This window comes from Mixophyes fleayi, chromosome 12, assembly GCF_038048845.1.
Source record: "Mixophyes fleayi isolate aMixFle1 chromosome 12, aMixFle1.hap1, whole genome shotgun sequence".
Classification (NCBI taxonomy): Eukaryota; Metazoa; Chordata; class Amphibia; order Anura; family Limnodynastidae; genus Mixophyes; species Mixophyes fleayi.
The window spans coordinates 40,016,497-40,160,675 of NC_134413.1; the positions used below are offsets into that span (position 1 = coordinate 40,016,497).

At 40.1% G+C, this 144,179-nt stretch overlaps 2 long non-coding RNA genes across 3 annotated transcripts; both read right to left on the bottom strand.

Annotated features, from left to right (window-relative positions):
• Positions 1 to 2,611: 2,611 nt before the first annotated feature.
• Positions 2,612 to 38,043, bottom strand: LOC142109358 (uncharacterized). Of its 2 annotated transcripts, XR_012680352.1 has the most exons (4): positions 37,958 to 38,043; positions 28,030 to 28,110; positions 3,486 to 3,604; positions 2,612 to 3,294 (listed from the first exon to the last, which is right to left on the bottom strand). It is a non-coding gene; the product is annotated as an uncharacterized LOC142109358 (long non-coding RNA). The 2 variants fall into 2 exon arrangements; XR_012680351.1 differs by having other exon boundaries at positions 2,612 to 3,604.
• Positions 38,044 to 52,646: 14,603 nt separating this feature from the next.
• Positions 52,647 to 59,374, bottom strand: LOC142109091 (uncharacterized). Its single transcript, XR_012680274.1, has 2 exons — positions 57,880 to 59,374; positions 52,647 to 53,448 (listed from the first exon to the last, which is right to left on the bottom strand). It is a non-coding gene; the product is annotated as an uncharacterized LOC142109091 (long non-coding RNA).
• Between the last annotated feature and the right edge of the window lie 84,805 nt (positions 59,375 to 144,179).

The window sequence follows — 144,179 nt, forward strand, 5'->3', positions numbered from 1 at the left end:
TCCAGAAGCATCCTTGAACAGTTGCATATCTCTACTGGACACAGGGAGCTAAGCTATAAGCGTGCCCCCTGGAAATCCTGGAGAAATGCATCCCAGACCGTCAAATCCACTTGGATCTCCTCAGAAATGGGAATAGAGCAATAAGGCCTGGTGAAACCCACGGTCGTAAACTCGAACTTGCAACAAAAAGTCCTACCCATAATGATTGCCCTGAGAAAATGACTTTACCCCAGTCCTCAGCAGTGGAATCCCTGTACCTTTTGCAGTATATCAGTCTGTCCCTGATGTTTTTCCTGGATAGAAGTGGCTACTTTGCTACTCTTCTTGACACCAGGCCATCCTAAAAATAAACTCACTGTGAGAAAAGATGCACTCACAACTGCCTGTTGCCATTTCTGAGCAAGCTCTGCACTGGTGGTGCCCCGATCCCGCAGGTGAATCAAATTTAGGAGACGTCCTGACGCTTGCTGGACATTCTTGGACACCCCGATGCTTCTTCACAACTATTGAACCTCTCTCCTTGAAGTTCTTGATGATCTGATAAATGGTTGATTTTGGTGCAATCTTACTAGTAGCAATAACCTTGCCTGTGAAGCCCTTTTGTTCTAAGCAATGATGACTGCACGTGTTTCCTTGCAGATAACAATGGTTAACAGAGGAAGAACAATGATTTTAAGCACCACCCTCCTTTTAAAGCTTCCAATCTGTTATTCTAATTCAATCAGCATGACAGAGTAATCTCCAGCCTTGACCTTGTCAACACTCTCATGCTAATGAGAGAATCATTGACTTGATGTCAGCTGGTCCTTTTGTGGCAGGGCTGAAATGCAGTGGAAATGTTGTTTTTGGGATAAAATTCATTGTCATGGCAAAGAGGGACTTTGAAATTAATTACAATTTATCTGATCACTCTTCATGACACTCTGGAGTATATGTAAATTGCCATCATAAAAACTGAGGCAGCAGACATTGTGAAAAATATTATTTGTGTCATTCTCAAAACTTTTGGCCATGACTGTGTGGTATGGCGGTCACAAGAATGCTATGTGTATTGCATTGTGGTCCCAGGAATGCTCTTTGTATAGCATGGCAGTCACAAGAATGCTATGTGTATTCCATGGCAGTCAAAAAAATGCTATATGTACTGTATTGTGGTCACAAGGATGCTCTTTTTACAGTATGGCGGTCACAAGAATGCTATGTGTATTGTATGGCAGCAACTAGTATGCTCTCTATATTATATGGCAGTCACTAAGATACTCTCTGTATAATATGTATATCGCTAACACTGGCCAAACTATCATATAAAGCAGTATAATACAATGCTTAGGCTTAACAGAGCAAACATCCTGCAGCTGTATGAGCATTTGAGAGATGATTTGGAGCCATTAACATGTCGCTTTAACTGAGATGCAAAAAATATTAAATGCTCTCAATTTTTTTGCAACTGGCTCATCTCAGTCTGTGTGCTCACAGGTTGTAGGGCTCACACAGGCCACCTTCTCCAGGCACTGAACATTAAGTGCTCTTAACAAACTGTTACCTACATATGTCTGCTTCCTCCGTTAGGATTCAGAATGGCCTGAGTTGAAGGTAGCTTTATTTAGGCTCTCAGGATTACCTATTGTCTTGGGCGCCATAAATTGCGCACACTTCGGGCTGAGACCACCATGTCAAAGGGCTGAAGTCTATACATTCATACTCTATCAATTTGCAGGTGGTCTGTGATGCAAATATGAAAATTATGAGTGTTCTTGCCATGATGCCTATATCTTGTGTCAGTCAGTCCTCTATCACAAAATTAATGGAATAGTGAAATGCCAGAGGAATGGCTACTGGGTGATATAAAAATCTTGCAGTTTCATGCATTATATTTTTTGTGTGTGTGTGTTTTGGGTTTTAATAAATTGTTTCCATCTATGTGTCATTTTTGGTGTCTCAGAATATGGGTGCAAATCCTGGTTAATTGTACCTCTGTTGAATCCACATACTCCTGTGCAACACAGATATAATGAGCCACACATATCCACTAGAGGGGTGATAGAATATACCTTTGCCCTATTGAAGACAAGTTTCAGGTGCCCTGATAAATCTGGTGGTGTGCTCCTCTATGCCCCAGCTAAGGTGGCTGATATTGTGTTGTCATACTCTCTGATGCATAATTTGGTACTTAACCAAAATATACCCCTATTACCAGTAGTAGGCAGTGACAGAACATGGGAGCTCATAACATCAGCTGATGTGGAGAATACAGAGGGGGGAGGCAGGTCAGAGAAATGATCATTCAGAATTTTTTTCCAGGTGAGTACGGCTTATCATGAAATGTACATTTTTTAAATAACCTTTATATTGTATTTAATGTTTGATATATATTCTTGTATATTCATCATAAGCACAAGACATTGTGACTTCAACGTCTGCCACCAATTATAGGTTATGTGTATGTGTTTTGAAATAAACCTAATTTCATAATGAAAATACACATATATTTTTAATATATATACCAAAATTACACAAATAAGCATCTTAACGTAAACCACAACTGCTAATATCAGTTTGCATAAAGTATACTTTTTTTAAAGGACAATGTATAAAAACAGTAAGAAAACACTTAAAATTTACACTTTTATTATATTTTGCAATGTATTTGTAAAAAAAAGACACACGTTTTCAATTATAGTATTACAAACTAGATATTATTTTATTAGGTGTGGGCTTTGGTTCGTTGATGCGGCTGGTTGATGGCTGTCTTCCTCTGCTCATACCAAAACTAGTATATTGTGGAGTAGGTGGCAAGGATGTATTCTGTGTTCTGGCTGCTGTCAACTGATATTGATGACAAAAGTAGGTGAGTCATTATTATGTTTTGGATCTGAGCAGATGATGACATGAGTTTTCCAGAGAGTTCTCCTACTGCCCCAGTCAGACTATTAATAGCTGTATTCATGTGCACAAGGCTGCAATCAATCTTCTCAAACCTTGTACACATCCTGTAACGATCCAAAGACAGAATAGGAGTCCAGCAGCAGTAAGGAAGGGAGGCCACAAGAAGATAATAAGGAATGGTCAACAATAGCCGGGGTCGGTACAGTAATGCAATAAGTAAAGGGTTCAAGAAGAGGCGTAGTCGAGGACAAGCAGAGGTTGGTACAAGAGTAGTCGATAACTGAAGGTAGAATGCAGCAACAGGAACAGAAACTAGATTACAGGCAGAAGCACAATAATCTGGCACGGAAGAGAGAAACAAGCCAGCCTTTTATAGGAAGTCAAGTAACAGGCAGCGAAAGCGTACGGCTGTAATTAAATTAACAGACAGAGGTCAGCCATTGGATGGACAGTGGTATCAATGAATAGAGTTAGACATTTATGGAAGTAAATAGATGAAGGTGGCCTGCACCCATACTACAAAACTTCAAAGACTATGCACACAATACATTTTTTGATGGGCAGAGCATTCATAGTATCCAAGAACAGAGCTTTCATACCTTGTTTTACTTATATGCTATGTGTCATAATGCTGCCCTTCTGAAATAAAGAATCAGTCCCCCAGGAGAAGCTTCGTCAAACGCTGCCGAGACTTGCATTGAAGATGGTCCTCAAGAACCTTGTATATAAATATGGAATAATATTTATATGTTCTTTTAGTGATGTGCAAGAAATATGTAAAATAGACAGTTCATATAGGCTAATAGTTGCCATTTCCACACATGTAAGTATGTACAATGCAGATTTGGTTGCCCAAAACATGTCTTGACAATGCAATTGAAAGTCCACACTCTAAGAAATTAAGAGGACAGTTTTTGACCCTGGCAAAGAATACATGTAGAGATGGAGATATGATGGCTGATGATTTACGCTATGTCATAGAGTTAGAGAACCGTATAGACTGATTAATTATTTTTGGAATTGAATGGGAGAAAGCAAGTGTAACAATGGTAAAGATACAAAATACTTTATTAAGAAAGCTAGCTGCAGACCAGGGGAGGGCTGGCAAATTTTTAGCCAGGGGCGGCAAGACTCGACTCAGCAGCCTATTAGGAACATTTTAAAGGGAAAAAATGCAGGTGGCCCAGTGATGCAGCCCAAGGTAGCCCACTATGGGATTGCCTCAGGGGGCAGATACGCCTCTGCCCCCCAGCCCAGCCTGCCCCTGCTGCAGACATTAGACATTAGCAAATAGACTGTAAATGACTGGAAAAGAATGTTAATGAATTTGAGATGCCTAAAGTGCCAGGTCACTTCAACCATAATTAACTATGTTCTTTTGATCATCTATATAAACTGGTGCCAAGATTTAAATCAGCATAACCACCCTTAAAGTCATTTCTATCCACTGGAGGAACATAGTGTTGCATTATATATATATATATATATATATATATATATATATATAGTGGCAATGGGTGTGGCTTGCCACAATCCTCTCAGAGTGGAATTAATTATGGAGCTAACAGTCTGCAGGTAAAAGGCTGCAGACCAAGTTATATACAGATGTAGCACTGTGCTTATGTTAAGTAAATGTAAAATCTGATTTACTTATATGCTTTAAAGTGTTTGTTTCCACAGCTAGCAGCAGAGCTGATAAGGGTGGCTGTACTGAATAGGCATTACAGAGCACCTGAGGAGACTTCCTTTAAAGACAAGGTGGGAGTGTCGCCTGTCAGTCACCCAAGCCTGTGGGAGGAGACCTGTGTATTTAATCTTGAGTTGTGCTCTTGTTAGAGGTGACTGATGCTGATCTAGTTGGCCAGTCAGTAGAGAGCTGGACTGTATATAGTAAGCATTAGGATCACCAGGAGGTCTAAGCAAAAGGTATTGCTTGCTGGTGTCATCCTGACAAGAAGTATTGCCATTTATTGTGTTGTAAACAATAAATATCTTTGATTTACAATAAGAAGTCCTTCGTGTTGCTGATATATGTCGGGTGTTCTTGCAACAGAAGGTGACAAAAGCGCCACAAGAAGGGTGCGGTTTGTTACAATATACATATATATCAGCCCTGTGCCACACTATCCCTGTATACCTGTGTCCCCATTGAATATGCCAGGCACGCAGCCTTGTGCTCCAATTGATTATATACTCATCCATGAAAAAAAAAGCCTGCACTGGGGATCCTGCTGAACTAGCTAAGTCTTTCATGGTGTAATTACATCATGAGCCAATGTAAGTAATTATGTAGTCCAAGCCTGTCACTGCAGTCACAACAGCATCTCCCTGGTCAGAGATCTCCGTCAGACTGACTGGTCTCCCTACATTTATCCAAACTTACTTTCCTTTGCAGCACTAAAATGACAACGGGAAGAAGGTTTATATAAGAGGAAGAACACTCAACTAGTCAATGTTCTACGGGAGGGGGGCTCAGTTTGATGAATAGGGGAGACAGCTGCACCCAAGACAGCTGCCATCATTGCCTCTGTTTTATATGGTGCTGTTTTGTTTAGAAAACATTGATAGAAATGTAACATGCATTTGGTCTTTCGTCTTTCCTTTTCTATAGCTCAGTATCGTTATACACTGCATAGCTCATCAACACAAATAATGTAAGATGCAATTATGATTGATGCAAATTACTTCAATGCATAAATATCCTTGCTTGCGAGGTGGTAGTCTGTGAAGTCCAATGAAGTCTGCTACCCGGTTTCTTTGTGAAAAACAAGGTCACTGCAATAGATTTTACATGTCACTTGAGGCTTGATGTGTTTTACCAAATACTTCAATCTATATGCAGACTCTGTGACTGGGGGATGTGGCAAGCAATCTGTATTTAAATTGTGCTGGCAAGCTACGGGGATGCAGACCTGGCAGCCATTCCCGGCAGATAATAAAATCAGAGCAGTAATATAAACTCCATAGCACACGTATGTCCCTCTCTGCAAACTCACAAACACTTCTAGAGCACCTTCAGCTGCTAAAATTCAGGAATATCCATTACATGATCATCTGCTTCCCGTGCATTGCTCCCTTATGGTAGCGGTGCTGCAGACTGCAGTGAGTACACAATGCACAACATCATTTACTTGTACACCTGTATAGTAAGATTACCAGGTCATCTGAATAAGAAGATGTGCAACAGGGCTGCATAATAAGAAGCAGTGAGACTGCAATCAGTGTATCCTTGAAATAGTCTTTTTTACAGGTATATCTGATTAATTGCTTGATCCGGTAGCTTAATCAAGTGCTTGAAGTAGTTAAAATTACTCTCTGTTAGTGGTGTCTTCAAAAACCCATTTAATCATTGCTGGGTATCACATAGAATTATAGATTAACTGTTGTTACATTATTGGATGCAGTGAAATGTAAGAGAAAAAATGGGGGACTGCGCAAAGTAAGATGCATTCATACTGCAGTATATTTCAGTGATCACTCCCAACACTAAACATTTTAATTGGTAAACTAAAAAAGTGTTATAGCGTTTTTCAGAGGTGAATGGGTTAATATAACTGGTACTCTTTGGGGACATTTCCTCCCCTTCGCCAGACAAGTAATTTATTCCTTTCTCTGCAGAGGCATCTCATTTTCCAGTGTATTTATCTTCTGTACACAGTGCTGTCATTCAGCAGGCAACGGCCTCCACAGAGTGTGCGGCTCTTACAGAATTTCAATGAGCTGCCTGCAACTCCGCCCAGACCGCAGAGCTGACGCATTCACCAGAAATACCAGCAGAGTCCTCCCACACCGAGGACGTCTCAGGCCTGAACTAAAATTCCAGGAGGGGTTCCCCTTTTCCCATTCATTTGTCACAAATCATTTCTAATTCAAGCAATCTCAGCAGAGTCCACGGAGACAAATACACTCCTTTTTTCAAGACCCTACCAATGTCTAAGGTACAACTGAAGGGTGCACTTATTAACCCTTTTGCTGCCAAAGGCAATTAGCTCCTAGCAAAGGCACTAAACAAAGAAAATCCTGTCAGAGTCTGTAAGGATAGATATAATGGATATACAACCAGATCCATTCAAGCAAGTAATCTCCTTAAAATAGAATCCTATGAAGAATGTAGAAAAATGAATGTATTCATTTATCCCATAAACCCTTACAATGACAAGCTAACACAATATTTGAATTGTTTCTGCCTGGTAATGATCTGTAAATGCATTTGTTGTTTTGCAAGAGTTTACACATTCATTGTCACTCTTTAAGTGTTTTTTTCATGTGCTGCCTTGAGGTTGGGGAACAATTCATATGTCTGAAACACATGTATGCAACATTTGCTGTGGATCAGCTTGTTGTGTCTTTTTTGCATGCATAATCACCAAAACCCAAAACAGGATCACTTATTAAATTAGCAAAAATGCAGACATACAATGCAAATGCCATTTTTTGTTATGATGTGTTTATTTTCAGTTATGTATATGTAAATCCCAGCAGAACGCACAGATAAAAAAATTATATAAAATACATTAACACCTGTTAGCAATAAAATTATTCATAAAAATAGCTTACAATGGAAAAATATGTTTTTTTCTTATTTTATTTTGCATGAACTACATGTATCAGGAATCGGATGTTATTAATTCTTACTGTACATAAAATGCATTTTTACAGTTGCACTTAACTGCTTGCACATGTTCCGGCATGTAGACGCGATCGTCATCACTATCAATAAGCACTGAAGCTTATGCAAGTGATATGGCTAAAAAACCTCTACCATGGAGCAGGGGCAGATTGAGAATGTAAAGTAGCCATGGAAAAAATTCTGAAAGTGGACTCAAGCAGGCGGGACCAAATGAACTGTAGATGGAGCCAACACAAAAGTGGGTGTGGTTGGAAAACAGTTAGCCCTGACCACATCATTGCCTCATGGTGGTGGGTATGCCCTTACCCCCAAGAAGAGGTTCCACCATCCCAATGCCCTTGGTACCTCTTCTTAGGGCAGGGGTGGCTTTCAAAACTGAAAAATACATACTTAAATGTAACTGTGATTACTTGCACACATTAGCATCACAAAAAAATTCTTTGTTGAAACTAAAATACTCCCATGAATGTGCCATGCAACATAGCACATTCATGATTTGGCTCATATTATGCCCCCCTCCTGGAGCTGGGGGGCATAATATGCCACCCTCCTGGAGCTGGGCTAACAAAGATGCTGATGGAAGATATTTTAGGGGTATAAAGTGGACTGCTTGGGAGAGCGGTCTGTGACTACCCAGACCACAAAATATCGTCTGGATAGAGGAAGGTCAGTAATAAAATCCATAGATAAGTGACTCCAAGGGCGATCAGGCAACGGGAGGGGTAAAGAGACCCATAAGTACCTTGTCTGGGAAATTTACTTTGTGCACAGATGGTGCAGGAGGAGACATATTGCCTTTTATATGCGGGTACGGTCGGCCATCTATAGTTGTGGGGAATGAGTTCTTAGGTCTTTTTGATGCCAGTGTTACCAGCAAAATGAGAGGCATGAGCCCATTTACGAAGACTGTCTCAAAGATGAAGAGGCACAAAGGTTTCCCCCCTGGGAATGACTTGACTGGTGAGCGTAGTTTCCAGAATACACTTAGGATCAAGAATGTGTTTTAAAATGTTTGGTTCTTCTTGATCGGGGGAATAAAGGAACGAGAGAGGGAGTCTGCTTTGATGTTCTTAGCTCCTGGTGTGAAAGTGGTCTGAATATTGAAGCGGCAGGAAAACAGGGACCATCTTGCTTGTCGTGCATTTAAACAAGTAGATGATTGGAGATACAGCAGATTTTTGTGGTCGGTAAAGATGGTTATAGGGAAGGAAGCTCCTTCCATTAGATGTCTCCATTCTTCTAAGGCTAGTTTAATAGCAAGTAGTTCACGGTCACCTATTCCTTAATTCTTTTCTGCAGGGGACAGTTTTCGGGAGAGGAATCCGCAGGTAAAGGGTCTTCCTGTAGAAGATCTTTGTGATAGGACAGCCCCAACACCAAATGAAGATTCATCAACCTCCAGAATAGAGGGCCAAGAAGTATCTGGTTGTTGTAGGACAGGAGCAGAGGTAAAAACTTTTAAGCTGTGAGAAGGCCTCCACTGCTTCTAGTGCCCATACTTTGGAGTTAGCGGACCGTTTGGTCGAAGCAGTTAGGGGTGCTACAAGAGAAGGGAAGCCTAGAAATAACTGTCTATAATAATTGGTGAACCCTAAAAATCTTTGTGTAGCCTTTAAACCGAGAGGTTGGGGCCAGTCCAAGATAGCCTTGAGTTTCTCTGGGTCCATTTGGAGTCCCGAACTGGAAACAATATAACCCAGGAATGGTAGCTGCTTAGATTCAAAATACATTTCTCTAACTTTCAGAATAATTGATTTTGTCAAAGTCGCCCCAGGACAGTTAAAACATGTTCACAGTGGATTCTTAAGTCAGAAGAAAAGATAAAGTAGGTCTCGGAAGATCTTGTTCATGAAGGGTTTGAACACCACTGGGGCATTACAAGCCCGAAGGGCATTACATTGTATTCGAAGTGACCATCATGCGTATTAAAGGCCGTCTTCCATTCGTCCCCTTTCTTGATTCAAATTAAATTATAGGCACCTCGAAAGTCTAGTTTCGTGAATACGGTAGCTCTTTTAATTCTTTTGAAGAGTTCTGAGATAAGAGGTAACGGGTACCTGTTTTTTACACTGTTAGCATTCATGCCCCTATAGTCGATGCAGGGACAAAGACCCCTTTCTTTTTTCTTAATAGAAAAAGAACCCGGCACCCGCAGGGGATGTTGATTTTCTAATGAATCCTATCTTCAGATTGTCATCAATATAGGTTGACATAGCATGTGATTCAGGCAAGGAAAGTGGATATATACGACCCTGTGGAGGACACTTCTCAGGTAACAACTTTATTGCACAATCCCAAGGACGGTGAGAAGGTAACTTGGAAGCTTCTCATTCACAAAACACATCCGCAAATGTGGAATATTGGGCTGGAATATCCTGAATGGGAGAAGTTAAGCATAAGGGGTTAACAAACGGGAGGACCTTCTGAAAGCATCAGGAGTGACAGCAAGGACCCCAGGATAATACTTGCGCTTGTTTCCAGTCCAAGACAGGAGATTTAAGCCAGGGGAGACCTAGCACCAATGGATTAATGAACTTGGGGATCACCAAGAAGGAGATGGATTCGGTATGAAGAGCCCCAATTTGCAGGGTCAGAAGGACTGTGTGACTCTTAATAGAGCCCCCCCACAATCTTGCTGCCGTCAATGGCATATGTTGGGGAAGAAGAACCGTAAGCACGGAGAACTTAGAAATAATACCTTCAGAAATGAAATTCCCAGTGGCTCTGGAATCAATAAGCGCCGAGAGGGGAACTTGGCGATCAGAGAGACAAAGGGTAACTTCAATACAGAAATTAGTATCATGTGAATATGTTTCAGATATACCTAACCTGGCTTCTCCTGAAACGGTTAGGCTCTCTCGTTTCCGGGGGCGCTTGGGACAGAGATTGAGAACATGTCCAGGTTCACCAAAGCAAACACATAAGTTATTTTTAAAACATCTCTCCCGTTCTTACGGAGTAAGTCCTGCACTACCCAACTGCATAGGTTCCTCAATTGGTGTCACAGAAACTTGAAACCCTGGATGTCATGCGTGGAATGGTATGCCAGGAGGCTTCCCTATCCAGATTTCTTTCTCTGAGGCAAATATCAATTTGACTGCAGAGGGTAATGAGCGCATCCAAGGTTAAAGGAAGTTCCCATCCAGCTAGTTTATCCGATAAGTTAACCCCTGCCAGAAGGAAGTCGTTAGTGCCTTCTCATTCCAACGTAGTTCCAAAGCTAAAGTCCGGAATTGAATGGCATATTGACCCAGGGTTAAGGTTCCTTGACGTAGACAAAGAAGCCCAGAGGCTGCACTAGAGATTCTACTGGGCTTGTCAAATATCCTCTTGAACATTTCCAGGAATGAGCTATATTTCTGGAGGAGGAGATCATTGCGCTCCCACAGTGGGGAGGTCCACGTCAGAGCTTGCCCAGACAAAAGAGAAATAATACAAGCTACCTTTGTCTTATCAGAGGGAAAGTTGGCAGCTTGCGACTCAAACTGAATCGCACACTGGTTTAGGAAACCCCGGCAAGACTTACGGTCACCATCAAACTTAGGTGGATTGGGTATGCGGAGTTGAGAATAAGTAGAGGAAGTGACAGGAGCACCAGCCACCGGAGGAGAGAAAGGTGGAGGGTTAACATGGGCTGCCAGACTGTTCTGCAGAGTATCCATCTGTGTGGAAAGGTCTCTAAGGAATTGTAGGAGCTGAGCTTGATTTTTCTCCTGTTCATCAAGTTGTCCTAATATTTGACCCAAGCGTTCTCGTGGCAGGGCATTGCCCGCTTCATCCATCTTTAAATGGGGTCAGAGAAAACTGTTACGGTCAGGGGAGACCACAGTCAGTATTTGAAGCAGCTGAGCATAGCACGGAGTCTAACAGCCTCTTCACCAAGAACTGCTGCAAGTCAGTATGGGTTCGGTTGCTAAGAAACTGCAAGTTGCGGCCCCTGATAAGCCTACAAACATGGGAGACAGATAGACAAGCGACAAGAAGAAATTGAATGGGTACCTGTAGCCGATGCCAGATGTACAATAGAGATCTCAAATGATAAGTGAGGAATAGCCGGATCTGGTACACAATAGCAGATGACAGTTGTGCCAAATGAAGATCCAATAGAATAGTGAGGTCCAACCTGTCAGACGCCGTCCCGCTGTCTCCCCGGGACGGCCGCCTGTGTCTGTGCCCGGCGCGCCTGGTTGCCTAGCAACCAGACGTGGAAGTTCCGGACGCGGAAGTTCCGGACGCTCGGCGCGGCCTTCTGCGCGTGCGCGTCGCAACGGGACGCTACTCTCAAGTCCCGGCGGTAGCCAGGATTAGCGCTGCCGCCCATCAAGTTTCCTATTGGCCCCTAATACTTTATAAGGTACTTCCTGTGACCTCATCAGTGCCAGAGTATCAGGTCTTCCTGCCTCCAGCGTATTTTGTGTGTGTACCAGTATTCTACTTTGTTCCTGACTATCCCTGTGCTGCCTGTGGCCTTTTGACCCGGACCGTTTGACCACCCCTATTTGGATTCTCCCTTTGTATTGCGCTACCTGAACGTTTTCCACCCAGCTTGTCTCACCATTCTTCTGGATATCCTTGTGTACCGTGTACTACCAGAACGTTACCGACCCGGCCTGTCTGACACCTCCTTGTATCTCGCTGTTGACTCGTGGAAGGACCGCGACCTCCGTGTCCCTGCAGCGGAGTCCATACTTCCTTGCGGGGGTTCCTGGTGAATACCAGGGGCACGTTAGACTCCGCACCTTCCTCCAAGTTGCGACAACAATAGCAGGTACGCATATAGTTGTGACACAACCCAGGTCTGGTACACAATAGCAGTTGTAGCGAGATGCAAGGAGCAACACAGGAGCAGACACAGGGAGCCAGAAGTCAGGTGAGTAACCTGTTGCTCTGACACAGGGCTTGTGTCACAACACGATTTACATACAGAAGAAGGAGGAGTTTTGAATTCCCCGCCGAGAATCACAAGATCGGCACTGCAGCAACCCGGAAGTGACAGGCGGCTGGCAGCATGGAAGATCGTTGAGCGATAAGTATTACAGACACCTAAACTCCAAAGGTGGGGGGTGAGAGCTATATTGAGAAAAGTTTTAAATTTTGACAATAAGTGTGCATTTTAATGAGGGGGGTCTATCAAGACTGAAATGTCCCATATTCTTAATTGTGTTCCCTCACACACCAGGGGGTAAATGTATCAATATGCGGGTTCTTCAACACCCGCGTGTTCAGCCTCTTCCGCGATTAAATTTCAAGCAGCGCTGCATTGTAAAGGGAAGTTAACCCTTTACAATGCAGCACCGCTTGAAATTTAATCGCGGGAGAGGCTGAACACGCGGGTGTTGAAGAACCCGCATATTGATACATTTACCCCCAGGTCTTAACTAGTAAGTAGTGACTCTGACTTTATTTCCTATTTTTTTTCTGAAACTTATTTGTGCAACATATTGTATGCCTTGTTATTAATTTTTGTAAGGAAGACTTGGAAACATTTTTCAGATTAAATAAATTTAATCTAGAGTGTTCTCTGTGATGTTTTGTGAATTTATGAAGCCCAGGGAAGGCTCATGCTACATGTGTATATGATTTAAGTGTGATACATTAATAAGTGGTTCTGGTGAACATAAGGACATCATAATAAATCTTATGTGGTGGTAGAAAAGGTGTATACATTGCTAATTTTTTATTTTTTTTTATATACTGTCTATTCAGTGCACATGTCAGTTTATTCTGTTTCCGGCTGGAAATCATTCTGTGTACATTATGTTGAATTAAATAACATTAACCACTTACTTTGCCACACATGTCATATCTTCCAGCACCCAGAACCTGATATATTACATACATTGCTAAGTGACTAAGGTGACGCTAGTCACGGCCAGCTGCTCAGATTGCTGTATCTGGGACAGGCTGGGCGTTCGTGACAATGACAAATGCTGTATAATCCTAAACTTTCTTGATACCTTCTTGGGGAACACACCAAGGGAGGATATAAATAAATTGTCCTGTGGTTGTTTGCCAAACGTTCCTGCTATGAATCCCAATGCTAGTTGTTTCCTAAACTTATTGCAGACTACATGTGGGATTGCATGTGCATTATACTAATAGTCATTGGCAGAAATAACGTATGCAGCTGGTAATGATCTGTAAATGCATTTGTTGTTTTGCAAGAGTTTACTCATTTATTGTCACTCTTTAAGTCTTTTTTCATGAGCTGTTTTGAGGTTGGAGAACAATGCATATTCTATGGAGAAAAGAGGATTGTAGGGCTGGGTACTGCTGCTTCAATTGCCATGTGCTCTTGATCCACGCGTGAAGACCCAAACAATGTCCTGTTCTGCCCCTGCTAATAATTATCTTATATTAAGCAACTTGAATTTTAAGCTTATTGGCGATTTAAAGGTCTTTAGTATAACTATCTAGTCCCAATCCAGTTCCTAATGCCACATTTGATATCTCTCCAAATCTGGGAGCAGATTTTAGCTGTCATCTTGTAGAATGCACTAAATAAGTAAAAGCTAGAATCAAATTGGTTGCTATAGGCAACATCTCCACTTTTTCAAACCTGTAGTTTAGTAAATATACCCCCTGGGGGTAAATGTATCATACCCCGGGTTTTCAACTCGCGCGAGATCGGCGTCTTCGCAGCTAAAATTTAAAGGGGCGATGGCTTGTAAAGGCAAACTGAATGAAAAAACCGGGGTATGATACATTTACCCCCTGGTGTGTATTTTGTTCCATTCTGTTGTATGAAAAGTTCTGCTGCCATATGTCATCTCTTCTTGTAACTGAGGTTTACTGCTGAAGAAGGAAACACAGATGTCTTTTGAAACACATCTTTTATAAGATGATAATATTCAGGCTTGAATAGAATTATTCTTTTACAATCCCCAATAGTCTATATATACAAAGGGCTCTCTTATTGCCTATCCTAAGGTCCATCTTATTAAAAACAGTAATAATTTTGAATGTAAAAAATTAGCTGGGGCTCCCATAATTTAACAACAAATTTAAAGAAATTGTAGTTTTCTTCAGCGATATTGGGATTTTTCGTTTTGCCCTATACATCAAAGGGTTACCGCAGCAATAACTCTGCCAGTGGTAAGATTCATCAGCTTTTGTCAGTGAACATTACCCATTCATGCATGAGGAAGGCTAATTAGCAAGTATTGCAGCACGCAATACCTGTTCAGTTATTGCCGTCTTAGGGGGGATATAAAATATTAAAATGTTTTAAAAAAAAACATTATTTTTTGAATAGAGCATTTTTTAATATATAAAATGTTTTTACAAGTTTCTCATTTTTTTATGAATTATGTATATTTTTAAACATTTTGTATTTTTTTTATACCTAAGCGCAAGTGAAAGCCCACATCTGGCAAGCCACTTCAGACATGTGTACATCTGCAAAAACTGGCCTGGTAAAATGGTAAATTAACCCTCAACGGGCCAGTATTACTGATTTTTTAACGTTTCAATAAGCATTTATAGAAAGAAATAAATCAGACTTGTTTCCAAGATTGGGGTTTTTATGATAAATTGGCCCCATTAATCAGATTACTGTCTTGCATGTAGTGCCTGTAGTGGCTGCTTAGGAGACTCTTACTTCCATGCAAAGCTCAGTCATACATTCAGAAAATCTAATTACCGTATATACTTGAGTATAAGCCGACTTTTTCAGCACATTTTTTATGCTGAAAAAGCCCCCCTCGGCTTATACTCAAGTGAGTCCCTGTTCTTCGGTCCCCCAGCTCTTAACTTCCGCAGTGGAACGCATGTGCGTTCCACTGACAGGAAGTTCAGCATTTGGAACGCAGAAGATAAGGACTGAAGAAAATCCCTCCCTCCCTACCAGGCACAGAGGAGAGTAAACACAGGGGGACACATCCAGAGCTCCTCGTCAATGAGAAAGAGATGCAAGATGTGTGTACTGTCCTAAAGACAGCCTAGTAGGAGACGGGCGCAGTACCTGGGGTGAGCAGTTTATCTAGTAATTATTAATGATAAACATATCATCTCCAATATTTTCCATATTGTGGCATCTGCTATCCCATGTGAACGCTATAAACACTATATATACACTATATCTACATGCTATATACACCTTACTAATATGGTTTCTGATTTTTTTGTTCATTTGGAGACATTTAGGGAGCCTGAGTTTATTAAAAGAAGCAAGTCATTTCCCACCCTAGGCTTATACTCAAGTCAATAAGTTTCCCAGTTTTTTGTGGTAAAATTAGGCGCCTCGGCTTATATTCGGGTCGGCTTATACTCGAGCATATATGGTATCCTTTTAAAATAAAAATGAATCACCAGAATTATTGCAATAGTTCAGGCTGATTACTGCTAATGCAGGGGGGCAAAGAGCCTAGGATCCCCTTGCAAAAGTGGTAACCAGGCTATTCTAGGCTGGCTTGCCACACTATAACAGGGCACAGTGTGATCAGCATGGCGCAGCGTTCTATATGGTAGTTGGATTTGTAAAAAATGTGCAGTCCCTATAGGGCCAAACCAGCCCTGTGCTAAATAGCACTGGGGCTTTCCTGGCTGAGTTACTTTGGTCACGTTAGTGTAGGAATAACGCTGCGCTAATTGTATTACAGTTAAAACAATAATTTTAACCCAGATTTTTGCTTGCGGCCCTGAGGGCTGCAAGCGAAAATAAGCATTAAAATTACCGTACAAACGGTAATACTGCGCACTTTTACCGTAGTGCAGGCTGCATTATTCCTCGAACAACGCGGCCGAATTGAATTGGCACCTAAAAGTAATTTAGTTAAAATAACTCCAAAGTCCTTGTTATCCATTTTACTAAACACCTGAATCCTAAGAGAATCTTTTTCCTAAAAAAAGTCCATAGGGACTCTTCAGTCACACTGCAATCTAAAATGGAAATGAAATAAAGAACGCAACTGACCCTTATGGAGCCCCAAAACAAAATGATATACAGTAAGCACTATAAGCTAAATATTTCCATTAGCAAAAGCCATGACAGTCTTAAAAAAACAAAATGTGCCCTAAATGTAATCTATAGTTGCCGGAAACTCCTATAATAGGATGAGAAGTACTGGACTTTGGAGAGAGCAGGCAATCCTCCCAGAATGGCTCTAACCTATCTGTAAACTGAGCAGGTACTTGCCATGAGAACGTACATTGTGTCTTTAAGAGCAGCCCACCTCAGTGAGCACTGCGTATGCAGGGGGCATGACGGTGAAATTAGCATCATTATACACCTTGCCCCGCCCATTTGATGCAGCAAATGAGCTGATTAATTCATGTCTATCTCTTCTTTTCATATATTGCCTCTCATTTCCCAAAAGCATTGTAGGAAAAGTAGGCAAGCATAATAAAATGCAATCATTTTGCTTACACATTATACTAGCTAATTAAATTTTTCATGATACAGCTTAGATCAGAGGAAAGTTGCAGCACAATTTTGCACAAATTGAATTTCACTGCGGATCAGGCTGTTTCACAGTGATGCAAAGTTCTGACAATATACTTTCAAACTCCACTTTCATTTCACAATTGGCAGTCTGCACTACATTTGTAAATTTCATATTTTGCTGATTTCATAAGCTATAACTAGAGCTAGACTAAGACCTGTGAAATTAATTCTGCTCTTCTGTGGTTGGGTGGCAGCATAATAATATGGTAGAAGTGGGCAGATCAAAGATGATTAGCAGTGCTGAACAATGTATATAATTCCTAACTCAAAGGCAGAACTAGTGACATCATTCACTGGAATCAAGCATCTGAAAATTCAGATTTACAGTACCTATAACAAAAATCGTCTGTCTAAATCATTATCTTTTGTCACACTACACCATGGAAATTGAAAAAATATTTTTCCATCTGTGTTTACACATTATAACCCTCAACATCAAGTGAAAATAACATTTACAAAAATTATTAACAATTAATACAATTTAATTACTAAAATACTTGGTTTGGATAAGCGATTATACCCTTAGAGTAACCATTATAAACTTACTCAGGTACAACCAATGACCTTCCAGATCACACAACAGGCTAATTGTAGTGATTATGATTTATTCAGCATAAAACCAGTTGTTCCTTGAGGATTCCACTACTATTGGTGTAGGTAAGGCAAATAATTTACCATGGTGGGAAAGTTGCTTTCAAAAGGGATCCAGGATAAAGTTGTGGAAAGGCACAGGTTATGAGAAGGATACAAAAAGTTTTCAAAGGCTGTTCTGAGTACTGTTCTGTTAGTTGCGGCGGCCGCGGGCACCGCCACGACTCTCTGAGTGCTCTTCTGGGCGTCCGGTCCATCGCTATGACGACTGGGACGTCACTTCCTGCATCTTCGTCCCGATTGCCTGGGCAAAAAACGGGACGCTGTGGAGCTCCTGGCGCCACGCCCGGCCAGCTGTCAAACAGCCGGGCGCATGCGCACAGGCGATTACAGAGCTAGCCGTCCAAGGCTGGGTTCAGTCAGCCAAGCAAGGCTGATTAGGGAATCAAGTTACCGCTGGCACTCTGCCTATTTCCATTGGCTGCCGGCTCTGCAAATTCATCATTCTGCAGTTGAGGACACATTCTGGACTGTGTCCTGATTGGCCATCTGTACTATTTAAGGCAGTGAGGACTGAGCCTCACTGTCGGTTATAGAGTCCTGTTCCAGTACTGCTGCCTGCTACTTTGTCCCTGTGTTTGGTGTTTAACCTAAGATTGACTTCCAGTGTATGACCATTGCCTGTTCCTGGACTCTGAACCTGTGCTTCTGACCCTGATCTATTGCCTGAACCCGGATTCTGATTCTCTGCTAGTGACCCTGATCTTAGCCTGTCCCTGGATTCTGAACCTGTGCCTGTGACCCCTGACCTTGGTTTGTCCTCTGTATACGTTGTCTACTGCCGGTCCCGATTCTGGCCTGGACCCCACGCTGCTGTCTGGCATAACACTCTATTCCTGGGTTCTCCTTAGCCGGTACACATCTTTCGACCCTCTGTTTGTCTGCAGCCAAGTCTGTCCCCACCACTAGGGGCAACAGTGAACACCAGACTTCAGAGCAGACTCTGGGTTTTGCTGTACCGCCTGGAGGGGTTCCTAACATGTTCAAAGCAATATTAAGAAATGTAAAGCGTATGGCACCACCAACACCTTGCCCAGATTGGGCCACCCCTCCAAACTGGATGACAGATCCAGGAGAAAATTGATCAGCTAAGCTACCAAGAGGCGAAAGGGAACTTTTTTTTTTTTAACGAATAAAAAAAAGAAAGGGAACTTTTAAGGACATACATGTGTTTATGATGGAAATTGGTTGGTTTGTGCATGTGAAAACTATCTTACAAGCTTTCCACAAAGTTGATAGGGTGATAAGAAAAATTGCCACACTCAGTCTCGGTTTAGCTTTGCAGAAAAACACATGGAAGGTTCGGATGCCATGTGGCAAAAGGTTGTATGGTCAGATGAGACCAATATAGAACTCTTTGGACTGAACTCCAAGCGCTATATTTGGTGCAAACCAAACAGAGTACACCACCCAAAACACACCATACCTACTATAAAGCATGGTGATGGCAACACAATGTTTTGTGGTGTTTCTCTCCCGCAGGGACTGGGCGATTGGTCAGGATTGAAGGGAAGATGGATGTTGTCAAATGCACCCAAATTCTATGGGAAAATGTGCAGCACTCTGCTAGACAGTTGAAGATGAGCTGGTGGGTCCCCTTTCAGCACAACAAAGACCCAAAACATACCTGCAAGAATACAACACAGAAGCTTATAGATAGGAAGGTGAATGTCCTTAACTGGCCAAATCAGATCCCTGATCTAAATTTGATAAAAAATCTGAGGATGGACTTGAAGAGAGAAGTCCATCGCCACTCACGTTGAAATTTGAATGAACTTGAACAGTTCTACAATGAAGAATGGGCAAATATTCCCCAAACTCAGTGCACAAAGCTAGTAGAGACATATCCAAGCAGACTGATAGCTGTAATTGCAGCAAAGGGTAGCTCTACAAAGTATTAAATAAGGGGTCTGATCACTTTTTCAACCCTGTAATTCTAGATTTTAATTTTGCATTACTTTTTCAGAACTTTTTGTTAGTTGAATGTTGTGGGTAAAATGTGTAAATAAAGCTGGCAAAAGTTTGATTTAATTAATTTCAATTTCCATGGTGTTATGTGACAAGAGGTAATGATTTTTACTCCCTATCTTATATGCATGCTTATAACCGCTGTGACCTCTCATTATTTCTTTTATAAGCTATTTTCAGAGTATCCCACCTTCAGATGTGTGGTTGTCTTCCTGTGGTTATCTTCCGCAGAAATAGAAGAATAGAATCTATGAGCATTACTTACATTGATTATTCTGCCCCCATCCTAGTGCAACCTGACATTAACTTATCTGAAATGCGGCATAGCTCTCAGTACTTCATTCCAATACCCTTCTGAACAATCAGCGATTGCTGCAACTGTGCCAAAATGATTAGCACCAATCCTAAGAGACAAACACATACAGTATATACCCTCTGATAAACTTTGATAACCAAGAATCCATAACCAGTTGGCATGTCATCACTTTAAAGTGTGTGCTTCCACTATACAATCACCTTTTATGTTGCAGAGGAAAGGGATTGTTTACCTGAAATTAAGGAGGTAAGTCCTCCAACAACTTCCATAAAAAAATAATTGTTGTAAAATCTTCTTATTAAGATATATTTTACAATACCAGTGTTTTAGTTGTGAGAATGGTGATTGTGAGGTGTATTTATTAAAGGATGAAAAGCTTTTCCTTATAAATCAAGGGTTCACACCTAATAGCAATGCGATCATTGGTGGTAGGCCCTTATGGCAATAGGGTTTGCTGGGTCTCAGGGGCAATAGTTTACTCATGCAAAGCTTGGTCAAGCCTATTTAACAAGTTGCGCTGCAATCCTTCTTCTGTTATCACCATCTCAGAATGGCGATAACAGAAAAAGTAAAGGGCTGCAGGAGGTTGCAGTGCAGTGAGGGAGCTCTGAGAGGAATTAGAGACTCTGGCTGGATGGAAGATGATAAGTTCTGTATTGGACAAGTTGAGCTTCAGGTATCCTTGGGACATCTATATGGAAACAGCAGACAATTGGTTACACAAGATTGTTAAGAAGGCGAGCAGTCATGGGAAGACATATAGAGGTGTCGGCAGCATATTGGTGGAAATGGAGGTTGAATGAGCTATTTAGTTTCCCAAAAGATGAGGTGTACAGTAAAAAAAGTAAAGGGCCAAGAATAGAGCCCAACAGATAGTGGGAGTGGACTGGAGGATGTGCAAGAGGTAGAAATGCTAAAAGAGTTTTTCAATAAGTCGGTAGTGAACCTTGAAAGAACTGTGTCACAAAGGCCAATGAAGTGAAGGGTGTGTAGGAGAGGAGGGTGATCAACAGTGTCAAAGGCAGCAGTGAGATCCAGAGGAATGAGAATGGAGAAATAACACTTAGGGCCTAATTCATTAAGGAAAGTAAGGCTAAAAACGGAGCAAATTTTCTCCTAGACAAACCATGTTACAACGCAAGGGGTGAAAAGTAGTTTATTATTTTGCACAGAAGTTAAATACTGGCTGTTTTTTCATGTAGCACCAAATACTTGAAAGCTTTTATTTTTTTACACTGAAATGTAAAATTAATCTAGGACATGCCCTATCCCAACTATAAATCTGCCATCACATTTCAAATATACCTCCCCCTGCAAAGAAACATGGTTTTGCCAACTTTTTCCCTTACTTTCCTTAATCAATCAGGTCCTTAAACTGTGCAATAAGTAGATCATTGGTCACTGTTGTGAGAGCAGTTTCAGTGGAATGTTGGGGATCAAAGCCTGATTGCTGAGAGTCGAGAATGGAGTGAACTGAGAGAACGTGAGACGGACGGTTGTACACTAATCACTCAAGTAGTTTGGAGGCAAAGGAGAGGAGAGGCAAAGGGCGGCAGTTGGATTTAGAGATGATTTCTTTAGTATTGGTGGTATGAGCGCATGTATAAAAGAGGATGGAAATGTGCCAGTGGAGAGAGATAGGTTGCAGAGATGAGCTAGAGGTGGGCATGGAGTGGGGGGAAAGGAGCAGAGACATTGGGAAGGAATGGGGTTGAGAGGTCAGGTTGTAGAGTGAAATTATGAGATCAGTGCAGAGACTTCATCTTCAGTTACTGAGTAGAATGATTTAAGGGTGGATTGGGGAGTGTAGGTGAAGGTGGGTAGGGCAGGGGCAATTTGGCATGAGGAAGTATCGAATGGTGTCAATTTTATCTGTGAAGTAGGTAGCAAATTCATGGACTGTGGGGAGGAGGTGCAGGTGGGCAGAGAAGTGAGTTGAAGGTGGCAAAGAGGGGACATGAGTTAGAAAACTGGGTGAACATTAGAGATTTCAAATATGTTTGTTTGGCAATTAAAAGGGCAGAACAGTAAGATGAAAGGATGAATTTAGAGTGGAGGAAATCGGCATAGGAACGAGATTTCCTTCAGTGGCGTTTTGCAGTGTGGGAGCACTATTGCAGGTAAAAAGTCTGTTTGGTGTGCTATGTTTGGGGTTTGGATCGTCAGAGACTGTATGGGGTAACTGAATATGCATTGTCTAGGCCTGGAGTGAGTGTTTTGTTGTAGAAAGAGGCAGCCAGATTAGGGCAGGACAATGCAGTCATAATGGAAAGTAGTTGTTTAACGACATGAGAAGTGGATTTGGTTATTATTATTATTATTATTATTAATTTTTATTTATAGGGCGCCACTAGGTGTCCGCGGCGCCGTACAGGGACAAACTAAATAAAAATACGAGGTTAGACAGCACAGAACAGTAAACAATAATCACAGTAACTCAGTGAGCTCAAGGCACAGCTAGAGGGGCGGGGGAGGGGAGAGGGGAAGGTCTGCCAACAACGGCACCTAGGAGGGAGAGCACGGATGAGAGGGAGACCCCCAGGGGGAAGAGGAGTGAGCGAGAGGGGACGGGGAAGAGGGTCCTCGAGGAGGAAGGCAGGGTAGCTGGCGAGCAGAGTTAAAAGTGGTGAAGACAGGAGGAGAGAAGACCCTGCTCAAAGGAGCGTACAATCTAAGGGGTGGGGTAGACTGACAGAGAGACACAGGGGAGAGAGGGAGAGAACCTCCTGGTTCTGTATGAGCTATGGCACAGTAGAATGTCACTGGAGACTTTAAATTACACTGCCAGTCCTATTATTACAATTTTGCTTTTAGCACTGAACACTGCCACCTCTCCTGTTTCTGGGTGAGCTATGGCACAGTAGAATGTCACTGAAGACTTTTAAATACACTGTCAGCCCTATTATTACAATTTTGCTTTCAGCACTGAACACTGCCACTTTTGCTGTTTCTGGGTGAGCTATGGCACAGCAGAATGTCACTGGAGACTTTTAAAACACTGCCAGCCCTATAATGTGTCTTTCAGCACTGAAAACGACCACTGCTCCTGTTTCTGGGTGAGCTTTGGCACAGTACAATGTCACTGGAGCCTTTGAAGAACACTGCCAGCCCTATAATTTGTCTTTCAGCACTGAAAACTGCCACCTATTCTGTTTCTGTGTGAGCTATGTCACTGTACAATGTCAATGGAGACTGCCAAGAGCACTGCCACCCCTCCGCTTTCTCTTTCATTAATGATGCTGCCCAACTGCACTGGAGACTGCCAACAACCCTGCTACCCCTTCTGTGTCTCTCTGTGAAATGGCGCTGGATCTCCGTGGAGGGTGGTACTTATAGAATCCAAAACTTGCGAGATCCGATGACGCAACTATGACATTTTACCTTATTTTCACTTCCGAGGGAAAAGTAGCCGGCTCGGTACTCGGATCAGAAAAATTCGGGAGAGCTCAGTTCTTGGAAAACCAAGCCCGAGCATCTCCAGTAATGAGAGCGCTTGACAGAACATGTAATCCATATTGTGCAGGTCAATGGAAAAGATGAAGTATACTTTACCACCCCTTGGTTGGAGTTAATAGAGCAGACAGTTTATGCAGCTCTGACACAACACAAGGTCCAGGATGCTAACAGTTGGATGCCGAGGGTTCCGCAGACAAACAGCAATCACAATTGAGCTCAGTGGGCAGATGATCAGATGTTGCAACAGCAATGAATGTTGAGCTCTGTGGGTCACACAGTTGAACAGAGATGGTACTCCAGTAGTTGCAAAAAACAGCCTTGTTTTTGGTATGAAGTCGGTCCTCAGTGCTACTGTAACATTTGCCAACAGTATCCAGAGATTGGCAATGCTTTATATTTGTGAGAATAACGAAAAAGTGGGAGCTTTGACAAAGAGCTAAGCCAATGTATAGCTTATTCTAGCTGCCGTCTGCAAGCCAAATGTATATATTTTTTTTATCGATTGTTTACAAATCGCCCAAGCATCTGAGTGTCAGCGATATTTTAATGATAGATTATTTTGGAGATAGAAAATCAGCCTTATCACCGAATTTTAGTAAACAGACGTCTGTATGTGTGGAAAAAATACACTAGTGGCATGTAATAAAAATATCTTTGTTTATTAGTAAATTGCTAACCATTAGTAAAAGGTGGCTTTTACTAGAATTGCACTGAAAAGTATTTATACTTAAAGCACTTCTAAAGACCGAAATGTAAATGTTTGGATTTGACCAATGGAGGTTAAATACACTGTTCAGTGTTAATCTGTCATTCCACGGCAGGTCAGTTAAAAATAAAGTATTATTATTATTATCATCCTCCATTACAAATGCAAATGCTTTGTCATACTTGGGACAGTGACTTGATGGGATCTACTACAGATCAAACAGCAAACTGTAACATCACTGGTTGTGTCTACATGTATGAATCTACCAATCCACACAGTGTATTTCTGCTCAGCAAGTCTACAAATATGTCACACAAACTCTGCTTGCTTATTTAAAGAAATATCACCTTCCTAACATAACAGCCTCTCACAGAGACGTTAAACAGAGCATGGTGGACATACACTTAGTAGTCACTTTATTAGGTACATCTCATTAGTACTTTTGCTCCCAGAACAGTCTGACTTTGTGTTTTCCAGAACAGTCTGACTTGGATTAAACAATGTGAAACATACCTTAAAGATTCTGGTTGATGCTGACCAGGTTGCATGATGCAGTTGCTGCAGATTTGTCGGCTGCACAATCTCCCTTTCCTCCACATCCCAAAGCTGATCAATTGGATTGGGATCTGGTGACTGCGGAGGCAATTGGAGTACACCAAACTCATTGCCATGTTCGAGTTACCAACTTGAGTGTACTTTGCAACATGGCACATTATCCTGCTGGAAGTAGCCATGAGAATGTGGATAGGCTGTGGCCAAAAGAGGTGCACATGGTCAGCAACAATACTCAGGTAGGCTATGGCATTTTAATGATGCTCAATAGAGTTTTAACGGAACCAATGTATACCAAGAAAACATGATTTTATGTATTGAGTTGCTGCCATGACTGGCTGATTAGTTTATTGCATTAATGAGCAAGTGTATAGGTGTACCTAATAAGAGGGACTAAGAGCCTGATTCATTATGGAACGCAAAGTGTAATGTGCGTTTTTTTATAAAACGCATGTAAATCGGGTATATGCATGTCCATGTTCAACAAGGAGTAGATGTGAATATACGTAAGGTGATGAATACAGGTCAAGGTCCACTCTGCTCTATTAGACAGGACACTGCAGGATATGTCCGATATGTATTTGGAATATAAACTCACAAACAAATGCACAGAAATTAAAAACTACTCAATTAATGTCACCTGTTAACAATATAGTCATTAATGGCAAAACATAAATAATTTTGTTCCCATGTCTACTGTGCATAAAATACATATTTTACAGTTGGTCCTGATTGCAAACACATGTTCTAGCAAGCATACTCAGCCATCATCACTAGAAATCAGCACTTAGGCTAGACCTGCAGCTGAAGCAGGAGATAAAGCTGAAAAACAAGTACCTGAGAGTTGCCCAGACCTGGAATCAGATGCTGCTGCATGCGCTTGAGCTTGGCATGGCCTTTCTGTACACTGACTATGGACATAAGCTCATTCCCCTCCGCGCTCTCTGGTGTATGGTCCGATTCTGGACATGCGCAGGGTTATTGTGTGCATTACATGCAACAAATTGTCAGTTATGCTCCTTACTGAATTAGACCCTGAATGTACATACTTAGGTATAAACACTCCAGTTACTTTTTTTGTATATTATTCAGCTTAGTAGTATGCAATCTTTGCTATATATTAATGTCATTAGCTGTACTTGCACTTCAAGCACAAAAGGAGCAGCAAATATTGTACTACAGTTTCAGAAGGCATTGAGTTAATTGTTCTACTACTAAAATGAGTTTCAGCTCATGGCAAAACATTAATGGATATTTTATTTTTATGACTGCTGCTTCTTCTAATCTCTTTTATTACCATTTGCTCACTGTCACCTATTTAATTAATTTAGGGAAGTTGATATTTGCTCATATTGATTCTTGTGCATTCATTTGTATTTCATTTGTTATGGTTTTGGCATTTTAAGCATCTTTTTGTTGCTCTGTGGCATTGTAAACAGTGTATTGAATATGAAATATATGCACATGTAATTTGTATGCTGAGTTGCAAATAGAAGACAGCTTGTCTGAGAATAGAATGCTCAGAGATGGGGAATGAGGACAGGGAAAACAGTAGATTACAGGGAGATGATAGCACGAGTAGGAGAGAGGTAGCGGTGGGTGAAAGGAGGGCACGAGGAGGAATTATGAGAGATCAAATGGAAACAAGTCATGAGTTGATGACTGTGTATGGTGTTTTTTTTTATTAGATTAACCATTACATTGCTATGCATCAAGAAAGCATTGGAATGCTAATTCTCTATCAGTGAAAGGTTTAATAGAGCTCAGAGCAAGGAAGGTGGTCTCTGAAAAATAAGTGTAAAATCTCTATCCTGTTTTAGGTATAAATGGTGTAAGGATGCATGACGGGTAGTCTTTTGTATCCCTGACTCAAAATATGCCTCTGTTGTCATTTATTCAACATTACCTTCTGCCTGGCAATCCATTTAGAGGAAAATCCTTTCCTCTGCTCTGTCATTATTCTAGCAGAGCCATCTGTCCCTGCAGCGATGAAAATTCTGATTGCTCTTTGCTGGCTCTTTGCTGGCCTTAACCCACTGTCCGCTCTGCATACTAGAAAGGAACACATTTGCTGTCAATACGTTATCATCTCTTTAAAGGTCAGCTGTCCTGTCTGACCTTTTAACACATCCCCAGCTTACACAGAGACAGATGTATCAATTGGTCGATATGTTTCTAGCAAACACTCTCCAGAGTGACAGTACCACCCTAGTCTGCCATTCCTAAAGCAAGCTGAATGATATATTGTAGACTCCCTAGCTCATGACAATGTCTCATCAAAAAATATAGGACTGATATGCAGGGTTCTCTCAGGAATGAGGAAGGACACCAAGCCTATACTGTATATCATTAGCCCCTCCCAAAACAAGGTGATATTTCAATGCAAAGGCAGACAGACCATACAAAGCATGACGGCACAGAGTGACATGAATGACAGCTGCACATTTTATGATAACGAGTGGGTGGAGATACAGACAGGTGCATGATGAGAGATTGCTGTGTTGTACACCATGAGCTGGAAAGCACAAAGAATGTAGAGCAAGAGAACGGTGCACGTGTGCTCCCCTATTATGAGTGATTGGGTTCCTTGTGGCTATAATAGATGCTGAATTATTAACAGATAATTACATCGCTTAGCTGCTACTAAAATATTAAGACACACTTGTCCCCAAAGAGGCAAGGTGCCAGTGAAATATCCAGTAATGAATAGCTGAGGGGAAACTAGGAAGGAGGGTGCTATGTGTCACATTTTCAGGGTAACTCATTCAGTGCTGGGTCAACACAAATTTCCAATAAAGGGAAATTGTACTTTTAGTGCGGACACTGCACCAGTTCACACTCCCATGTTAAGCAGCCAAATGACTCATGCAGGAGCAGACGGGCTCCTTTACAAATGGTAATACGTGATGTTTAACCCTCTAGCAGCAAAGGGCCACAATGTATCACCCACACAGTTCCAAAATATTCATGACTGTTGTTTGTATATAGACTACAGTATATTTTATCTAATACCATATACAAGTGTGAGGCTGTATTACTGGGAGAACACCATTATGAATGAGACAGTTGCCAGTACGACAAAATCCATGATCTTTTTCCATCACTGGGAACATACAGTACAGCTTAGATGGGGCAAAAAATTTTTTTAAATACATCTCGTTATCAGTAAAGACTAGAAGCATTAATATGGTTATGGATGTGGCTAAAATGCGATAAGCAGAGTTACACAAAGTTGCATTATCAGATTAATTTAGTAATAAAGTTGACAGGTGAGACGTGAATGAATGTCCATTGTGCACTAAGGCCTAAGATGTATGTGTCAGCCTTATATTCCCATAACAGTAGGTTTGCCACAGATAATACTAGGCAAAAATATTGTAAGTAAAATGTTTTTAAAAGAAATCAATAAGGTTACTTACCAACTCCAATCATAGAACATAAATGCAGGCATATTGGTAAGGACTATGGCTTATGAATGGTTTTTCAAAGGTAGTGAAATTCTGAAAAATAAAAATGTAAAAGTACTATAATTAGATGCAACAAACCTCATCTGACCCTTAATGCAGAGCCCCATTCTGATAGAGGGCCGGCACTACCACTAGGCAAATCTAGGTGGTTGAATTGGGCACCAGAGTATGGGGAGGACCTAAAACACTGAATGGGGTGCATGATGTCACTTTTTCGGTGTTTGGATGGTCACTGTGACTCCCACACACTGAGCTCCAACAGCTTGGAGCTTCTATACTGTGAAGCTGCCAACTGCTGCTCATCCATGTTTATAATGGTCTGGGGGTGGCACTTGACTATGATGTCACAGTCCAATGCCACACTCCCAAGTATAGAATATGCCGCCCCACCACCACTCCACACTAGGTAAGAAGTGGAGGTCCAGGCGACACGAGGGGTGGGTTGGCATTTGGTGTCGTGTGGGACTGCATAGGCCCCCATTCTGATAACCAGTATGCAAAGGATAGAGGTCCATTGTGATGATCAGAGTACAATGCACAGAGCCCCATTCTGTTGACCACTATGTCAGGCATAAGGCTCAACCTTTATGCTTGCCTCCAGTATACAATGCACAGAGCCCAATTCAGACTGTCAGTAAACAAAGTCCAGAGCCCCATTTTTTACCAATGTATGTGCACAGAGCCAGTCATGGGGACCACAATAATGTGAATTGAGACCCTTACAGTATATCTACTAAAATGTTGAGGGCCCTGTTTTGGTGATCAATATACTATGCATAGAACACCATGCCAATGGACAGTACATAATACACAGACCCAAAGTCTGGTGATTAATATACCACGCACAGAGCCCTGATCTGGTGAACAATGTACAATGCAAACACAAAGAATTGCAGTACACTATGGAATCTGGCTTCACAAGAAATTATTTCCACTTTATCGAGAGTACAGATATAATATATGTTTAAGGATTGAATTCCCTTCATCAGATGCATATCTGTCGCAAGAAGAATTGATTCTTTTGCCAAACGGTAGCTGGATATTAGATCAAGTTTACGCGCCATGCCATCTAAATTTCACTGCTTTGGAGACTGCCCCCCATTAAATTTGGATGCATCTACTTTTAAAGGATTACAGGCCTAGATAGAAATGAATAGAGTGAAAACATAAATCACTTTAGAGCCACTCCCTTTAATAAATTAAGCTTTTAGATTATTCTACTACAGATGACTATAGGTAACAACATATGAACTAAGGGTGGGGAATTTCCACACATTTGTAAATGACCCATATGAGCCAATCTGGCCCTGTCTCTCTTACCTTATATTGTATTGCTCTTTTAGGGTATATTCTTATAGTTTTCATTGGTATACCCTTTCATAGGCTCTCGGTGGATCTGTTCTCTAAACTAACATTAATGACATTTATATTCCTGTGAGCTCTTTAGTGTGTGTGGCTAGAGGTGACTGTTTTATATTATTTTGGCACTGTATATAACAAAGAGCATTTTCACACATACATGAAAAATGTGGATATCAATGGGTTGATGTCCATATTTATATCTACAGTATATATACATTTTTTAAATCCAGAACGGCAAGTGCCCGAAACGTACTTTTGCAATGATGCGTCTTCATTCTACATTACATTGCATTGACAGATGTGCACAAAACCTAATGTGGAATGTTTACTTGTCATAACAAATGCACATGTTTTACAAGGCACGTACTTACAAAATGCATGTTTTCATGCACGCGTGAAAGGGCTCTAAGCTTGTTGCCATTGTTCACTGAAGCAATACTGCTATGTATACTGTATTTGTATTTCTATAGCCTATTCTTGTTTGTCTATTTGAAAGATTTCGTGGTATGGTTATTTGTTTCTTCAATGCAGAGTATTGCAATTTCAATGGAATTATAAATGCCAGCAACCTTTTACTTTTGTACTTTCCTGTACTTTACTGCATACCTTACCTCCCTTGTTATTTACTGCATTCATAGGCAGGGGGTGGGTGTACATCGCATTGAAAGGGAAAAATAATATAAAATAGTACATTTACAGGTAGGATCTATGTTCATTTTATATAGTTTATATAGTTATTCAATAAAACACCAGAGTATATTTCCTGAAAAACCTTTGGAACTTTATTTTCTGTAAAATTTTAAAATATAGGTATATACCAGGTAAACAACTTGCACGGTTCAGGCTATCGAAACCTTTAATCATAGCTCAATACAAATATCAAAGCCATATAAGAATACACCCCTTAACCTCCATTAGTAACATCGTTACATTATAGATAAGTATTAACGGCAAAACAAATGGTTCAGTTTCATATATTAAAATCAATAGGTGATCATCTTAGTTCGCTAAAAACTCTACAGAATTGTACCTTTGAAGATTGTTGCTTTTGTATCAGTAATTATGAATAACAGAGAACTTCAGTCCTCAGCATATTAGCATTTTGTTGACATATGAGCCATATGTTCCAACAGAACATTGTCCCTAGTGTGCAGTGGGACTGCTATTATTTCACTCAACCAGTATAGATAATATTTCATTGAAAGAATATGCTCTTTTCTCACCCAACATGCTACAATAACTCTTATCCATTCTCTCATCATCTCCCATATTGACTACTGTAACCCACTGCTATCTAGCATTCTCCATGTATCCTCACTTCAATCCATCCTAAATGCTGCTGCAAGACTGGTCTACCTCTCTTATCGCTCCGCATCTGTTGTACTACTTTGCAAATCCCTACACTGGCTCCCTGTGTCCTCCAGAATCCTATTGAAACTACTCACCCTTACCTACAAAGCCCTCAACAACAACACCCCTTCATACATCTCAAATCTCATATCAAAATACTCTCCCCCCTGCCTTCTTAGATCCACCTCTGACCTGTGCCTTATGTCGTCTGTGGTAACCACCTCTCCAGCACGCCTACAAAACTTCTCCTGTGCTGCTCCCCACTTATGGAATTCCCGGCCACACCTAATTAGACTTTCCCACAGCCTTCAAATCTTTAGACACCCTCTGAAACCCCATCTCTTTTCTAGAGCTTACCCAGGGGCGGGCTGGGCCGGGGGGCAGGGGGGTATCGGCCCCCCGGGCCTCTCAGAAACTTAGCTGGTAGGGCCGGCCGGCCCGGCATATGTTGCTCTCTCTTCTGGGGGGCGGCCAGCAATATCGCCGATAAACCGGCGATAAATGTGATGCGGCCGCCTGTGCGCCCCCTGGGCTGACATCAGCCAGCCCGCGCTTGAGCTTACCTTATCCCTGATGTTACTACTCACACTAATGCACACTCACAACTTTCACGGTCTCCAATCTGAACTACACTCATTCCTCTTGTTTCATGTGTGCCCTTTCCACTTAGAATATAAGCTCTCTAATGAGCAGGGTCCACCATACCCTTTGTTTTCATGTGCATCTGTATTTATTTGGTCAACCTTCTATGTCCTATTTTCCCTACTGTATGGCACTGCAGAGCACTGTGTAGAAATATACACATCTACAATAATAATAATAATAATAATAGCTTAAATAAAAATAAATAATGTTCATTATTCACATTCTGACCATATACAGCCCTGTGCATAGCATTGTCCACAGCACATCACCTCATACTCAGTATGCACATGTATCTAGTATAAATACCAGCCATACACAGTCTAGCATAATAGACTTGCGCCTTCCAAGGCCTAAGCCAGCATATCTGCCCCAGGCCTCTCTCAAGTCTTACCACTATATTTCTCCCTATTGTGATGGTGGTTTGTGGTCTCTCCATGTTTGCAGATTTGGAAATAGAGCCTATGGAAGATTCAATGATGGTATCCAATTAGTCTATGAAGCTGAAATAGCGTTTCATTTCAACCAGTGAAACCACCATGGTTTTATGTAGTGAAGCCATATAAGTTTTACAGGAAAACAATCCAACTTTCATTTATAACAGCAGCAGCAGCTTCAACTAAATAAATAATCAAAAGTGGTCATTATTGGAACCCAGGTTCCCAGAGACACAACGCAACAGAAAATAATCTAGCAAACCAAATAAATCCTATGGCTCGAAAACTGGAAAGCGCTAGTACAGAGAAATGTTTTTAATATTTAATGCAACCCTTCAATAAAATAAGAAACCAATGGTGGAATGAAAGAATATACTCTGAAAATCAGAGACATTTTACATGCTTTTGGTATTTATATACCAAATGTAATGCATATATGAAGAACATAGCATACCAGTTTTCAGTTGTTGAGGCTATACCATACTTGCCAACATTTTATTTTCTGTTTCCGGGAGATGCCGGCTGGGACGTGGGCGTGCAGGGGGCGGGGCTGCGAAATCGCGTCATTTTGGCCCCGCCCCCGTGACGGAATGACGCAAATCGCGTCATTTTACAGGGGGGGCGGGGCTAAACGCCGCGATTCCGGGTGAATCGCGGCGTTTAAACTAAATTTTTCCCCCTTCCTATCAGGGAAATTGCCACACTCGTCCGGGAGACTCTCGCAAAATGCGGGAGTCTCCCGGACAATCCGGGAGAGTTGGCAAGTATGGGCTATACACGCATTCAGTATTGAAATTAATCTTTGATTTATGCCTAAATATTTTCAAGTTTTCAAAAGTACTTGTTTGAAATGGGATCTGATATCTATGTGTGTGGAATGTTGGCCAAATAAATAGCAATCACTACACAGACAGCATAGTCATGTTTACCTAAACTGTGCTGACATCACTTCCTGTTTGGCTCATAACCACAATATGCACATGATACAATTATTTGGCCTTATTGTTGAATAATTGGATATATAAAATTTAGCCTAATACAGTTATAGTCTGCTTATTAAAGTAACAGATTCTGCTGGCACAGTCCTAGCTTTCACTTATTTGCTGTTTTCCCTCCTTAACTTTATTTGTTTTCATTGGGAATTTGGAAGCATTAAAAGAAAAGTAAAGGCACTGTTTTACAAGAATATATAACATATGAGGTGTATATTACTTGAGTTGAACAGTGAAATAACTGCAGTCTTATTACCCAGTAAATATGTCCACCATGCTCTCTTGCAACAAGTTGCCAGGTTATGAGGGGAGGGTCTTCACTCACTAAACAAGCAGATAGTGACTGACGGCTTGGCAGACCAGAAATGTGCAGTGTGGATTGGTTGATTTATACACAGAAAAGCCCCAGCAATGTCATAGCGAGTCAGTCTCAGCTTTTTGATCTATATGAGATCCCAATTTTTATTGTAGTGTTTAGTGCTTACTTAAGGTGATGTAAAGTAAATCAGAGCAATGCCTGCATGATATGTAACAAAAGATATACAGCTTTTGTCTATTAGAGAGTGATGGCTGGAGCTGTGTTCTGCCGCATAGTTCTCTTTGCTGCTTAACTGTTTATTATCACCATTGTTCACAATATTCATCTCTGATCTTCAATTTACTGGCTGCCTCAATCCTTGATAATAACATATCTCACATCTATGGTCATTTATCTTCCAGCATAACAGATTCAGTCCTACCTAATAGCCTGAGCTGAAGACATCACTTACGCTAAGTCTTACCCAATATCAAATCTATGTGTGCTTTGGTGGAAACAAGAAAGAATGAACACAAGTGCAATGTTACCATTAAATAGATGTCTGACTTTGTTCTAAAGGCAAGTTTAATGAAGCTATGGTAAACCCTTCTATGCAGCTCGATTTAACCATCAACATGATTGGTCATTTATACAGCTTATGTATAATCACCATAATAAGGAAAGGGTAGGTGTTACAGGAAGGTGTATATTTCGTACATAATGCAGCACAAAATTACAAGTAAATATGGTAGCTTGGTTAGCCTTATGTTGACATGGACAGTTTGATAGTATAGTATAGTGCTGTAAACTCATTTAGTATAGTGTTGTAAACTCATATTTTCAATGTAAACTATGTGAGCACTTAGATGTACATAATGTATAAAGTACGCTGTTAGCAACTATTCATTTTGATTTAATCATCCATACAACATAGCTTACTTACATCTTTATGCCATCTCACTAGTAACTCCCACAGTCTTTACCTTGGTAAAGCTATATGTAGGATTCGCTGACAATTGTGGCACGAACAGTATTGTATGGGTTTCTGAAATCATTACAAAAGTTGTGGGTACCTGTATTTATGTCTGCTATATGTTTCATTTTCCCAAGACAGCAAAGCTAGGTACCCACTACAGGTTTTTCACCCAATTATCATGCCAATCAAACGATAAAGGACTGTTAGGTCCCATATCGCATTATTGTGTACGCTCCTACAATTATGTTTATCCTACCAAAGCACGTTGTATAGTTTGATTTTATAAACTGACATGAAATCAAATTAAAAACAACGATGGAACAATCTTTTTACCAGATGTTTATGACAGTTGAGGAGCACAGATCTGAAGGTAAATCGTGTAAGTGTCTACACATAAATCAACATGATCATTGGGACTTTCAGTCGTTGGTAAAATTGTTACAGTTATCTCATTGGGAGAAATTTTCTGTGTTGTGTACCCAGCTTAACTTATTTCCTACCCAAAAATCTGCAACTCTCAATTTACCTATAAACCAGAGGTCTATAGCTCCAAAATGAATAGTACAAGTTTGAACAAATTACTATTTTGCTTACTGCCAGAAGGAAGCATTGGATGGGCTTTATGGCTGGAGTAAAAGTCAGGACTTTTAGGGTTTTTGTGGTTTTCATAAAAAAATTACTGGAGCACTATCTGTAAGTGAAGCAAGTGTTCACAAGATTAGTCATACACTATATAAATAAAAGTTAATAAAAATGATTATAATATTCATAATAACAATAATAGCAGGATGGAAATCCCAACAATCATAATTAGGCATGAGCGGGCTCGGATTGCGCTAATCCGAGCCCACCCGAACAGTGCGGATCTGACGGGATCCGAGCACTGTTCGGGTATTTCCGGCGCCAAAAAACGAAACTGAGGCTCTGACGTCCAAGTCTCGCGTCGGATCTCGCGAGACTCGGATTGCATAAATTCGCCGCTTGCGCCCGCCATCTTCATTTGGGCTCAGATCAGGGAAGAGGGAGGTTGGAGTTTGTAGTGTTGCTCTGTCCTGCTGATCAGTCCAGTGGTGCTTTTGTCCTGTGCTCTGTCCTGCTGAGTCCATTGGTGCTTTGGCCAGTGCTCTGTCCTGCTGATCAGTCCAGTGGTGCTTTTGTCCTGTGCTCTGTCCTGCTGAGTCCAGTGGTGCTTTGGCCAGTGCTCTGTCCTGCTGAGTCCAGTGGTGCTTTTGTCCAGTGCTCTGTCCTGCTGAGTCCAGTGGTGCTGTGTCCTGTGCTTTGTTCGGCTAAGTCCATAGTTATTTTAACATTTTTAAAAAATCATAAAAAAAAATTAAAAAAATAACAAAAAAATTATACAAAAATAATTAAAAAAAATATAAAAAAATTATACAAAAATATTTAAAAAAAAATATTTAAAAAGTATAAAAAAAATTCTAGTGCAATATATTCTTGCAGTCCAGAAATATTAGTACTGCAATATTTACCTACGTTCACTGTTCTTGCAGTCCAGAAATATTAGTACTGCAATATTTACCTACGTTCCCTGTTTTTGCAGGCCAGAAATATTAGTACTGCAAAATAAATAATACGTTCACTGTTCTTGCAGTCCAGAAATATTAGTACTGCAATATTTACCTACGTTCACTGTTCTTGCAGTCCAGAAATATTAGTACTGCAATATTTACCTACGTTCACTGTTCTTGCAGTCCAGAAATATTAGTACTGCAATATTTGCCTACGTTCACTGTTCTTGCAGGCCAGAAATATTAGTACTGCAAAATAAAAATACGTTCACTGTTCTTGCAGTCCAGAAATATTAGTACTGCAATATTTACCTACGTTCACTGTTCTTGCAGTCCAGAAATATTAGTACTGCAATATTTACCTACGTTCCCTGTTTTTGCAGGCCAGAAATATTAGTACTGCAAAATAAATAATACGTTCACTGTTCTTGCAGTCCAGAAATATTAGTACTGCAATATTTACCTACGTTCACTGTTCTTGCAGTCCAGAAATATTAGTACTGCAATATTTACCTACGTTCACTGTTCTTGCAGTCCAGAAATATTAGTACTGCAATATTTGCCTACGTTCACTGTTCTTGCAGGCCAGAAATATTAGTACTGCAAAATAAAAATACGTTCACTGTTCTTGCAGTCCAGAAATATTAGTACTGCAATATTTACCTACGTTCACTGTTCTTGCAGTCCAGAAATATTAGTACTGCAATATTTACCTATGTTCACTGTTCTTGCAGTCCAGAAATATTAGTACTGCAATATTTACCTACGTTCACTGTTCTTGCAGTCCAGAAATATTAGTACTGCAATATTTACCTAAGTTCACTGTTCTTGCAGGCCAGAAATATTAGTACTGCAAAATAAAAATACGTTCACTGTTCTTGCAGTCCAGAAATATTAGTACTGCAATATTTACCTACGCTCACTGTTCTTGCAGTCCAGAAATATTAGTACTGCAATATTTACCTACGTTCACTGTTCTTGCAGTCCAGAAATATTAGTACTGAAATATTTACCTACGTTCACTGTTCTTGCAGTCCAGAAATATTAGTACTGCAAAATAAAAATACGTTCACTGTTCTTGCAGTCCAGAAATATTAGTACTGCAATATTTACCTACGTTCACTGTTCTTGCAGTCCAGAAATATTAGTACTGCAATATTTATCTACGTTCACTGTTCTTGCAGTCCAGAAATATTAGTACCAGAGATTTAACTACGTTCACTGTTCCTGCAGTCCAGAAATATTAGTACTAGAGATTAAACTACGTTCACTGTTCCTGCAGTCCAGAAATATTAGTACCAGAGATTAAACTACGTTCACTGTTCCTGATTGGTTTGTTAAAGTGCGAATGTCCTATTTCAACAACATCAGGGTGGGTGGGAGGGCCCAAGGACAATTCCATCTTGCACCTCTAGCAAACTCTTGCAAACTGCCATCCTGTCTGCCACTGCAGTGCCACTCCTAGATGGGCCACGTGTTTGTGCCGCCCACTTGTGTCGCTTAGCTTAGACATCCAGCTACCTCGGTGCAACCTTTTGGACTAAAAACAATATTGTGAGGTGTTCAGAATAGACTGGAAATTAGTGGAAATGAATGTTATTGAGGTTAATAATAGTGTAGGAGTAAAAAAAAAAAAAAAAATATGGATTTTAGCACTTTTTTATGCTTTTTTAAAAAAAAATCAGAACCCAAAACCCAAAATCAGAACCAAAACCTTTCGTGGGGTGTTTTGGCAAAACAAATCAGAACCCAAAACCTCAAGCTAATCAGAACCCAAAACCCAAAACCCCAAAAGTGGCCGGTGCACACCCCTAATCATAATAGACATCCTGCCAGCTACAACCTAATCAAAGATACCAGCGGCATACTAAGTATAAAAGGAAAATGATCAAAAGGCAAGCACTGATTGGGAGACATGTCATTTTATTACATTTCTAATTAAATATATGCCTGTAATATTTTTTTGTGTAGGGTGTTCAAAGTAGGTGCATGGTTAACTTTAAATATAAACAAAAATATATACACTTGATTATAGTTTCCCTTTAAGTGCTAAGCCACCCCAATCACTGCTTTCTCAGCATCCCTCCATGACACATTGAAAACCAACAGCATCAGAAAATGCTAAAACTACACACCAGCTTCATTAAAGACTACCACTAATCGCCTCTTCTCTTATTAAGTCTGCTACTGTGTTAGCTACAGTGTGAAGAAAATTCTGGCGCCTAAGCTGTTTATTTGACTTGTGGCGAAAAACCCAAATCTGAATGGGAATTTGAATTTAAGCAAAAAAATACAACCTGAAAGTTGCTACATGATCCTTCTCAGATCACCCGGTCTTGTGGCTGTGCAGGTAGCAACGCAGCTCACTTGTCTGTCCCCTGAAGCATCCCCGGCTGTTGTCATGGCAATAGTGCAGGGGTGGAAAAAAAAAATAGAAATAGTATGGATAGATGTATTTACATGTGTGGGGTATCCCCATTTAATAATAATTCAATTGTGGATACGGTGGTACTTGCAACATCATTATTACTTATTTATCAGGACAAGAACTTGTCTGCTACCTTACCATGCCTACCTTTCTGATCTGAAGGTTGCCGAGGAATAAGAAAACATTCTGGGGGGATTTAGAATGTTGCTTTGTATTTATGTTTTGTGTGTCTAAAATTCTGGATGTAAATATGTTTGCATTTATGTGAGAGATGTCAGTATAACGGACGTCACCATCTTATGCTCTTAACAGATGCCAGGAATGGGAGTGCTGATTGTTCAGCATTTTGTGATGTGATGGCATACACTCAGGCATAGGTACAAATAATGGTCAAGCGCCTCTAATATTTTAGCAATAGGTGGAACACTAGTTTAATGAGATCGTTTCTAATTCTGAAATATTTATTTTTCCAGACAATATAGTATTGTGTTATAATAACTGCACTGTGTACACTGTAAATTGTGAGCCAAAATCTGCCATAGTATACAGAAGATTTTGCATAATGTTGTTTCAATCACAGTTTTTGTAGCCTTGCTGTCATGCCAAAATTAAAAAGATTAGACTGCGCTTTGAAACCTTTATGCCACTGTTAATGCAGTGTTTTTACAGTGGGCAGTTCTTTCCTTACACCAGAGCGCCATCTTGTGTTTAATATAGATTTGTGCAAATGTATTTACATGCAGTACCTAGCTATATATCTATGCTATATTTTAGACATACATTGAAGATATTTAGTTTCTAGAAATACATTTGATTCAACAAGCTAAAATCTGTCTTTTTTTGTGGTTTTCAAACTGTGCAATTTATAAACGTAAATTTTACACCCCAAGAGCCCTTTTTTTTCTAAAAACGACAGATTACAAACCATAATGCCTGTTTTATGACCTGGGATCCACAGACGTGGTGCAATGTATCAAGCGGCAGTTTGTAAAACCGTACAGAAATCCGTACAAAACATACTATTTGTTTATCCATGTTTTTCATTGGCAAAATTGGTCATGTGTTTTGTGTACAATGGTCAAATTCGACCACAAATTAACCACAAAAATATATTTGGACACATACCTTATATGTACAACATTAAATATAACATACAGATGAATCCAAAGCACAGATCAGACATTATCATCATCATCATGTTAGGGTCGGGTCGCTTGTTGTAGTAAGTTTAGTGTTGTGGGTGTACATCTTAGCCTCACTGATAGAGCAGAGGGAGGCTGTGTGTTCCTTGTCATCCGCAGGTGTCAGGGAGGAGCAGGAGAACAGAACCGGAAGTGGGAGTGTCCCGGTGAGTATAACGCTCGATTCCCTCTTTTGGTTAGGCCCTCAACGAGTGGCGAGTGGGGTACTTGAGGCGGGACTGTTCCTTGTCTCAAGTGCTTGCAGTCCCCCGCCTCTTGGCAAGAGCAAAGCGAGGTGGCGGCAAGCGAGCTTGTCTAAGAGTGTCTTCGCTCATTGCCGTGGTCTCGGACAGCCCTTTCCTGGTAGGCATGGACGTAATTTCTGTTTCTTTCCCAGAGGGACGTGGTTAGAGGTGGCAAGGGTTGCTGATCTGCTGGGATAGGACAGCGGCTGGGGCAGCGGAAGCGGACAGGAGGTGACCATCGTTTGTAAAGTAAGTTCTTCTGAGTGCGTCTGCCCTGTTCCCCGCAGGCGCTTACAATCATGTTAACTTTCATCAGCCCTGTGGGTTATCTTAAAGATAGATGTAGATCAAAACTGGATGCAACACAATTGGTTAAATCAAGAGGAAATGGTTTATTCATGAGGTTCAAATAGCAAACCCATGTTTACTGTAAATTGGATGAGGTCTTTTAAAACATCACACATCAGATGCAATATTATCGAAACTGCAGATTAGTAAATTATGCAGTTTTGTTTGAAAACTGCTGGCGGTTTTTATCGTATAATAATAAACCAAACTTTGAAACATTTCTCCCCTTCCCACACACACCTTTGTCTTCTTTATTACAATAGAAGTTACTTTTCCTATTGGAACATATTTACTCCTGTTAATTCTATAAATAGCTATACCTCCCAATCTTGTGGCCCAATGGGGATGGTGGGACAGAGCCCTCAAATTGGTACTGTCTCATATAAACCTGGACATTAGGGACGTATGACTTATGCTAATGACTAGCCTTTCTCCTAAGTATTAATCTTAAATATTCATCTTAAATATTGTGTTCCTGAGACCAATTGGATTTATTTTACTGAACATATGTTTTATGTATAAGTAATCAGTATCAGATTGGGGATGACCTATACCTCCTGAGCGGTGGTGGTAACAAGTAGAAATATCACGTATGGATTTATGTAGTCAGTTGGTGACTTGCAGTAAAATGACTGACATATCGTGTTTAAATGGCATTAGCCCTTTCGCTCCCACATAAGTCACGGGCTGTCGAGCAGTGGGTAGCCATGAAACACAGGCATCTTTGTAGGATATTCTTTAGAGCTTTAGTGCTAAGATTTCCAATCTGGAAAAAAAAGTTTTTAAGACATTAGGAAAATTTGCACAATCCACAGAGACAGAATTCAGTGTTTCTTAAAAGACATATAGTTGCAAGACAACATATCCCCTCCCTCTTTTTTATTTTTATTTTTTTGAGAGTTTTTAAAATCTGACAGGATACCTCTGCTTACCCAAAGAGGCTTTGGAAATACTTTGCCAAGTGTGAGACATACCCACTTAGGGCAGATCAAATGAGGCGTTTATATTCTTTCTGGCAGAGTGCAATGCCTTCATAGGGGACCGGAAACTGAGTAACAAAGTTGTACAACCATCAGAATTAAAGATGGATCCAAAGATCATGGACTTTTATCATGGGAAATTCAGCAATTCCCATGATCTTTTGAACTCTTATTTACAAACTGACTTGCACTGACCATTTCCCTAATTTTAATCCTTATGGGTTCGAGAAAGCCTGTTGACGGTGCTAGCTACATAAGGATCATTTGGCTTTTCAGTTAACTCCAACGTTCCATGGGATGTGTTTGTTCATCTTCCTCCAGATGAAGACAAGGACTGTGAAGCAATCAATGCTTCACTGATACAATATTTCAACCTGTCCCCTGAGGTTTACAGGAAGAAATTGTGTACTGCAAAGCACCAATGGTAGTTGCACTCATTTAATAAATCAGCTCAAGGCTAATTTCAAGTGGATGGTGAACAGAGTGCCTCCAAGTCATCAGATATGAGACTCTTGAGGACTAATTTATTTTAGAGCAAATCCTGCAGCTGTGTACACTGAATTTAAAAGAATGGATACATTCTTGAAGTATTATTATTATTATTATTATAGGTGTCACCATGTTCCGCAGCGTTGTACAGTAGGGGAAATAGGACATACAAAAAACAGGAACATGCATAAAACAAGGACATAAAAGATAGATAAAATAAATACAGACCTGAAAACAAAGGTTATATAGGACCCTGCGCATTAGAGAGCTTACATTCTAAGTGGAAAAGGGCACAGCTGAAACAAGAGGAGTGAGTGTGGCTTAGAGTGGAGATTGGGACAGCTGTGAGGGTGTATTAGTGTGAATAGTATCATCAGGGATAAGGTAAGATTTAAAAAAGAGATAGGTTTTTAGAGAACATCTAAAGGTTTGAAGGCTGTGGGAAAGCCTGTTTGGGCATGGTTGGGAATTCCATAAGTGGGGAACAGCACGGGAGAAGACTTGTAGGCAGGATTGAGAGGTGGTTACCAGAGATGACACAAGGTTCAGGTCAGAGAAACATCTAAGGGGGCAAGAGGGAGAGTATTTTAATATGAGATTTGAGATGTATTAAGGGGTGGTGTTGTTGAGGCTTTGTAGTAAGGGTGAGTAATTTGAATTGGATTATGGAGGACACAGGGAGCCAGTAAAGGGATTTGCAAAGTGGTGAAGCAGATGTGGAGTGGTAAGAGAGGAAAATCAGTCTTACAGCAACATTTAGCATGGATTGAATTGTGGATATATGGGTGTCGGGAATTCCAGATAGCAATAGGTTACAATAATCAAGACAGAAGATGATGAGAGGATGGATAAGAGTTTTGGTAGTATTTTGGGTAAGAAAAGGGTGTATCTGGCAATGTTTTTGAGGTGGAGTCAACAGTAGAGAATAGAGTGAAAGGAGAGAATGTGAGATGGGTGTTTGTACACTAATCGCTCAAGTAGTTTGGAGGCAAAGGGGAAGAGAGAAATGGGGCAGTAGTTGGAGAGAGAGGCTGGATCGAGAGATGGTTTCTTTAGAATTGATGAGATGAGAAACTGTTTGAAGGAGGAAGGAAATGTGCAAGTGAAAAGAGACAGGTTGCAGAGGTGAACTAGAGGTTGGCATGCAGTGGAGGAAAGGGAACGGAGAAGTTGGGAGTGAATAGCATCAAGGGGACAGGTTGTAGGATAAGATGATGAGTAGAGTGTAGAGACTTTGTATATAGTTACTGGAGAGAATGAATTAAGGGTGGATTGGAAAGTATAGGTGCAGGTATGTAGAGTGGGTGAAGTGTGTGGAATTTGTGTTTAGGAAATATCTTGTTGAATGGTGTCGATTTTGTCTTTGATGTAAGTGGCAAAATAATGGACTGTGAGGGAGGAAGGGGGAGGAGGTGCAGGTGGGCAGAGAAGTGAGTTGAAAATGGCAATGAGACAACATGGGTTACAAGACTGGGCGGATATTAGAGATGTGAAAAATGTTTGCTTGGCAATTGAAAGGCCAGCACTGTAAGATGAAAGGATGAATTTAGAGTGGATGAAATCAGGACAGGAACGAGATTTCCTACAGTGGAACTCTGCAGTGCATGAGCACTTTGCAGGTAGCAGGTCAGTTTGTTGTACCATGGTTGCCGTTTTTATCATCGGAGACTGTATGTGGTAGCTGGAGTTGCATTGTCTAGGGCAGAAGTGAGTGTTTTGTTGTAGAAAGAGGCAGCTTGATTAGGGCAGGACAATGCAGATATAGGAGAAAATAATTGTTTTAGTGAAGATGAGGAGTGACTTGGGTTGAGTACTTAGGTGTCATTGTGTACGTGTGGATTTCGGTGTAGGTGGGAGAGCTTGAGGTAAGGCGAGGCTGAAGGAAAGGAGATTGTGGTCTAGAGTGGGAATGCTAAGTTGGTGAAACTAGCGATGGCGCAGTAGCTGGAGAAGACAAGGTCAAGGGACTGTCCAGTACAGTGGGTGGGAAATGAGGTCCACTGGGAGAGACCAAAGAAGGAAATAAGTGAAAGAAGTTTAGTGTCAGAAGAGACAGAGGGATTATCAATGGGAAATTTAAAATGGCATTCATTTAAAAACAGTATTCAGAAATATCCAATGCTTTATATTTGTGAGAATAAGGAAAAATGTAAGTTTGGGCAAAGAGCTGAGCCAGTGTACCGCTTAATCCAACTGCTGTCCGCATGCCAATTAGGAGAATAATGTAAAGTAGTAGTAGGAAGAATAATGTAAATTCATAACAACTGTTAATAACTAATGCTTTCAATTATTGGGGTAAAGTACATCATAGATAAGTAAATTTAAGTTATGCATATTCTGCTATTTTAAGGAATGTCAAATACATGGCATCTGTGACTTCAGATGTTCTACGAGGGATCTTTCTATGCAACCTTCCTAAATCTTCATCCTGCAACATGACAACCCATAGACAGAGACTCTCCAGTGTTACAGATAATGCAACCAACTACGAAGTCCGTGAGAGCTACTCGTGCAGCTTCCTTTTCTGAATGGGTCTAAAACACCCTTCCCAAATGAGCTTACAATCTAAGAGGTATGTGGAACACTTGATACAGAAGATAACAGAATAAAAACTAGTTGGGAAAGTACGTGTGGCTATTGTTAGCAATCAAATATATATATATATATATATATATATATATATATACCCCAAAGATTGTAAGCTTGCGTGCAGGGCCCTCTTACCTCTCTGTCTGTATGTATTACCCAGTATTGTCTTATGTTGCTGACGATATATACATATACACATATATATGTGTATATATATATATATATATATATATATATAGTGGCAAGAGCACGCTACTGCAGAAGCACAAGCGAACAACTTCTTCCTTTTTATGGAGCTTTATTTCTCAGGATAGTAAATGTTTTGACACTGTATACTTTCACAGCAATTATGGAGACCCTAAACGCTAGCTATACATAGACCAGCTCTCTCTCAGGACCAGCCAGCTTTTCCAGCGTTGGTCTCAGTGAACAAATGACACAAACAAGCTTTTATACCTGATATTCCCCCCCCCAGCCTTAGCTTGATGGACAGGTGACACACTCACCTTCTCTTTAAGAGAAAACACCCATCACTGGCTCTGTTTAAATAGCAGACACACCCTGTCTGTTTGCTGAGAGGAAGCAGCCTTCAAATCATGTTAGTTAACCAACCTTAAACTACACATAAGTCTTTACTTGGTTTAACCTGAATCTAGGTGCATAACTGCGCCAAAGTCTTACTCTGCTTGTATGTTTTCTTTGCATCTTGTCAGATAAATGCATCCCTTTGTTACATATCCCTCCCCCTAGCGTCTCCAAGTTGGGGGACGCGAACTTCGCGAGGAGCGCATATTTACGTGACCATGCATCTGCATTCTTGTGCAGAATCCCAGGTCTATGTTCTACTGAGAACTTGAAAGGTTGTAGTGCCAAGAACCAGCGGGTTACCTTGGCATTTACCTCCCGGTTGCTCTGCATCCATCTCAATGGTTCATGGTCTGTTATTAAGGTGAACTTTCTGCCTAGGAGATAATAGTGCAGAGCTTCTGTAGCCCATTTTATGGCGAGACATTCTTTCTCCACAGTGGCATATTTTTGTTCCCTTGGAAGTAACTTACGACTTAGGTACAGGACAGGATTTTCTACTCCATTCTTCTCCTGTGACAAGAATGCACCTAAGCCAACACCAGAAACATCAGTTTGGAGGAAGAACCTCCGGGTAAAATCCGGTGCTTGTAAAACTGAGGAGGAACAAAGAGCTAACCGAAGATCAGACCAGGCGGTTTCTGCAGAATCAGACCAGGTTAATCTATCTGGACAACTTTTTTTTAACATGTCCGTAAGTGGAGCAGCTCTAGTGGCGAAGTGGCTTACAAACCGCCTGTAGTAACCTACTAAGCCTAAAAAGGTTCTTAACTGCGACTATTTTTCTGGCCTTGCCCAATTTTTGACTGCCTCCACTTTGACTAGCTAGGGTTTTACACGCCCTCGACCAACAACGTACCCCGAATATTTGGCTTCTCTCATGGCTATGGCACATTTCTCTGGGTTAGCTGTTAACCCTGCTGACCTAAATGAAGCTAAGACCGCCTCAACTTTGGCTAAATATGATCCCCAGTCTGGGGTATAAATCACTATATCGTCCAAGTAAGCGGCTGCATAAGCTGTGTGAGGTCGTAGCAATTTATTCATAGCCCTTTAGAAGGTGGCAGGTGCCCCATGCAACCCAAAGGGTAGGACTTTATGTTGATAGAGACCATCAGGGGTGGAAAATGCAGTCTTTGGCTTGGCCGTGGACTAAACCCTGTTGAAGCTTGAGATACCTCACGGATGGCAAACATCAAATAGGGAATAAGAGTTTCCCAAAAAAATTTTTCTTGAGCCACTGCTTTCCTGAGCATGTTCTTTAATGTGAGGTTAAAGCGTTCCACCAAGCCATCTGTTTGTGGATGGTATACAGAGGTGTGAAGCGCCGTAACCCCTTGCAACTGGCACATGTCCTTCATCAGTTTAGACATGAATGGAGTACCCTGATCTGTGAGAATTTCTTTGGGTATTCCCAAGCGTGTAAACATCAATACAAGTTCCTTAGCTATGGTGCTGGACTTTATGTTTCGTAGGGGAATTGCCTCTTGATACCTGGTTGCATAGTCAAGCACCACTAGTATATATTGGTGCCCACGTGCAGATTTTTCCATTGGCCCCACAAGGTCCATAGCTATCCGCTCAAAGGGAACTTGTACTATTGGTATTGGAATGAGAGGTGCCCTGTACATGGGTTTGGGACAGGTTCTCTGACAAATGGGACAGGACCGGCAATACTTTTTCACTGCCATGTGTACACCGGGCCAGTAAAACCTAAGCAGAACTCGTTCCCGTGTTTTATCCTCCCCTAGGTGTCCCCCACAGACGTGTGTGTGCTGCTTTTAACACTAGGGGTACATGGACCTGAGGAACCATTAATTGTTCTACTTTTTCCCCCTGTACATTAGCAACTCTGTACAGGAAATTATTTTTAACAATAAAATATGGTATACCTTCTGCAGGCTGGGCGGCTTTCGCTACCCCATTTACCTCAGTCACACTTTTAAAGGCATGTTCCAAAGTGGCAGCATTAAGTTGGTCTCGAGCAAAGTCCTACAGATGAAACAAAATTGGTATTGCAGACCAGTCCGTATCCTCACTGACAGGCGGGGTGGGCTCATCTGCGACATCACCAACCAATGCTAGTTTGGACTGTCCATGTTTCCCCGCAGGTGGATGCTTTTGTGGAACTCCTGCTGTGTCTCCCAGGATAGCATTCCGGTTTGGCGGTTCCCAAAGATCGATGTCCAGATGTTGTGAATTCTTAGGCGGTTCGTTTAAGACCGGGCTTCTGACCGTTGCATCAATTGCTGGCATGTCCTTCCGGATCCGCTCACCGAGGACATCATTAAACAGTGGGAAGTCTCGCCCCAAAATGAGTGGATATGGGAGTTTAGGTGCTAGGCAGCTACCACCATAACAGTTTTGTCTTTGAGTGTGACTGGTAGTATTGTTCTTTCATACTCCTCTGTCGTGCCATGTACGCAAAGAACCTTCACCTTGGGCAACCGAGAAGTTATGGTTTCGGGTAAGGCAGAGCTGGAAACCAATGAGAGTTCACTCCCCGAGTCAACCAAGGCAAGAACAAGGTTTTGGTTGATTAGCACAGTCACCCGGAACAAACAAGGACTTCCTGATGTGGGACTCATGGTAAAACAGCTTGGAAAAGCAGGCCCAATATGTGCCACGGAAACTCGTAGCATCTGAGCTTGCTGCTGTTGCTGCGCAGCGGCCACATTCACGAGGGTTCTCAGTACTTCCTCCATGTTGATGTCTGCGCGGGTTGGGTAGCGGAAACTTGCTTCCCAGAGTATCTCACTCCTGACACCACTTGTGGCAAGAGCCCGCTACTGCAGAAGCACACGCGAACAACTTCTTCCTTTTTATGGAGCTTTATTGTCAGGATGGTAAATGTTTTGACACCATATACTTTCACAGCAATTATGGAGACCCTAAACGCTAGCTATACATAGAACAGCTCTCTCTCAGGACCAGCCAGCTTTCCCAGCGTTGGTCTCAGTGAACAAATGACACAAACAAGATAAAACACCCATCACTGGCTCTGTTTGGCTAACAGACACACCCTGTCTGTTTGCTGAGAGGAAGCAGCCTTCAAATCATGTAAGTTAACCAACTTTAAACTACACATAAGTCTTTACTTGGTTTAACCTGAATCTAGGTGCATAACTGAACAATGTCTTACTCTGCTTGTATGTTTTCTTTGCATCTTGTCAGATAAATGCCTCCCTTTGTTATAATATATATATATATATATATATATATATATATATATATATACTGTATAACATTGGAACAGGTGATTGCCCTTAGAACGTCATTAATAGGAAATAGTAAGCAAAATATGAATCTTTGTTTTGTTATTGGAAGTAGTTGAATACACATAAGGAGACGTCCTTGCTGTTATAATCAACAAACGATAATTGGTTTAGCCCATAAAATTGCAATGACTGAGGAATATATGCATTTGTTTTAAAACTGTATATAAGGATATATGGGATGAAAGAGAGGTGATATTCAAAATCCTACTCCTTTTAAAAGCCCAGGGATATACAGGTAATGTATAATGATATATGGGGAAAGAAGAACTAACAATAGTAACAGGAAAAGTGCCTAGTGGTCAAAAGTATATATTGCAGCCTCTTGATCAGATATAGAGAAATTTGGAAATGGGCAGGATGATATAGATCAGGTATCTAAGTATGTCATTATTTTGGAGGTGTTTAGTTCCATGTAGAATTATAGTTAATGAAACCCCTGGATATTGGTAATGAGTTTTTTTGATAAGAAAAAAATGGGGATCATAATACATAATGGAATATGCCACTCAGAAATGTGACATGGAAATTCCCACTTGTGTAAGGATACACAGGATCTGATAAATCACAGCAGATCCGTTGTAACACTACACAAGGCTTAAATAGAGAATCACACGATTGTATAACATGGTTAATTAGATTTATGGAGAAACCACAGTGTAGTAAAATAGTGTCTGTTGATAGCATACATTTATGTTCATAGTTTGTGTATATAAATACCTGTAAAACCTAATTAAATAGAAGATAACACCCGAGGGTAAATGTATCATACCCCGGTTTTATCATCTCGCGGGAGATCGGCGTCTTCGCAGCTAAAATTTAAGGGGGCGATGGCTTGTAAAGGCAAGTTTCCCTTTACAAGCCATCGCTTCTTTAAATTTAAGCTGCGGAGACGCCGATCTCCCGCGAGATGAAAAAACCGGGGTATGATACATTTATCCCCCGGTGTGATGTGAATCAGATAATACCGTTTTCATCTGTAACAGTGATACTCTAACAAAAGCAATAAAAGTTTTTTGTTCTGTTTTTTTTCAAAAAACAAAGAAAAAAAACAAAACAAAATGGTACTTTGGTGGTTTTGTTGTGTCAACCTTTGCTGGCCACTAGGGGCACTAAAACTTGGGTTTTTAGATAGCAAGTAAATCATTAGTGGATACACTGATCCGCAAACCAGCAAAGGCGGTAATGCACAATTACTAGATATTAGATTTAATTGTTCAGGAATAATTTAAAAAGGTGGTTGTCGACAGTTGTGGATTTTTCCTGCCGTCATTAAATAAGACACAGGTTTCTTTATCCAACCTGCCATAGGAACTTGAGGTCCCTTAGCTCCTCACCTCTTTGTTACTAGATATTTTGTATTAGAAATTGTGTTGCCAAAACAATTCCAAACTGAGCACCTTCCAACTTGTTCACATAGACACACTCTGAAACACTATTACACTTACTTAGAAACAGGGGGCCTGTGAAGGAGCAGTCACTCCTGAACGTGCCACCAGTGATTATGTCATTGTGGTGCAGTTTGAATTGCTGCATCTTTAAATGCAGACTGCACATGCACCGATTTGCTAATTACAAGATGACTACTGTGTTTTCCAACACAGACTGTACCTGCGCAGTATTAAAGGCACAGAAATAGCGTACACCTGGGTACAAGGCAGAGCTGTGCATATTCTCCCACCAGAAACCTGGTTTTCTGTTGTAGAAATTGGAGCTGCTTAGGTCAATTGCTTAACAAACATGTTTAAGATATCCTGAACTCAGCCTACCTTTGGGGGGTCAACTGTAAGAACAGACACACACAGGCATTATTTTCTTCTCTTTTAATTTTTCTTTTCTTTTCTTGCTGCTGAGATGGGAACATCTAGGAATATCTCTTTTTCCCTGCTATACCACATATAATCAGGTCCATGGAGTTTCAAAATAAAGTAGATAAAGTAGATAAAACTGTCATTGTTGTAACATGTAACATAGGTCATTCTGATATTGCTAGTGTAGTTGATTTGCATGTGATATTGCTGGTTAAACTAGAAAGTGCATAGATTGTTCAGTGTTAGTGCATAGATTGTTCAGTGTAAGTGCATAGACTGATAAAGAAAATTACTGAGATTTTAAATTAGGATTGTAAAGTGAAGAAAATTATTGATACATAGCAAGTGAGTAGATTGTTTGCAAAGTGCAGATAATTATTGATACTTATATGGGATTGGTTTATAAAGTTATATAGTTGATATAAAGGAGTTTTGTACTCAAACAGTGCTGCACATAAATATATTGTGGATTATCAATGCAGTTTAGTGCTGGATAAATTCCGAGTAAGGGCCATGTGGCCTGGTCTTCATTTTGTAATGTTGCCTTTGGCTGCCCACCATGTTGTTATGCAATATGATCTATCCTCCATCGTGCAGGCTCTTCTCTTGTGCACTCTCTTCTCTTCACTGTCTTACAATTAAAATATACACAGACATACACCCACACCAGGGGCAAATGCAGGATTTTTAGGGGGGGTTTCCTCCCCCCCACCAAAAAAAAATAAAGAGCGAGAGCGAGCTGCTGCGCATGCGGCCATGCATGCACAGCAGCTCCATTTTGGCGATGCTGTACTGTACAGCAGCCGCGGCCCTGTCAAAGAAGCATCTGCGGCAATGCTGTATTGTAGTACAGTACACTGCTGCAGTGTTTAGCTCCAGTTCGTCTGCGGAGGGGAGGGGTTTCTGGAGAACCAGAAACCCCCCAGCGTGCGCCCCTTCACACACACACACTGAAATTTGCTATACATACATTTAACATATACACAGACACACACATACTGAGATCTGATATACATACATATAGTACTACCATGTTAACTTAGTAACATAAATAACAAAGAGACATTTATACATAGATAAAATGGCTGAAGCAGGCAATGCCATACTTACCAATTTGTCAAAATTGGTTTCTGGGCGTCCGGGAGACTCTCGCAAAATGCGGGAGTCTCCCGGACATTCCGGGAGAGTTGGCAAGTATGGGCAATGCATTGTATTTACTGTAAAATATATTAAGCTTTCTACACAGTGTTATCATATGTGTAAAAAAAACGTTACTGAAAATACCTATTGCTAATAAGAATACATATTATTTTAAAGGAGACTTTGTGGAAAACCTTTTTTGATATGATATGTATTATTCCCTGTATTACACTGTCAGAATCAGAGTAAATAGAGCAGACATTGAAATAGAATTATCTTTCTAAGAACGGGGTTTAAACTAGAAGCCTCCTTGTGTGAGTGATAATGAAGTTAGCTATTAAACAGTCATTACGATATTAGCATTAATAGTATATATGCCTTATTATTGGACCCTCCTGATAACAGAGAGCAATAGCAGACTTTCAGGGAAGTAGCATCCGCTTTAAGGTCGAAATAGCTATCCTTTTACAGTGTTTAAGATTATGTTATTGAATACATTGTTGTAAGTAAATATTCTTTTTAATGAACATATCTGCATTGTTATTATAAATTTTGCCTTGATACAGTAACTATTGTGCAGAGAACTCTGTGCGGGTGTTATGGTATTCAAAGTGGTGCTAAGCACTGACGTAGGTGTGTATTATGAGGAAAAGTGTAAAACCTTTTGTGGTTATATAACAAGACTATTCAGGAACAGGATACGAGGATAGCGTGCACAATTCAGGTACATCTCCCTTTCTTTTACAGCAGCCCTATAGCATCTGCAACCTCTGCTACCACAGTAGTTACTCTCCTGTTCATTATTCGCTCATGAATTAGTTAAATGTTGTTCTCACTTTCTTCCTTTTTAAGTCTTTTCCTGCGTCTGTAATTTCTCTTCATATTCTTTTCATTATCCAGTACTGTACACTTTCTCCTTTCTCCACTGTTGTGATTCACTCACTTCTCTTTTCCAACAGACAACTCCAACTGTCAACTGTCTTTTTAGTTCTAAATCTAACATTCCCCAGAATGAGCTGTTACAAAAGATTATGTATTACTTTATTTGTGGTGGTTGCCTTGTTCTTTATTTGTTATTGCTTTAAAATGTTTAAAGGCTGATATTCTATTACTGTTAGATCTAAAATTCTGACCCAAGTCTGCCTGTGGTGTCAAGTATATCTGGAAGCGCTTCAATCAGCTGGAGAGAATTGACACAGACCAAGTTCTGTATACAAGGAATATTCTCTAGTTTATTGATACAAAGATACAGGTTTTTATAGGCTACTGAATAAATGAATCCTACGTCATATGCATACAATAGTTTATACCACTAGTTTATGAGAAGCGCTACTGATTAACTTTCTCACGTATTCTTGAGGTGTTTACTTTTCTCCCCCTTCTAAGGACAGATGAGCCTATTATTTCTTATCTCAAGGGGAGTTGGAGATATGCTATGTGCAACACCATGGATACAGTTCCCATACTACCAGCTGGATATGAAGCTCATTATTGTTTTCATAACTGGTTACATTCTTCAGGTGTTCTCTATTAGTTCAACTTCAAGGCCATAGGCTCACATATTGCAAAACTGCAAGTTAACAGAAAAATGAATAATCTCTTCTAGCAAATAATATTTCTATACAAGTTACAATAAAATGGCTGAACAAAGGCCTTATGAGGCCTTAACAAAAAATCATATTTAACATTTCCCATCTTTTATTCAATTTTCGACCCTTTCTCCTCCTACCTACCTAATCCTATCTATAGAACCACATTCTTAATAAGCAGGTACTTATACACATGTAGGAGGCCACATGCATAGAGTTGGTCCCCTTAGGAATCTGTCAACTCATCCCCCACTAATAAGCCTGTGATCCTCCCTGTCCTAACTTGATTTATGAGGAGATGCATTTTGGCAAATGTCCATGTCTAGAAAAGATGGTTTCTTAGAAGATGGTTTCTTAAAAGATGGTTTCTTAGTAGGTAGTTAATGAGTCTATAGTAGTTCTGCAGGCCTTGCATGTCCTTTGTTCAATCTTTAGTAGTTTCTTGTTGCAAACTCTGCAGTTCTTTGGCTTTGCTAGTCCAAATAATTCATGACACTCATAGTCTGGTCAGGTTTCAGAAGTAATTTCTGTGATCATCAGAGGTTCGGGATTTTCAGTGGTTCCCTTTTTGGAGAGACAACAATCAAGTGTCAGTAACTTCTTAATCAGCCATATATTTAGTTTCATTATCACCTATACGATCAACAGGATTGCAAAACCATTTGCTACTAATGCCAATATTTCCAATATCCAACATGAATCATTACTGACAACTTTACCAATGAGGTTATGCATCTGCACAAAGACATTTTCAGAGTTTACTCTACTATGAGTGCAAATTGTTGAGCACTCCTTCCCATATGTTTCTCACAGTGGCATAGGCAATATGTCACTTAACTGTCTGTTTCATACTGGGTTAGGGAGGCCTTAATCCCTACTTCAGTCACAATTATTCTGGCAAGACATATCAATACAATGAGACAGTCATTTCTATTTATCAGAACAAGACTCCCCTGATTTGAAGACTTTGCAGTGTTATGCGTGAATCCAGGTGTCTCTTTCCTGTACTTTCACAGCCATGGGAGTCGTCAACAGGACTTGATAAGGACCCTTGTATCTGGGTTCAAGACTTCTCCTGATGTGCTTTCTCACGACCACCCAGCCCCCCAGGGTGCAGTTTATGGGTACCTGTATCAAAATTAGGGTTTGCAATGGAGGAGAATATTTGACCATGTATTTCAGTTAGTTGTTTCTATAATAAGGCAACATAATTCAACAAATCACTATATACATGGTGTAGTTGCTATGGAAAATAACAGCCTGTTCTGTTTGCTGTGCCAAACAATATCTCATATGGTGTTAAACCTGTGTCTTTCCTAGCAGTATTTTTTACTGAGTGCAGGTAAACATGAGATCCATGGCAGACCTGTTTCAGCCATTATTTTCTGCATTTTCAATTTCAGTGTACCATTAAGGCGCTCCATACATCCTGAACTTTGGGATCTGTAGGGGGTGTGATAGTTTCTGGAATCCTTGCCCCGTAAAGTGTATCCCTCTGTCACTTACAATGACCTCTGGTACACCATATCATCAGATTACCTCATTCGCAATTTTCTTGGCTAATGCTTTAGCATTTGCTTTTCTATACAGCCATGTCTCCAGCCAGTGACTAAAGAAGTTGACACAGACAAGCACATTCTCAAAGCCCGAGCATTTGGGAAGTTATAAAGTCTATCTGTATCCTCTTATAGGGATATTATGTCTGGGGTGTGCTTTTCCATAGGACAGACTTACTCGGGTTACTTTGTGCACAGACTAGGCATTCTGCCACTAACGACTGTGCTGCTTGGGCGAACCCTGGTACTATCCATAAGCTGCTAGTGAGTACAACCATAGCATCTTTTCCCAGATGCACTTTCTCGTGTGCTATATTGGCCATAATGGGATAAACTACTTTTGGCAGACACAAACGCTGACCTTTACACCACTCCTTGCACTTCTAGTGCTCCATGTATTGCCCAAGTCTTTTTCTTATTTTCTGTTGCTTGTCTTTCCATAAGTTGGAGTGTGCTCTGGTCAAACAGGGGTCAGGGGGTCACCATGTAAATAGACTCCCCTTGGGGTACTGGGGCTATGGCGGCTTCTCGTGCGGCCTGGTCTATTTCACTTAGCTTCGGGGGTAGTATCTCTGTGTGTGTCTTCACCTTCATCACTGTTTGGAGGACAGCTGGAATGCAGTGAACAGTGCCCTGGTATGTTCATCATATTGACTGGTTTGCTTGCTGAACCCATAAGGTCCCTACTTTTCCATACAGGGCCATAATCATGCGCAATTACAAATGCATAACTTGAATCAGTGTAAATATTTACTCTTTGTCCTTTTTCATATATGCATGCAAGTGTCAGGGCCTTTAGTTCAGCTTCTTGTGCTGACATGTGACTCGGTAGAGTCTGTTGAATCACTATTTCTGTGTGTGTGGTTACAGCACACCCTGTATACGGGACAGGATCTATGTGATAGTGTGAACCATCTACAAAAAGAGTGATGTCTGCATCTGGTAATGGTTTATCTTTAATGTGAGATAAAACCAAAGATTCTTGTTTCATTAGTTCTATGCAATCATGTTCAGAAAAATTTTGTTTGCATTTTTTTTTTTCTTTCTTTCTGTTCAAGCTGGAATGGAATTCCCCCAAATCCCTAGGGTAACCCCAATATATATAGGTACTTCTCCCATCTTTTGAAACTTGCTGCAATAAGGCAGCAGGATTCAACATTGTGCACTGCTTAAGTGTAACGTTACTGGGAGTAAGCAGTGCTACTTCATTAGGATAGGCTTCAGTAAGGAGCATGTGGAATCCAAGGAAAAGGTTCTTGGTTTCTGAGTTCCACAAAGTTTACACTCATTAGATGGAGTGTACAGTACAACGGTTAAGACAGATGTGGTAACTTTAATTCTTCTGGAAGAGAAACACTTAGCTTAAATAACCTGTTAATAAGCCACATCATCAGTTCTATTAGTGTATATAATAATGTGTTGGGCCACAATACTCACAAACACATTCCTGCATTGGGTGTAAACCCCTGTAGTCATGGGTTGCTCTTTTCTTTATTTGGTTGGGTTAAACTTTCATATTAGAATTTTCTAATTATGTATAATGATCTATACATTACTATGGGCCTGAGTCTGGTTCTTCCAAACTTGGCTTTCCTTTCTAGTCTAGTACACATCTACAGCGCACAGCAAAGGAAAATAACGTGCAATCTATATTCCTCCTGCTAATATCAATGAACTCCCCTCTCTGGTCTCCCTTGGACCTTTAAAAAACTTAAAATACAGTTTACTCAGATTCCCCTTGTCTGAAGGTCTTAACATATATCTGTGAACATGAGAGGCTCTGGGGCCTCTTGTGCTTCCTTTTTTTTTTTTTTTTTTTTTTTTCTTCTAATAAAAAAGGAAAGGGAGGAAGAAAATACACAGTGCGCTCGGCAAGTGTTATATGTCACTCATTTCACAATAGGAGGGAATGTCCTTTGTGCTGTATATCTTCATACTTAGTAAATCTGGCCGGTAACAAATGTTTTGCTTGTGCTTGGTTTCTGTCACAACGTACGATACCGTTAAGGTAACTGGGTGTCCTAGCACAATATCTATACTCTTTTCAAGCACTAAAGCAGAGTAGTATGCAAGTGACCTTAGCTTGCGACCATGTATTTGTGTCAGTACTCCTTGTACATGTGCACTGACTTCATAACAAAATAATGTGAAAGGCTTGTCATAATCTGGCAAAGCCAGTGCTGGCGCTGAAGTTATTTCAGCTTAAAATTGGTTAAACATTTGGTTCTGCTCAGAGGAGAGTATAAATGGCTTGCTATGATCCAGAAGTGCTAATGCAGGAGCACATACAATTGCTCTTAAAGTCTTAAATCTTTTTCATTTCTGTAAAAATATAGAATTCCCATCAATGCATTACCATACCCACAATAAAAAGAATTATTTACAGTATATGACAATTATAGCACAGTAAATAAGGGCAGTAAATGTCTTTACAAACACTGATTTACTCAAAACTGTAATGAGGATACAAATAAAAACCTTTTGCTTTCTGCACATACAGAAAAACCACCTAGTTCATGCATTTGCTATGCGAATAGCACATAAACTCTAATATCTCTTCCAAAACAAGGTAATCATTACTCAGAAGAGTTTACGTTATTTAAATCCTTCATTAGTTTATACTTATGTTTGTTGTGGTGCAAAGATGGTGCATTGGAAGTTAAATCAATGCAATCTGGATTGCCTAATGGGTCTTTGCAGCTGGAGACCTGTGAATAAAAAAACTTTTGCATAGAGATTAACATTTATTTACTAGGAATTACTGTAACTGTAACATGCGTGTATACTGTCTTAGGTAACCAGTGAACAGCTGCTAAAAGCTTAACTGTGACGCTATGCGTTCCATGCCTTGATTTCCTCAAAGGGGCAGTCCCTAATTTCACAAATAGAGAATGTCAAAGTGACGAGACCTGGGCGAGTGTTCAAAGCCACTCCTTTCTTATCATCTCTTAGTACAGCCCTTTTAAATGACACTAATTAAATTTCCGGGTTTAGAAACATTCAATCTGGAATCTTGGTTCCAAGTATTCAACCATTTTAAAAGCAGCACTGTCTCATAAATCAGAGTACTCTCGTTAGACACAATACATTGTGTCTGTAAATCATTCAACATTTTCTCAACAAAATCTCTCTCCCGTGACCAAATATTCACACATATTTCTAGATTCTGTGATTTTCGTGTTCAAAGTAAAAATATATTCACTTAAGTCTCGCTCACAGACAACATTTTATCTCGTAACATTTCTTTAAAGGCATAACAAACCCTCCTGATTTCTGAGAACATTCATCAGCGCCATTTTAACACAGATAAAAACAGCATGTAAGCTCACTCCCACAATTCTCAACTTCATTAAAGAGAAAGCTATATTTCTGAACTTCAGAAACAAAATTATTTTGTTCAAATACAGAAACGGCTTGTTGGATCCCAGCCAGCTTTGTTCTGACACTAGTACTTATAGTGATAATGTACATTATTTACAATCTTGTCCGTGCAATCGGACCAAACATTTTAAAACTTCTTTTGTATCTTTTTAAAAGCTTATCATTAAGCAATGAATGTACAACTTTTTCAACCTTGAAACATGTCTCTTGTAAAAAACGGACAAGACAGACAAACATTGTGATTTAAAGTAAATCAAACATCTCCCTTATAGAGCACTAAGACAGAGAACAAACAATGTGAATTATCACGGATCTCTCTCACACGCAGTAAGACGGAGACAAAACTCACATACAGAGAAAGAAAACTTAACTGACATCTTCCAGCCTACTGCTGTGGAACTACAAGTCCCAGCATTACACTAAATACAAGTTAGCTTCAACATGTTATCATCAATCAGCACTCCGGACACATTTTTTTAATTTTACATACATTGTCAAAAAACAAAAAACAGTGTGCTTCTTATCTCAACACACTGAAATCATTTACACAGAATAAGGGAGGGGCACATTTCACTTATTCAGCTGCACAGGATCAAACATACATTTATAATATACAACCTACTTGATTCATTATTCAGCTTCCGATGCATTTAGCATATCCACATATATTTCGACTTTTCAGATCTCTTAACTTTCCTGTGCCACCTCAAACAATCTCTTGGGGTTTGATCTCAATACCCCTTTGTTCTTGTCACATTACCACTTGCAACACCTTTGTTTCTCCATCCACACATATCTTTGGCTATCCCCGCTTTCTTGAAAAATTCCCTGCAGACCTTCTACTCCCCCATTTCCTTAAGTCTTTGTGCATCATATCTATGAGGGAGCTGCTGTCATTTGTTTACTATCTATATTACTCGTATTGACAGTATTCTGTTGAGTCCAAATCGGGACTCTTATCTAGTTTCTGTGGGTTGTCCTTGCACTGGACGTCCCGTTCTGTGGACTCCTTGTACTGGATGTCCGTGCTAAATAGCTTCTTTGACAGTATCTGGGACGAAGGTCTTTTGGAAATCTCTCTTACACAATTTGGGCAGATTACAGAATCTCCCTTCTTTGATATACCTCTGGGGATGGTGTCTAAAATGTTCACTCAATGTTCAAAACAATAACTCTCTAAATCCCTCTATTCCATTACATGCTTCTTTGATCAATGTCTTATGTGACTTTTATGCTTTATACATCATACATAGGTACAAACACATGCACTCAAAATTCAATCATCTTTCAAAAATCTAATCAACAATACAATTACAGTAAACAAATTGGGTTAATACTGTATTATATTAATCAGATGATACTTGAGACTCACAAATTCGCGTGTCAGGTGCCTCAGACAGACATGAGGTGACCCAGACTAGGAAGACCAACGAGTAGAAATCTACTGACCGCGGATGTTGGGGTTCAATGTGCTGGGAAACCTCCGTTGTCTGTCTTGTAGCCTGCTGGACAGCGAATCTCTGTGGCGACCTCCAAGTTGTTAGATCTAAAATTCTGACCCAAGTCTGCCTGTGGTGTCAAGTATATCTGGAAGCGCTTCAATCAGCTGGAGAGAATTGACACAGACCAAGTTCTGTATACAAGGAATATTCTCTAGTTTATTGATACAAAGATACAGGTTTTTATAGGCTACTGAATAAATGAATCCTACGTCATATGCATACAATAGTTTATACCACTAGTTTATGAGAAGCGCTACTGATTAACTTTCTCACGTATTCTTGAGGTGTTTACTTTTCTCCCCCTTCTAAGGACAGATGAGCCTATTATTTCTTATCTCAAGGGGAGTTGGAGATATGCTATGTGCAACACCATGGATACAGTTCCCATACTACCAGCTGGATATGAAGCTCATTATTGTTTTCATAACTGGTTACATTCTTCAGGTGTTCTCTATTAGTTCAACTTCAAGGCCATAGGCTCACATATTGCAAAACTGCAAGTTAACAGAAAAATGAATAATCTCTTCTAGCAAATAATATTTCTATACAAGTTACAATAAAATGGCTGAACAAAGGCCTTATGAGGCCTTAACAAAAAATCATATTTAACATTACCTTATATAACCTCTCGTTACACTCTTAACTTAATATCTACAATAAATGACACAAGACTTAAATTGTGACAAAATAAATAAAGGACTTTATTTTGGCAACTATATGGTGGAGGAGAAAACAGCAAGCAGTATGGCAAGGCCCAAATATGGATATCACAACACGGGTCAACCCACCCTTTGCATATCAACAGCGTGGGTAACAACTTCACATATCTACCTTATCGGGGAACAATTATCCTGGGCACTACAGGACTTGCAACCCCTCTGGGTTTAAGAAGCGCACCCAGAAGCCGACCCACAAGGGCGGTACTTGCACCAAGACTATAGTCGACTCTTCGAAGGAAGACAGTTTCAGCATGTGTCCCCAATCATTGGCTATCGGCTGCATTGCGTTTACTGACAACGAAACTCATCCCGGACCTCCAATGCCATGCCAGGCCAGTAACTGATATATAGAAAACCAGCACAAAAATAGAACATCATGACAATCCACAGCAGGTGCGAAAATACATCTAATACCAGGGAGGGTAGGCAGACAACGTCCTGGATCTCTAGAGAATGATTTTTATTCTGCCCCACACTTTTATGGACTACTCCTTAACCCTCCCCAAGTGACATCAGATGGGCATACTCCATCCCCTATTAACTTTTAACCCTTGGAGATGTGATTTCAATCAATTGAACACAACCTCAGATTATAATTTCCCTCGTGCTTAATTTAGCCCTCAGTTCTTATTCTACAATTTTTACAATACATTATTAACAGCTACAGAAATGAAAAGGATTCTTAACTGCAGTGCATTTTAGTTATATTTTATTGTTGATCATTTATATAGTGCTACTGTTTTACATAGTTCTATACAGAAAATATTGAATCATTTGCATCACTCTCAGCCCATTTGAAACTTACAGTCTAAATTTCCTACCCTACAAACACATACATTAGGGTCCAATTTTGTCAGCAGCCATTTACGATACCAGTATGTTTTTAGACTCTGGGAAGAGACTGGAGCACCTGGAGAAAACCCATACAATTATGAGGAGATCATAAAAACTGCACACAGATAGGGTCCTGGTTGCTGTGAGACAGCAATGTTAACTTGTGTGTGTTACGGCTACCAGCTATCATCATCATCATCACCATTTATTTATATAGCGCCACTAATTCTACAGCGCTGTACAGAGAACTCATTCACATCAGTCCCTGTCCCATTGGAGCTTACAGTCTAAATTCCCTAACACACACACAGACAGACACACACAGACTAGGGTCAATTTGTTAGCAGCCAATTAACCTACTAGTATGTTTTTGGAGTGTGGGAGGAAACTGGAGCACCCGGAGGAAACCCACGCAAACATGGGGAGAACATACAAACTGCTCACAGATAAGGCCATGGTCGGGAATTTAACTCATGACCCCAGTGCTGTAAGGCAGAAGTGCTAACCACTACGCCAAGCTTGCAGAACTAGTAGCAATTGTGATTAGTATGCCACGTGTTATGATGCAATCGCACGGATTAATAACACACACATTTACATTCGCACTTACACCTGTAGATAATTCACATTTATTAAGGTTCCAATCCACATTTATTTATTAGTAAAATGTATTTTACAATCTTTTTCATATAAATTATAATATGGGGAAAAAGCTAAATAATGTTTCTGACAGCTGAATTATATTTAGTTTGGTATCAATCTGCTCACAATTTTATGAGAAAGTTTCCAGTGTTACTTGTGTAGCGCACCTTGAGAACGCTAGTTATAAATAATATCACTATTTTAACACCAAATAACCAGTACACAGGGGTCATAAAAACCAGTTTATACAAGTCTAGAGGCGGGAGCCTGAGGAATGACCATTTGGCAGTTTGAAGAACAATGACCAGAGGAATTCACCAATGCCATGTCGAGTACCTGAGAGGGCAAGAACCTTTGACCTATGAATGAAGACCTTACAACTGTAACTGTATATCTCTGTGATGTTACTACTATTACTACTGTACAGTGTATAAATTGTTGAGCTCTGTGTTTTGGACCTCAGAGCGTTCTCATAGATGCTTGTGCTAGTGCTAGCAGGAGCATGCTTATACTTACCAAACTTTGCCTTTTAATATACTTTACAAATAAAACCTATGTGCTTTGGAACCACAGCAATCGCAGTTGACAATATAAATTTGTAGCAAAAAGATGAACTCAGGTACTCAGATGCCCCCAGGTCTTAAATTCAACATAGTGCAAGCTTATGAGTAATGCCGCAGTGTGGAAATTGGAGGTAATGACAGCAGGTAACATGGTCAGGAGCAAGCCAGGGTCCAAGGGCAGGAGAAATCAGCGAAGTTGGGTTCAGGCAAAAAAATCAAGGCTGACAGAAAACAAGGGTATCTGAGTCACAAGCAAAGGTCAGGGTCATGAACAAATAATCAGAAGTCCAAGAGCATAAGCCAAGGTCATACATGGAAAACAATCCAGGTATAAGCACAGCAAGAGAGGAGCAGGAAAGCAGCCAGGAACTGACGCTATAACCTGCAGGGAGGCTCAGCCCTCCCTGCCTTAAATACATAGAATGCCCATCAAGAATTGAGGAGGTGCTGGAGGTTAATTCAGCCACCTGACACTGTAATACAAAAAATTATTAAAGCTGCACCTGTACGCACTCAGCTGTCAATGCCGGGACCTAGAAACAGGAAGTGACGTCCTGGCTGTTGCCATGACAGCCAGGATGCAAGCAGGGAGGATGAGCCGCGGGTCGTCGTGGCTTGTAACACTGTGCTACTAGGCCCCCCATGTTAACCAGCCAAATATATTAGTTAGATAACTAGCTAGGGTTATCTTTAATGTATATAATTTACAGATTTAATAAGTGGCAATAACAGTATCAACCTTACTACAGGTTAAAAAGTAATGAGATGAGAGTAGGGTGCTGGGCTACTGAATTAGAGTATAATCCCCTTGGCATCCTCTCTAATCTATATAAAGTTTAGAACTGTTTACTTAAAAGTTGCCATGTGTGGGCTTATGTTATAACTGTTCTGTAATGGGGCAGATGGTTGGCACCTGAGAAGTAGTGTAAGGAAGGATTCTACAGGCCGGGTGGTATGGTACAGAGGCAAAGGTCTTCTCAGTTGTGTTGGAATAAAACAAGGAACATAGGGATAAAACTGTATAAACTCATAAGGTTTATTCTCTTCACTTGTGGCATAAGGTTTTTCCACAGCGTCAAATAAGTAGCGGTAGTGTAGGGAAGTAATACAACGATACTATCAATATGCAACGTTATTCAACATGTCACAAATTAAGTAGCATTTAGGAATCTTGATTTAACAATAACAGCAATATGTAAACATAAATCACCACAACACATAGATCACTGAATAAATATATCTCACTTTAAATTTAGGCACTGTGCTTCAGTGAAATGGATTTTACTGGATAAATACTTTCGGAGACAATCCATTGCCAATGAGTTAATTAGACCATTACACTAAATGCTGCTGCAGCAGATTATCTAGACCAGTGTTTCTCAAATCCAGTTCCCAGGACCCCTAAGAGTGCATGGTTTTCAGGAGACAAGGGAAATAATTATACCACCTGTGGATCTGGTACAATGTGTCAGTCAGTAATGAATTCACCTGTGCTAAAGCAAGGAGATATGGAAAACATACACTTTTAGGGGTCCTAATGACCAGGTTTAAGAAGCAATGATCTAGACAAATCAATCACAATAGACTTTTACTGCAAATATACACCACTTATCACATCATCAGTAGAAATGCAACAAGGATTAATCCAGCTTCTTATTAGGGTCACTTTACAATAGACAGAACTCACAGGGGTAAATTGTAATCCACAGGTAAAAGTGAAGTTTCAGCTGGACACATGAAGCTTAGTTACTTGAACAAGATGCAATCAGTAATCGATCCCAACAACTGTAGAGTTAAGCAATTTGCAATTCTCTCATCAGCATCCATTTTAGTCAGTATCACAATAGAATCAAACTTTTGATGCAATATAGACACACTTTTGTTACAAATGATTACTCTCTATGTCCCTTGCACACTGTGTCAGCTTGCAGATGAATTTTAAATAAAGCATATTTGGCTGAAATGAAACTCTCTCTTCAGACAGCAGCATAACTTCTCAATAGCAATATTGCAGTCCCGGTCAAAGGTTTTGATAACAGAGTTTGATGTCTCATTGGTTTCCAAAGCAAAATAAATCATAAACTTATCTGTTTTATGAGTTCTGCCCACATCTGATAGGCAGTGGAAAACTGCGTCTTTTTCCTATTTCTCCAAAGATGTTTTCTTATTGACTACCTTTCACATTTGGCTTTTACATACTTTGGCTGCAAACATCCCTCAGGTCAACAGTTCAGCAATAGCATTCAGTGGCTCTTAATGGGCAGATCCTCCATTATTCCAGGCAACCTTCACAGCACATTTCTCAGCTAAACCTCCACTAGCCTCTAGCAGTCCATTTTTGGCTCCACCCTTTCCCCCCAAGAGTCTTCTGAAGTCTTCTAGTACATTCTGGGGCTCTAGTGAGCAGCCTGGGGTTGTAGTTTACAGTTTGTCCACCCCAAAATGGTTGACACAATTTTCATTTAAATTCCCAGAGACAGGATGGAAGATAGAGTTTTCTGAATGAGTGCATGCAGTAACATACCTGTGATTTGCAGGATATTACAGTTCCACAATGTACTTGTCTCCTCATTGTGCTACATTCACCCTGGAATGCCAACACCAGTAGCTTATCACTAACCCTTTCATTGCCACAAAAACTATTAGTGCTAATCAGTTCACTGCTTGACATTACCCATAAACTCTACCAAGGTTTAAGTTTGGTGGCAATCCATTGAATTCCCCTTATCCAGGTGATCATGTCTATTTGTATGCTATAGTGGTAACCATTGTGTTTGACTCTATTTCTGAGGCTGTATGGAGTCAACCACATCATGGTTCCCCTAATCAGAAGATAAGGGGAAGCAAGTCAGAAAAAGCACTGTAAAATAATGACCTTCCACCACCCAGGTCACACCACCATGGGAACCAAGTTGTGCATAAAAGGAACAGCGCACAAGAAACAAGTGAAGACAAGTGAAGACGAACAGTGTCTAGCTGGAGTTGCAGCTCCTTTTGTATTAATCAAGAGCTGCACAGTAATCCCTCTGAAGAAGCTGATATCAGGAAACTCTGTGCCCTTGTGGTGTGTGTCTTCCAGAAGCAGGCTGACAGTGGACTTGGCTACTGCCCTACTGGCACAAAAAACAAAAAGGATTAGACTATACCTCTCAGTTTATCATGTGCAGTGTTCTGATGTTAACTTAGTAAAAGTATTATTGCCACTTGCTGACAAACAAATGGTAAGTCGATATTGGTTAACACTTTTAGCCGGTTGGTACAGGGTGATAATATAGACCTTAGTGAAACTGGTAAGACCAATTCTAATTTAAAGTAATTACACCCACCTTAAATGCAGTCATTTCTTTCGAATACAGGGGTGTTTTGTTCTTCAATGAACAGTGCAATATTCACAGATGTGTCAGTTGCATCAGGAATAACTGAGTCTGACAATTTTCCTCTTTTTTGACCTGCTTTTATGTAATTGTATTTAAATTACACATCTTGCCAATCCTATAAAATCAAAAAGTGCCCAAAAGAGGAAACCGGCACTCCCAACAGGTATCTTCTAGCTGGCAAACCCATGAGCATTGTTTACGACTTGAAAGTATGTGTATTCTATCAACATGCTCACTCAAAGCAACATTCTGCACTTCCCTTTATAAATTACACCAGTATACATTTTCCTCCCAACTAGTGTCTTCCTTACAGGTAACAATTTAAAGCGTGTTTGACTGATGTAATATAAGAGCTCATTTATGCGCAACATATGGAGTTTTCTCTATCCCTGCAGATTGGAGCTTTAAAGTATTTCTCTCCTGTAGTACAGGACAGGAAACACAAATACAGCCATAAGACATTTTCAATTGAGATCGAAGTGGAAATTTAGAAGTGGAAAATGTAATGGGAATGTAATGAAATTTTATAGCTTTACCATGAAGGCAGTAGGAGAAATGGTGGTATGGCGTATACACCCCTACTTTGACCACTGAATATACATATATATATTACAAAGACATTTTATGCAGAAAAGGTAAAAGGACATTTGAATAAGGGAATGTGATGTGAAATGTGCATTTTGTTATATTAACAGATTTATGAGCTAATAAAAAGAGTTGCACTAGTACAAAGAGTTACACTTTTTAATTCATATAAATTGATATTAACAGGATTTTAAATTTATTGATAGTAATTTTTCTTCTGTTTGTTTCTTTAAAAAATAGCAAATATTAAAGTTTATTATCATCTATTTGGGATTATAGGTTACAATATATTTTAATCTGTTCTTGAGCTGGGGATTTCAGCTGATATGTGTATCAATTTTGAAGTTTCAAACATGCATCTGACTTATGTTATTTTAACATATAATACTAATACCCACTCTTTTCTATGTGCCCACATTCATAATTGGGTCTGTGTGAGTTTGCGTTTTGGCACTGTTGTTGCAAGTTTTTTGTTCATTTTAGTGCATTCAAGCATGTCACTGTAGTTAAAGAAAGTTCATTAAGTTCTATGGGAGTGCATTGGCTATAAACCCATTAAGGGTTTAACTAGCGTTGTGCTGTAATTTCCCTATTCGTGTCTATGGCTTATTTATTTCTAAAGCCCATTCATTTAAGTGAGGTTCTGCGCTATATATAGCAACCCTATTGAAATGAATAGGACATAATAATTAACGAGACATAGACATGAATGTAATTTTTTCCCTTCGTTAATAGACATTCAATTAATTTCTATTGATTCATGATCAAAGTAGGAAGTGCCTGGAATTCCCTTTACCACCAGCTAATCAAAGGCGACTAACAGGTATTCCGGGTAATAGATTCTTCTTTTCTCGTTTTGTCTTAGGGGCCAATTTAATTAGAAAATAATTTTACATTGTAGTCTTGTGCAATAGTGTTCCACGGACTTCACATTATATTTTTACGCTCAAACTCTGAAGTTCACTTGCAATTTAATTATAAAGCTCATCATTCAATTATTGTAGGGTAATTTATGCAAGGTATACAGGTGTGATTCATTTGAAGTTTGAGAAAATAAACCTTTAACTTCTCTAGCAAGTTGCCATAGTAAACCTTGAGAACAGCCTGTCAGAGATGTGTAGTATGTGTTTTCACCTGTTTCTAATCAAAAGTGAATTGCAACCTGCATTTGTACTGCAGCAATAAGCATTCACATAGACTTGTTTTCCATCAATATTATTCTATTATAATTAAAATATGCGTTATATATTGATATTATTATTATTATTTAATATTTATAAGGTGTCTCAAAAATCTGCAGTGTAGTGTTAAATTTCAGCATATCACAAAAATAAACAGCAAGCCAAGCACTGAACATTTCAAAAAGTGCATACATTCTTTACAACAGTTTGTTGCTAAATCATTACTCTGGGGGCACCCTGTCTTTTTTCCATACCCCTCCTGAAGGGTATATCGGCACAGGAAAGTGATTTCAAGGAATTTTGGGCTGCTTCTTTTTATATGAGAGGATGAGGATTCCCTACACAGCTGCTTGATTCGCTGTGGGTAAACTCCCTAACTGTAAATAAACTAACAGACGGAGCTGCTATACCCATACATTGGAAACTAGCTGCGTTATAAGCGCATTATATTTGCAGTTTCTCTCTACAGGATATTAAGGAGGGTTTGGAGTGTCCTCCTAGCATTCCACGTTTTTCCGGATTCCACGGGTCCATTTAACTATTCAGCTGGCCACTCGTTGGACTGTTCTAAATATCAAGCGATATATTATATTGCCATCTCATATGAACAGAGACTCTGAAATTGATTATTATCCTGATTGGATAGTCAACTTATATTCGCATGCTTCAGTACATACTATTTTTTCCGGAGCATTATTGAGATTTATTTAGAATTATTGAATTTTTATTATGTACTTATGTTTTTATATGTCATTGTTTATCACAATTTGCACATATGTCAATCCTATTTAGTGATTCAAATATTTTTTCTTTTTGCTAATGAGTTGAATGTTATTTCTGCCATATTCAATATAAATTGTAGCTATGTAGTTTTGTAGTTTTATATTATAGTAATATGTAGTTGGCGCTTCTAACTGAGTTTTAGAGTTTGCATTTGTATCAAGGGAGGTGGCACTGCCCTATTTAAGGAACAACTATTTTATTTATTTTTTGTATATGTTTTATAAGGATATCTACGGATACATTTTGTAGCATCTAGGATTTTGCTGTGCACCATATACAGGCTTGCTCAACCACTCATTCTATTGCAGGATGGTGGCCTCCTGATGCGGATCCCATGAAGAGGGCAACAAGGAGATGATGTTACTTACCCAGCCAGTGATCCAGCACAGGTAGGTATTCCCTTCCGTCCACGTTCCCTGACATTGGTGATAGCAATCTGTTTAGGCCAATCAAGGCTCACCTCCAGTCATTTGAATTTGGTGTTATTGTGAGCCAAACGCATCGCTAAGCCCCGTCCCCTGTACTGGTCTAATCAGACCAGTACAGGAATCCGGAAGAAGAAGATAGCTGCAAGAAAAGGAGAGAGGACAGAGAAAAAGGCGCCGCAATGTAAAAAGGATAGAAGAGAGATGCCGGAAAGAAAAGAAGAAGAGCTCTCTGCAATCAACAGAAAGAAGGCGACGTGGATTGAAGAAAAGAAGCAAAGCGCTGAACAGGAGAAGAGGCACCTCCCATGTGGAAGAAATTGGAAGAGGTGAAAATAGAAGAAAGAAGGTCTGTTTCCTGCGTGGATCAGGTAAGTTTGGTTCCCATGTTCAGCTCCACTGTCACAAGGCCCATGGGCACAAATTCGGGGACCAGGCCCATGCAGCATTAGTGGGTACAAGGCCCATGGAACTCATTCGATTATTGAAGGGTCTTCATTTCGCTTAATGGGCGCATAGTATAGTCAGGCTCAGATGCCTGTGGCATCAATTTCAGGTTTAGAGGCCTGTGGGCACTTTATACAGCAGTAGGCCTGTGGAGACAAACTTGATACAAGGCCTGTGGAGGCAAACTTGGCACTAGGTCTGGCAACAGTAGGAGGTAGCCCTGTGATTCTGAGACTGTGATTTGTGGTGGTCTCTTATAGATGAGTAAGTATACCTTCATTGTGCCCTTGTCCTCTACTGTCAGGTCCCCATTAAAAATAGGCTTTTATAGTGCTTCCCTGTTATAGGATCCGAGAGTCAGGCGCCCATTAATGGTAGACTTTTAATATCTGATATTGTAACTTGTTGTCTGTTATTCTGTATATTGGTGTATTGGAACTGTGGGGCTTGTATTAAGGGTAGTACACTATACCTACTGTTAGGAGTTAATGTTTTGCAGCATACTGGTCATGTAGAATGTTGTTAGGACCACGGTACTGCTGTAGTATTGTTGTTGTAGCTTGCATTAGAGTGGGTGGCATATACTAGCTCGGTAGACAGTTCTGTGGGTGGGCTGTTGTGTGTCAACCTTTTCCTAGATGCCAGTCATGGGAGTCGCAGACGACCATCAAGAGGAGACAGTGACTACAAGGTGAGTATCAATGTTCGGTTTAGTCTCTCTCTTGGTGGGGCTCTCACCTGTAAATCGGTGAGTAAGATATTCAGACAGGATACTTCCATGTCCTAAATTTCTGTAGTCCCGTGCCAAGGCCTAGACCAAAATCAAGGTGACGGAGTAGAGAGCTCTTCTTCTGACCGTGCTGTTTGGCATAGCAATTTTTCATGCTTTATTGGCTGTATAAAACTATGCCTACATTAGATAAACCACGTCTGCAGGTATTTTTGTTATGCCCATTATTCTATTGTGAAACACTGGTAGAAGATCCTGGTACACTTGCGCATGTTTGCCTCCCAGGTCAAAAGTTGTCAGCCCTTCCCTGCAAGATGACCATTGATTGTCATAAAATAGTTTAAGGAAATGTTTGCTTTATCTGATGTGAGGAAACATAAGAAATAATGAGCAGATTACAGATTTTGATTAGAAGAAACATTTGAATTTAATAATTTGTGTGAAATATGCATTACAGTATTCTGTAGCACAATGGGCAATATTCATATTCTATGAAAGCGGAGGAATCTGAAAGTGTTTAATGGAACAATTTTACATATTTTATACTATATTCTATTAAAAAAGTATTTAAGATATAAAAATTCCCTTTTTGTTATTTTTATGGTTCTTAATTAAACACAATATTGTTATAGTTGATCTTAATTTTCAAGACATTATAATAATTTGCTTATTTTTAAGGTGGAGCACAGATTCAATCAAAATAAAAACTATTTTTAAAAGTCCAAAAACAAATACAAAAGTGGAAGCTGCTCAAATCAGTTTATAGGCCATAACAGGTGCTTGAAAGGGTGGGGTTATCCTGCAAGGAACATACACACAACATTTTTTCCCCCAGCACACTGCTATAGCCAGCAACAGATCTGCCATTTCTACTGTAGATAAAAATGCAAAAGTCTTTGTTGCACACATTTGCAAATGTATGTTTAAGCCATCCTGCCACGCCAAGGCGCTTTTGCTAATAGGATGGTCCTACTCTAAACAATGAGAGTCCCATATATTTGGGCCATACATATGTGTTTTTAAATTGAGAGCCAACTTACCAAAGAGGTACCCCAGAAGCCTCCAAACAGCAATTCAGTGCCAGTACCCCCTCTCAGCTACTGACACAAACATGCCTCTCAGACAAATACAAAATTGGAAGCTGCTCAAATCAATTTATAGGCCATAACAGGTGCTTGAAAGGGTGGGGTTATCCTGCAAGGAACATACACACAACATTTTTTCCCCCAGCACACTGCTATAGCCAGCAACAGATCTGCCATTTCTACTGTAGATAAAAATGCAAAAGTCTTTGTTGCACACATTTGCAAATGTATGTTTAAGCCATCCTGCCACGCCAAGGCGCTTTTGCTAATAGGATGGTCCTACTCTAAACAATGAGAGTCCCATATATTTGGCCCATACATATGTGTTTTTAAATTGAGAGCCAACTTACCAAAGAGGTACCCCAGAAGCCTCCAAACAGCAATTCAGTGCCAGTACCCCCTCTCAGCTACTGACACAAACATGCCTCTCAGACAAATACAAAAGTGGAAGCTGCTCAAATCAATTTATAGGCCATAACAGGTGCTTGAAAGGGTGGGGTTATCCTGCAAGGAACATACACACAACATTTGTTGCACACATTTGCAAATGTATGTTTAAGCCATCCTGCCACGTCTACATAATACTTATAAAAGTGACATTTTATCATGACCTTAACTAAACCATGGCCACTGTATTTTCATTAACATGAAAGAAAAGGAAGTGACAGAAAAAAATGTCAATATAAGGACATATAAAATGGAACACAAAGACGGGCAAAGCAAAATTCCATGCCTATTCTTTTCAGGTTTGTGTGGTGAACTGACAATTAGGGGGGTATTCAATTGTTAGCATTAACGGAAAAAAACGAGCGCTCAAAAAATATTACCGTTTATACGGTAATATTGTGCGTGAAAAGCGTTAATACGGTAGTTTACTCGAGGAATTTCAGCTCGCCGCTCCCTGGCGAGCTGAAATTTCGCGAGTAATTACCGTATTAACGCTAAGATTTTTTGAGCGCTCGTTTTTTTCCGTTAACGCTAACAATTGAATACCCCCCTAAGATTACTATTTCTAAAGTGCTGAAGAAGGTTTAAAAAATCCAAAAGTTTGATTTGCTGCCATCTAGTGGTCATTTGTTAATTGAAAGGGCTAAGCACCATGTTGTTGTACAATATGATTTAAACCATTTACTCATCAAGCTTGAGTGCAACACACACTACACCGTCTCGTAAGCAAAAGATACAGAGACATGAAGAAAGAGCTCTTTGACCAATGAATTAGATTTGTTGCAGGAATTTTAATCAGTTGGTTAAAGCTCAAAAATCCATGTATTGAGACAGAAGTAAGTGAAAACACAAATTAATGTTTTAATGTAGTAAAATATATCTCCAACATACTGGATTCATTTGGCTTCCTGTCGTGTTCCATTCTTCAGGCTTCCATTTTGTTAGGCCAAACACTTGGACGTGATGTTTGCTCAGATAATAACCCCCCTCCACCCCAGTTTTCTTTTGGGTGCAAAATGTTGAAATAGTAATGGGAATCCACGGCCGGACTGGGACTAAAAATCAGCCCTGGCATTTAAAGCACACAGGCCCACCTCTGTTGATAAGCTGGAAAAAAAAATGTGTGCCGCAGTGCAGTGGCGGTGCCGCCAAAGGCGTAGCTACATTATGTTGGGGGCGTGGTCAAAATGGTGCGTTGATACATACATTATAATAAAACATTACATTTATCAGGCCCTCCCCATCCACATTTCGCCACCCCCCCAGATACATTATGACGCCCCCAGCCCACTGTACTTATCTATGCTTCTGATGCTGCTGACATTCCTGTAGAGTGAGCAGGGAAGCTCTTAGTCTCATGAGATTAATAAATCTTGTGAGACTTAGCGCTACACGGCTTGCTCTGCAGGCTGTGCCCTGTCCGGGACGGAGCACAGATCCTCCTGCTGACCAACTGGATTAAGGCTCGGGCGGCCCGGGCACTTAAGTCAGGGGGGCTCCTATGATGCAATTTGGCTATTAGACAAATTTTTGACAAATACAAAGCCAATACAGTGTGCACTACTGTTAGGTGCACGCAGTTCTGCCTTAACAAGCAGTACAGTGTGAAGCAGGACATATCTCCCAACTGTCCTTGTAGTCAGACCAAATCCTGACTAAGTGGGACAGTCACCCATCAAATTCAGAACAGTTGGTAGACTGTCCTGGTCTCTCCCACCTGTCTTGTCATGGTCACCACTTGTGGCTGCTGGTGTCTTTAGATCAGTTGCTGTTTGTCTGGATCCTGGAATGTTGGATGCCCTATTTGGAGAAAAAAATGAGCAGATGAAATTTAGCCCTGGTGTTAAATCAATATAGCATCCATGTTTTAAAATTAGGCCTCACTGCAGCCACAACATTAAAGTACTAGTATTCACATTTGATAAATACATCTATTTCCCTCCAACTAGCCCTGACATTAAATAGTATTCCCATTTAATAAATAAAACTATTTCCCTCTCTCCAAAGCACCCCAGCATTAGATTAAAAATCCAATCACCCCATCTGAAATTGATAGGCCCCACTATTAAATTGCCCCCATCTTCACCCCACAAATAGAATAGCACCCAATAATTAGCCCCCACCTGCAATTCCCTATTAGATTAACAGCCTACCTCCCACATTATATTAAGAACTACCCATAGACACATTACGGTCATACACCGGCCCACACACACATACTATAGTTATACTGTTACACACATACACACTATAATCATAAAGGTCATTCTTTGGATATATTTTTGGGGGGTTATTTTTTGGGTAATTTGTATTCATTGTCATTCAGAGCTTGATTTATATATTTTTTAACTTTGTCGATCCCATTTTTATTGGCGCCTGTCAGTAAATTCTGTGTTATTTTTTGTTACACTATAATCATACCCTGTCACACAAATAAATAGATACCCTGTCACACAAATAAATAGATACCCTGTCACACAAATAAATAGATACCCTGTCCCACAAATAAATAGATACCCTGTCACACAAATAAATAGATCCCCAGTCACACATATAGATCCCCAGTCACACATATAGCTCCCCTGTCACACATATAGCTCCCCTGTCACACATATAGCTCCCCTGTCACACATATAGCTCCCCTGTCACACATATAGCTTCCCTGTCACACATATAGCTCCCCTGTCCACATATAGCTCCCCTGTCCACATATAGCTTCCCTGTCACACATATAGCTCCCCTGTCACACATATAGCTCCCCTGTCACACATATAGCTCCCCTGTCCACATATAGCTCCCCTGTCCACATATAGCTTCCCTGTCACACATATAGCTCCCCTGTCACACATAGCTCCCCTGTCACACATATAGCTCCCCTGTCACACATATAGCTCCCCTGTCACACATATAGCTCCCCTGTCACACATATAGCTTCCCTGTCACACATATAGCTCCCCTGTCACACATATAGCTTCCCTGTCACACATATAGCTCCCCTGTCACACATAGCCCCCCTGTCACACATATAGCTCCCCTGTCACACATATAGCTTCCCTGTCACACATATAGCTCCCCTGTCCACATATAGCTTCCCTGTCACACATATAGCTTCCCTGTCACACATATAGCTTCCCTGTCACACATATAGCTCCCCTGTCACACATAGCCCCCCTGTCACACATATAGCTCCCCTGTCACACATATAGCTTCCCTGTCACACATATAGCTCCCCTGTCACACATATAGCTCCCCTGTCACACATATAGCTTCCCTGTCACACATATAGCTCCCCTGTCACACATAGCCCCCCTGTCACACATATAGCTCCCCTGTCACACATATAGCTTCCCTGTCACACATATAGCTCCCCTGTCCACATATAGCTTCCCTGTCACACATATAGCTTCCCTGTCACACATATAGCTTCCCTGTCACACATATAGATCCCCAGTCACACATATAGCTCCCCTGTCACACATATAGCTCCCCTGTCACACATATAGCTCCCCTGTCACACATATAGCTCCCCTGTCACACATATAGCTTCCCTGTCACACATATAGCTCCCCTGTCACACATAGCCCCCCTGTCACACATATAGCTCCCCTGTCACACATATAGCTTCCCTGTCACACATATAGCTCCCCTGTCCACATATAGCTTCCCTGTCACACATATAGCTTCCCTGTCACACATATAGCTTCCCTGTCACACATAGCTCCCCTGTCACACATATAGCTCCCCTGTCACACATATAGATTCCCTGTCACACATATAGCTCCCCTGTCACACATATAGCTCCCCTGTCACACATATAGCTCCCCTGTCACACATATAGCTCCCCTGTCACACATATAGATCCCCTGTCACACATATAGATCCCCTGTCCACATATAGATCCCCTGTCACACATATAGATCCCCTGTCACACATATAGATCCCCTGTCACACATATAGCTCCCCTGTCCACATATAGCTCCCCTATCCACATATAGCTTCCCTGTCACACATATAGCTTCCCTGTCACACATATAGCTCCCCTGTCACACATAGCTCCCCTGTCACACATATAGCTCCCCTGTCCACATATAGCTCCCCTGTCACACATATAGCTTCCCTGTCACACACATAGCTCCCCTGTCCACATATAGCTCCCCTGTCCACATATAGCTTCCCTGTCACACATATAGCTTCCCTGTCACACATATAGCTCCCCTGTCACACATAGCTCCCCTGTCACACATATAGCTCCCCTGTCACACATATAGCTCCCCTGTCACACATATAGCTTCCCTGTCACACATATAGCTCCCCTGTCCACATATAGCTCCCCTGTCCACATATAGCTTCCCTGTCACACATATAGCTTCCCTGTCACACATATAGCTTCCCTGTCACACATATAGCTCCCCTGTCACACATAGCTCCCCTGTCACACATATAGCTCCCCTGTCACACATATAGATCCCCTGTCACACATATAGCTCCCCTGTCACACATATAGCTCCCCTGTCACACATATAGATCCCCTGTCACACATATAGCTCCCCTGTCACACATATAGCTCCCATGTCACACATATAGATCCCCTGTCCACATATAGATCCCCTGTCACACATATAGATCCCCTGTCCACATATAGCTCCCCTGTCCACATATAGCTCTCCTGTCACACAAACTACCCCCTCCCTCTTACCTTGTGCGCTCCGCAGCGCGCTGTACAGTCTCTCCTAACACATGGGACGGCACCTATCACATGGTGCTCGTCCCATGTGACATCTCCAGAGCCATTCATAGAAGAGAGGGGAGGAGCGACCACACCAGGAAGTAAGTGTAGTGCCGACCCCACTGCTCAGCACACAGACTGTCATGCTGAATTCTGGCATGACAGTCTGTGTGCTGAGCGATGGGGCCGGCCAGCTAGCAACCGGCCCATCTGGCCATCGGCCCTTCTGGCATTTGCCAGAAGTGCCAGATGGCCAGTCCGGCCCTGTGGGAATCCATTTCTGCTAATTCTGCTACTAAAATCTTTACATTAACATTCCAAGTTGCAGATTTCTACCAGTAAGATCTAAGGCTCTCATGAGAACCTTGGAATACATGGGTGGGAACTCTGACCCCAATGTAAACATTGTCAGTAACAAAAAGGTTAATTAACAACAATTAACTGTGGAAAAGTGCAAGCAACATGAAGCATAGTAAAAATGATGCTTTACCAATTGTTTAACATTAATGCAAGAGAAACATTGCGACTGAATACAAGCTGGTCACACTCAATAATGTGATCTTACACCCTGTACACATTTTAAATACTTATCTACAATAAATAATAAGTTCTAAGGCCTATAGACCATATGGTAAGAATGGCATCTCGCATGCAGAAAAAGATTATTGATTTTGTATAGTTGGTCAATATTGAAAAATAGGGACAAAAATTTCCATGGAAAATCCGTCGAATTGGCAATTGTGCATATTGGCCAAATATACTAAATGTATGAATCAGAGACCTTTTTTCAACCAGTCGGTGTCGTAATAGATATACAACATGTAATACCCCCAAAGAGGAACAACAGAGAGGGAAACATGTCCCCACACATGTCTGTGCATGCTGGCATGGCACAGTATATTTACATGTATAAGAGGAATTTGAGGCCTAAACTAATTTACCATATGGCGCTTATGAACTGATATAAAACCTAGAGATGCTCAGGCTCGGTTCCCCGAGAACCAAACACACCCAAACATAGCAGATACGGCTCGGCTCGGTACTTTCGCGTGTCCTCAGAATTGAAAACGAGGCAAAATGTCATCGTTATGTCGTCGGATATCGCGAGTTTTGGATTCTATATGTACCGACCTCCACGGCGATCCATCGACATTTCACAGAGGGACACAGAAGGGGTAGCACAGTTCTTGGTAGTCTTAGAGCAGTTGGGCAGCATCATAGGAAGAATAGAAAGAAGAGGGCTAGCAGTGTTCTTCAAAGTCTACAGTGACATTCAGGAGAGCTCCATTGTTCCACTGCTAATTGTTATTGCTGAAATAGAATTAATAGGTCTGGCAGATTTGGTCTTCTAAATCTGCAGTCCCATAATGTACAGTGTTATATAGGTAACACACAAAGAGAAGAGCTTCATTGTTCTATTGCTAATTGTCATTGCTGAAATACAAATACTCGGGCTGGCAGGCTTGGTGTAAATCTGCAGTCACATTGTACTGTGTTATATAGGTAACACACAAAGAGAAGAGCTCCATTCCTCCATTACTAATTGTCACTGTTGAAATACAAATACTAGGGCTGGCAGGCTTGGTGTAAATTTGCAGTCAAATTGTACGGTGTTATACAAGTTACACATAAATAGGAGAGCTCCATTGCTCCTTTGCTAATTGTCATAGCTGAAATACAAATATTAGGGCTGGCAGGCTTGGTCTTCTGAATTTGCAGTCAAATTGTTCGGTGTTATATAAGTAACACACAAAGAGGAGAGCTCTTTTGCTAATTGTCATTGCTAAAATAGACATAATAGGGCTGGCAGGCTTGGTCTAAATCTGCAGTCACATTGTACTGTGTTATCAAAATGGATTCACAGCAGTACACAGAAGATCGAAGCTTTATTGAGACAGGCACAAACATAGGAAAGGGTGCATAAATTAAGGCAAGACATTCAACAAAACTTCAAACAGTGATATAGCCTCTAGGGCTGTAGCCATAGAGGCTACAGCCCTGTTCAACCACTTTGCATCATTTCAACAAGTTTGATCCCTCTTTAAAGCTGTTAATGGTTCTTTATGTAGAATTTCCCCAACCAGTTCTGATCTTTCAGTATGGATGGTTCAGCCAGGAGGCACGCAACACAGTCTCGCTTTCTAGGCAGCCGGCATGTCTGTATAAACCTCATCAGGTGTTGCTCCACAGCCTGAACCTTCTCTCTGTCCCAGGATTTCCTCCGTACTTCTTTGCAACCTGAAAGGAAGTAGAGTGGTCCATTATGGATCCGCATAATACAGAGAAGACAAAGTTCTTCTGCCTAGCAAAACTGTGTGCTACACCTACCTGTGGAAGCCATGGCTGGGCACTGGTCTCGTGTTGCCTGGTCCATACACTGCCTCTCTTCTGATGTGGAACTGTCGACTAAATGCTTGGCCACTTGTGCCTCTGTCACGGCGAAATGCTCATTATCTGACATGTCGCTCTGTAGCTGGGTCGGCTCTAAAAAGAAACATATGTGTAAATCACAGAGGTAAAATTCAAAAGCATACATCAGACACCAGATTTTCCACTTACAGTCCGGATCAATGAGCATCTCGTCCAAATTCTTGCTGCTCGTTATGATCCTAACATATTAATACTCAAAACCGATTACTTAGAGAATGCAGAAATAGGCAGTAAAACAGGCAGTGTACAAAAATATATACGCTTTATTAGGACAGCCACATTCTCTATTAGGGTCCTGTGAAATTGGGAGTCCTTATAATTATACTTGAGGTATAATACGCTGGCCGTGTGTGAATGATATTTATATAGGAGACTTATTAAACGCTCCTTATCAAATCAGCTCTAATCCTTATAAGGATTCTACAGATCAGGAGCCTCCAAGCCTATTGAATTTGAGATACTAGTTCAACATGAATGTTGTTTATCCTAAGAAAATAACAAATATGTATCCCCCTTGTTTGTTATAAGCCTAATAAAAGGAAAATATATAAGAATAACAATAGGGGCCATTTAAAGCCTAAACAAATTCTGCTTGGGAGTAATGAATGTAACTTGAGATAATTGCAGAAACCCTTGGTTGCTACAAGCCTAATAAAAGGAGAATATATAAGAATAGCAATAGGGGTTTACCAAGTTATAAACAATTCAGTTTGGGAGAAATGAATGCAACTTGAGATAATTATAATCTCTACACTTTATAACAATACTGTATATGTGCAGTACTGACGTAATACACTATTAAAGCACATACAATTTCTCCCATCACCTTATTGATATAAGGGATATTCACGCATTGGCTTCCCTCTATAAAAAGGATCCTTATTATTACTATGTAGATTATAAAATTACTATCTATTACGAGCAGCCTCGCAGCTAGGTAGTTTTCTACCTATATTAACAGATACTTAATCATTCTAATCATATTCATTTCATTTCCATTTTTTTATATTTTGCTACGAGTCCTTAGATAGATCCTATATGGTGTTAAAATGTTTTTTAATAATTATTAATAAAATTATAAGTTTTAAGAAAAACCTTTGACCATGTGTGTGCCTCATTTCTGAACACACTTTTTCTTTCTTCTTTTTGTTGGTACCTTTGAATTTGGCCAGTCTGCCACTCTCGAGAGCCATTAACAGTTTGCTGATCTTGGCGAGTTGGAGGATACCTTCTGAAAGGCGGTAATACTGCCTTTGCACCCTGATGTGGTGACCAAGAAAGTCTGCCAACTGATCCAGTTCTGTGTCGTTTAGGTTGAGGACCTTCGAGAGAGTGGCAATGTGCTTTTGAAGCTTCGTGGAAGACAGAGTGTCGGTATGCTTGGCTCCACACTCTCGGGCAAACAGTCATATGCAATCGGAGTCTCTGAAGTGTGACAAGGCAACTGGTCTGGTGAACATGTAGACATTTTGGCTATCCACTCCACATATGTCATGCTTTTCGGTGAGAAGTTCCATTGCAGCTTGCATGGCTTAAGGCAGCAGGATGGGGACTTTCGTCCTCGTTTTCCTCGGATTGCAATGTGAGTGAAATGCCTGCAGAGCTTCCTCTCAATCTCAGAAAAAGCGCTAGGGACACATCTTCCTGGAGATCCGAGGTATCTCTTGAGGAGAAGGCAGTCAGCAACATTTTTGAAACTTCCCCTTCCTTTCTTCGATTGAACAAGTGAAATATGCCAGGGTGACTTTTGCAAGTAGCACCCAGTGGTTAATCGTAGGCTCGGTAGATAGCCCACTTTGGTAGGCTTGCTGCTTTCTCATCGAGGTACAAGTGCATCTTTTTCATATCTTCTGTATAAGGTAAGAGCTGAGGCAAGTTCCACTTGGACTCCTTAAGAGTTTTCAAGGCAGCCGCTGAGATCAACTTGTTCCAACTTGCCTCATATAACCTCCTGAAATTCCGTATTTTTCAACCCGTAGCAGTGCAGCCCTCCATCATGGATTGGCACTCCACAAAGCTCAATATCTTTTGCAGGCCGTGCCCGACCTTGAGTGCCAGCAAGGACGTCTTAAATGTACCTGTCTCCTCGTCATAGCCAACTACCAACTTCACAATGTCTACTACGTGCAGAAAGTTTGATGGGGCGGTAAAGTCTTCCATCCTCTCCAAAGGGGAAGCTCTTCTGGCCTGTAGCAGTAGCCTGCCCATTTCTCTCAGCTTTTGACGAATGTACTTGTGCTTGCCAACATCTGATCTGACCCAGTTGAACAGATGCTGTCCCATCTGTATGATGCATCGATCATTTTTGACTGCGAGTAAGACTGCATCCTGGGTCACTCAAGAGCTTCCAAAAGCCTTCACTGATGTCAGATGGAAGAGGCTGAGCAAAGTCGCACAGTGACTGGACTCTGTTCTTGCCAGGTGAGAGATTCTTGCCCCTTCGGTTTAGCTTACATCTCTTCATGTGTTGCCACAGGTATTTCCTTGCAAACAAACCCTGGCAGGCTACACAGTGCATGAAGCCTTCAGAATCCATATTTTTGTCTGGAAGTTTGCACGGGACCAGAACGCCATGGCCTGCCCTCATTGCCTCAGCATTGTGTGCAAAGTTGCCCCTATTGCGAAGATGTGCCAATTGCATGCACCTTTCTTTCGAGCGCTTGGGGAATTTCAGGCCCAGGCTACATCAGTCTCATTGCGGTGAACATGCTCCATGTGCCGGGCAATTTTTAAGAGCGGCTTCTCACAGTACAGGCAGTAATGCTTTATGTTATAAGTCCTGGAGCCATCGCTGTTTCGGGATAGCGTTTGGACAGACACCCCGTTGTCTCTCCGACCCTTTGTGTTTAAAACACGGCTAGCAGAAGGTCGAGAATGGTCGTACATTGAACTCATCTCTGGGCACCTACACTCTGCTGCGCTGGTGTGCAATAGGGCATCACCGCTGGTGTCTGAACCACTCTCCTCCGAAGTGTAAGGGGCATACTCCTCTCCACTGCTCTCCGGGCTATATTCGGAGCTACTGGTGGGCTCTGTCATACTTCAATGTCCCCGCTTTACCTTCAGCAGCAGACGGATTTGACTGTGTCTTTACGTGCTTGGTGTACAAAACGCCGGCGGGATACATCTATTTCCTTTTCCTGCTCCTGCTATACATTTGGACGGAATACTGGCCTCTATCGGTGGGATGCACACACACTTTATCCCCTCCGCTCCACATTTGGACACACGCACACTTTTGTTTCGACAAATGTGACTAGCGGGGACATACCAGATATTTATGCTGAGCATATCAGTAAGATCCCCAGCATTGAAAAGCTTTGTGGGGACCTCAAATTTTGTCCCCACTACGACTCAGATCCCCACAGTGTTGGTGTGCAAACAGGTTAATGTCCCCACAAGCATATGAATGCAAAAACACACACACACACACACACACACACACACACACACACACACACACACACGTTTGTCCTTATACTGCATTGGGGCAGCACGGTGGCTAAGTGGTTAGCACTTTTGCCTCACAGCGCTGGGGTCATGAGTTCAATTCCCGATCATGGCCTTATCTGTGTGGAGTTTGTATGTTCTCCCCGTGTTTGCGTGGGTTTTCTCTGGGTGCTCCGGTTTCCTCCCACACTCCAAAAACATACTAGTAGGTTAATTGGCTTCTATCAAAAATTGACCCTAGTCTCTCTCTCTCTCTCTGTCTGTGTGTGTATGTTAGGGAATTTAGGCTGTAAGCTCCAATGGGGCAGGGACTGATGTGAATGAGTTCTCTGTACAGCACTGCGGAATCAGTGGCGCTATATAAATAAATGGTGATGATGATGATATATGTGTGTATCTAGCTAAAGAAAAACATGAGCTATTGGTTCATATGTTGATCAAATCATCAAGAGTACCTCATTGTATGCAGGTCCAGCACTGACGTACATGCATCAAACACCATTAAAATTATGTTAAAATCAGATGCACTCACCTCCCAGGTATAGGGGCTTACATCTAGCACACCCAAAAACACCTTAAATAGGCTTGATAGACGACTGCAAAGACAAAGCAATATTTTGAAACAAAATCAGAGAAGATATACATATCCCAGGAGCACTGAAGTTGAATATAATGTACTGTTTTCATGTGCATTATTTTTTTAACTTATAAGCCTAGAGAATTAGAATAGATAGTAAGAATTATACAAACATGCAGAAAAAGATACATTTTATTGTACAGTTTTTCAAATTGCTGAAAAATACTGACATATCCGGCGAGAACTATTTATAAGCTAGGACAGTCTTGGGTGTTAAGAGGTTGCTGTAAGTGAATGTCAAGCCTTAACCGCAGGACCTGCTGTTTCATGTATTGATCCTGAAAGAAATTGTTATATATAAAAAAGATTCTCAGAGTAAACAAACTCTTAACCCATTCATGACTGCTTTTTACTTTAGTTTTTTTTAAAGGAAGAAAATCTAAAAAAGGAAGGGGTGGGGGGGGATTGAAAATATTGAGAAAAAAATCCTTGATTTCACCCATAACAATGATTAAATGATTAGTTTAACTACATACATGTATCCTAAAATGTATACTATTATACAAATATGTGTACTTTATTTAAGATATGACAAAGGTTAGAGGACTAGAAACAAAGTTTTTAAGATTTCTTAAACCAATTCTTTTATCTCAAACCATGACATGATCATGGCTTGAGAAAAAAGAACCCTACCTTGACAAAAAGCCAACAATGCCCTTAAAAACATTTGTAACTGCTGTTTTAAAGTCAGCCTCTGCTAGGAGTTCCACATATTCTGCACCAGAAGTAGTTATTAATACATCACTATTCTCTGCTGGCTGAAATTCTAAACCTTAGAGCTTTCCCCACATCTCTCGTCATCAGACAGACGAAGCATCCCATATGTCTGGTCAGCACTATACACTCTGTTTGCAATACTGTACAACAGTATAACACTTTTTAAACACCTGAATAGCTATCATAGCTAATAACAGCTAAGTCAGTTACATTCATCAGTCAGTTACATACATCAGGCAGTTTTACACGTCAGGCAGCACGGTGGCTTAATGGTTAGTACTTCTGCCTCACAGCACTGGGGTCATGAGTTCAATTCTGAATCTTATCTGTGTGGAGTTTGTTTGTTCTCGTCGTGTTTACATGGGTTTCCTCCGAGTGCTCCGGTTTCCTCCCACACTACAAAAACATACTGGTAGGTTAATTGGCTGCTATTAAATTGCCTTTAGTCTCTCTCGGTCTGTGTGTGTATGTATATGTTAGGGGATTTAGATTGTAATCTCTAATGGTGCAGGGACTGATGAGAATGAGTTCTTTGTACAGTGCTGCAGAATTAGTGGTGCTATATAATTAAATAGATGATGATGATGATAATCAACAGACTAAATGTCAAATAGCATAAAAAGCTAAATACATATAGAACAATAGCTGTACATCTAAATTCTTAACAATTGAACATGTATAAATCTAACAATTAACGAGCAGCTAAATTACTAACAACTTTCCCTAACTACCCACAACAATCTAAAGGAGGATCACAGTAATATTTATCTGATCAAACATCATCATCATCATCATTTATTTATATAGCGCCACTGATTCCGCAGCGCTCTACAGAGAACTCATTCACATCAGTCCCTGCCCCATTGGAGCTTACAGTCTAAATTTCCTACTATAGACACACACTCACACACAGACAGACAGACAGACAGACAGAGAGGGAGAGACTAGGGTCAATTTTTGATTGAAGCCAATTAACCTACCAGTATATTTTTGGAGTGTGGGAGGAAACCGGAGCACCCGGAGGAAACCCACGCAAACACAGGGAGAACATACAAACTCCACACAGATAAGGCCATGTTCGGGAATCAAACTCACGACCCCAGTGCTGTGAGGCAGACGTGCTAACCACTAATATTTATCTAATCAAACATAGTATTTTCTTTCTTTTTTTCTTTTTCATGTATAAAGTTAGCTAATATATTATTCATATCAGCTGATAATAAATAATGCCCTTCACTAATACACCCTCTCAAACCATAATGAATGAAAACACTAAATCTAGGCTAATTAACAAGCATTTTTGTAAACATAACATCATAACTACCTAAAAACTTAAATACACCAGTTAAGTTGGTAACAGATAATGTCAAGTAAGACCGTAAGCTGAACGGCCTTAAATGCAGAGAATAGGGTTAATGTCTGATGGTGACACAGTCCTGGTTAAGCCCACTGTTTATTCCAGCCAATGGTTGGTTTGTTGGAGTGTCCTGGTTTAGTTTACAGGTTCTCACAGGATTTGTTTAAGCCTCTACCTGGCTGGAAAATCGTTGGAGATTCCATTAGAGCAGGCTCAATATCTTTTTCAAAGCAATACTTAGTTTTCTAATTTCTGTTAACTTCAAGCATTCAATTTCCCCACTGTTTTCACGTACTGCTGCTCCGACACCTAGCAGCCGGGGCAAAAGTTGCTGCATGTGCGCTGGTCACGAACGCTGGAGCAAGCAGCTACACTGCCCGACTCCAGAGTAGCTTCCCTGCAGCCCGGCAGGCGCCGGGGGAGAGGGAGAATTTCTCCATCTCACCCACGGGTCCCGCCGAGCATACTCAAGTAACCCTCCCAGAAGGCTCCTCCATTACTCTCCAATACTCTCCCAGATTATGGGAGATTAGTAGGTATTAACACATTGGTGGATGCATCGATTAACCCCTCCATTCCCCTTTTCTCTGCCTTGCATGTGCCACAGGATAGGGCAGCCCCTTCCCCTCACAACAGTGTTTTGGAAGTAGTGTGCCTGCTAACCCCCCTGATGTTAGCCCAGGATCTAGTTCCCTTCCCTAACTGTCAAGTCAACATCATCCCATGTCCCTGGTCCGCCCCCATTCCCGTGTCCCCTTTCCTGCACCACAACAAAGCCTTGTGCTCTCCTTCCCCACATTTTTTTCCCAGGATTCCCTGCCCTTTGGTTCCTTAGTACAGCAGAGTGGCTCCCATTTCAGACCCCCCCTCCTAAAGTTTAAGAGGCCCTCCTCTCCCCCCTCATGTCTATTAATACATTGGCCACCAGTTAGTGCTAATCCACCCCCTTTTAGTGATAATTCATCTTCTTGGCCTTTTCCTCCAGTGGCCTTCAATCCATTCCCAGCCAGGGCAGCAAATCCCTACATTAGATGTATAAATATAGGATTAGACTGGTTCAGGGCGCTTGTATGAAAGTATGAAGCAGTTGAACAATAGTAGTGCTTTATAAACAATGTGTTCCAGCCGGGACAACAACATAAACTGATGGGGTATACAATACAATATATACATATACATATAGATGCAGGCACCAACAGATAGAACAGATGATGTATCAAACTCCAGGGGTTTGCACATAAATCTATCGCTCACTATGGAGCCATAAAGGTGTGTTGTACAACGATGAATATGCTGCTGGTATATTCATCATTGTACCACACACCTGTGGCACACTTACGATGAAAAGTTTAGGAAAGGTGTGTCAGGGCAGCAAATTATCCCTTTTGACTGCATGAATGTCGAGGTCTGGCTAAAAATGGTTCGGCCTTGGGCGAACACAACCCCACAAGTCAGCAGCCCAAAGTTTACGACACAGGGGAGGCAAAGTACTCCCCAGAACACAAGTAACAGATGTTTTGCCTACAATAGTGGGCTGTGCACCCGAGGTGCGAACTATCGCTACAAACTTGTTTGCTCACAATGTCGTGGTGCCCACTCAGCAAAGGATTGTTCCCGTTCCACCACCAGCTCTAGCAAGGGCTTTGGAGGCCCCCCTTCTACTTTTTAAAGCCGGCTCCCCTCTTTGTGTAGAAGAGCTGAATCGTTGGTTTAGGCTCTTTCTAAATGCAGAATTAGTTTCTTTTCTACAGGATGGCTTTCAGTTCTGTTTCAAACTCCTGGTTAGCAGAGAGGATAAAGCTCGCACTGTCCGGAATTTACGCTGAGCACTCTAATTACCAGAAGTTGTAGCTGAAAAAATACGCAAAGAAGTAAATTTAGGTTGCATGTTAGATCCATTTTCACTTCTTCTCATACCAGGGTTAGCAATTTCACCAGTAGGAGTAGTCCCTAAAAAAGAGGCCAGGAAGTATAGACTTCCAGTTAGCGCTAATCAACATTCAACATTTGTCCCATCCATTCCGTGGTTCTTTAAATGACTTCATTGATTCCAGACATAGTTACGTCTCATATCAATCGTTTGAGACAGCCCTTAATATAGTGAAAGCATTTGGGGGGGGGGGGCGCATTGCTTGCTAAATTAGACATTGAATCTGCCTTCCGTCTTCTCCCCCTGCATCTGGGGTCTTTTTGATTCATGGTGTTTCGACTGCCTGACGGGTATTATGTGGACATTTGTCTCACCATGGGTTGTTTAGTCTCGGGTGCATATTTTGAGAAGTTCAGCTCCTTCCTGCACTGGTGTATCCAGACAGGAACGGGTCATGGAGGTATAACTCATTGTCTCGATGACTTCCTGTTCATAGGCCCGGGTGATTCTTCCTTATGTCAAGATGTACTTCAGTCAGCTCAAGATCTTTTCACTGTCCTGGGAGTCCCGATAGCACAGAATAAGACTGAAGGATCTCTTTCTTAGGCATCGAAATAGATTCCGTTGCCGGCTGTTGTCGCTTTCCCATTGATAAGATAGATAAACTCCACACCTTGATAAATACAGCTCGGTCCTCCCACAAGCTTCCCCTCTGTCGGATACAGGCAATGTTGGGTTCATTCAATTTTGTGTGTCGGGTAATACTCATGGGTCGAGTGTTCTGCAGAAAACTTCAGTTGGCCACCGCGGGTTATACATGTCCACATAGCAGGATACACCAATCAGACAAGATAAAAGGGAGATTTAGCAGTTTGGTCCACTTTGCTAGAGTCTTTTAATGGAATCCGCAATTGGCCTTCAAGTCCTGTATCCATAAAAGCCTAGATTTGCATACAGACGCGCCAGGGTCCTGCGGGTTTGGCACTTATTTTCAAGGGTCATGGTGTGTGTCATACTGGCCTGAACCCTGGTTTAGTAGGGGCTTAGTCAACAACTTGTTAGTCCTCAAACTTTTCCCCATTATAGTAGCAGTAGATCTTTGGGCTTCGCTTCTCTGGGGCCACGATATCATATGCTGGTGTGATAACTTGGGAGTGGTTCAGTGCATTAATAAACAGAGTGCATCCTCCCATAAGCAATCTAGATGTTATGGCATCTAGTTCTTCGATGTTTAGAATATGATATTTCTTTTAAGGCCCTGCATGTACCAGAAGTAGACAATGAAATTGCAGATGCCTGTTCATGACGTCAGTGGAGAAGCTTCCGTGAGCTTGCCCCTAATGCTCAATTCACCTGTACTCCTTGTCTGTTTTATGTTTGGCAGATCATCGAGCCGGCATTCAAGGACAGGCGGAGTCTTCAATAGCCCCTCACACCAGGAGATCTTATAAGTCAGCTTGGCAGCAATGGGTCACCTTCTTGGAGTCCAGAGGATGTTCGGAAACAGGTAAAAGCGATGACATGTTGGTATTCAGTCAGTCAAAATTTTAAGATGGTATCACTAAGTCATCAGTAGCGGTGTTGTTAGCCGGTATATCATTTATGGCTCGTCTGTTAGGTAAGAAAGAACTGACAAAAAATTTCTTGATTGCCAAAATACTTAGGGGATGGAGTAAGTTGCAACCCCGCGAAACGGACTACAGACGTTCGGTGTCTTTAGCTATTGTGCGCCAGCACTTCCGCAGGATGCGAGTGACGAATATGAGACCCTTTAATTTAGCACCGCATTTTCTCTAGCCTATTTTGGTGCTTTCCACATTAGCAAGCTAGTGTCTCCTTCATGCAGTAAGCAATTCAATCCTTGCTAGATATGTTAACATTTCAGTGGCTCAGGTTTCCTGTAAAATCCTCAGAACGAAAACGGACCAGCTGGACAGAGGACGCTGAATTACATTGCAGTCTCACAACGATAGAGTGATATGCCTGGTGACATTATGCACACATTTTTATGACTTACATCCCACAATTAGTAACCACTGGATGGTACACACTGAAGGAAAGTTCATGACAAAATTACAGTTTAATGCCCTGATCAAAAAAGTATCATCACATGTGGGTTTAATTCCAGCCTCGTTGGGCACCCACTCCTTCAGGATTGGTTGCGGCTACCGCTGTCGCTGAGTCAGGGTCTTCCATAGAGTGTATTAAGTCCCTGGGGCACTGGACATCTGATGCTTATAAAGCTTACATTTACCCCTCACACATGTAACTTACCTTTATTGTTCTGTTTCCCCCGGCCTTGCATTAACCCAGAATGCACTTGCTCACCGCTTTTAGCAGGGACATGAAGGATTTTCCCACTTTTTTTTGGATCAAGGCCTGATTAGTGGTGTGCCTCCAGAGTCTGATGGGTTTTTCGCCTTCATATGGGTTACCGCACTCCAACACTCCCCCCTCCTCTCACTGTATAGAACACCCCTCTTTGATTCAGTATGTGTTTAACTTCAAAGGCAACAAATGTAAGGTCAGTATTGGCCGGTGTCTGATGTCAGGTCCCTTTGTTACTGCCTTCAGGGTGAGAAGATCCATGTAAGGGTGGTGGGGCACTCATATGTCCTTTGGGCGGCCAGACACCTTGCCGCTAATAGATGCGCCCACTTCTCCCATCTTGTAACTGTGTGTTGGCTGGGTAGGAGAGGTTTGAAATGGTCCTCCCTGATACCATTACTTAAGTCAGAAATCGAGCAATCCAACCCCACGGACATATTGATAATTCATTTTGGAGTCAACAATTTAGGTCACGGTAAATCACTAGACCTTATTATAGCCATTAGAGAAGACTTACAATGGATAAAAACACGCTGTCCATCAGTAGCACTGTGCTAGTCAGAAGTGATTCCCAGGTTTCATTGAAGATGCCCTATCGTGACCCCGGTAATGCCGGGTCTGTTAAAGAAATTAAGTAAATCCATTGATAAAGTAATGCAGTCCCTGGGAGGTTTTAGCTTCAGGCACCTCTTTAGAACAAGGTCACCTTTATCGCAGGGATGGGGTTCACCTCACAGAGGAAGGTTTGTTCTACTTCATCGAGCAGATCTTTTGGAAGTTTGGAGCAGTAATTAGGTCCCTTGGTGATGCTCTATAGGCAGTTAAAGGCTGCAGCTTGGGCAGAAAGGCATTTGTGAGCAAGCGACCACTAACACGGTGATATCACTGATTGGCCGTAGGTCACTGCCCTCCTTGAAGTACCTTAGCTCTTGTTCCACCATTTGCGGTTCCCTTGATAGGCCTTGTGTGGGGATGGCATTGTGAGTCCAGAGGAGGCGTAGGCCCTCTGCCGCCAGATTTAGCATCAGCCAATTGTATAGGACTTTGCTCCTGGGACCACTGGTTAGTGCCGAATGGCCATACACTGTTTGGTTATGTATATTGGTTGTACCGCCTCACACCTTACCTTCTCCACCACCATTTAAGTTTATTTTCAATAAACTTTGACTTATTATGTCACCAATACTCTTGTCTTGTGTCATTATTTTAAGATTTAGCAAGTAGGTCTTGGTGTGTGCAAGGTGTAGCTGCAGTAAATGACACATCTTCCATCTGCAGTTTATGACAAGTGAGGCAATAAGATGAACAGCCTTAAACGCAGAGAATATGGTTAATGTCTGACGGTGACACAGTCCTGGTTAAGCCCATTGTTGATTCCAGCCAATGGGTGGTTTGTGGGAGTATCCTGGTTTAGTATATAGGTTCACACAGCATTTGTTTAAGCCTCTTCCTGGCTGGAAAATCCTTCCCTCCCGCACGGTACGAGGTAGGGGTGATGTCTATACTTATAAGTTGTTTTTCCTTCTATGCAGAGCAGGCACAGTTGACAGAAAGACATTTGTGAGCCGGTGACAAGTAATACGGTGCTATTGCTGACTGGCCGCAGGTCACTGCCCTCCTCGAAGTACCTTGGGTCTTGTTCGCCGCCTGGGGAGTCCTTGATAGGCCTTGTGCAGGCATGGCATTGTGAGTCCAGAGGAGGCGTAGTTACTCTGCCGCCAGATTTAGCACCGGCCAGTCGTATGGGACTTTGGTCCTGGGACCAGTGGTTAGTGAAATATGGCCATACACTGAATGGCTATGTATATTGGTTGTGCCATCTCGCAACTTGCCTTCTGCACCATTTAAGTTCATTTATTTACAATAAACTGTGACCTACTATTTCGCCAAAACTCTTGACTTGCGTCGTTATTTTAAGATTTAGCAAGTAGGTCTAAGTGTGTATAAGGTGTAGTGGCAATAAATTACATGTCTTCCATCTGCAGTTTATGCTTCGCTATCTAACATCTAACTTAACAAAAAAAAAGTAGCAGATAGTCAGATCTGTATGTTATAAAAAAGGGTTAATAAATAAAGATAGAAAGAAATTAGACCATTCAAATTTCCCCTTGTTTCCTTTTTGCCACACAGTAGCATGGTAGGCAGCACGGCTCTTTCTCAGACTTGAAGGCTGTGGCATGACTGAGAGAGGGCTGACTACATTATATTCATTGACTTAGAAATATGTTTTACCCAGGCTGTCATAGTGATGTTATGGCTCAATAGCACACTGATTGTTTCCTGACTTATGCCATGTGATCACAGCTGTCAAATTAGACATGCAGGATAATGTACACTTTTTTAACCCTTTTATGATGGCTCATTGACACCATGAAAAGCTACATTTATAAGCATAGATTAAATGCAGATATGTTGGGTGATATCAGTCTGCAGTGTATTTTTAAAAGTAGGCTATCTGGGGAATTTTCACATACTGTGCTGACTGTGGAACAAAAGGGTATAGGGCATGGCATCTGAGGGAGCTACACATATCATAAAAACATTACATGTTAAACACCTTTCTTAAACAAGAGTGACACTGCATATGAAATGTTTGCTGACATCTGTTATAAATGTAGTTTTGAGTGCATCTTTTTTGGCACAACTTCCTGTCCTCTGAATTTTCTAAATGTCCCCAGTCATTTCCTACAACAAGGTGGCCTAGTACCCCACTAACCATGGGGCCTAATGCCCTGCTAAACAAAGGGCCTGGCGCTCTGCTACCCAAAGGACCTAGTGCCCTACTATAATAAGGGCCTGATCCTAAACAAAGGGCCTAGTGCCTGCTTCCCACCAGGTGGCCTAGTGCCATAAAAAACTAGGGGCCTGATGCCCTGCTAAACAAACGGCTTGGTACCCTGCTTCCCAAAGGGCCTAGGACTCTACTGAACTAGGGGGCCTAATGCCCTGCTGAAAAAAAGGTCTCGGTGCCCTGCTTCCCAGAGGGATCTGTGTCTAAAAGCTTTATGCCTTAATTCCTTAAAGCCAAACCCTAATTGCGACGGGCCTTGTGACCTCTACTTGCCTACAGGCCTAATGCTCGACTTGCACCACGGGCCTTGTGTGCAATCTAGCTAGCAGGACTTATACTTTCCTCTGGCAACAGGCCCCATACTGCTGTCTTTTTTTCTTGATCCCGCTGGTCCTCGGCAGGTACTGCTGCTGGCAGAGTAGTTTTCATCCCTGACAAGGGCTCTTTGCCTCTGGTGTCTTCAGCTGCATCTTCTTCTCTCTCTTGTCCGGCGTCTTTTTCTCTCTTCTGTCTGGCATCTTCTTTCTTCTTCTTGCGCCCAGCTTCTTCTTTTGGATTCCGGAGCAGACGTCCCATAAAATCCTGTTTCTTCTCGTTCCGGATTCTAACTGGCAAAATGGTGGTGAGCGCCAAATTAAATAGCCGCCTGGCGCACCTACGTCACACAGTGTTGTCACGACACTCCGCAGTGACATGGGGAGCCCTGATTGGCTCACTGACCTGACCAAAAAGGGATCAGACGCAGCACACTGGAGAGACTCTGAAACTGTAATCCCTAGTTTGCTATGATTTTAATAGAACATAGAGTAAACTACAATAACCAGCCTTAGTATAAATGTAATGACAATCTGTTCCTCCCCTGGGAGTATCAGCAGCAATAAATAAAAGGGCTGTTTATGTGTACTGGCTGAAAGTGTGTAATTGATTGGACTGATTATGTTGCATCTGCAGGGCAACATTGTTTATTCAGGGTTTTGCAAGGGGATGATGCTTATCATGGTGCTTACAATGAGTTTGGGCATATTCAGTGATTGTGGAACAGCCCAGCTGAATGTGGGGAGGTGGAGACTAGTGGATGTGGCAGAAAACATGACATGTGACTATGGAAGTATGATGATACAAAGTGTGAGGGAAAGTGATAAGCCATCTTTACTATACAGTAGGCCTAATAATGATTTAGTGCACATTGTGCTATACAGGCTGCATGTATTGGAGTTTGGTAAAGTATGGATTTGTGCAATGTTTGGAATAGGGAACAAAGGATATATTTGTGCGGGACTTTACATGGAGCTGATTTTGCTCTGTGTACATGGATGGGTGTAGTACGAATTTACGATGCTGTAAACACTGACAGTGTTTACAGCTACATAGTTATTACGATACTGAACACAGCAACATGTAAAAAATAACTACTTAGATGTAAACAGACACAGGTCAGATCCGATGTCAGGAGAGGGTGACACTTCCAAATGACGTCACTTGCAACCGCGACTTGGATTTTTTTTTCTAAAGCGGTAACGCACGAACCAATTTCATGATGGTAATGTTAATTGTGCCCCTAAGCCGCAGCCTAACCCTAACCCGCAGCTTAATCCTAGCCCTAACCCGCAATCTAACCCTAACCCTAACTTGCTGCCTAACCCTAACCACTAACGTAAAGGTAGTGCTTACATAGGTCCATGCATTGCTGCTTTAGTCCAAGTTGCGGTTGAAAGTGACGTCATTTGGAAGTGTCGCCCTCTCCTGACATCTGATCTGGGCTGTGTCTGTTTTCAGGTAAGTAGGTATTTTTCCATGTCGCTGTGTTCAGTTTCGTAATAATTATGTAGCTGTAAACACTGTCAGTGTTTACAGTATCGTAAATACCATTATCTCTGGCATGGATAGTGTGCTTACATTCCTCTTTCTACTTTCACATGGTCCACATCAAGATGATTGGATAATGTGCATCCATGCACTCATCATCTCCCGTATTGATTACTGCAACCTTTTCCTTACCGTCCTCCGCCACTCCCATCTCACCTCCCTTTATTCTATACTTAATGTGGCTGCAAGACTCATCTTCCTTTCACACCGCTCCTCTTTTGCCTCTCCTCTCTGCCTTACCTTTCACTGGCTCCCCTTCCTACAGAATCCTTTTCAAACTCCTTACCTACAAGACTCTTACTCAGTCTACTGCCCCCTATATCTCTAATCTCCTCTCCATTCACACTCCCGCCCGCTCCCTGCGCTTGGCCAATGACTGTCGCCTCTCTTCCACTCTGAACACCTCAACCCACTCCCGAATCCAATATTTCTCCCGTGCTGCCCCCCTTCACTGAAACGACCTCTCTCGCTTCATCCGTCTGTCCCCTAACCTGTGGTCCTTCAAATGGGCACTTAAAACTCACCTATTCCCAGGGGAGGGTTGGCAGACTTTAACCCGGGGGGCAAGCACACAGCACTGGCCCATAAGTAGCGTCCCATCTTTAAAGGGTGGTTTTTGGTACAATATATATTTATCTATATAAAAAGAGGCTATTTTAGTGTTGCTTAATCCATATATATTTTTATGCCCAGGCCCAGAGCTGGATTAAGGCTCTGGGAGGCCTGGGCACTTTAGACAGGGTAACCCCTATGATGTAGCATGGTTATCATTTTAGACAAATACACAGGCAATACTGTGTGCACTACTGTTAGGTGCACACAGTTCTGCCTTCACCAGCAGTACACAGTGAAGTGGGACATACCTCCAAACTGTCCCAAATTCGGGACTGTCCTACCAGATTCAGAGCAGTTGGCAGACTGTCCTGCTCTCTCCTACCTGTTCTTGTCACTGTCACCACTTGTGGCTGTTGGTTACTTTAGCTCATTTGCTGGTTGTCTGGATCCTGGAATATTGGAGGCCCTATTTGAAAAAAAAATGAGTACATAAAATTTAGAAAACTCCAAATGGTCCTAGTGTTAAATTAATAGCACCCATGTTTTATAATAGATCTCTTTCCCTCCAACCAACCCTAACATGAAATAGCAAACACATTTAATATATAAACCTATTTCCCTCCCTGTAAACAGCCTCACCAATACGTTAAATTGCACCACCACCACCCCACAAATATAATAGCACCCATTAAATAACTAGCCCCCTCCTGCACTTCACTATTAAATAGCCTACCTCGCACACTAAATTAAGACCCCCCCTTCCCTCACACATTATAATGAAATGCTACACAGACACACACACACTATACATTGGCAGCATACACACAAACACTGTAAATTGGCAGCACACACACACACTGTATATTGGCAGCACACACACACACACACACTGTATATTGGCAGCACACACACTGTATATTGGCAGGACACACACACACACACACTGTATATTGGCAGCACACACACTGTATATTGGCAGTATGCACACACACACACTGTATATTGGCAGCACACACACACACATACACACTGTATATTGGCAGCACACACACACACACACACACACATACACACTGTATATTGGCAGCACACACACACACACACACTGTATATTGGCAGCACACACACTGTATAATAGCAGGACACACACACACACACTGTATATTGGCCACACACACACACCACTTACCTTGTTCCGCCGCTCTTCACACATGGGACGGAACCTGTCACGTGGTGCGTGTCCCATGTGACACCTGGTCATATGATTGGCCACACAAGGTGAGAGGGGGAGGGAACTGGGATCCGCAGCCAATGATGGAAGGTGGCTGGTCCCAGAGGAGGGACCAGCCACAAAGTAATAGACTTGGGCCGATCCCTGTGCCGGCCCAAAATAGCCTTTTTGTGTCCGGCCCAGCCCGCCGTTGCCCGCCGTTGCCTGTTCCTTAAAGTCTACCAGCCATCCACTTAATCCCTTTCTTATGCCCTCCACTCGTTATCTCCTCTCTCCTCCCAGCCCCATTCTTCACTCCTCCCTTGCTATATCCCCTTAATTGACTTTCCTCTGTGCCTGGTGTCTGTTTACCCTCCCTTAGAATGTAAGCTCTTATGAGCAGGGCCCACTTACCTCCTGCCTCTATCCTGTTCTTCTGCTTCATCTTTACTGCAATAGCCATGCCTGGAGTTTCTGAAGTCTTGGTATTATTTGTTTATTGTTCAGTACTGTTTCACCCTGTATAGTCTACTGTTTATACAATGTACGGCGCTGCGGAAATCTTGTGAAGCCTAACAAATAAGGATAATAATGATGTGATAGACTCTGGGCACATATTGTATTATTATTAAAGTAGATGTGCATGAACTCAACATTTTATAATAATATACAAGTATATAAATGCAAATGGTCTGTTTTAGGCTTCACAATGACAATAATTCAGATACATGGATAAAAGGCATCTCAGACTATTACTTGGAGATCAGTGTGTCAATTAGTCCACTTGTTTTTCTGTCTTCCTACAGTATCAGATCTTACAATTCTGTTATGTGGAAATTGTTTGATATATTTGCATCGATGCAGCTCACAAGAAGGAACACCACACCACGCACTTGAAATTTTGGAAATATCTCTTCTCCAGCTCTGGCCCCTTGTGTTTAGACACGATCTGTTGATCAGTTTCCCAACATAGGCTAAGGATTAACAGACAGCTGCTGTCGTGTGAGAGGTGATGAAAGATAGAAATTATTCAGTACTTACTGGCAGCGAGAATGTTTAAATCAGAGATGGATAGTTCATTGTATCCTTATCACATGAGAGACTAACAACAACATGTTTTATATCTTAAAAGCAAATGCTTTATTAAATTTAATCACATTTTAAAGGGCTGTACATTGATAGATACTCTGAGTGCAGACTATAGCAAAGTGATTCAAAGCAGGGGAATTTCTAGGTAATTGCAAGGATCACTATTTTCTTTTCTTTATCACTTTCAAATGTAACCAAAGAGTAATGCATAATGCCTGATACAGAGAAAGCTAACAGAATATGCACCCTCCCAAATTGACATATGAAATATATAAACAACATAAACCTATAGAGAATCTTATATATCTTAAATTCAAGTGCTAAACCTGTACAAACATTAAGCACAGCATACATCAGGTGTCCTTAGAAAATCAATATATTTGAGTGACACATCTAAAGCCATAGAATGAAATAGACACCAGGCAATGTTAATAAACTACAGACTGCTGATTCCCTCAGCATTACACTATACCTTAACAACGTTAATCTTATCACTATACATTCTTAACTACAAATAAAGACACCGACAACTTTGTAGTGGCAAATAAAATAAACTTTTTATTTATTTATTTATTTTATTTATTTTTATTTATTTGTTTACTATAAATTAACCTATGAAAGGGTGGCGGCGAGAGCGATACAATCAGCTAACAACTAATAGCGATACCGAACAGTGTATGGCCCACAGGCACTAACCACTGGTCCCAGGTACCACAGTCCTATACGATCGGCCGGTGCTAAATCTGGCGTCATCGTGACCACTCCCTTCTGGGCTCCCCAAGATGTACGCGCACAGTGCAGGTCAAGGGGTCCTCGCACAGAGGTACCAAGAGCCAGGCTGCTTCGAAAGGAGCAGTGACGTGCGGCCAATCAGCGATAGCACCGTATGAATTAGTCGCTGATTGTAAAAGCTCTCCTTCCTGCCAACCTTTCCCATTTCTTTCTTTCACTAAGCCCTAACTTAATGCAAACAGGGAGGGTGGGCGGGAAATCCTGATGACAAGAGGAAGTAGCACTGCCTAGTCAGTGGTATATATCAAAAGTCTCCTCCTACTTTCCCCCTAACATCCGGGAACCAAACACCTCCCACATTTAACCCTGTAATGTCCGTGCCTGCTTCGTGACAAGCAGCTGTGTTTATCTGCATTCAGCTTAAGGGCTTCATTTTTAATAAACATAAAAAGGCTATGTATCTGTAGACAATATACTTCAATGGAACCTGTAGGTAATAAATATACTTCCATTGAACAGAAAGAAGTTTCCCAGTACTAAGAAACATGAAACAATATTGTGTGCTGCCTACAACAATACAGTCTGTGTGACTAGAAACTTGAAGGTTAGTTCAACTTCACCATGAACATAAATATCATGGAAGATCCACATATAAGACACATGAAGTATACCTATATCTGGCAACAGCCACTGCATAATAAAAGAAAGAGATTAGGCCTATATAGTATACAGCAGATAGAGACTTGAGCACTTATCAGTAGAGGTGTGCACAGACCGATTTGTTTTAGTTTTGGTTCTAAAACTTCGTGTTTTGGTTTTAGTTCTGGTTTTGGCCAAAAATTCTCAAAGGTTTTAGTTTTGGATCTGGATTTAATTAAAAATTTTGAAAAATAAATAAAATATATTTTTTTTAAAAATAAGTAAAATCTCATAGGCGATTTTGAGCTGTTTTTGCTCCTACATTACTATTTATAGCATCAACATTCATTCACAGCCCTTTACAGTCTTTTTTGTAATGACCTCTTCACAACTAACCAAATTTTCACCAATTTTGGCCAAAGGCTGCAGTGAGCTGGCTGCCTAAAAATAGTGACAGAGCAATGGCACAAACACATGACAGTTTAATAAAAGATACAATCCCTATGAAATATAGTGACACAACAGTGTGCATAAATTGTCTACATACAGTCACTGAATGCTCAAAATTACATTCCTGAGTTTTTCCAATAGATTGACACAGGTAGTAAGAATAAGAGGTCATTAGAAGGACAGCAGCATCAGTAGGCATTTAGCAGATAGACAAAGGTGGACAGTGAGGCTACAAGAAGAAGAAGTCATTAAATTGACAGCAGCATCATTAGACTTTGAACAGATGATGATAAACCCTAACCATAATGTGAAACGGTACAAGCACTTCAGTGACAGGGACAGCAGTTTTTGTGGCTGAAGTGCTTTATTTGTTTGGCGGAGTTACAAAACCTTCATTAAGACGAGAGAGACAGCCCAGTGGCATGAGGATGTTTCCTTTTCTGGAAATTACTGTTATAAACTCCCATTATTTGTGTGTAGACAGTTGTGCTGCCAATTTAGTTAGAGAAATTCATCTATCCATGTGAGTCAAGAAGACCGAAATAGCAGATCATGGTTCAGAAATGCAGATTGTACCAGCTAATTTACAGGATTGCAAAACATCCATGGAATAACAATAAACCACTTTCTACGGGTATTTTTGAAAAGGAAAGTTTTTTTCTGGCACTACTATTTTTAGGAGGAGCTGAAGCAGGAGATGTGTCATGTGCAGCGAGAGGCGACAGCTTACTCACAAGGTCCTATTTGCATCTGTGAAGATTTGGGTCAGTTGGAGAGAGAGACATTACATATATGACATTTTTATACACATATTCATAATTAAGTGGACAGTCGATACAATGGCATTTTCTAAGGGCTAAATTACTTATTGTTTAACCTCCCGATACAACTGAGGAATTGCTGTTTGGGAGGAATGGAATAAGGATGGAATTTGCTAGCGTGGACACCTGATCTCAACTACAGACAGTGGCGTCAGTAAACATTTTGACAAACATATAGAATTAAAGACGAAGGTGGGCTGTACCCAGAATAAAAATGTTGAAAGACTATGCAAATTATAAATTGAATGTTAGGCAGCATGCCTTTTGGAAAGTGAATAGGAAATAATCGGGCTCATTAGACAGACAGCAGCAGCATCAGTACACATTTAACAGATGATAATAGACCAATGGCAAAATGTTAATAGTGTAGATGGACTTGTTCTTAGGGTCTCCCATCCGGGTGTGATACATATATTCGACAGTTACACGATCGACATTTATAATATGGTGGGCACCCTACTATAGACTGGGTGGAAAGGTGACAATAATGTAATTGACAGTATTAATAGGACGACAACTGAAATGTAGACAGTATTATTTATTAGGTCGAGAATAATATCCATAACCCGATCCCTAATGGTGTCTCTAATCCTATCCCTAACCCTGCCCCTATGCCTAACCCTGTCCCTAGCCCTAACCTGGTTCCTAGCCTTATCCCTAAGCCTGTCCCTAGATGTATCCCACCCAAACCATCTAATACTGTGGACATTTGAATTGTTGACTGAATAAATAATACTGTCCACCATATGAATTGTCAAACTAAATCTCGTAACACTTGAATTGTTGATCTAATGTTGTCATTTTTCTAAATGTCGACCAAATGAATGTCTAGCTGTCAACCGCATAGCAGCCATTTACACAAGATGATAGACCAAGGCCATAATGGTAAATAGTGCAAGATGGAATTGTCCTTGGGCCCACCCACCCATATCTTCAAAGGTCATGCACAAAAACAAACCAAGCGCTTCAGCAATAGGGACTGAATTGCTTGACTTTTTTGGGCTCCCATCAAAGAGAATATTTTGGTTGTTGGTTGTTGAACTGGAGAATAGATAGGGATTTTTTTTTTAACAAATTACTAACGGGTATTTGCTAACAGTGGTCATCTTCCTCTATGGTGACATTATCATCCTCATCACTTATGTAAAGATCATTATCACTGATGAAGAGTTTATATAATCTATTTTATATTCAATTTTATAATATATAATCAGAATTCTGCTATGCTTGAATCAGAGAAGTTGCTCTGAACAAAACTCTCCTCTCCCCACTAGAAACATAAGGTTTGTGAATACTTGTATAACTCTTGAGTGGCTGCTCAGATTAACATGTGATCTATTTCCTGTGGAAAGGTAAACTCCGCCCAGGAGAAAGGTTTTTTTGACACTGTAACACAAGCAGAAAGGTTTTTTTCTTGCCCTTCTTCGAAGGTGAGAGGACTTAGCTTATGGAGACTACATGCTTATTGTTATGGAGGTCTGTATATATGAGGTGGGTATGTGAAAATTAATGCTATAAGGGAGTTTTGAATGGATTGAATGGAACATAGTTAAACATGTGTAAATGTAAAGTATGTGAAAGTGTATATGTGTTTATAGAAGCTTGTGTTAAGTGTATTTGAATGGAATTTTTGTGGTTATCATGTATGTGACTGCTTGTTTTGTTAGGTTATTTGAATGGAATTGTCTGAGTTCAGATAAAATGGAGTTAGTGAAGTTTTGGTCATGATAGCATTTGTGTTCATTGCAAAAGTAATTTTGTGTAATATGCCTTGCTGGTTCTCACTAAATAGATGTATTTAGTGTAAAATAGCTATTTGTGGTGGACTTGCAAGTATATTACTAGAGGTTTAAGAACTGGGTCCTGTTCATTGGTAGTCAATGAGGCCAACACGTGCTTGTAACTTGTAACAAAACATTTTATGAAGTCGGACATTTTAAATATTGTGACCTATTTCAGTTCTTGGAAAAAGCTAATGGAAATTGAAAATGCTGTATGATAGAAGTGTATGGTTGTAGTTTGTTTAATGCAGTTTAGTGTAAATGTATAGTAAGCATATACATGGTAGTGCATAGTTTGTTTGCTATATAAAATGGCTGTTTTGGAAAAGTATTTCATGGGAAAGTGAAGAAAACGTGTAGATGGTATACTGTGTGTTATATTACTGAGATTTTGATTTAGATGGAATTGGAAAGCCTGCTATCTGTTTGTTGAAAAGTGTGACTGAGATCAGCACTTAGATGCATAGCAAATGATAGGATTTTTAAGGAAGTGGTCAGATTGTTAAAAGGCTGTTTGTAATAGAAAACATTGAAATAATGTGGTTAATTGCTGGTGAAATCGAAATAGTTAATATTACAGCAAGGTGATCTAAAAGCCACCATGTAAAATGGCTGCCATCTAGTAGCTTCCATGTGAATGGAATGTGGATAGTGAATAATGACTGTTGCAAAGCATGAGGAAGTTATACTACACATTTTGGACTTTGACTGAGAGAAGTGAAATGAAATAAAAGGAGAATAAATAGTAGAGGTTTATATATGGATAAATGGTAGAAGTTTATATGTGAGATAAATGTGAAAATATTTGGAAGTTTAAAATGTGTGCTTGGCTGTGTCTCTCTTACATTCACACACATTTAGACAATAGGTAACACACAAGCACTACACAATAGTTGGTCAAAACACAATGACCATATTTATAAAACAGGCAATAAACGTAATGCATTGTATGGAAATCTATACTACACCACCTATGTTAGAATAGTAAATGAAATCTGTTGAGTTTGTGTAAAATACTGTTACTCTTGTCTACTGCTTTATAATATATACATAAGTTTTACAATTAGGATATAAATGAATAATACAACACATTTCAAATGAAACTATATCTTCTGTGCAGTTATTCTTGAAGAGATAAGCATAAGTTGTTATATGAATATTGGTCCTGTGGATTTAAGGGAAAATAAGAATTTTATTTCTTAGGTTGAATCAGAATTACCTTTGCGCGGAGTTGATTGACAGTAATAGTCATAATCAACATGGTTAAATGGTCATCCATACATTTGACAGACTATTGGCAAGATTAAAACCCCCTACCCAGAGAATATATCCTTTTACAGTCACACAATATTGGTTCATCTCCATTGCTATCTAGCCTTACAGGTTATCTATGTAATTTCCATCAAGAAAGTATTCCTTATACAAGTTGTAGTTCATTTTGATGAACACCACTATTTCTACATTTTTGGTGGAGTAGTCTCCTCCGACAATCACTCACAATGTTCCTGACTGTGCTAAACACTCTTTCTGTTTACACTGGAGGATGGGCAGATTGAGTACACCACAGCAAGTTTGTACAAGGGTCTCCAAATTGTCTTTTTTTCTTCATTAAAGTAATCCTCCACCATTCTATTAATACAAGGTGTTTTAGATTGAGATATGGTAGAGGTGTCAATATATTTGGGCATTTCTTTTAAGCCTGATCAGATGTCATAACCTTTCACATTGTGCTGTGGTGACTCATCATCAATGTGACTCTTAGAAAAGGGAAGCACTACCATGTTTAGGAGAAGCTGAAGCAGTGAACTTGTCGTGTGCGACTTGTGCCGACAGCTTGCTTAAAAGGAGCTATTTGCATGTGTGAAGCTTTGTTTCAGTTGGAAATAAAGACATTCCATATGGCATTACATATGACTTAAACCTAGAATTGAGCATGGTTGGCAAAATGTAGTGATCCAACTTAAAGATGCTACAAACACCAACCTATCATTTTTTTAAGAAGTTCTGCACCACCAAATTTATTGTGTGTACGAAGCATGGTACTTGTTGAAATAAGTAATGCACACACAATGTTCACTCCATTGTCGGCAATGAGGAATCCTGAGGAGAGTCTTAGTGTGGTGAGCCATTTTGCTATGACATTCCTGAGTTTTTCCAAAAGTTTGACACTGTTATGTTTCTTTGTGAAACCAGCAATACAAAGAGTAACTTGCCTGTGAAAGACCTGCCATTGAGTACTAGCACTATTATGCTGAAAGGATGAGGAGGAGGATGGTGCAGCTACCAGCGCTGCTGATGATGATGACAACTTAACTACACAGTGGGCTGGTACAGTCATGTAGTCATTTGTTTGACCATTACCGCTTGTACACATGGGTGGGGTACGGTTTTTCGGTATTGAAAACCCGAAACCCACTTGTCCTTTTAATACGATTACCATCGGTGCACATATCTGTAGTTAAGTGGACAGTCGGTACAATGGCATTTTCTAGGGACTGAATTACTTTTTGTTTAACATCCCGTTACAGCTGAGAAATTGCTCTTCGTGAGAAATGGAACTGAGATGGAATTTGGTAGCGTGAACACATGACCTCAACTAACTGACTAAAACCTGATGCATTGACAGTGGAAGTTGAATACACATCCAATGCTAACATAGCTGTCATGGCTTTAGCAATCTGCTTACTTTTCTTGGTCCCCTTCTTCTGTATAGATGCATCATCCCCAGCAGCAGCAGCTGTAGCATGCAAGGATGTGTCTTGGGAATCATGAAATGCATTAGGGGAGTCAGATGAAATTGGAAATTTGGATGCTGGACAATGTACTAATAATGAGGAGGGTGATGAGGAAGGTGTTGACGGCGGTGAGGATTGCATGAGATGTCTACCCATTCTGCTACCAGATGCTTTAATTCTTGCTACTATACACAATTTGCCACATTTTGACAAACAACTTGAATGAACTCGCTGCAAATAACGTAACAGGGAAGAAGTGCCTAGATGATCAACCTACCTCTATTTATTTTAGACTGACAAAGGTTACAGATGCCCTGACAAATGTTGTCTGGGTTGGGATAAAAATATTTTCAAACAGAAGAGGTGCTCTTTTTTTATCTTATGCCCTGGCATGATAATGTGATTATCATGGGCATGAGGTGGTACCACTGGTGGCTGACTTAGTTCAACACAAAAATCATCACCCTCCTCATTATCTCGTTCAAGTACAACACATTCATTTTCAGATCCACAATTATCCCATTCATCCTCTTGCACATTTGCAAGTTCCAAAGTAGCATCCTTAATTTATATGTGCAAATCAGCATCATTAGCATTACTACTCCTCGCATTTTCAAATGGTTAACAATTTTTGGAAGGATGCTGCCCTAAAATGACAGTGTCAGAATCTGAAACATCAGACTCACATAAAGCTCTCAAGGATACCCTCCTTAGACTCTCCGCAGGATAATGTGAGTGCCCAAGTTGTTCTTCAGCCTCAGTGTTATTTTCAACCACTGATTTGGAAGTCTGAGCGAGAAGTCGGTGCATGGGAAGTTAAGGAAGATGCATGATCATGTTGGTCACTATGTTTTGCAATGGAATTTTTAGCACATGTACCAGTACTAGCAGGACCACTACTAGCAAAAAAAGTGGGCATGGTTTGAGCCTTGTATTGCCACTGTAGATAGTGTATGGAATGTTAGCTATTTTCCCTTTTTTGAACAAGTCCCTACATTCATCAGACAATGCTCTCTTAATCCTCATCCTTACATCAAGCTAATGCTGTCTTTGAGATGAACAAACCATATTTGGATTTTGAGGATGCTGTGACAGGATAAACCACCTATGCCACCCTGTCTGCTGCTGCTGGGAACCGGCTGGGCTTACTTTGCCACAGTTCCCGTTCATTATCCCAAATGCGCCCTCTTGCCGCAGTAGGAGGGGCTTACAAATGCTGCCACAACTGGACTCCTTATCGGCATCCAGCACTGGGTTTCTTCTGGGTAACTGACACTGCGAGTGTATCCCGTTACTGGTATACCTGGGCTGGTACTCCTGACCTCTTACTGTGGATCAGGGTTGCTGTGGATGGATTCTCCCTGGCCTATCACATTGACCAGAGCTGCAGGGTAGCAGGCAGAGCAGTAGTACCGGAAAAGCTGCGTCCAAACATCAGAAACAGCCGGGAACAGATTAGATTTTGGGTCTAATCTGTAGGTCACAGGATTTTCAGCATGGAAGATATTTTCAAGTAGGTTATTTGAAGCAAGTGATGTTTGTTTGCAGTCACACTGATTGGAGGTACTAGTGCTAAGGTTAGATGAAATCAGAACAAATTTTAATACAAAACAGTGCTGTTTTTATACACATTGAGCGCAGCCTCACTGGATAAGCCAGCACCCTTGAGGTCTGAGTTATTTTTAGAATCAGGATGCAATTTGTTTATCCAAACATGGATTTACATGCAATTCAAAGATAACAATATTTACACTTATCTGTGATATCCTATAACTTGCTGTGATTTCCTGCATCACATGCTGTTTACAATGTTCAGAAAGGTTTGAATACTCTGGACAGAAGGCCCCACAGTAACACCCCCCTGCTGGGCCTTTGGCCAGCGCAGGCATTTGACCATACTTACCTACTTTCTTCAGCTCCCTTCCGGGAGCCAGCCAGTGGAGGGGGGCGTGAAGGGGCGGGGTGGCCGAAATCGCGTCATTTCGGCCCCGCCCCCTGTGACGTCATGACGCAAATTGCGTCATTTGACAGCGGGGGCGGGGCCAAACGCCGCGATTCACCGGGAATCGCGGCGTTTGGGATCTAATTCTGCCCACTTCACTAGGAAGTGGGGCACTTCCTAGTGAAGTGGGCAGAATTCGGGAGATTGCCACACTCGCCCGGGAGTCCGGGAGACTCTCACAAAATGCGGGAGTCTCCCGGACATTCCGGGAGAGTTGGCAAGTATGCATTTGACACTTCATCAAAAAATGTAATTAGCATTTCCTGCTATCAGACTCCCTCCCCACATATGCTTAATTGGAGGGAAAGGAGGGAATTACCTTATAATTCTTTATTTTTTTTTTGGGAGGTGATGGTGCTCACACTCCACTGACACCCTGGTTTTTAACTGCTAAATAAAGATGTCACTGACTGTCCCTCACCAAAATGCCTTTGACTAGTAGAAATACAGTTGAAATTTTCACTAAAAAAAATTATGGAAATGATGTGCTTTTTTGGGGAGTGCTGCTGCTCACACTTCACCAACACCCTGGTTTTAATCAGAGATGTTCACTGACAACCGTGTTTTGGATTTGGATCTGGATTAACTTTGTGTTTTGGTTTTGGCAAAACCGCCCTCACGTGTTTTGGTTTAGGATCCCTATTTTTTTTTTGCTAAAATCACATAATTTGGCTCTTTTTTTGTTCCTACATTATTATTAACCTCAATAAAATTAATTTCCAGTCATTTCCAGTCAATTTTTGTCAAGTGACAAGAACACTGCTACCCCTCCTGTTTCTGTATGAGCAATGGCACTGAGCAACGGCACTGGAGAGTGGCAAGAACACTGCTACCCCTATGTCTGTATGAGCAATGGCGCTGGATCTCCTGGGGAGGGAGGTACTTATGGAATCCAAAACCCACGAGATCCGACAACGCAATGATGATGTTTTGCCTCGTTTCAGATCCGAAAGTACCGAGACGGCTCACGAGCCTACTCGGATCCCCTAAGTTCGGGTGGGTTCTGTTTTCAGAAAACCGAGCCCAAGCATCTCTAGTTTTACCCCACTTAGTAAAGAAGATGTCACTGACTGCCCCTCACCAAATTTGCTTAACCTACTAGAAAAACACTTTGAAACTTAAGGAAAGAAATTAAGAAATATATGTGTTATTTTGTGTTTGCTGCTCAGAGTCATTCAGCAACAGAACCATGTTTGTCTCAACTAGATACTAGTTCAGAATGATGTCTGTAGTACTATATATATATATATATATATATATATATATATATATATATATATATTATATATTATATGTTATAATAATAACATCCAGTAGCCACTACTCTAAACTCTTTGACAGAGTACTACCCAATTGATCAGCAAACTATTCTAGCAGACTGATCTAAACAGAAATAAACTGCATTAAAATAATAACAGCTATTGTATTTTTCTTTGTAAATTCTCTCTTTCCCCCTGTTCTAGTCACTCTCTGCAAGTTTCAGAGCTAGCTACCTTCCTCCCCACACTCTCTGTCTGCTCTAAAATGGCATATGAGAAAACAAGGGAGGGATATAAATCAATGATAATGATCCAAAACTCACAAGATAAATAGTTTTTCCAGGAATCCTGTTTTTCCTAGTTTCAGATCTGATTTTGGCGTGAGATTTCCTTGAATCCGTACCACTCATCTCTACTTATCAGACATGGTTTTAGGACACTTTGATAAAGAGTTAATTTGAAACGAGTTGGTGTTAATGGGGACCCGAGGATAGCTGCGCTGCTCAATCTGAGGGCTGCGGAGACTGCTTTGCCGGCCATTTAACATCTTCTCTGCTGATGAAGAGTATATAAATAATATATTATTTTATAACATGACGTATAGCAGGTTCAGCCATAATAGAATGAGCACACTGGCTAGGCACAAAGCTGTCCTCCCCCCACCTGTTACTGTGGAACTTGAATACCAGTGAAATAAGTTTTGAGCAGTTAGTCAAATTAGCATTTGAATGCGGTGAGTGGTTCCTGTGGAAGTAGTCTCCGCCCACAAGAAAGGGTTTACACATAATAAAAAGAAGAAGCTTTCTCTTTGTGCTCTGCTCTCAGCCTGTAGAGAGTCATGCAGACAGAGCTTCTAGCTGGACATGCAGGCAAGTAAGTTGCCTGATGGCCTCCACAGGCCCTGGCTAGTAGGAATGATGGAGTTTTTGAATGGAATGAATGAAAGGTGAGTGAATCTAGAAATATATAGTATGTAATGTGTTTCTGAATGGAAGGTGGTTGAATCTGGACGCATATGTGGTGAGCTTGTGTTGGTTTATGCATAGGTAATGGTATGGTGTTAGTCTGATTTGTATGTGGTTATGTAGTCTAATAAGAGCTGGGCCCTGTTGCTATTAAAGCTGCATTGGCAGTGAATTGGGCCATTACAGGCACATATTGTTGGGATGGCTGACAATGTGTTGACTCCTGTAGTGCTGTATAATTCTTGGAGTTCCTGTTGTGTTTGGGATAAATTGTTGGTTTAAATGCAAGCATTTGTGTTATACATAGTTCTATGTAGTTATGTGTTGGTTTAATGTTGTAATGGAGTTTTGTTAGGTTATTTGAGTGGAATTGGTTAAGTTCAGATAAACTGGAGTTAGTGAAGTTTTGGTCATGGAAGCATTTGTGGTTTTGGCAAAGGTTATTCCTGGAAGACTAATGGAAAGTGCAAATGTTGTGTAATAGTAAGTGTATGGAAATGGTTGTGCATAGTTTGTTAGATAGACTGGTGGTGTTTGAAAAGTATTTCATGGGAAAGTGAAGAAACAGTGTAGATGGTATTGGAAAGTCTGTTATGCTGCTGTTAAAAAGATGCATAGTAAGTGATTGGATTGTTCAGGGTCAGATTGTTTAATATAACGTTTTGTTAGACTGTTGGTTTAAAGGGTAGTTTGTAACTCTGAATCTCTGAAATAATGTGGCTTATTGCTGGAAATGTTGGTGTAGTTAATATGGCAGCAAAGTGAAATACCATGTGTTTAGAGCAGGCCGAGTTTCAGACAATAGAGAACATGGATCTAGTATCTGGCATGCTTATAAAATGGCTGCCATCTAGAAACTCTCATGTGAAGGGAATGTGGATAGTGAATAATGGCTGTTGGACTTTGTGGAAATATTTGGAAGGTTAAGATGTGTGCATGATTGTCTGTGTGGTCTCCCTCCCCCACAAGTCTCTTCCCCCTCCTCCCCCTACACACACACAATGTATTCACAAACCTAGAACAATAGGTAAAGCTTCACACACACACACATTCACACACCTTTAGACAATAGTTAGTCAAAACACACACACAATGACTTGTATATTTATATAACAGGCAATACATGTAATGTATGGCACCAAAATCTATACTTTGTGTAAAATATTGTTACGTTGTTTACTGTTTTATAATATATACATACGTTTTACAATTAGAATGTTAACATTTTAAATGGAACTATATTTTGTGGGTAGTTTTTCTTGAAGATATAAGCATAAGCTATTATATGAATATTTGTCCTGTGGATTTAAGGGAAAATAAGAATTATATTTCTTAGGTTAAATCAAAACTACCTTTGCGAGAAGTTGGTTGATGGTAATAGTCATATATTACGGTATTAAATAGTCATCCATACATTTGCCAGATTATTAAGGAGATTAAAACCTCATAATCACCCTAGAAAATCCTTTTACATCTGCAGAGACGTGCAGTTCCTATATGCCTCTATTTCCACCTGTATGGGGTAAGCGCATATTGCTGAAAGGACCTGATATCACACAGAGGGACTGAATGCTGTGTTTTTATCTTTGAGATGCTTAAACCCAGCTGATGTCTGGTAATAAAAAACAATTTTTATACAAACTGGATTGTACCTTTATAATGTCTAATGAATTATTAAGGTTGAATAAATATAAGTGAAACGGTTCTATCTATGGAATTATATATGAGTAAACATAATGTATCAATGTTGTATCATCTAGGATGTTCATTATAACATGTGTAAGAGCAGATATTATACATACAAGTGAAACAATGATATTTATTGCATTATAGGAGAAATTACACTATTGTCATTTTTCTAGAAATATACTAGACCCAATATAGTTTGTTTGAAAGTAGGGTTTAGAACACTTATTTATCGATTTTGGTGTGTCATTAGTTTTATTCAATTAGTATTTCTGGTTCAGGTTACACTATGTTTTCTATTTTTGTGTTTGTTCACATGTAAAATCCGGAGAAAGAAAGAAGATAATCATCACATTTGTAACAAAAGAATATTTTCAAATCATCTTAGAGAGACTATCATAATTTATTTATCACATATATTGATGTGTGTTTAATGGTATATCACCAGCGCAGAGCTGCACTATAATTGTGTTTTATTTGTACCTGCAGATAACCTGTTGTGCCAGGTATCCAGTACTTTTGTTCCTCAGATTACCTGGGCATCCTGGGAAACTGTTTCAACTGTTTCTGTGGACTTGTGTTAGTTGCCTTATTTTTTACTGCATCTCATTTTTTTCTGTGTGACCCGTGTTTAAAATAAACCACTTTGTTTCATTGACGCTCTGTCCATTGTCTTCATCTTGGGAATTCTGACAATGAAATCACAAAAGGAAATAATTTAGCTAAAAATTCTGCTAAGGCAGCAGCTGTCTATGAGATCTTTCATGATGATTTATACTATATGGACAAAAGAATTCGGACGTTTGACCATTAAACCAACAGGTACTGTAATGACATTGTATTCAAATACATATACTTTAATATGGAGTTGGTCCCCCTTTTGCAGTGATAGCAGCTTCCACTCTTCTTGGAAGGCTTTCCATAAGATGTTGGAGTGTTTCTGTGGGAATTTGTGCCCCTTCATTCTGTAGAGCATTTATGAGGTCAGACACTGATGTTGGACGAGAAGGCCTGACTCGCAATCTCCATTCCAGTAAATCCCAAAGGTGTTCGATGGGGTTAAGGTCAGGGCTCAGTGCGGGCCAGTAAAGTTCTTCCACACCGAACTCATCAAACCATCTGACTCATCAAACAGAGAATCGTGATTTGTCACTCCACAGAACACAGAAGTTATTGAGTTCAGGTTTATTTTTACCTAATTTAATATTTCATTTATTTAAATATTTAACAACTCTGTTCAGGACACAAATTTCACAGGACAGGTAATTATGGAAGTATGCAAGGCTCTAGGCTTACAGTATATCAGAAATTGCCAAGGATTTTAGATAAAATAATTAATGAAACCACCTTAGCCCTAGATAAAATAACTTAATACTTTAAGCCAACTAGAACAGATGTTCTTCAGAATAGGATAGCCTCAGATTTCTTTTTAGCCAGCAAAATAGTGTGTGTGCCGTAATGTATCAAGGATATTGTACTTCTATATCTAGTAATTCCGTAGAAATTTAACAAAATGTTAACAACAAAAAGGAAGTCAAGAAATTGCGGTTTACTAGTTCTGACAATAAGGGTTTATTTTCCTTCCTTTGAGTCATGGGAGCAAAATTTGCACCATGGATCTTAATTTTTATTTGTATTGCTTGTACTCACTTCCTTGTTAAGTTTATTAAATTCTGTATTACTAAAACGTGTAACTTATTACAGGTGGCTGATGTACATGGAGAAAATAGATGTGTAGCACAGATGCATGTTGCCCCACAAGAACATACAGAGCTGGGAGTTTATCAGAAGAAGAACAGAATAATTGAACATTGTGTTACTAATTGTACTCGTTTTGAAATATTGCTGAAGTTAGTAATTTAGAACAATTTTCTGACACATAGGTACTACAATATATGGAATTCTTGTATTTTGTATCTCTGTCTCTATCGGAAAAAGAATAGCTTTTGATGACTGGGCTAAGAGCATTTCTTCATTGTCAGGTCTGTTATATGTCAATATGCTCTCCTAAATTAATTTATTTGAAGTATGACTTACATGTGTTTTTGTAAACAAGCTATTCATGCAAAATAGGTGCTTGATAAAGTTAATAGCCTTTCCTCAAAATCAGAATATATATTTTGTGAAAAAAATAACAAATTGCTAATTTAGCAGAAATATATGCTACAACGTTACCATAATGTTCATTTCATTTCCTGGGTATTTACAACAAACTATCACTCTCTCTGAGAAATTTCAAGGCAGTGAGTGAACAATAAACAAAAGAGAATTTCTAGAACTGGGGAAAGTATATATTAATTTTAATATATGAAATTAAATTATTGCCACTTACTTGATTATGTGACTGACGGTACAATACGCAAGCTAAAATGCAGACCAGGTGCACTTAATCAAATTCACTTTATGCAATTAACCATATTATAAATGATGAAAAACATTATTGGTAAACTCTGCAATAATAAAAGATCTGTAATATAACTTCTAGAATAAACTTGATCAAACTGTAGATGCCCATCTACTATGACACTCAGAAGGGAACTTATTCTAGCAGTTTAAATAATTTTCTATACCATGGGACTTCCCACTCTTATTGCCTCAGATCTAAAGCTAAGACTGGTAGAAACCAGACTGCGATGCTCTAATTCAAAACATTTATCTGGGTAGGTGCTGGGACAAAAAGAAGGCAATAATAGATTTCAAATAAATCAAAAACATGTTTGGGGTCTGCACACAAAATTTTCCAAATGCTTTTAAAAGTGGCCAGTCGGAGAAAACCACATGCCATGATGAAATATTTTAGTTGGTAGTATATTTGTGAGAGGAACCTGTTATTACCCATGTATATATAGTTAGCGATATGAGAATTAACTTTTTCAATATAATCTCATTTATTGAACACATCCAGGCAAGGAGCAATGTTATTTTTCCAAAGAATCCAGTGGGTTGATGGTTCCCAATTAGCCTCTTATGAGTCCTTCAACACATCCGATAAACCCAATAGGTCCTGGTAAGAGTGTCTAATTTAAACCCTTGGAGACTCTATTATCAGCAATCATTGTGCAAACACTCTGGTACCATTTCAATACTGCTCAAATCTGATACGTGACTGTTAGGGTACAAATTAAATACATTGTACTTTAGTCCTGTCACCTTTTGTTATCTACAAATTAAGCTGAAATTGATACAACTTTACTACAACTGCCACTGTATAAATGGAACACATAATATAGTGATTTGTTTTTATGTTCTGAATCTACAGAAAGCACTTATAAATGTTCAAATGAATAGTACCTCTGTTTCATAACACTATTAGCAGAACTTTGATATAATTTGTGAATGTGCAAATCCGCGTTCTCTGAAATTACTAAAATGTTAGAACAAAATTTTATGTATGAATCTATGCTCTCTGTTATGATACTATTGACAGATCAGCAGAAATGATACAATCTGCTACTAGTACATTGTTATAATGAATGGAACTCAATTACTATAACCTAATGTGATAGTATGATGCAGGGAACAGTGAGGAAGGTGATGACAGTAAGGATTGGTAGGAGAAACAATTTATTTTATTTGCTTGTTAAGTTTCAGTGAACGACAAAAAGAAAAAAAAAGAGAACCACTTTCCATAGATAAAATATAGTATTTTTATTAAAAAATACTATTTTCAATAAAAGCAGAACATGTTTCAGAGAATCAGCAAGAAAAGGAATGATAAACTTAACTGTGTTAGAAAGTAAGAAAGTGCATGAAACATTTTTTAAGAATACAGTGAAATCATAACCATCATTAAAACCCAGGGGCCATGGTATTTCAATTAAAAATTAAGAGTTTCACATTTGCAGCTTAAAATTAATCTATCCCCACCTCTGCAATAGAATTGATCTTGGTCAATGCCAAAAGAGTGAAGTAATACATTACATTACAGTAACATTGCTATACAACTGTGACATTTATTTGTTAACTCTTCTGGTTAATATTTCATTGAAGGTGTCAAATTTTATTTTTATTGTTAGCCCTGCAATACTATAGGATATTGATGTTAATAATAAATTGTAATTTAGGTTTCATATTTAGCATTTTACAATATTTTTTATATATTCTCTATAATCATAATCTTTATTATCTCTAGAAAGAATTGTTCTACCTATTAGTATTTAGAACCAATATACAATCTAAATGATCAACTTATATTTAACTGCTGCTAATTTCTGTAATGTGTATATTTTCTCTATGAAATATAAGATTTTTAAAAAAGTGTTTGTGGATACTGATAATCTATATATATTTTTTTGGCCCTAGTAGCATGCAAATATGTGTTCTGGTATACCTTTTTTGAGGCGTATATTAACCAATATTCTATTAGTGATATTATCAACACTAGAAATTAGTCCAGAATAGAAATTATAATCTGATGTTACAGTAAACATACATTTAAAGTTATGTGTTCCTGTTTACATAAATGACAATAATCTTATTATTCTATATCAGTGCCTTCCCAAATAAATATAACATTAATACACCTTTTCCAGGAGTGTAAAAAATATTATTGTTCCAAATGTAATGAAATTCATAAAAACCTAAAAATAATTTAGTTAGACTCAATCATACTCTGGTCCCCATGGCATCACTGACCCCTTGCAGGTAAAAACACCATTTTATTGGAAATAGTTGTCATCAAGAATAGATTTAATACTTTTTATTAAATATTATATTGGTATCAAATTAAATCACAGTTAAAAAGTATTCAGCCATTATTTCAATTGAGTGTGATCTATGTTTATATATAAAACTAATTGATAAAAATGTATATTACCATGTCTCACAAATAATATTCTGTTAATTCATTAAACAATAGTATATCTGCTACTATTGGATTGATGAAAAAAAATCAAGATATTTGAATAAATGACTAGCTATCTAATTAAATCTTGAAATTATCAGTATACCACTGGGATTAATCAAAGTTTTGTGAATTTCAGTAATTGATAAAAACGGATAATTGTCCTAGCTCTATATACAAAAGATTAAATTAATTCTTAGCAATTAATAAAGGCACTCTGGATTATATATATTCCAACCTAATGTAACAAATAACTATTCCTTATCAGCTTCCTTTTACTAAAATATACAATTTAATAAGGGCAGAGAAAATAACTTTTAAATAACTTTGTGATCATATTAATATCATTCATTCTAAATTAAGAAAGAGAAGAAGTTAGTGGAGATAGGTGTTGTGTTAGGTTGGGATATGTATAAAACAATGTGCCTTAAACTCTACTAGACAATAAAATACGATATAAAAATGTTTTCTGGAACAATCTGTGATGGATTTATTAATTAGCCAAAAATTATTTGATTTTTTGTATGTAAATCAATCAGTTACTGAAAATTCAAATGACATTGATTAATCCACTAGGTAGACCAAGAATTTAAATTATTAACTATTTATCCAAATATCTTGATTTTTTTTTCAATTCCATAGTAGCAAATTTACAATCTTTTCTTCAAGATTCAGAGGTTATTAATATTTGTGAGAAAATACAATAGAAATCTACCTTTTTACTAGTTCGTTGTGATGTACAGTCTTCATATATAGCTACAGGCAACAGTCAATGTCACGGTTGACATTGACTGTCACCTATAGCTATATAGTAATCGTTGATTATTTTCTAAATAGGATTTCTGAAATATGTACAAATATCATCTCGATTAAAATGTATCAAATTTATAGGCGGTAGACATAATAAAAAACTATAGATCCTAAATTACAGTGTTACTAAAATAACAACCAATTTTAGATATTGCAGGGCTAACAATCTAATACATTGATTGGCACCTTCAATTAAAAATTAAGCAGCAAAATTAATAAATAAATTGCATAAATGTAGCACATGCAATATGTACAGATTGTGTCTGGTTACACCTTTAGATTTCAAATAGCATACAAAAATAATATATAAGGGAATACTCCCTGCTCCATTCTCAATGTAGTTTACCTGTTAATTTATACCTGTGGGATCCAATATGTTGGATGCACAAATATAATACTCCAAAAATAGATATAGGGACAGAGTACTGATACTGATCATTATGATCATTTACTTATAAAGCATTTTATGCAGCAATATACACTAAAGGGGTCATAATAAATATTATATAATAACATGAAATGGAAGGTAAAGATGACCCTGTCCAAATGAATTCGCAACCTAAGAGTTGTGGGGAACAATTGATATATAAGTTAGTGGAACAGCAATTAGAGTTTTTGATGGGGAGTGTATGTATTGCTACTGTACAGAAGAAGAATTTGTTTGAGTCACCAAATTTAAAGCCGCCTTTGGTGACTGGTGTGGTACTGTTGGAATAAGGAAAGACAGTGGACAGTGGAGATAGGAAAAATGAACTTGTGACTGTAGAAATTAAAAGACAGTCCTCTTCTGGCAACCATGACTATCCTTCATACTTTATCTTAAATGAATAACCTTCCTCTTTATTTCTGGAATAGGATTCCACTTTTGTGGTGCATTGGTACTCTTGTTGTTATCCGTTATCTCAGAGTAGCTGTGTTCCCAATACTTTTCTTTGGCATCATGTGCCCTGCTGAACACAGAGCCTTTATTCACAGACATCGTTGGGCAGCTGCTGCCACCAATACAGCCGCAGGGATAGTTATATGAGGAACAGAGATGGCAAAAGCAATGACAGTTGAATTATCTGAGTTCAGCAGCTGAACTGAGATGGTTTCCATGTAGATCTTTAAACAGTCCTATCCTTGGTGGATAACACTTCTTAGTACTCCTTTGTAATTTTCCATTGCCTTCAAAAACTTTTAATGGTTTCTATTTGTAAGTAGATGATTATGTAGAAGATATGGCACAAAGCTCAACTAGTTTGTAGCCACATGCCATGAGATCTATAGACATATTAGGTAAATGCATAAAAGTAATCCTTTATTTTCGCAGTATTTTGGCATTTACTCTTTAATCTGGGTTACACAGGTTGGAAAGATTAAATTTACTGCAAACTATTTTTTATTTATAATTTAAATACTGTGGTCATCTAGGTTTTAATAAGAGTTAGAATTTCATGGTATTCTTAGAATACATCTTTTTATATATTTGTTCTTGTAACTATTTTTATATAAATTATGTGTGTTATATAAGGAGACCCTCCACTATTCTTGTGTTTCCTGATGCCTGTTGAAGGGATAATCCCAGGGCCATCTTAACAACATTATGGGCCCCCGGGCAAAGCAGTGCACTGGGGCCCCTAGATATAGATATATAGATGTATAGAGATACAGATATAGATATAGAAATAGAGATAGATAGATAGACTTGCTCAGTGACCCTTGTAGGTTTTTTTTGCAGGTTTTTTCTTTGGCAGGATTATTTATTCTCATTAAGAGCCGTGCCTATGGGGCCCCTTTGCCCGTGGGGCCCCCTGGCCGGGCAGCTGCCCATCGTGCCCAATGGAAAAGATGGCCCTGGATAACCCTTGAATAGCGTAACTTAGATAATACAATGTTTCCAAGTGGCCAAATGCAATTTGTCCTTTGGTTGGGAGTAGTCTCCATTGTAGTATTTTGGTGTCAATGTTTCACTCTTTTATGAGTAAAATGTGTGGCTTGTATTAAAATCATTCCTTTTAAAATACATTTGATAAGTAAAGGTGTGAGTGTTTCCCCCTTTATTCATCCCCTTATTTATCCATTTGATTTTCTCACCTGTGCGGCAGTAATTTCCTGAGTATGTTCCACGATCAAGAACCTTCTTAGGCTGGAAACACACTACAGAAATTTCTCCCAATGCAATATTGCTAATGATTTTACCAACGACTAAAAGTCCTGGTCAGTATGCCGATTCATGTGTATACACTATACACGTTTTACAAGAATTACCTTCAGATCTGTGCCCTTCATCTGTCATAACCATCGGCTGACAAGATTGACTCTGTAAACTCTATGGAGATCTGCCTACACTGCTGGTTGTGAGTGCCTATACACTGCAGAATTGGAACGACATTGTTAACCAAGATTTTTAGTCCCTTTATAATATAAATGAAACAATACGATTACGATGTGCTTTGGAATGATAAACGTTGGAGCGCACACACAAATGCGATATCGGGCTGAACGGTCATTTATCGTGTGATTGGCATGATAATTGGCTGAAAAACCTGTAGTGTGTACCCAGCATTAGCCAGAGGAGTAGTGAAGATACTTCCAATATCTGTTGCAGATAATGAATGTGCATCTTTATGGATGTTTTGCAGGTTCAAATTACTGGGAAGCGTAACTAACACAGTTTATCTGTTACTGCTGCTTCTCTGAAACAGGAGGCAGTTTTTACTTTGTCTCTGAAATTATCATTCCAAACCCAGATTTAACGTATGCAATCCAACCACATACCAGGGGCTGGGGGGGGGCAGGGTGGCATCTACAATCGGTCCCATAGTTGGCTACCTTGGACTGAATCACTGGGCCACTTGCATTTTTTTCCCTATAAAATGTTCCTAAAAGGCTGCTGAGTTGACTCTTGCCCCCCCGGCTAAAATTTTCCAGTCCTTCGCCGGCCACATACACTATTGTCCACATATAGTACAGGTATCATTTGTTCATTTCAGCTTTTCTGCAGAAAATCATAGAATACACATCTCCCACCTAGACATTCTGGCAGGAGTAAAACATGCATATTCCAATAGGAGATATATTGTGATTAGTTCAGCCACTAATTTATTTACTTGATAAATGACCCCTAATGTTCTGTTCTGTTATCTCTCAGTTGAAAGTAATAATGCTTAGTTTGCTGCAGTTCATATCTACTATTATCACACACCAAATTCAAATTGTTTTTAAAGAGTTACTAAGTTGCTAATTAAGTTGTGTTAATTAACACAGAATATTGTAAGTTTTACTATATTGATTAATTACCCTAATTACTGTAACAGAAAAGTCTAATTCTTTAAACAATGATTATCATTGAATCACAATATATTATTAGTCATCATAAAATGTAACTTGCAATGTTATGATTCATACCCAGTAGAAGTTCAAATGTATTAACTAATTAACTCAAAATAAAGTTCTAAACACAGTATTGCAAATGTCTTAATTAACACTCACTACAGAAATGACTCAAATAATGATTAAGTCACAGGCTGAACATCTTAACATAGTCATGTTTACACTGAGATCTATCATAGATATTTAAATCATGCAATAAAGTATTTTCAACAACATTAAGCCATATTTCCACTTTTATCTCACAATTACTGGCTGAGGCACAAAAATCTAAAAGCATGTTGACTACATAATTAGCTAAAGTCCATGTTACTGGTTCTCATTGAAAAGCTCTGAAGTAAAAGATACTAGCATAATCTAATGAGAACACCACTGTTAAGGGCTACATTGTGGATTCGCTGTTCAGTGCAACTCTGCGCAATGTTTCTTAAGAACAAATGGAAGAGTGGTAATATGACTACAAATTACATTGTGGTTGAATTGTATCATAGCTATTTTTAGCATCCCCCTACCAATGATCCACTTTGTATAATTGCAGGAAATAATCAATCTTGCTATTGTCTGAAGTCTGTCCAAATTTGCAGTTAAGGTGGCACCACCATTTTTTACATTTTAATAATAATGAGACCAATATAGTTAGTGAGATGTTGATGAGACAGAAAAGTGACTGTGCTAACATGTTAAAACTTACCATAAAAACTGAATTATAAATATAGTAGCCAACCTCAAAAAAGAGTGCATGGCATTCTGGGACGTGAGTTAGATGCTGGTGCTAGCTGTCAGAGCAGAGAGCTCATTACCCCAATCCTTATGCTCTGAGCACAGCGTACAACAGCAGCGCTTAGAGGAGAAGGATAAATGTCCCGATCAACACAGGGTATGGCTGTACAGGAGTTAGGTGTCATGGCCCAACTTTTAGATGCCATGGTGACCTGGTGCCAGGGATATGTCAAGCCCTGTCCTACATATCTTTAACACAGAACAGTGTAAGTGAACTTACATTAATGCCTGCTCATCTCTCTCTTAGTACCCTCTATCTCTCTGCTGGCTTTTCTGTCTCTCTTCTCTGCTTTCTCAGTTTCCATAATTACAAGACATGGCAGGAACTGAGTTCCACTAGGGGTCTTGTACCAGGCAGATCCCACCACCCAAGCACCAACAGGGGCCCTGGAACAGGTTGGCAGGTAACCCTCCAGAAGACAGTGTGTGTTTAGCACCACTTACTCCTAACTACCTCCAAACAAATACAACAATTTCGATGCTTATTCTAAACAATTAGATCCCTCTTTCCTAGTTAAAGAATATGCTAAATAGACAAAATAGATAGCCCAAACCTTGTTGTAAAATGTCCTAAGATTTCATAAATGGTCTTATGATTAATTTATAAAAATGTACAAAATCAATAAAAGTGAAGCATATAAATACATAAATGGAAACACAAAACTTAAAAACGAAACCCAAGCTTCTGGAGTGAAGAAGCTATAAAAGTCAAAAGTCTTTTTGCTAGGGTCCTTAACCCAGGGTCAGACAATGCAGGGACTTAAGACCATTTATAAAATCCTAGGGCAACAAGGTTTACGCAATCTATTTTTTATATTAAGGCAACCGTCCAGCAAACAACCATCAGGGGCCTTGGATCAGACCAGTCTTAATCCATCAGCAGCACAGACTGACAATCAGTTCACAAATATGTCATCATCTTTTATTTATTTATTTTATTTTTTTCTTGTTTTTCTTATATATCATCATCTTTACACTCTATCCATCTCCAATTCCACCAATGCTTTTCATTTTTACTAATTTCACTATCATTCATTTTTTGCTATTCATCTAATACTCATTATATACCTGTATCTAACCAACTGTTCAATTCAGTACTAATGTATAAGTATTTTATTGTTGTAAAAGATTATACAGTTACACCTTAATTGCGCATGCTATCTTCTATTCTATTCATTACATAACCACACGCTTTTACACTTCAGTCCTTTAAATTAAATATACCGCATCTTACAGAGTTCTATATATAATATCTCCTGTATCAAGACAGTATAAAATTCATAATCACAACACAATATATATAGTGTGACAAGATCATTTTGGGGATGCCGTCCTCTGGGGTGGACGGTTGCATTTCAGCCAGATAAATCACACAAAGCCAGTGTTTCAGGTTCAATAGCCTCAGCTAGTTTTATTCACCAGCTCGCAAACAGAACAAAATATAAACAAAATCCTAGCCGACTGGCTACTAACTAGTACAGAGGTATTTCCTTTCTAGAGTAAAGGGCCTAATGTCCCTCACTTAAACCAAACAATGGAACTCACAGATCAAAGTTGCAGTTTCTCTCAGGAGCTATCTGGCCTCCTCCCCAGACAATGATGGAGTGAGTGAACTGCTTAACAGCCTTTTATAGGCACCACACAGGTGCAAATCCTGATCAGTCTGCTGAGAGACTGGCAGAACAGAAGACTCGGACTGGGCATTATGTATGGAGCCCAAACCTCTCTCTCTCTATACATAACACCAGAGACCCTTTACCATATTTTCCTACAACTGGGAGAACACTTTGAAAAGCTTCTCCTCAGACTCAAATAATCTCCCTTGTGTTTTAAAATACAATTGCCATTCACCTCTTTCATATATATATATATATATATATATATATATCACTATTCCGTTACATATACTCTTGTAATAGAGCTTATCTTACAGACATATCTTGCCAATGCAACATCACTGCTTAAGAAGACTTCCCTGTGCAATGTCGATTCTTAATAAAGCATTGCATGAGGTCAGCCATTTTGAGAGCACATGTTAACAAAGCAAGTGGCTCTATGGTGGCCATTTTACTAATTGCCTATTTTATGCCACTCAATATATGTGGCTATTAAAACAAGTACAGTATACTATTTATCAACACAAAACCATGTACCAAACATATTACACAATACAGTCCATACTACAATGCAACTTTTATAACTATAGAAACAAGCCCAGTTCTTACCTTATTAAACCATACAACCAGTATTAGCAATATTCTTATTAAATCTCCAATAATACAATCCAATATATCTTACTATCCAATCAATTAATCACTTTACAATTTCACTTAAAACTTTCCCATCTAAATAACAATATCCAATTAACAAGCACACTATCATCTAAATAGCGAGAGAGTGTATGCAAGATGAAGGATAGACCATAATGCATAACAACATGGTGGACAAAGACAACCTTACAAGATGCAGACTAGACAGCATGGCACATAGCTCTGGCTACTATCTTTCCCACAATTGTATAGCATCGTATGAATCACTATATCTAGCCATACTGTTCAATTACAATGCTATCTCAAACGTATACAATTCCTATCTATGCCACACAACCTACACACAGTCACATATTAATTATACAATCTACATTATCAAAACTACATCACATTGTTTTACACCACCATACAAGCAGTAACTATCTTCTATTCAACCCACCTGCAAACCAAACACATCTAGTACACTTTCTTACACACTATGTATTTACAGTGTTAAACTTACACATATTCACATTGCTAAACACATTAAACACTATGGTAATAAACACTGTACATATTAAATATATTTAACCAGTATCTATTCCCTCATTACCACAGCCCTGAAGGGCCCATGAAAAACTACTATTTTCCTGTGTCCAGAGAGAGAATGAATGAATAGACCCACCAACCTAAGGGGGGGGGGGGCAAACAGAATATTGGAGCCCAGTTTTTGATATGTAAATGTAGGCAGCTTCAAAGGCCAAAACCTTTTTTTCTAGTTAAGGTGATTGAGGAGAGAAACAAGCTCCTTTTATCAATGGTTTTGGAAGGAAAATGGATTATGTCATAATAGATTATATATAATCTCCTTCAATTATTTTCTTTTATATTGTGATATTTAATTATACTATGATATATACTTTTTCATATTTATTCCTGTTTTAGCAATCATGATCCTGCATTTATTCTCTACCACAGCCCCCAAAAGCTTGTCTCATGAGCATTATATTGGAACCTTTTTCTAATTTTTGGTGGTACTAGGCAGGCCTGTCAACTATCTGCTTTATTTTTGCTTTATCCTTAGAGCCAAAATAAAAAATGTTTAGACATCTGAAGGGTTGGGTGAGCTGGGCAGATCTAAATCTAGCCTTATTTGCAGACAACATGACCATCCCCTTCATGACCATCCCCTCACTTTACTTCCAAACTGTATGCAAGTTATGTATTTCAGCTGTTCTTACAAAATTGACAGTTCCAAATCCCAAGCATCATCATCATCAACATTTATTTACATAGCGCCAGCAAATTCCGTAGCGCTTTACAATTGGGAACAAACATTAATAAGACAATACTGGGTAATACATACAGACAGAGAGGTAAGAGAACCCTGCTCGAAAGCACTCAACCTATTTTTAAACCTCAAACTGAATTTAGCACTACAAGGCAATATCATATTTGGGATCTAGTTTACCCTTGACTACAACCATTTGAAAGAGATACAGAATAAAGCAACAAATCATAACCAAATAAAAAGCTCAGGGAGGACTCAATTTTCCAGACCTTTACATATATTATGGTAGCCACTTTGCTAGCCAAGCTAGTCTCAACATACACCACCATTTCTAAATCCTCTCTACATCATTTCAGAATTTGCATAATCTCTAATCCCTTTTAGATCCCTAACTCTAGACCACAGATATTCTCATATAATGCTTATATTGTTGCCAGCAATAGATTTCTCAATATTCAAATCAGTGATCTTGACCGGCATTTTTTACTCTTAACAATTTCAGTCATGCTTGAATTGAGGGCCCTTTTTGGCACTGAAGTACAACTATACCGTCCTCATATGACCTCTCTTTTAAACAGTCACTTTCCCTATAACACCAATTAGTATACATACTTTGAAATGTTATGCTTTCCTGGAATTACTCATCTCACTTGGTAGCTATAGTTTGAAGGTAGCAAGAAATACTACTAACATCCAGTACTGTTACATGGATAGGTATGCCAGGGCTTTTCTTCACTTATAAAACTTAGGAACAGATACAAGAGATGGTGGGGTGGATCCCCATATGTGTGACTACTAAGGAAAACATATACAAAATTATCTATAGATGGTATCAGACTTCAATGTGTTTAGCATGGGTGTTTCCATCTACTTCATCCCCACTGCGTTTCCTGGGTTGTCCGATGGCATGTTCACTTCTCCACACTTGGTGGTCTTGACCCATCATGATCAAGTTCTGGACAATGGTGGCAGATGTTCTGTCATTGGAGATGTGATCAGGCCAAATACTAAATCATTTCTGCTAACTATAAGATATAATTTTTTGGAATGAGACTGAAGACGGCTTAGAGAGATTTTTACTGACACCAGGTTATCCCTGGTAGATTCTTTGAAAATACTACCCAATGTGTATCTCAGCAGTATGGTGAATTGGATTACGTCAACAAATCACATTAGACATAGGCAGCAGAATAAGAGCTTCTTATTCAAAATCTCTCTGGGTCCACTTCAAGATATTCTCTTCTCCCCTGATACCTATCCCTACTTTTCTCCTCTATTTTTCTCTCATGGGTTTTGGAATCTATAAATACCGCCCTCCATGGCGATCTACCTCCATTTGAAAGAGAGACACCAAAATGGAGAGCTACTTTGGTAATTCTCATTGCAGAATAAAAATATTAGTGCTGTCAGAGTTGGTTTAATTCTGCAGACAAATTCTACTGTGTTATATAGGTAACACAAAAAGGAGAGCTGAGTTGCTAATTGTCATTGCTGAAATACAAATACTAAGCCTTGCAGACTTTTCTTCTGAATTTGCACAAAAAAGTGTATGGTGTTATATACATCCAAAGAGAAGAGCTGCATTGCTCCAATGCCAATTGTCATTGCTGAAATACAAATACTAGACGTTGCAGGCTTTTCATCTGAATTTGCACAAAAAAGTGTATGGTGTTATCAAAATGGATTCACAGTGGTACACAGAAGAGCAGGAGCACCAACCAGCTGCTGGCACCAATCATGATGATAGTAATCCCTGTATGTCATCTGGTAAAGCCTATGTAAAAGTACATAGTGTATTTAAGTCAAGCAAACAAAAATGTAAAAATACACCATTTACCTTGGTCAAGAAAAAAAGAGCTGTAATCCAGGCAAAGTTATCTGCAGCAAAAATAAAATTGCCAACATACCATTCTACACACACAGTGTCAAAGAAAGAATGAGGCCTTCGCCTTCTCTATGAGTGCGTTATCTGAAACTGTTACTGAGGCATCTTCTTGTAAGGTCAGTCATGACCAAGCAAGATCTTGTCATTCGGACTCCAAAAGCGGTGCCCAAATACTTTTACATGTAAAAGTCAAGCTGGAAGAAAACAGTAAGGCATTAGAGGAAAATGTATGTTCAGATTCAAAAATTACACCAATCCCTGAGGAGAGTCCATCCACAAGTGCTATGTGTAATTGTGACCATTCTGATAGTGTAATCATAAAGAAAGCCACTTTCAGCATTTCTGCAGATGTGTGCCTGAACAGCCCGAGTGTAGCCGGTGATACACTAATTGAGGATGCCACTTTGGAATTGCAACAGGATGAGGGGGATATTTGTGTAGCCGACAAGGGCGCTAATGAGGATATTGATGAGGATGATGTTGTTTGTGTAAGTTCTGCACCAGTGGAAGCAGTTCTGACACGTGATAAGAAGGCCATTATCATGCCTGGACAAAAGACCAAAAATCCACTTCTTATGTGTGGAATTATTTTTACCCAAATCCTGCCAACAGTTGTCTAGCCATTTGTAGTGTACGTAAAGCCACAGTCAGTCAAGGAAGGGACCTTAACCATCTAGGAACCTCATCCATGTTACGCCATTTGACACGTGCTCATGACACAGTGTTGGGAAAATCAGAAAGTTATGCTAAAAAAATAACCACGAGCAGTCCATCATCAGCTAGGACCCTTCTCTCACCTACATCCAGATGTCTGCAATCTATACCAACAACACCACCTTGTCAATGTCCTCAGTAATGATCGGAGTTTGTCCTGCATCCAAGTTGCTAAGGATAGATGACTCCTCCACTATCCTGGTTTCCTCAGAAAAATTCTTGAGCGTTAATGCCACTGCTGCTGCTGCTGCTGGGGGTGAATCTTCATCCCAGAAGCAGACCAAGAAGAAGACTACTAGTAGTTTACAACAATTGACTGTTAAACAATCGTTTGCAAGAGTAAGCAAGTATGAAAGTATAATGCCACCAATATTGTCAGAGCATTATTCTGGGTGAATTCCATCATATTCCCTGTTTTGCTCACACAATAAACTTGGTGGTGCAGAGCTTTTTAAAAAATGACAGGTATGTGCAGGAGATACTGTCTGTGGCCCATAAAATATCTGGACATTTCTGCTATTCTGCAACAACATGTAGGAGATTGCAGCAGCTGCAACAGCAATTTAATTTGCCCTGCCACCAACTGTAGCAAGGTGGAATTCCACCCTGTATATGCATCTGCAGATGGAGGAACAGCGAAAAAGCCATCCACGCTTAATCCACAAGCCATGACATTGGAAAAAGAGGGGGGATGTATTTTAGTCAAGCGCAGTGGAGAACACTTTCTGTGCTGTGCAAGGTGCTGAAACCATTCAAAGTAGTCACCTGTGAAGTGAGTTCAGACACTGCTAGCTTTAGTCAACTGATTCCCCTAAATTAGACTTTGGGAAAAGCAGCTTGAGAAACTGAAGGAGGAGATTAAACAAAGCAATTACGCTAAGTAAATCGGATTTGTAGATCAAGTACTTTACTCGCTTCGCCAGGATCCAAGATTTATCGACATCTTGAAATCGGATCACTACATTTTGGTGACTATGCTTGATCCTCGGTTTAAGAGCTATGTCTTCTCTTTGTTTCCAACTGACATAGATCGGAAGAGATGCAAGGAGCTCCTGGTGAGCAAGATGACAGCTCAAGTGTTACGTGACAGGACAGTGTCTCCTCCTTCAGTTTCTCACTCAACTGCTGCTAGGAATAAACTTTGCTTTCCCAAGACACCCAGGGATGATGCAGATGACTCTGAACCAAATTTTGACATCTGGTCTAAAAGAATTGACCAAAAAACGTGACACCTCTGCCGTAACTCCACCTGATCCTATTACCAGCATCCAAAGGATGGTGGAGGATTATTTTCATGACAGCATAGAAATAGACACATCAGACAGTCCCTTTACATACTGGGAGGAAAAAAAGGGAATTTGGAGATCCATGTACCAACCCTCTTTGCACTGCCTAAGCTGCCCACCCTCCAGTCTGTACTCGGAAAGAGTTTTCAGCACAGCCGGGAACCTTGTCGGCGATCGGCGTAGGAGGCTACTTCCTCAAAATGTGGAAAAGATGATGTTCATAAAAATGAACTTCAAGTTCCACAGGGAAGGTCTTTCCCGCCAATTACTTCAAAATACTGAGACTTCTGTAACGGTGGGTCCAGCGGTGATGAATTACTATTGTGTGAGGATGATGTACACATTGATGACGGCGAGGATGAGGCTGAGGATGATGACAACAACATCTTGCCACAGTAGAGTTAATTAACAGCACTGTTACCTTAGGTGGCTTAGAGCCATTGTTACCTTGTTTTGTGGGGGCCCAAACAAATCAAGCACTTCTGCCACAAGGAGTGGAACTTTTGTGGCTGAACTGCTTGGTTTGTTAAAGTGTGCATGTCCTTTTTAAGATCCAACATAAGGGTAGGTGCGAGGGCCCCAGGACAATTCCACCACTTTTCTTTTCTGCCACTGCTGTGTGACAATGTGTTTGAGTGATTGCTCTGTCGCTTAGCATCCAGCCAGGTTACTGCAGTATTTGTCCGAAAGTGTATGAAAATAATAATGTTACCTGTGAGGTGGTCAAAATTGACTGCTAATGACTTGAAATTAGTGATAGTGAGGTTAATAATAATGTAGGATCAAAAAAGAGCAAAATGATGTGATTTTAGCATATTTTAGCAATTTTTCTAAAAAAATACAGATCCAAAAGCAAAACCAAAACACACAAGGGTGGTTTTGCCAAAACCAAAACACGAAGCTCATCCAGATCCCAAACAAAAAACAAAACCACTTCACGGGGGTCAGTGAGCATCTCTAGTTATAAACAGTTCGGGATAATCTTTCAATAAATTCAGAAAAAAAACACTACAATAGAATGATAGAATGTATTAGTCTTGCCCAAGTAAAAAGGTATTTCTTTAAAGATTCCTTTATTTCGATGTCAGTGGAACAATGTTCATCTTTATACATATTACAGTCTAGCATTCACGAATTTGCATCACCCTGATATTTTGTTATCTTTAAAGAAAAAGAAAAAAAATTAATTCCGTTCATTAGCATTTTGTATGACATCTGCTAGATTGTGACATTTTCACAGTTTCCATCATTAGAATAGGTATGTGAGCTCGCATTGACATAAAAGGATTTAAGAGTAAAAATAGAAAATTGAAATGATTATGTAAACTGCAGCTTGAAAACTTATCACAAGTCATTTACATAGTCTTTCTTTTCTCCCTCTGTTTCTGAGGAATATTTCTGGTAAAACATTAAATGCCCTTGTTGTTCTGTTAGAAAACAAAATAAAATCTGCATAATTCTCTGACAAGTGTGCGTTGGATACATTCTATATGCGAACATTTGGTTAGAATGTGCAATTTAATGAACCCAGTTTTGAATAACACGTTTAAGCTAAGTGCACATCAATATATTGTTACATTGGAGCTAATTTGCTAAGCACAAAACAGTCGCTCCACACAAGCACCTTTGGTCCTATCATGCTCATCGATTTGCGCAAGTGCACCTATATTTCCATGGGAACACCCTCTGCAAAAGCTCATCTTATGCATTTATTGGAACATAGTCTTTATCGATTGATAAAACGGAAAAAGCCTTAAATCCGTCAAAAGCTCCAGTTTTCGCCGGATCTTGGGGTTTTCCCCTTTATATCCTCCAACAATAATAAGGATGAATTCCATATGTCTGTTTATACACTTAAGTGAATAGGACGAGAAAATGTAGTGCTTTCTTGTACAGTTGCTGTATGAGTGCATGATGTCATCATGACTGGTAGCTTAAAATGTAATTCAGTAGAATGGGACTTAAATAGGTTGTCCACTCCTGGACAACTGTGCTCTACTTTAACCGCCACCCCTATCCCTTCATATTGAGATGTCACTGCCATAGAATAAATATGCTTTTAATAAAAGCAGTAGATATACAACCATAACAGTGTGCTAATGACAAACACATAATAAAGACTAAACTTAAGATTGTTATATTTCATGGTATGGGAAGAAAATACAATGTTTTTCTGCTGTCTTATTTACTATCTTAAATATAGAACTGAAATATTATATTTATCATTGGAGTCAAGATCCCGTCCTGCTTGCTACAGTAAGGATATTTGCTTAACCAAACAACTGCCTATAAAACCTGTCAAAAAGCAATGAGGTGGTATAAAATAAATTGTTCTTAGTTGTCATGTTTGCTTTCAGCCTGCAGTGTGGCTAGTATATGCCTTGAAACTCTATAATCTGACAGGTTAATTACATAAAAGCCTTGAATGGGCAAAACTTGACAAAACATTTGCTGAACAGCTTAATATGCAGGATACGCTGTATTTATCTCATATATTTAAAGATTCATAAATCTAGTTAATTGTGTTAAAAATATATATTTATCCAGAAGAAGGCAATACAAAAACTCTAGTTAAATGTATTGGTTGTAGTATTACTACAATGTAAGAATTAAATGCTATGAGGAAAAGAAGAAGGAAATAGAGGCCTATTTACTAATAGATCCATTTCTAAGGCAATAAAGATGATTATTTTTACAGATACAATATTTGTTAAGTAGACTACCCCATCATTATCATCATTATTATTATTATTATTATTATTATCATCATTTATTTATAAGGCGCCACAAGGTTTCCACAGCGCTGTACACAATACAAACAATAGACCATACAGGGAAAACAGTACAGAACATGAAACGAGGAATACCATGACTTGGGAGCCTTCAGGCAAAGCAATTATAGTGAAGTTGGAGCAGAGGAGTAGGCAGAGAGACAGGAGGTAAGAGGGCCCTGCTCATAAGAGCTTACATCCTAAAGGGAGGGAAAACAGATGGTTGGCACAAAGGGAGTGAGAAAAGGGGAACAAGTGCAGGAGGAGTGAGGTGATGAGAGCGAGCATGGAGAGAGGAAAGAGAAGATGAGAGCAAGCATGTAGAGAGGGTTAAGTGGAAGGTTGGTAGGCTTTGAGGAAGAGGTGAGTTTTGAGTGCCCGTTGGAAGGAGCACAAGTTAGGGGACAAACGGATGGAGCGTGGGAGGTCATTCCAGTGCAGGGGGCAGCTCGGGAGAAGTCTTGAATTCTGGAGTGGGATAAGGTGATCAGAGTAGAGGAGAGGCGACGGTCATTGGCCAATAGCAGGGACCGGATGGGAGTGCGAATGGGGAGGAGATTGGAATTATAAGGGGCAGTGGTAGGGAGCCTTGTAGGTGAGAGTAAGAAGTTTAGAAAGGATTCTGTAGGGGAAGGGGAGCCAGTGTAAGGCAAGGCAGAGAGGGGAGGCAGAAGAGGAGTGGCAAGAATGGAAAATAAGCCTCACAGCCGCATTGAGTATAGAACAAAGGGGGGCGATCATTATCATCATTATTTATATAGCACCACTAATTCTGCAGCGCTGTACAGAGAATGCACTCACATCAGTGCCTGCCCCAATAGGGCTTACAGTCTTAATTTTCCTAACACATACACAGATAGACTAGGGTCAATTTGATAGCAGCCAATTAACCTACTAGTATGTTTTTGGTTTGTGAGAGGAAACCAGAGCGCCTGGAGGAAACCCACGCAAACACAGGGAGAACATGCAAATGCCACACAGATAAGGCCATTGTCAGCAATCAAACTTATGATCCCAGTGCTGTGAGGCAGAACTGCTAAACACTAAGCCCAGCGTGCTCCATGCAAAGGCATGGAGAAGCCATCTCTGGTGGAAGCCATTAATAAATCAGCTCCATAGTGTGGGGAATTCAGAGGCTCAATTAATAATGTTCCGATCACAGAAAGAAGTCTGATTTTCATTTATTGCCACAATCCAACAGAGAATATATAATTTTTGAAAGTTTCATCCTGTTATCGCCATGGATAGAACACTTATGGTGGTTGTATAATTACCACCACAATACTTAATAGAGAGGCTTAGCTATGAAAAGTCATGGTGAAGGCTTTACCTACTAATTTACCACCTGCAAGTTTGTCTATGGTGATAACAATGTTTAATGTGTAATACATCCCGAGAATGCGCATAGAATGATACCCGATCCCCTTCTAAAATTCTGTAAAAATCAAGTCCTATTGTAGGATGATGAAGGCTGTGCAACCTCCTTAATAGCTAGGAATCCTCGTTAATCTCATTTAAATAATCTTGGTTCATATAATGAAATTTTGGTTTTAGATAATGGTGCAAAATAAGTTGCAGTCATGTATACTCATCAAGGAATGCCCTTGATTTTTGCAGCTCCCACCATTGACTGCTACAAACTATTGCACATCCACAGACCACCGTTCCATCTAAGCACATCAATCTGGAAAATGATAGTGTTAAGAATTAGAGATGGTCACTGACCCCCGTGTTTTGGTTTTGTATTCGGTTTTGGATCTGGATTACCTTCGTGTTTTGGTTTTGGTTTTGGTTTTGCAAAACCGCCCTTGCGTGTTTTGGTTTTGGTTTTGGTTTTGTATGGTTTGGTTTTGCTATTTTCGAAAAAAAAAAAAAAAATTTGGTCTAAAATAACCCAATTTAGTGCTCCACCAGTTTCTTAGATAAGTGAGGTAATTCTAAAGCTAATAAATTATGAAAAAAACAGTTTAATCCCTGGTAGGCCGTTCTTAATTCGAACACTTGTCTGCAAATTATACAGACAAACCTGGTTGTCTACCTCCTCCATCTTTGATTATTGGCAATGTAGCCATCGTCTTTGGGTGTATATTACACCCTACACTTGTAGTTAAATATTAAAAAAAGAAGCCTGCACAGACTGTGGAACTAGAAAGTAAAATTAAATGGACCACGGTAGTTTGGTGGCTATCTATGCCCCCCCATCCTCCACTTGTAGTTGAATATAAAAAAAGCAGCCTGCACAGACTGTGGAACTAGAAAGTAAAATTAAATGGATCACAGTAGTTTGGTGGCTATCTATGCCCCCCCCCCCCACCCCCCGCTCTCCACTTGTAGTTGAATTTAAAAAAAAGCAGCCTGCACAGACTGTGGAACTAGAAATTTGAATATACAAAAAAATGGACAAAGGCAGTTTGGTATCTGTCTGCATCAGACCCCCCCCCCCCATCCACTTGTAGTAAAATAGGAAAAAAAGCAGCCTGCATAGACTGTAGAACTAGAAATTTGCATATACAAAGAAATGGACAAAGGCAGTTTGGTATCTGTCTGCATCAGATCCCCTCTCCACTAGGAGTAAAATAGAAAACTATTCAGCCGTTATATAATCCAGAATATAAATAGAAATTGAGAAGGGCAATTTGGTATCTGTCTGCATCATAATCTTCAAAATCATCATTAGCGCCCTCGTCGCCTACACAAATCTCCCCCTCATCCTCTTCTAATTCCAAAGTGGCATCCTCAATTTGTGTATCACCGGCTACACTCGGGCTGTTCAGGTACACATCAGCAGAACTGCTGAAAGGGCCCTTCTTTATGGGTACACTAACAGAATGCTCACGATTAGACATACCACAGTTGGATGGACTCTCCACAGGGATTGGTGTCATTTGTGAATCAGAGCAAACAATATCCTCTAATGCCTTACTGTTATCTTGCAGCTCGGCTTTGACGCGTAACAGTAGTTGTGCACCCCTTGTAGGCTCAGTAACTTTTTGGGATCTGCCACTAATAGCCAAAGTGGAAGGCCTCATTCTCTCTTTGCCACTGCGTGTGTAGAATGGCATGTTGGCAATTTTTTTTTATATCGGCACTTAACTTTTGCTCAGTAACACTTCTTTTTCACTTCAACAGAGTAAATTTTTTTTGTTTTTGTTTTTTTGGACTGATTTCGAAACACTGTGTAGTTTGACATCGCCTTGCCCAGATGACGTACTGGGAACACTAACATCAGGACTGGTGACAGAACCTGGTTGCTCATTCTGATCATATGTGGACTGCTTTGAATCCATTCTGAGCCCAAAGCACTATGGAGTGCTAAAAATTATTTGGTAAGATACTGCTGACAGATAGTAATTTTGACAGCCAGAAATATTTATGCACAATTATGGGGGACACCCCAAAAGCACTGTGGAGTGCTAAAAATTATTTGGTAGATACTGCTGACAGATAGTAATTTTGACAGCCAGAAATATTTATGCACAATTATGGGGGACACCCCAAAAGCACTGGGGAGTGCTAAAAATTATTAGGTAGATACTGCTGAGAGATAGTAATTTTGACAGCCAGAAATATTTATGCACAATTATGGGGGACACCCCAAAAGCACTGGGGAGTGCTAAAACTTATTTGGTAGATACTGCTGACAGATAGTAATTTTGACAGCCAGAAATATTTATGCACAATTATGGGGGACACCCCAAAAGCACTGGGGAGTGCCAAATATTGAAAAAAGAAAAAAAAACCTCTATCCTTCTCTCTTCTCTAGCGATTTTTGTTACAACAATTGGAATCAGAATATTGGATTCTCTGTCCCTGCTCTAATCAGCCTGTGACTACACCCTGCTCTCTCCCTCTGTCAAATGACGATGGATTGCTGTGGAGGCGTTTATTTATAATCTTGAAGTATCGCAAGAACCGAGCCCAGAGATCCGACGACTTCACAATGACGTTCGGCCTCGATTTGGATTCGGAGCGGGCGGGAGAGTACTGAGCTACTCAGCTCGGTACTCGGATACCCAAAGTTCGTGTGGGTTCGGTTCTTGGGGAACCGGACCCGCCCATCTCTATTAAGAATTGAACTTGCTAGGAAAATTCTTGTTGTGTGTGCAACACTTCAGGAGGGAGTCCTCATTTAACTCAGGGCATTCCTCCCATTAGGTGAGAATCTCAACTTAGAAAGCGCAATCCTATCAGCCGTGCACTTAGGGGTGTTTTCTGTTGCCCAGAATCCCTTCATCCTACATCACTATTTCAGTCCAGTTTAGCCTCATGTATTTTTGCATGCATTATGCTAATCAGTCTGCAGCACAGAATCCTCTGAGTAGTGTCCAAAAAGACAATACACAGTCAGTGATCAGCAGTAGGACCTGCATTGCTAGCTAATTGTGTTAATATCAGATATTTATCCAGAAGAAGGCAAAATAAAACCTCTACTTAAATATATTTGTTTAGTATTACTACAATGTATGAGGAAGTGCTATGAGAAAAAGAAGAAGGATTAGGAGGTTCCCTGACGACTATGGCCCTGATGTAGAGTTGGACGCAAGTCCAATTGAACAGTGCAAAAGGCATTTTTAGCCAAGGATTTGTCTCAGTTTGCACTCAGACTAAGATGGTTGCAGCCCTTCAGGCCGGTCATATAGTAGGTTACCTTGGGCAGGGTCACTGGGCTACTTGCATATTTTTCCCTTTAAAATGTTCCTAATAGGGTACTGAGTCGAGTCTTGCCCCCCGGGCTAAAATCTGTAAGCTCTCCCCTGCTAACCAGCCTTAGCACTGTTTGGGGGGCACAATGTATTTATTTTTTTGCTTTAATTTATTTATTCAGTAATTTGCTTTACAGGGCTGCTGTGACTGATGCACTTAACTGTATCATGCACACCAGCCCATAAGGCAGATAAAGAGGTGTGTTTGTGCAATTTTCATAGTATTCTGAGTTGCACAGATCTAAAGATCCGTTTCACTTGGAATATTGTTATGGACAATTTACACTTACAAGTTAAGTGTAAATTGCATCCAACTCTACACCAGGCTTTATGTCAGCTGCACCAGCATTGTATGGGTAAGAGTCATAATGTGTCGAAGAGGGTAATAATGTGTCTGGGGCTGTCATAATGTGTCTATGGGGGTGTTGTGATGTGTCTTGGGGGTTGTCATAATTTGTGTGGTGGTGTCATGATATGGCTAGGGAGTGGCAAGATGTGTCTGGGTGTTGTTGTTATTTGGGAAGTGGCCTGATCTATCCACTGGGTTGGCGTGATGTTTCTGAGGAGGGGTGATGTGGCTGATGAGGGTGTTCCGTGGCTGGGGAGAGCATGACATGACTGGGGAGATATAATAAATGTACAGTCATGGCAAAAAGGTTTGATAATGACACAAATATTATTTTTCACAAAGTCTGCTGCCTCAATTTTTATGATGGCAATTTGCATATACTCCAGAATGTCATGAAGAGTGATCAGATGAATTGCAATTAATTTCAAAGTCCCTCTTTGTCATGACAATGAACTTTATCCCCAAAACAACATTTCCACTGCATTTCAGCCCTGTCACAAAAGGAACAGCTGACATCAGGTCAGTGATTCTCTCATTAATACAGGTAAGAGTGTTGATGAGAACAAGGCTGGAGATTCCTCTGTCATGCTGATTGAGTTAGAATAACAGACTGGAAGCTTTAAAAGGAGGGTGGTGCTTGAAATTAATAATTCCTCTGTTAACCATGGTTATCTGCAAGTAAAAATTTGCAGTCATCATTGCTATGCACAAAAAGGGCTTCACAGGGAAGGATACTGCTGCTAGTAAGATTGCACCTAAATCAAGCATTAATCGGATCATCAAGAACTTTAAGGAGGTTGTAAAGAAGGCTTCAGGGCACCCAAGAATGTCCAGCAACTGCCAGGACCGTTTCCTAGAGTTGATTCAGCTATGGGATCGGGGCACCTCCAGCAAAGAAACCACTTCTCTCCAGGAAAACCATCAGGGACAGACTGATAATCTGCAAAAGGTACAGGTATTGGACTGCTGAGGACTGGGGTAAAGTCATTTACTCTGATGAATCCACTTTCAGATTGTTTGGGGCATCTGGAAAACCACTTGTCCGGAGAAGAAAACGTGAGCACTATCATCAGTCTTGTGTCATGCCAACAGTAAAGCATCCTGAGACCATTCATGTGTGTTTCTCAGCCAAGGGAGTGGGCTCGCTCACAATTTTGCCTAAGAACACAGCCATGAATAAAGAATGCTACCAAAACATCCTCCAAGAGCAACTTCTCCCAACCATCCAAGAACAGTTTGGTGATGAAAAATGCCTTTTCCAGCATGATAGAGCACTTTGCCATAAGACAAAAGTGGTAACTAAGTGGCTCGGGGATCAAAACATCAAAATTTTGGGCCCATGGCTGGGAAACTCCTCAGACATTAATCCCATTGAGAACTTGTTTGACCTCAAGAGGTTGGTGGAAAAAACAAAAACCCACAAATTCTGACAAACTCCAAGCATTTAATAGGCAAGAATGGACAGCCATCAGTCAGTTTGTGGTCCAGAAGTTGATTGACAGCATGCCAGGGCGAATTGCAGAGGTCTTCAAAAAGAGGGGTCAACACTGCAAATATTGACTCTTTGCATAAACTTAATGCAATTGTCAATAAAATCCTTTGACACATATGAGATGCTTGTAATTTTACTTCAGTATACCATAGCAACATCTGACAAAAAGGTCTAAAAACACTGAAGCAGCAAACTTTGTGAAAACCAATACTTGTGTTATTCTCAAAACTTTTGGCCATGACTGTAATGTTATATCATAATGTAGGTTTGATATACTGTGTGATCTGTGTTATGTACTGTATTCACTTATTGCTCGGCTTTCTATATTTCGTGTATGTTTCGTTTTTGCAATCAGTTCACAACATTCCAGGATCCATATAAGATTCCAGTTGCAATAACACTTAGGTGAGCGCAATACAGTTTTAATATATAATATTTCATGTCCAAAGAGGTGCAGCCACTCCCCAGGTTGGCCATGCCTCCAACAATTTCTGACCCCACCCCCTCCGCCCCTCCTCATGTAAATAAGAGGAGTGTCACTGCAAGTAAAAAAGTAAGTAAAACTTGTCACTAAAATAATAATACAAACTTCTCTATGATTTGCAAATACCTGTGTAAGCCATCCAGTGCTTTCAAGGTGCTTCCACTAATAGGATTGTGCTAACTCAATGAGAGTAACAATGTCAGCTTTCAAATTAAAATTAGGGGCTAGATTTACTAAGCTGCGGGTTTGAAAAAGTGGGGATGTTGCCTATAGCAACCAATCAAATTCTAGCTTTCATTTATTTAGTACATTCTACAAAATGACAGCTAGAATCTGATTGGTTGCTATAGACAATAACTCCACTTTTTCAAACCCACAGCTTAGTAAATCTAGCCCCTAGAGGTCTTTTTTTGCCTGCTGTCATCAGGGGCGGATCCAGAAGTTAATTGTACCGGGGGCGATTTAGGGGGGGGCGATTTAGCCCCGCCCCCTTTTTGACACCTAAGGCTGCTGACGGCTGCACACTATGTGCAGATCCGTTCAGCAGAGAGAGTTAGGGAGAGAGTCCTGCCCGGCTGCTCTGATTGTGCCAATCAGAGCAGTTGGGCAGGACTCTCTCCCTAACTCTCTCTGTTGAACGGATCTGCACATAGTGTGCAGCCGCCGGCAGCAAGCCCCTGCTAGGGGGGGCGATCGCCCCGATCGCCCACCTCTTCCCCCTGGATCCGCCACTGGCTGTCATCTGATCTTGTTTCGTTTTTGTGTCCCCATAAAGCTAACTGCACTAGCACAAAAGCAGGCACAGGCATCATTAAAAAGCATTTGTGTTGCAGTTTTTCTCTTTTGCAGTTTGTAAATGACCATAGTCTCCCACAGACAAATATTTGTCCAAAGAGAGAACATAAAAAGACACAGTATTTTCACATTTACTCTCTCGCTCATAATACAAACAAAGAAAGAGAACATTTGAAGTTAGTGCACCATTAATACATTTAACTGTTGTTTTTCTTGTTTAGCAAGCTGAAGTAACTTTTAATCTTTCTGAAATATATCTGGGCTTTTGAAGCCCAGCAGTGGCATGAATTATGGAGGTGGATGAGCTATATTGTGGACAGGGAAGGTGAATGTGTGGAACAATAATTTTCTATTGATTTGCATGGTCACACCCCCAGTCACACCCACTTTTAACAAGAAGCGAGGCATGTGGTACCACAGATTGAGAAACACTGGCCACAAACCGTGTCATCAAGCCCCACTCACTTCATCTTTTCCTCTGGATCTCCTGAAAGTAATAAATGTCAATGTATTATGCGTGTTTTTGTCTTGTCTTATTTTATTCAATCTTTTGTTTTACCATTTTTGTCTTTTATATTTTTCTCCTGGACAGATTGTTTCACTTCTAAAGAGTCTGATGTTTAGAGATGTTGTGGTAGAGATGGTTTGCTCGTGTCACCTAAAGTTTTCACTCAAGAGCTCAACCCAAACAGAGAAACTTCAAGCAAGTCTGTCAACCATCAAGTTTTAACAAGATCTAAGTGATGAAATGTTTCATTTTTGTTAGCAAAGCAGAGCTGGACAACAAGAGTTCCCAGTGAGTGAAGCTTGCACTAATACCACTTTTTCTGACAAATCTGCTCATTGATAATGAACATCTGGGGGCCTACTTATTTAATTATTGTCTTTGCTAATTGGCATACTGCACTGAATAGTTGCAAAGCACAGAAGCACCCATTTGCAAGCTGCCAATCACAGCAAAATAAAAAAAGAGTTATTTCCTTCTATTTCAAATTCATTTGTTTATGAGTGGCTGCCAAAAGAAGGAGAATATACTATAATTATATAGTGAATGTAATGCAAGAAATATATAATGCCCAAGCTTTTTCACTCTGTCTTTGGTCCTTGTGTGAATGGCTTTCAACAATGACATCTTGAGAAAATAATCCTATTTCGCTTTGTACTGAGATGGGTTGAATAACACAACTATCAAATTATTTGTGTGGCTGCATTGAATCAAACAGTGGCAAATTCCTTTGTCACCTCGTCAGAGAGGCATCTTGAGCTATGACAGTTTTTCTTGTCAGTGACTGTACTAATTTAATAAAGGACTTTATCTATGTTCCTGCTTTTACCTAAAATACAAGTTGCTCTTATTTGAAAGAACATTTTGTAGCACTCACACATCTATGCATAAAAAGTTTTTGCATCTTCATTTAAAGGAAAACCTATCAAAATACAGTTTTGAGTGTGATGTTCAACTTCAATGTCTTTGGGCCCCAATTTTGCACCTTGGCAAATGTTGCACTGCATGGGATCGAATTTAATGTGCAGATACAGGACCTGAGTCATTAAAGAAAGTAAGGTAAAAAAATGAATAAATGTTTTCCAGGGGAAGCCATGTTAGAATGCAAAGGGTGCAAATTAGTATAATATTTTGCACATAAGTTAAATTCTGGCTGTTTTTTCATTTAGCACACAAATACTTGATAGCTTTACTTTTACACGGCAATTTAAAGTTGATCTAGGACATGACTTATCCCAAATATAAATCTGTTCCAACCTTTTAAATTTACCTCCTCCCTCCAATGCAGCATGGTTTTTCCCAGATGCAAAGTTACACCTTTTTTATGCTTTGCTCTCCTTAATGACTCAGGCCCACAGAGTTCGGAAAGGGGTGCGTCATAGCTCATCTCTAAATCACAGTGTTAAAATAAATCGGTATAGTATTTGTGTGCTACTTGCAAAATCAGGCAGCAATTTCTTTGTAAGCAAAATAGAATTGCATTTGCAGCCCTTGCATTGCAATATTGGTTGTCCGGGTGTAAATTTGCTCCCTTTAGCTGGATTTGATTCTAACTCTAGACGGGACCATTTATTATGAGTTTCTTCTTTGGAACCAATGGTAAATTTGATCATAGATGCTTCTATCATTCCTATATATTGTACATACTATGCTGTACCGTTTCAAGGCATCTAGAGGTCACTGTTGCTTTTGCAGACAAAGTTAAGTGTTCAACATCTACTTAAAAAACACATCATAGACATCAGTGACATCTGTAGGCTATACAATACAAAAGTAAACATAAGAGAGAGAGAGGGATGAAAAAAAATCTTATTGGCAGTAAACCTTTAAAGTAATTGAAATTGCACATGTAATGTATACAGCTGCAGAGAAAGATGAGTTAAATATAATGCGGAAAACATTGTTTGAGGGGGCTCATTTATAATTGCATATATACTGTGTGCTGTTCTATGCATGTTTTTGTATTTTTGACTGCATTGAGTATAATCAATGTATAAAAATGTGGCCTTCTGCGCAGAAAACATATATGTTTTTGGCGACATGCCCCCTTATGTTCCTAGTCCACACTCTGTACAGAGCAAGGCAAGGATCTGGATAACCACAGGGGTATGGGGGAACGGGGCATGTGCAGTTAAAGGGGCTTCACTGCACATGCCCAAATTCTGGCAGGGCAGCGCTAGAGATCCCAGCTCATTTTAGGATTGGAATGGCAGCACATAAAATTGTATTTTAATTAACTTTGTTGCTTTTTCTAAGGGTTTGCATCCCATTTTCCAATATTAACAATGGGCTTGTAGACAGTACTAACTAGTACTAACTAGCAACATTTCCCAAGAAATATCTCCCACAATTATGAAAATAGAACCTCCCATACGGTATAATAGTATTTTTCTTAAGTGAAAAATATTGTGCAATTATTTAGTCTATGAGGAAGTTGACTAAATAGGGAATCGGAAGAAGATTTTCATAGGTATCGCTCAGCGTGAAGCTTTATGGTGATCACTGTATCCAACTTTAGTCATTTCTATAAGACAGTTATTTATATAAGCTTGTGTGTGCAGCTGGTTGTTATATATAGCAGTGTCTAATTGCCTGTGATTCTTATAATAAAAGGTAATCTGCGTGTTTATGACACTGACTGTTAGAAGACAGGCTGATGTGGCTCTACATGTTTAAATGTTTTTCAGTGTTGTACTGTTATTTGTCTTCAATCTCCTACCTATTTGTTGTGCTCATCTTAGAAACGGATGTGAAGCTTATTAAACATCACTAGATTTCTTCTATTTGACAGTAAAACTAAAGCAGAAAATAATTAATGGATGTGCTTCACAGTGGCAGCACATGGAAGAAAGAAGAAAAAGATAAAAGCCATTTGTAATTGTATCTGTCAGAATGAAACAGAGTTTATGTAAATTAGTTTAACCCATTTGGTATCTGAAATGTTGCTTCCATCAATGTATAATACTTTACATGTAGAGGTGAGCGAAATTGCACGAGTTGCGGAGTGCCATCATGACCATTCTGGAGGCACTCTGTGGCACATGGCAAGCAATTGCATTCCCCACCTATGATTAGAGCCAGGATGCCAATGATCAGTTTATTTTGCTATATGGTGTTGCTGAAGCAGAACTGGGAAAATTCCGTCGGCGGAATGTGCAAAATGTAATGACCCAACATGGTACGAGCCAAATAATTTGCAGAACAGTTTTGAAAATTGTATTTATCTCTAGCTACATGGTCATTAACAGTAATATAATATTTTTTATAATGAGCTAAGCCTTATATCTTGACTTTAATTTGTTTATACTTTTCTTTGTGCATTACTTTCAAAGCCAGTCAAATGAAGTGGGAGGGGACTTTCATGAGTGCATACATACAGACAATTAGGATTGAATGAATGTTGATTGGCACTGATGGAAAATCCAGTCATTCTGCAAGTGATCAGTTGACTGCAATAATTGGGCCACCCTAGGATATGACCTTCAGGTTGAACACTAAACCACTGGATTTGTTCAAATCGGTCGCACATGTTTCTGGCCAAAATTGAACTAGATCTGATCGTTTGGAAATCAGACAGGTTCAGATTCACAGGTGACAATAATAATTTTCCCAAGCCTCAGAGTGTACTGTGCTTATGTAGATTGTATTGTCCATACAGATGGATCAACACTAGATGGAAGTAATTTTTTAATGCATCTGTTCCTGAAATGAGGAAGACAAGCATGATCATACCGCGCTAAACCTGCCTGCTCCATTGTATTACTAGGAAAAAACTGTATGACAGCGCTGAGACTAATCAAGATGGGACCATTGACCACTCAAAGAGAGAGATCTAAACAGTCTATAGAAGTAGAATCATATGTATGCACAAATTTCAAATTGTACTCATTTTGATTCAATGTATCAACAAGAGACTGTGCTCTTAATGGGCCACCTCTCCGAATGAAGAAAAGGTTATCGATGGAACGACCATAGAGCACTGTACATGGGCGTCTTCAAAGTCACCCATGTACAGGTTGGCTGGCTAAGCTCAATGTCTGGAGATTATTGTCATCTCCTCAACATGGAGCAGTTGTAATATCCTTTAATGTGTGGAGATTACAGGCTAAACTCAACGTCCAGATATTATATTATATTGTCATTTTCTCATTGGGGCAGCAACTGTTGGGGCTGTGTTATCCATAGGTGGAAAAGACTACCAACACATATCATCTGGATCCGTGAGTTGGATGCTATTGGTTATTTTCACCCATTGCTATCTCCGAGTTCAGCGTCTGCCAACAGCGGACTCTTGACATTTTGGTGTGTGCTATTTTCAACTTCACTACATTGTGGTATGATAGACTGTGTGCAGTGACTTTATCTGGACCTATAGCTCATTTATATTGTTTCCATCAAGTGGACAGAGTGCCAGGTGCACTGTGGTGTAGATAACTTTTGTATATCATTTACAATAGTTGGTATTTTTTAATTGCATAGTATCTTGATTTTTTGACAGTATTATATACATGTTTTCATACTACACTTAGTAGGTGTGCATTAAAAAAACTTATTTAACATTACACTCTTCTAGCATCGTGCTTGTTCTTGATTAGTCTCAGCGCTGTCATACAGCTTTTATTCCTTGTTGGGTCACACAACCCTGGACAGCTGTGTCTCTAATCAAGTTATTCATTTAATATTACTAACATACCTTTAAGACGTAATCACAAGGGACAATTTTCTCATCATTTTGATATATCTTTCTATAGCCAGTTCATATGGTGCGCCAATTAGATCATCTGTTTTTCTTGTGTTTTGGTTTGTCCATTTTATTATTGTATCAGTGGAGGAACTTATTTTCCATTAACCTCCATTAATAAATGTATGCAATATAAATTATTCATTATCCACATATACACAGTATATACAATATATATCAAACATTTACAATGGAGTGAATGTAGTTGAGCATGCCTTTTTAACGCACCATACCATGTTTTACACTAGGTACATAATAAGTTTGCCTGCTCAGATTAATTTGCAGCCCCACTGCAAATTAATGTACACACTTTCAAAGGCACTTATTAGAAAAGTGGCATGCAATATATATCTCCCAATAGTCCCAATTTTAGCAGGACTTTACAGATTCTTCAACCCCATAAGATATGGGGCTTATTGAAAAGTAGGTATGGCTTTACATTATTGTGAATTTGGATTAAACAAATTAGGGGCATGGTTTGTCAATTCTTATGCATCCAGATTTAGCTTTTTTAAATATTGTGAGGTGTGCACATTAGGAGGTACTTGTTTAAAATTTACCAACAGAATGGTAGCATGTAATACAAAGGGGGAGATTCAATTCATAAAGAAGGGTGGCAGGGGTTGTTTGTCTGCAGAAAAATGAGCAGAGATTTCTTACTGTAATAGATGGCAATGTGCACAGCCAAACATCATGGTGATGTACGGCAACACGTCGCTTTGAATTTAATCTTCCCCAAAGAGGCTGAGAAAGAGGTTAAACATTATTGTCTTTTTGTATTGTTGAAAGGCCAAGCTCTGCTGTTCAAATTAGGTAATGACTCAAAATTTTAGCTGATTTAAATATTATTTAGCTCTAAGAAATTCTACTTTGCTGCACAGAGAAGCTAACACAAACAGCTGTCAATTGATCAAACACAGCATTCAGACAGGACCACGGAACATAGTAAGCCTGGTAAGTGCAGCAGGAGGATACTCCGCTTACACCAGCCTGCCTGCGGAAAAACATATATTTTGTTTGGACTGGGCTCATGCACCCTTATATTACGGGGCCCCTCTGAACAGAGCAGGTATCAGAATAAGCGCAGGTATGGGAGAGTTGTGCATGTACAAACTCCAAAGGGATGGGGGCTGGAAATTCTAGTACTAGCCCTCTATTCAGGACTGGATTTATGAAAAGACCATATCGACCTTCGGTGGCAGTATACGACTGATCAGCAGTCTGCATATTTTGCAAATATCTGAAGCACAAACCAGCTGCAGCACAGTGCAAACTCTCCTTTGGCAGTGCCATTGACTTTGATTTGTGCAAGTGCAATTAGATTTCTAAGAAAACACCAAAGTTTACAGAAGGAGTGAGCAGCATTTGCAGAGGAGCAGAAGTTTTCAGAGAATGATTCGAGTAGTTGGGTAGTGAGGGTGTTCCTTGCTAAATATTAAGTAGGTGTCCTGGTGCTCCTAGCATTGTGGAGTAAGGGACAAATGCCACCAGAGTGCGCATCACCAACATACAAGAATTGTGGTCCAGATGCACTGCTGTCTGATAGTCATCGCCCGCATCCGTCCCTTTCTCTCTCAGGAGGCCACCAAAACCATCATACACGCACTCATCATCTCCCGCCTGGATTACTGCAACCTCCTCCTCACCGGCCTCCCCCACTCCCGTCTCTCCCCCCTCCGCTCTATACTCAATGCGGCCGCAAGACTCATCTACTTCTCACGCCGCTCCTCCTCTGCCTCCCCTCTCTGCCTTGCCCTACACTGGCTCCCCTTCCCCTACAGAATTCTTTTCAAACTCCTCACCACCACTTACAAGGCTCTCTCCCACTCTACTGCCCCTTATATCTCTAACCTCCTCTCCATTCACACTCCCACCCGCTCCCTGCGCTCGGCCAATGACCGCTGTCTCTCCTCCACTCTGATCACCTCTTCCCATTCCAGAATCCAGGACTTTTCCCGTGCAGCCACCATTCACTGGAATGACCTCCCTCGCTCCATCCGCCTCTCTCCTACTCTGTGCTCCTTCAAATGTGCACTCAAAACTCACCTCTTTCTCAACACCTACCAACCATCCACTTAACCCCCATCTCCTCCACTCATTCTCCCCTCTCTCCCATTCCCTCAACTGGCTCCTCTTGTGCCTGGTCTGTTTAACCCTCCCTTAGGATGTAAGCTCGCTTGAGCAGGGCCCTCTTCCCTCCTGTCTCCTTACCCGTTCTTCTGCTCCGTGTCTATTGCATCTGCCTGCCTGGAGTTTCTGAAGTATTGGTACTTTTGTTTATTGTTCTGTACTGTTATACCCTGTATAGTCTACTGTTTGTACTATGTGCGGCGCTGCGGAAACCTTGTGGCGCCTAACAAATAAATGATAATAATAATAATAATAATAGTGAAAGCTGTCCTAGGGGCAAAGGCAGGATTTCTAGATGGGAGGTCC